The following is a 144,179-nucleotide window of genomic DNA, read 5'->3' on the forward strand; positions in this document are numbered from 1 at the left end:
CCTAAAACGACTCTTACACAGACAGGGTTAGGTTATGCAAATTACCTAATTTGCTGCTGAAAGCTATGCAAATGAGGTAAATTTGCAATCCAGGAAACCCTAACCTGTCCGAATAAGAGTAGTGTTATTTGTAGAAACGTACTCAGTTGTCAACTGAGTACCGTTCTACAAATAGCAAAACGGAGCCGTGACAGCTCCAAATAAAGGATGCATCCAGTTGAGGAAGCATGCCAATGGCCAAATATATAACCACTGGCATTTTTCCCATTGCAAAATAAAAAAAAAATATTTTTTTTTACCTCGATCTCCGATGTTTAAGCATAGCGCAGCGCCGCGCAAATGAGCTGCGCTTTAAAAATCAGAAAACCAAAAAATAAAAGGCACAAATAGGGAATTCATTCAAAATATTAATCTGCCATGCAAGTAAATGGCAGGCTGAAGACAACATGGCTACTGAGTAGAGGTTGCTAATGGGGGAAGCTCGGTCTGAGAGAAGTAACTAAGCATTAGTAGGCAATCCTATGCAAATGAGAATAAGGATAGTGAATCCCAATATTCCCTGCTATGTGAACCATGTCCCTAGAGTGTAAGAGTAGGAAAAGGGGAGTAACAGAGTAGGAGATGGGTGACACCATGAGGGGGTATGTATGAAAAAGACTAATCTTATTGGAGCAGAGTGGCATGTTGTTGCTGTGAGTTACTCAGGACTAAAAGAGATGTGTCTACAGTTGTCTAAACTGAAATCAAGAAACTGAAAATGTACGCCATGGCTATCACTAAAGTTTCTTGCAAAGCTGCTTACACTGTGTGCATGTGTGTGCACACGTGTGCGTGCGTGTAAGCCCGTCTAAGCCTGTGTGCGCGGGTGTGCACCCATGTAAGCCTGTGTAAGGCTGTCTAAGCTAGTATACATGAATGTGCACCCGCCTTAGCCCGAGTAAGCCTGTGTAAGCCTGTGTGCTCGTGTGTGAGCGTGTTTGCGCTTGTTTGCACGGTGCTGCTCCCTGTGGAAACAGAAATGGGAAAAGAAAGGAAAGGAAGTAGTAGGAAGTTAACCAAGGAGAACTAGCAGAACTGCCAGGTGAAATCAATCAGAATCAGCCAATTACACAGGCAGTACACTAGCTCAGCCCAGCCCAGCACCTAAAACTCTGCAAACAACATTCCCCCATGTTTTTCTCAGAAACACTGCAACACTGCAGTCAACAAAGAGAAGTCAAAACTTAAAAAGCTTAAACTGAGACCTAAAAATGTTAGGGGCTGCCATTGCTGTTATAAGGCAACATGTGCAAGATGCCGAGGGTGGTGCCATTGCGAATGCTGCTGAGCAACCCACAGTGAGGAGACGGAGAAGAGTGTACAGACCCATGGTAACCTATCAGGGGCTACATGACCTGGAGATAGTGGAGCGCTATAGAGTGGACAGAGAGCTCCTGCAGCAAATTGTTGAGCTGTGCAGGCCATGCCTTACACACAGATCCAACAGAGGGGAACCCATCCCAGTCGAAACCAAGGTATGTGTTGGCCTAAGAATACTAGCAACAGGTACCTTCCAGAGACCAACTGGTGATATGATGGGGATTTCACAGGCATCAGCATCAGGAGTACTGCACCAGTTCCTGAATGCCATGTCAGCACATGTTGGTGATCATGTATATTTCCCCACTTCCCATGAGATATTGGCCAGCAATATGCATCTCTTCCAGCAAACAGCGGAATACCCTGAGGTAGTGGGTGCAATTGACCGCACGCAAATACACATCAAAGCACCAGCTGGTGAGCGGGGTAGGGCCTACATCAACCACAAGGGCTTCCATTCCATCAACTGCCAGGTCGTGTGTGATGCCCAGGGCATAATACTGAATGTGTGTGCTGGCTGCCCTGGAAGCTACCATGATTCCCATATCTGGCATCTGTCGCAGCTGTACCAGACATTTGCAAATGGGGACATCCCTGATGGTCACCTAGTGGGGGATGCTGGATACGCACTGGAGCCATGGCTGATGACACCCATCAGAAATCCACACAAACTTGAACAAGAACTCCATGATGAGGCACACACACAAACACGAAATGTAATCAAGCATGTTTTTGGGATGCTCAAGTCATGGTTCTGGTGCCTGGACACATCTGGTGGAGCCTTGCAGTACTCACTAACTACATGTACCCAAATTGTCATGGTATGTGCCATGCTACACAATCTGATCCTGCGAAAATAGCTGCAGCAGGAACAGCATGGGGCAGGGCCAAACAGCCCCCCACCATTGCCAAGGCCTGCACAGGCACAGCGTGACTCAGAGGTGGAACAACCTGAGCCTGCCCCAGTAGGCAGAAGGAGGCATGCCCAGTAAGCCTTGCCCTTGGCAAAGAGGCAATGTGTAGCACATACACTGACTCAGTACGAACCCTGGAAATGATACATCTTACTGACTTGCACATAAAATAAAAGGGATGCCCAACTTGACACTACCTGTTTCCAAACATGCATAAGGAGTGTAGTATGTGCATCTGACATAGGCAGCCCTGCAGCACCACCTGAGGCATGATTGCCATGTTTTACGCAATATAAAGCAGTGCTAAGCAGCTTTTACCGATATGTAGTATATGTAAACAAAATTGCTCATGCAATGTTGGCCAAGGTCGGCCAAAGCTGAGCAAAGTCAGTTAAACATGATCATATCTGCTTTACTGTACCTTAAGCAGTCTGGTTTGGCCAGCATGAAAATAAAAAGCAGTGATAGGGTTTGAACCCAGGATACTGTGCACTATAGTCACAGTACTGAACCACTAAGCCATGATAGCATTATAGTGATGCAGACACAGCAGGACAATTGTACACTAATGCAAACACAAAGCAATTCTGTATCATGCCCCTAATGAGGCAATTGGGTAACCTCACCCACATGCTTATGCAGACAGAGAACATCAGGCCAGGCGTTGTGATGTGGGTTGTGTAGGCTATGAAGTCGCAAGCTAATATATGTGGCAATGGACGCTAAGACCTGTAGTATACCAGTATGCCTCAAGCCAGTATGATAGGCAACAATACAGACTGTAATAGTTTCCTGTACATAGCAGTTCAGGCACAGCAAATGTGTATAAGTGTCAGGTGAAACCCACATCCTATGTACACCCACAGCAACAATCCGGTTGTACCCATGGTTAGAAATGTACAAAGAAGAGCTGCCCCCCCTGTATGTAGAAATGTTGATAGGTCTATGCAAAGTGTCTCATGGAAGCCCTGCAGGCACAGCATGATCCCTGTTGATCTATGACACAAAGGTGAGCCCTGCTGTAAAAATACACCTTGATTTACCATACACATATGGTATAAATGTGTATACTGTACGTGCTCACACACTCCAACAAATGTAGTGGATTTCAATCTGCATCAGACTGAAAGGTCATACTGGGCATGCTCACACACTTAGGCTAAATACGGATGTGATGATAAGGGATCTATGGACAAATGTGTATAGTCATCTCTACTTCCAGAAACACATTCACAAAGTGGTCTGAAAATCCTGCTATGTGTACACACAAACTGCCAAGGTCTGTGCATGTAGGTCAAATGAGGTTGCCACTACTCAGCTGTCATCAGACCTGTCAGAGACTACCAAAACACACTTGCCAGGAATCTGACTAGGCACGTTCATCAACTAGAAAGAACAATGAAGAACCTTAACAAGAGGATTACTGGCCTCAGATAGTTGCCCCATGCAACAAGAATGAATGTAACCCAAGCTGTACTCAGTGGCATACTGTCTACGCAGCAGATCTCTGCCCAACAGACAGGTCCATGTCATGGTTACACTCAGATCTGTTCTGAGTTGCAGCTCAATGGCACTAAATGTACAGAGCCAACTGATATTGGCAACATCCTGGCAGATAGGATCAGTGTTAACTTTACTCCCCTCTCACCCATGAAAGAGCACATGTCTATAATGGAAGACTGCAAAGTTGCTGTCATCACGGCTGCACAGGTAAAAAAAACACTCTCCGAAGCCAGTATCACAGCAGCCATGGGACTAGATAACTTCCCAGGCTGTGTAATATCTACTTCCCTGAAGTAAACATTAACATGGAGGTTCTGTGGTTACTGACATTTCCAGAGGACTGCAAACTAGGAGCCATCATTGTATACACTAAAGATGTGGACATCCTACCAAAGGGCCTCACTGAGACAGATGGCTGTTGTCCAAGCCATGGGCTGTAGCTCAATGCCAAAAGGTGCATTATCATCACCTTTGTTTAAATCTCTGTAGCCAAGGACTACAACACAGGTGGTAGTATACCTTACACTTTAAGTGTGACAAGAGACCCTGGGCCACGGGTGGACAGTGGATACAACTGTGATAAGCACATTCCCACAGTAGTCAGGAAACCCTCTTATGTGGCACACCTCATCACAAAATGTGTCTCATGCAGAATAAAAGAGGACATTGTTCCCCTCTACTCACCACTCACTAGAACTATAAAAGAGTACAACGCCACTGTTGCTATGTACCTCAAAAGACAACTACAACAACTGGAAAGCCAGCAGCAATACCTCACAAAGAACATTATTGGCCTGAAATACATGCCATACACAGACCATAGCAAAATGCTCCATCTGTGCTCCCTTGCATATCACCTACTCATAGGTGTTCACTGCGTAACTTCCAAAGCTATGTCAAACATGCAGCTGTTGGATATGATCCACATAAAACACTCACAATCACCCTTACCTTAGGACCCAAGACCACGAGTGAAATACAAAAGGAAGTGGTGTAGCCATTTACCTTATGGATATCCACACCTCTAGGTTACTGCCACAGCATGAGGCCTTGGAGACCATGCAAGTGCAACTAACACTGGACAAAGCTGCCCATCAGATTGTAGCCTGCTACAGATCATGTACCTGGTCTCAGGAACCTCACTCAGTATTCGGTAGAACAATGGCAAATATAAAGGTCATGTCAAATACCATTATATGAGGAGATTACAACTACCCAAACAATGAGTGGGTGAATTACTCGTATGCAATGTCCTTTGCCCAATGTGTCCTAGAGTTAAGAAACTCTAACACCCTGGAACAGCTGGTCAGCACGCTCACTAGAGGTGACAACATACTGGACATGATCATCACCAACATGCGGTACCAGTGTTCCACAACAGAGATAAACCCCTCGCTGATAATATCAGATCATTAAGTAATCACACTTGACATCCACATCCTGCTCCCACACCCAGTTAATGAAACAACTGTGAAAACATTTTCAAGAGCAAACAGCACACTTCCCAAAACCAAAGTGAAAAGTCCCAAAGCCCTCTTGCTGTAGGATAATGGTATACAATCTGCCAAGTCATTTACAAGGACATCCTATGAGCATCTACAGGGATGCATGGATCGAGACATCACAAATAAAAGCAAGATGCACTCCTCCAAAAATACGAAAACAATCTGGTGGTCGTCGCCCATAAATAAGCTAGACAACAGAAGGAGGAAACTAACACCTGATAGAGCCAACTTCACTAAAGGAAAGGCATCACTGATCATTATTAGGATGAAACAATGATCGCTCATTAAATAATCCAAGCACAGTTTCTAAAGACAAATTGCCAAGGAATGTAAGAATAACAACCACAAAGCCTTCTGTAGCTATATCAGACATGTAGGTGTCAACTTCCAAATATGCTGTCAGCTACTGAAAAAAGTAATGACATACACCAAACCAACTTTCACTGCCCACACCCAGGGGGACAAGTGCAGTGTAAACTCCCCCCATCACCCCCAAAAGGGCCTGTGACTATCACAGAAGGATGCAGAGACACAAACGTCATGGACATGCATGTAAAGACAACTCTCACCAAAGCTAAGAACATAGCATCAATGTAACTGTAAGTTGTCCCAGGCTGCGTCTTACACTAGGCCCACAAGGAACTACACCCTCACCTACATTCACTGTCCAGACTCAAGTATATCACAGGCTATGTACCCAAAGAATGGCATACACCAACAGTCACCCAGCTCCACAAAGGGTGTGCCAAAACAGAACCTGGAAACCATTGCCCAACATGTGTACTCAGCCTGGTCTACAGAGCTATTGAGCAAATCATCATGGAACCCATACACTGAGACATTGGAGATCTCCAGACACTGGACTCTGCACAACTTCACCTTGTTAAAGGCATAGCCTGGCTCCCAAACCTAGTTGACTTATTTAAAACAGTTACCATGAACATAGATGGAGGTAAAAGTAGTCTACACAGCCCACCTGGACCCCACTAAGGGCTTACCACACCATTCCCCACTCCATCATCATGGACAAGTGTACCAGCTTGAACATGAACAGCTATGTCACAGGATGGGTGGCCAAGTGGCTCCCAGATCAAACACACATGTTCATAGTTGTGGGTGCCATGTCCATCTCTAAGCCAGTCACACATGGCATCACACAGGTCTTAGTCCTGGGACCCTACCTGTTCAGTTAATACTGCTCAGAGGTACAGGCAAGCATGTCAGGTGTAAGGCTGAACAGATTTGCAGATGTCTGTTAACTGTGGTCCATAATTGACTGTACAGCTGACACAGACATTCTCCAGATGTGTCTTACAGAGACAGATACCTGGTGTCAAAACAATGCCCTCAAGCTGAATGGCAAAGAATGCATAGTCATCCCCTTTGGGTAATACAAAGTGCACACAAATTACCACATAGGTGGTAATCCAGCATGTACAGAGAAAGTAATTATGGCCCTAGGGACACAGGTAGATAGTAAACTCACCTTTGATGATCACATGGCCAAAGTGTTTAGACATTTGTTCAATGTAGGCCAACTAATGTCACCTAATGTAACACACTTCATATAGTCTGATGATGTCACCATCCTACAAGTATACCTGTGGAAAATATGACTCCCACTAATCTGTATAGTGCGTTGTGTTAATGTGTATTTCTCTAGTATCATGAAGTAGTTAGGGAGGAGTTTGAGTCCTGCACTGGGCAACTGTGTTTGTGTGTGTTCCCCTTGGGACGCAACAACCTTTTAGGAGAGTAGTGAAACACCTCAAAAGTGGTAATCTAACCTTTGTCAAGTCTGATGATGTCAGCATCTTACAAATAAACCTGTGGGAAAAAATACTCCAAATAATTTATATAGTGCATCGTGTTAAGGTGTACTCTTCTAGTATCATAAAGTAGTTAAGTAGGGGTTTTAATCCTGCACTGGGTAACTGTGTGTTTGTGTTTTCACCTTGAGAAGGAACAACCTTTTAGGAGAGTAGTGAAACACCTCAAAAGTGGTAATCTAACCTTTGTCAAGTCTGATGATGTCACCATCCTACAAATATATCTGTGGAAAAGACAGCTGACAGTAATGTGCATAGCGTGTCGTGTTAATGTGTACTTCTCTAGTATCATGAAGTAATTAGGTAGGGGATTGAATCCTGCACTTTGGGAGAGAGTGAGCTGTATGTGTGTGACGCTGTTGGTTAATGTGTTGTGGGTTTTGCTTTTACCACTGTATGACATATCAGTATGCATTGCACATGTGAGCTAGCTGTGTGTCAGATACATATCTGTACATATTACCTCAATGATTGCATGTGTGGGAACCCTGCTTTCTCCAAGACCACAGCTGCCATTCTTGCCAGACTGTGCTGCTGCTTCCCAGAACTTAGGTCACATCTGTATGCTTGTGACAAGGCCAGCCACTGCAGTGATCCCTGGCCTAGGTCATCTGTGTCACACAAAGTCATGATGATTCTTATTGGAATGTGTGAGTGAGGGTCTATGGCCGAGGTATATGTCAGACCTGTTCAAACACAGCAAAGTGTGTCCATGATGACTATTCATAGGTGTAGAACAATCTGTGGCTATGCATGCAGACCCCTTATTGCTTATGTGATCCACCAAGGGATTCCAGAATACCTTTGGAAATGTGATTAACAAAGGAGAGATGACATAACACTTGGTTGCATGTACACATTGGTACCTGTTCATCATGCTGGTGGCTACTACCTATGTGGTACTGTGGGGATAATATGTTCCTTATAGGTGGATGACAATGCTTAGGTTTGGCTTATAGCTTTACAGCATGGGTTTGACAACAGGCATCTGTCTGTATGATACCCTTGTGGAGTATGTTTGTCATCTGGAGAATGCATTATAGGCCACAGTATGCATTACCAGACGTGGATGGACATATCCCTACTGTGATTACTTGTACCTAAGGGAGCTATATGGCAAACAGAAGTGGTCTCAGTAATGGGTGCAGGTGAATACCAGTGGTTACTGGCATTGTATAGTACCTGAAGGATCCAAATGTTCCTGTGTGTCCTACATTTGTGTGTTAGTTGTCAAGACATCATCTAACAATTGGTTATGGTCAGGCTGTTGATGTATACCACCAGAATGCAAGACAATGACAGATAGTAACAGTATCACCCACAGCACAGTGTCAAACCATGTCATACACACATGTAATCAGGTGCCGGAATGTGTGTAGTACAATGCATACTGGCCACCAATAGAAACTATGGAGTGTTACTGTGTAATACAGAGCATGTCACCCTGGCCATGTGTCCACTATGCACGTACATGCAGACAGTCCACCTCCACCATGTTCACAACTGTACACCTGCAAATCTGTGTTACACACATCCCACACATACTGTCTACTCTCTAACACATGCTGCCAATACTGCACACATCAGCCAAGAGGCACGTGGCCAGACAACACACAATTGGAACCAACACTGTTGTAAACAACACTACAATGACAATCATAGCTTTAATGCATTATGCCTGCTCAGCTACACCTTCAAGCATATCATTACACTCTACAGCTGACAACATGCTAACATTGCTATACTGCTATATAGACACCCTGTGCATCAGCTCCATGGTAGCCATTTCTAGCGTCGATGTTACAGATGACAGGAGGTGGCACAGGTTTCATCATACGCACAGGGTGTGTTGTTGGTTCACCAGAGGCCTACAGTGAGCCATCCAATTGACATGTATGTGTGTGTGTGTGTGTGTGTGTGTGTGTGTGTGTGTGTGTGTGTGTGTGCGCGTGTGTGTGGGGGGGCAAGAATACTGTAATGGGCCAAAGTTGCTGTAATGTGTGTGGGTATGTGTTAGCCCTAGGTGTCTGGAGTATGTGTGTGTGTGTCTACATGCACACAGTTCCACCATGTGGCTGCCATATACAGGTATTTGTGGGACAGCCACAGACTGTACTTGTGAGGCTTTACAGATCACTGTCTCAGGCCATGGATATGGTACCTGTGCCTGGCAGGGGTGCTACTGACACTATCAGGTACTAAGCCAGACTGGGTACTATCCCCAGAGGTGGATGAATGCACACTGGACACAGGTCCCTGCTGGGACTGTCCAGAGCCACGTGCACATGGTCTTCTAGGACATTCTATGGACAGCCCACCCCCAACATTGCTGGAGCTGGTACTGGCACTATGGGAGCGGCTGTGGCTTGAGGGACGTCTGCGGCGACTGCCAGCTGCTGATATTGATGGCATACGTCCACATCAATGTCTCAGCCATCCCGCACTGTCCTGACACATGGACATGACATTGCAGAGGATATCTAATGTCTCTCCCCAACATCTATCAGTGACCTCGGTGTATTGTCAGATGGCACCTGCTAGGTCACAGATACTGTCAATGACAGCGGTGTTATGGGCCCTCTGTGCCCTTAGTCCCTGTCTGGTGTACCGTTCCATGCGTGCCTGTGCCTCCATGACAGCCTGGAACATGCATGACATTGTCAGACCTGTGGCACATCTGCCAGTGGCATGATGAGCAGCAGTGCTCCTATGAGAACCCCTGGACATCTGCCTATGTCGTACCTTCCAGACATCTGGGTATGGCTGCTGTGTTGGGATGCATGTGCCATGAATACCACACTGTCCTGGCCAATGCCAACAGTATGCTGTCCCTCAGCTATGGGCATTGGTGATGGATGTATTGGCAGTATGACTGTATGCATGGATGGGGTGGACAGCTGTGTACTGTCAATTGGTGGACCAATGACAGACCCTGGCAAACACACCTGTGCCTCAACACACCTATCTTCATTATCACTATGTGGCTCAGTGACATCAGTTTCCCTGCTGTAGTGAACCAGCCCTAACACAGCACCTGTGGGAGGGAGACAGGAAACACACTTTACAACCTGTACATGATGTCAGCACACATGCACACATGCACACATGAACACATGAACACATGCACACATGCACACACGCACACAAATACACTCCTCACTACAGCAGATACCCACACACACCACCAGCAATCCAAAACATACTTAATAGTGGTTGAAGGTGGGTTACAGTATCACAGGGCAAACAGTCATATCACACATGTCAGCATGCAGAAAGTTTGTTGCTCAAGACCATGCAGTGTGAGTGTAGACAGCCCGTGTTAATAACAGTATACATGGCTTTGATGCTTGTGTGCTGTTGTTCAGTGACTGGCCTCACAGCCACTCATTACATGGGTTTGTAAGGTGCCCAATAGGGAGCATTGACTAACATGAATGTGTTATGTGTTGAAGAGTGTCGCACAGCCCAATGATAGGCCTCTACCCCTCAGGTATATTATGTGTGCTGTGTGGATGACATGTGGGATACTGAAGTGTGACCTTACAGCAGGTGTCTGGATATGCTTTGTGTAGCATGTTAAGGTGTACTGCGTATGACAAAGTTGTGTATGTTGTGTACATGTGTATCAGTATGCCTATCCAATGTCCAGTATGGTGTTGCCACAATTGTGTGTGCTGCTCTGTGTATTGCATGTGATTGAGGCAGCTACTGTCATTACTGAGATGTGCATAGTCTCACAGCAAACATGCACAGCATGCATTATGCATAGGTGTGTTACATGTACATGGCCTACACCTCACCTATGACATGCACATTTCATTAGCAATATTAAAATTATGACACACTCACCAGCATTGTCCGGCTGCCATGCTGTCACACCAGAGGGACCTACAAGAATATGAGACAGTTTGTCAGTGGCCACAACTGTGCCATTGCTACTGTGAGTTTGCTAAAGTACAGTAATACAACAGTCGACAATCACAGGCGTACAGATTATATTTCAAATATCAGTGTTGCACAACACTATGCAGCACAACTGCTAAACACACAGTACACATATCACATATGCATAATCTACCAATACAGATAACAGTAGTCTACAGATAGGTCATATTACCTGCATGCTCCATGTCAACATGCTGGGTGGCTCCGGCCTCCATGATGACACATGTCAATTGCTGTTCCTGTGGTTGGCCAGGAGCCACCACACTTAGGAGCAGCTCCTCCACTCTGGTGAGGGGGGATGAATGGCCACCCCACCACCTGTGGCAAGCTGTTGTCGACAGATATCAGACGCACGCAGCCGGATATGTCTAATTAAATCACTGCAGTGATGGCGTACCTGCTCATATGTCCGGTTATGCATGCCTATGTCATTTACCCATCGAACGAGATCTTGCCACAGTGCAGTCTGCTCATGCTGGTCCTGGCTGGTTCTAGAGAACAGCAGGGTGTAGTGCTGCACCAGGCTGTTGTGTATTTCTGCCTCCTCTGCAGCTGTATAAGATGGGTTTCTTTGGTGGGACATACCCCTGGAAGACAATTAAACAAGATGTGGGAGCAAGTCAAGTGGCACACTTAACATCCTAAAGTACAGATATCAATTACCTGCCATATTTTGCATCTGATTGGTTGTCAGAGGATAGACATGTTCAATACCACATATTAGTGCTCAGGCCACAACTGGCTGACAGTCCCTGCCATGCTCTATATATCAAACCATGTTCTGCACAGCAGCAAAGAGAAGCCAGTATGTAAGACTATGCACCAGTACATGGCACACTGTATGTGACACAATGCACCACCTAGCCACAGGAGGTATATACCAAGCTAATGCATGAAAAAAGATGTCATCCATTGCAATGGATGTAAAGTACAGTTACAGTATTACCAGTATACCACAGTAGTCTTTGATGCCAAACCCCGGCCTAACATATGTGCACAGTTGTTGATATAGGTGGCATACTGCTGTACTAGACTATACATGTTGCTAGATACACACGTATACCCTGTAACACAGATATGATTGAGGGCATGGTACAGGCATAATTACACACACATCAGACATACATACAACACACAAATGTATGCCAACCCAGATGAGCTTTACCTGTGTACCATACAGTACTGTGTGTCACTACTTACAAAACCTTATGCCTGAGGTACTTAATCTGTGAGGACTACAGGGAACACACAAAACAGTGTTTCCAAGCAATGTGAACATTCCCCATACTGTACTGTTTAGGCCTACGGCTTCAGGTAATACTACAGTTCATATGGGAGTTGGATTCACCAGCAGTACCACTCACTAAGTATACATGTATTGCTTTAGCCTACAATGGGACACTACAGTCGACAACAAGGGACTAAGTCACACTGTATGCCATACTACTTTTTCTGCCTAGCAATAGCATACACATCTTTTGCTGGGATCACAGCTAGGACACAAACTATCATGACAGAAACAATTTCACACTAAGCTATCACACCTTTACAGACCTTGCAGACATTCACCAACACATTCACCATCACACTCAGTCAACCTCACATAGTAATTATTGCACTAAGTACATGTGTGTGTGTGCATCGTGTCATGGGTAGGTAATACACTATTGGCCCTAGGGCCTACAGCAGCCTAGCCATACCCTACCCTGGCCTTTGACATACATGTAATTTAATTTTACTTGCCCCTGTCAACCAGAGCGACAGAGGTGATTCCCGGGGTGTATTTCCTATCTCCCAACCAATCATCAGGAGTATTTATGACAACTGCTAATGAGGAGCTTTGTTTGCTATTGATAGATGGTTTGTTCCAGAGTATGGCATGTCTCTGAGTTAGGACTCTATCCCTCCAGCATGTGCTGTTTAGTGAGCTGACAAGGTGTAGGGCCCTAGAGCATGTATCAGGGAGGGATTGTAATATGTTTACGTGGAGGATGTCCAACAGCTATGGGTGTGACATAGCTCAGTATGTTAGGCAGAGGTCACCTCTGAGTAGGCGGTATGCAACACAGTGTAGCTGTGGTTTTGTGAGTCGGTCTGCATAGGGCATCTGTTTGTGGCTGATATTGCTCTTTGTGAGGTATGTCTGTGGCCTTTCCAGTTGCTGTAGTTGGCACTGTACTCTCTAATGGGTTTTAAGTGTGATGAGTAGAGAGGAACACTGACCTATATTTCCCTAGATTTCACACCTTTTGTGATGACGTGTACCACATAGACAGAGTACATGACCAGTGTGGCACTGTGATTATCAAAGTGGAGGCTACTGTCCACCTGTGTCCCATGTTCCCTTATCACACCTTCAGTGTTAGGTAGACTACCACCTATGTGGTAGTTAATTTGTACAGTGTTCTGGCAAGATGGGATGGCACTGCAGTGTCAACACTGAACTTCAGTCCATACCTTGGTCGCCAAGCACCTGTCGCAGTAAGTATGCCCCATGTCTCTCTCCCTCTATCTATATATATCTACATATCTATCTATAAATATACATATATATATATATATATATATATATATATACATATATATATATATATATATATATATCTATATATATCTATATATATATATATATATATATATATATATATATATATATATATATATATATATATATATATATATATATATATCTACATATCTATATATATATATATATATATATATATATATATATATATATATATATGTCTATATATATATACACACATACATACACACATACATATAAACATGCATTGCTGTACATATAGATGTACATATAGGCACATATACAGTCCACTATTCATGGTGGAAATATCAATTATGCGACAGTTGTGAGATATACAGTTATGTAATAATATTGCACAGTGTTGTGCAGACTGCATTGAACGTGTCCTCAGCCCATGCAGCTTTAGCAAGCCTCACTGGCTGCAACAATGCAAAATTGACAGAGTAAACCCACAGCGTTTAACCACCACATGTCATATACCAGCACTGCATGCTGTTTTCTTTGCCACACACTACAACCTACATAGAAATATGCACATAACAACCTTCAACAATATATATATATATATATATATATATATATATATATATATATATATATATATATATATACACCCTTCACAAACAGTTGCAGTAGATTATAGGGGGGCGTGGCCAAGGATGAACACAGGATAGCAGCAGATTTCTTCAGCTCCACCAATTTCATTACACTGACAGGAATTAATTACTTAAAAATTAATTTTTGAAGTAATTTTCTTTCTAAATATGTTTGTTTTATATAGTTCTTGAACTATATCTAAAAAAGAAAGGAAATTTTAACAATATTCCTGTCAGAAATCACTTTGGAAATTTTCCTGTCAGTTTATCAGTCTGAAATGAGTTCCAGTAAGACAAATTCTCAAGACTCCAGCATCAAGAAAGAACTTCAGTCTCTGATAACTATAATCCAGCAACTTACTGCTAAGATGGATAAAATGGATACTAAAATAGATACCTTCATAGAAAAAACTACAAAACAAATAGACTTGTTACATATAGACCTGCAACAACAGAAGATCCAGATGTTAGGCATAGAAGAAGCTGTGAATGACATGGAAAATAGAATCCAAGAAGAGGAAAACAACACTGAGTTTCTGCTGAAACAAAATACACATTTACAAACAAAGCTTGATGACATGGAAAATAGATCTAGGCGCAATAACATTAGGATTTTTGGACTGCCAGAAAATATTGAAGGTAACAATATTACTTCTTTTTTAACAACATGGCTTCCTAAAAATTTAGACTTACCAGAAGCATTCTCTTTTGGTATCGAAAGAGCACATAGATCTATAGCTAATACTAACTCTAACAAAAACTATCCTAGATCAGTTATAGTTAGATTTCTATCATCTTTTGATAAAGAGATGGTTCTTAAATCTGCTTGGGCTAAAGCTCCTGTTAAGATTAATGAGACAACTGTGTGTTTTGACAATGATTATTCTTCCATGGTAATAGCTAAAAGAAAAGTTTTTCTGCCACTAATAAGGGAGCTTAAAAAAACACAGTTTAAAACATACCTTCTGTTTCCTGCCAAGCTTAAAATCTTCCTTCCTGATGGTCCTAAAATTTTTGATGACTTAGACTCTGCTTTACTGTTTATCAAAAAAAATAAGATTTTGGATAAAATAAGAAGAAGAGACTAAAAAACAAATGATTTGTTCTATTTTTTTTCTCTCATCATTTTATTTCATTATTAATCTTTTTAAATATAGTTCCTGCATTTCCAGAAAGCCACAAATATTCTGAAAAAGATTTAATCAAAGTTATTCTCTGTGTGCAAAGAAATGTTTTGTTTAATAACCAGTCAAAATATCTGAAGAACTAATAACAAGCTATGATTCAATTTGTTTCTCTTTCTGAAAAAGAGAAGTAAGGTCAGTAATTTGATACATTTTTTTTCTTTCTCTTTTTTTTTCTTCTCCTTTTCTTCTATTCTTTGTTTAAACAATGACATTCTATTGAGATTATGTAGTGGGTAAAGGGTGGGGGAGGGCAGGGAGAGAAGAGTAATGAAAATATGATTAATAGAATAATAACATATTTATTCCTTGTAAAAAGTTTATATGTTCTTCAAATGCTATTCCTAATTATACTTTCTTGATTATACTGCTTATGCTTGTTTGTAAATAATCTGTCATGCTTTAACTAATAATAATTAGAACTAAATAATAGTAAATAATATGTTTTATTTTTAACTCTAGTAATATAAACAGTAATTAATATTCCATTGTATATACTTCTTATAGCATTCTCTTACATTTTTTTATTTCTGCCTTACACTCTTTTATTTTCTACTCTCTTTTTCTTTTCTTTATTAACATATAGAAATGCTTTTGATCATATAGACACAGTAAATAATAAGATTTGCATAAAAATTGAGTTGGGACAAAAATATTGAGTTTTATTACTTATTAATAACTTTGGGCTTAATTTCACTTACATAGCAGCTGTAATAACCTGTAAAATACATTGTGAAGGTTTTGTCATGTTTAGATGCATTTACACTGCTAAATGAATGTTTGTCACTAGTTTTTAATAAGTTTCCCGCCAAAATGTTAAGGGAGACAATCTGGGATGTGGGCTGTCTCATGCACAGTGTCCATGAGCTACTTCAAAAGCTTCAACTCTCAGAATTCTCACAGAGAAGCTGAAAGCAGTCAGTCTAACCTTTGACCTAGATATCACACTGACACATCACAGATTCAGGAAGAACACTCTACCAGGAAATAGAACTGATGCAAATGCGACTATGTGAAGGAAAATGAACTCTTTAACATCTACATGTGAGTTATTTTATATAATTACTTAAATATCTATGTTATAATTCATAAAATAAGTCAGTTATAATGAGTTTAAATGATGCAGTTTCTTGTAGTAAGTAAATGTCTTATTTTAGAAGGCATAGAAAATGAAACATTTATTCAAGTGTTTTTGAAAATCTACTTAACAGCAGCATAATAATCTGTGTTAAAAATTTATGTTCCAAACATATACATTACTATAACTCATTTAATTAATCTGATTGACAAGCATAAATAATTTTATAACTCTATTCTGGAAGAAATTGTCATGTGATATATTTTAAAGCAGTAGTATAGCATGGTTGTAAAATCTGGTTACTAAAATGTGTTTGCTGTGCATTATTTTGTATGAAGCAGACAGATTTATTGTAGGGACAGCAAGTAGGATAGTGCTCAGCAAAGACACAACTCAGTGAGATCATATATATATATATGTGTGTGTGTGTGTGTGTGTGTGTGTGTGTGTGTGTGTGTGTGTGTGTGTGTATATATATATATATATATATATATATATATATATATATATATGTATGTGTGTGTGTGTGTGTGTGTGTGTGTGTGTGTATATATATATATATATATATATATATATGTATATATATGTGTGTGTGTGTGTGTGTGTATATATATATATATATATATATATGTGTGTGTGTGTGTGTGTGTGTGTGTATGTGTGTGTGTGTGTGTGTGTATATATATATATATATATATATATATATATATATATATGTGTGTGTGTGTGTGTGTGTGTGTGTGTGTGTGTGTATATATATATATATATATATATATGTGTGTGTGTGTGTGTGTGTGTGTGTGTGTGTGTGTGTGTGTGTGTGTATATATATATATATATGTGTATATATATATATATATATATATATATATATATATATATATATATGAGTGTGTGTGATGGCTTCTTTTTTTTTTTTTTTACAATAATGCAAGTGTTTCTGAGAATCTGCATAACTATGCAGTATGATTTATAACAATTTCTATAAATACAATATTTTATTCTATTGATAATAATGAGTATAAGTAAAATGCTCATATACAAGCAATTCAAGGTTTTTTTTGGAAGCTGTTGACTGCATTTACATGACAGAAAATAGATGCATCTTAATATATGTAATGTCTGAATCATATTAGCCAAAGTTTTTGATTTAAATGAATGTTAGAACTTATTTTTCTCTCTTCTTGATTTTTAACATCAAGATTATTTGAATGCTATTTGAATACAAGTGTTTTATATTACATGGATGTATATAGTAGTATGAACAGTTTTTTTTTAAAAAAAAAGTTTATTTTAGTTTATATGATGCTGTTTTACCAAATGTGTAGTCTTGTCTTGCTAGATAATTGAATTGAAAACTGTTAACCTCAGTTAGATATAACTAGTATTAAATTGATAAGGTGGTAGCTGAGGTACTGCTGCTTAGGGTAGGGGGTTAACTTGAGAGGTAAATACTACTCTAAGTTGGAGTTTATAACTCCAGGCTGGATGCAAGGTTTAATCCTTACATTATTTTCACTTGTTCATTGTTATATGTATATAGTTTTGACATCCACAATATATTTTGCACACTCATTGTCACTACAAACAAAATTGAATCCTATACAAAATCCCATAAGAGATTCAATAAATACAGCTATATTTAAAGGTACACCTAAAGGAGGAGATGTAACATTACTTATGTTGTTATTTGTTATTTTGATCATAAGATTCTTAAGTTTTAAAAATGCCAAATGACATCTTTAAAAGGAATTTTTAAACATTAATGGATTGAATAATCCGTGTAAAAGGGCAAGCCTAATAAGATACATTAATTTACATAAGGCCAACTTAGTCTTCCTGCAAGAAACCCATCTCTTGAAAAAAGATATTGATAAACTAGCCACAAACAAATATACAGTATTGGTTAGTTCAGAGCACACTCAGAAAAAAAGAGGAGTGGCTATTTTATGGAATAAAAGTATGCCCATTCCTAAAACCATTAAGTCTTATCAGGATGACAAAGGAATGTTTTGTATGGTTACAATACAAATTAATGGGAAGACTTATACTTTAATTAATGTTTATTGGATACCTGGAATTGGTATTAATACAGTGAAACATCATCTTGATAAGATCATATAATTCTCTATAGGAGATATTATTTTAGCTGGTGACTTTAATTGTATACTACATGAAAGTGATACTACCACTATAGGAAAAAGAAGAATTACATCCAATGCAAAACATTTAAATGATTTTGCTAATTATTATCATTTGAATGATATTAATAATCAGATAGATTCAAAATCATTACCATACACCTTTTTTCTAACAGATACAAAACTTATTCAAAAATAGATAGGGTCTTTATTTCTAACCAGATGGTAACAGATTTAATTAATTCCAAAATCATTTCATGTCCTATATCTTATCATAATTCAATTGTTTTTGAATTCATGATAAAAAATACTCATAATGTTCAGATCAAAAGGATACCAGCATACTTAACTCAACTAAAAGACTATAAAGAATATATACTTTCAGAAGTAAAACATTTTTTAGACATAAATAATACTCCTGAAGTCTCCATTGTCTATGTTTGGGATGCCTTAAAATCATATCTATATGGACAAAGTATCAGATGGTATAATAATAAAAGGAAATCTTGGGATAAGGAATTGTTAGATATTCAAAGTAAATTAGACTCTTATAAACATAATAATAAAGAAAATATTATGGACAAGAAAGTTATTGAAGAAATAAACAAACTAAATGAGAAATACAAAGAAATTTTAACTCATAAAGTTAAAATAACTTTAGAGAAATACAAGTTTTGTCTTATTCAATAAGCCCCAAATACTTACATAGACTTAAAAATAAAACAAAAAGGTTGAATAAACAAAACCATATCAAAGAAATCTTTTCTCTAAGGAAAAGAAGAATGTTTCTAGTATACCAGAAATACTAGATGAATTTAGAAATCACTTTCACAAAATTAACCATAATAACATTAACATGGAACCTAAAGATAAAATAAAGGAGTTTATAACCACAAACATGAATAAAAAGCTTAATAAGCAACAGATTAAACTATTGGACAAAAGTATTTCATATACAGAGGTTATTACACAAATAAATAAGCTTAAATCAAACAAAGCACCGGGTAATGATGGTATTATACCAGAGATATATAAAATCCTTTCTAAAAGTACATATTCATTAATACATAAGGTTTTTATTTTGGCCCAAACTGAGTTAATAACCCCACATCTTGGCAATATACATTTATTTCACCAATTTTAAAACCTAATAAAGATCCAACTAGATGTACTTCATATCAGCCCATCTCATTACTTAATGTTGATTATAAAATGTTTATGAGTATTTTTGCTGATAGATTGAAGACAATCATCCCCAGCATTATAGATATAGATCAGACAGGCTTTATTGTAAATAGAAATACTTTTGATAATATAAGAAGAACTTTAACATTAATTGATTTTGCAAATAGGAAAAAGAAAGATTTAACACTTATTAGTCTTGATATAAGTTCAGCATTTGATTCAGTAAGTTGGGACTATCTGTTTACCTTACTGAAGTGCACAAACTTCTCAGATGCATTTGTAAATCTAATTGAGCATTTATACAAAGGAACATTGGCTTATATTAAGGTAGGAACATATGTTTCACAAAAATACCCATTTTTAAAGGTACAAAACAAGGATGTCCACTTTCTCCACTATTATTCACTTTAGTAATGGAGCCTTGGGCTAATTTGATCAGAAACAGTACTGACATAGAGGGTTTTGAAATAGATGAAAATACAACATCCAAAATTCAACTTTTGCAGATGATGTTCTAATTACATCAGCAGGATCTAATTCTTCTATGCAGTCTCTATTTGATAAAATGATGAATTTTAAAAGTATTTCTGGTTTAATATTCAATGAAGAAAAACTAAAATACTACCTATATATACACGAAAAATATTCTCATTAGTGATTTTACTAAATATGTACCCAATTCAGGTCAGATAACTTATTTAGGTATAATACTATCTAAAGATATTAAATCTATTATATATAATAATTATAATACCTGTTTTCTTAATATACAAAATCTTTTTAATACCTGGAATAATATGTTTTTACTATGGAGGAGAGACTTACAATTATTAAAATGATAATATTCCCCAAGATTTTATACTTAATACAATCAATAATACTTCCACCTACAAAAATAATTATCAAAAAACTGAATACACTAATGTTAAATTTCCTATGGGCACCTAATAGACCTAGGATTGCTTTAAAGAAACATACTAATAGCTGGTCTCAAGGGGGTATTTCTTTTCCAGACTTTAATTTATATACTTTCTCTTCTATTGTAAAAGTTATTACTTTATTAATAGATCAGTCATATGTTGCAAAATGGAAAGATTATTGGGAGCTAATTAGTATGCACTTCATGAAAATCTCCTTAACACATAAAAATATGATTGTAAATAACTCCATGTTATGGTTACTAAAGGAATTTTGTACTTCACCTATTACACCTAAACATATGGTTTGTTACCCATTAAATATTATTATTAGCTATCGTAACTTTATATTCATGCACCCTAAGTATAGGGAATGGAATTTTATTATATTCCCTATAATGTATACTCAGGGTATGCTTTTGTCATCTACTTATGAAGGAACTCATTTAGCTATAGATAATGATCTAAAATATTGGTATCAGTTGATATCTGATAATAAAGTTAAAAATCTAGATTCCTTAAAACAAGAATTTGATCTAAGAGAAACTTGCTGGTTAGAGGTTCAGACCTTTAGACAACATCTCATTAATAAAATAGATATAATGTCTATAACAGTTAAAGAATCTATTCCAACACTGATTGATTACTTGATATTAAATTTACAACATAAAGTTTCTGATAAAGGTAAACTTTCATACATACATAAAATTATCAGACAAGAAACTTTTTACAGTGTAGATACATACTGGAATTATTTCACTTCTATTAATGGGGACCCACCAAATCAACAAGATAAACAATATATATTGGAATCTGCCTATAGAACTACGTCTTCCATTGTCTGGAGACTTTATACATGGAAATTTTTACATAGATCTTTTTATACACCTTTGATGATGAATAAAATAAATAATAAAGATAATCTATGTAAGAGATGTAATGTTGAAATTAATGCTGACTGGGCTCATATGTTTTATGACTGTATAAAATTGAAAGAATACTGGAAGTCAATTAATGAATTTTGCAGGCTCTTTTTACAGATAATTTCATTATTTCTAAATCTCTTATATTATTCAACACACCTGTACCTCAAAGTGTTAAAAAGGTTAAGCTTCCCTTGTTATGGTCTATTCTAGCAGTGGCTAGGAAAATAATAACCAGAAATTGGATTTCAGATACACCTCCTTCGTTCAATGAATTTAAAAATGTTATGAATATAGTGTGCCATATGGAAATAAACACAATTAGGTCAAGAACAACTTGAAAAACATCTTATTATATTGTATGGGATAATTTACAAAATTTGTTAAAAAAATTCTAATTTCAATAGCATGGTATTTTAGTTTAATTAATTGATCTGATTGTAGTGGATGTCTTTGTAAATACTTTAGTTGTTTTGTTGAATATTATAATAATATCTATTTTTAATTACTTGTATAAAATTGTTATGATATTTCTCTTATATGTTAAAACAATAAACCTGTTTTGAAAAAAACAAACAGTTGCAGTATGTCCCTTGCCCTATTTACATGTACAGATACATAGAGATACGTACTGCTGCCACATATGGATGATTCACAGTATGTAGAGTACTCTTCATAAACATCTACTACATGCCAGCAAATACATATATGTTACATGCCTTTCCTTTGTATTGCTCTGTTCCATCTGTTTTTAAAGGAAATAATTTTTTTTAATTAATTAATTTATTTATTTTTCTCTTTTGCTGTTGCTTTTTCTTTTTCTGTGTCTCTCTGTTTCTGTCTCTTTGTCTGTCTTTGTGTCTGTGTCTCTGCCTCTGTCTCTGTCTCTCTCTTGCTCTCACTCTCTCTCTTGCTGCAATGAGATTATTGCATGTGTGGACAGCAAGTACAGCCTGCTTTTCTAGGTATCTGCACATGTGCATGTGATGGCCTCTGCATCAATTGGTGCCCACCATTTACTAATTGCATGCAGCCTGTTGTGTGGTAATTGCAGTACTCACTGTCATAGCAGCCCACTGCTATAAAATGCTAGGTTAGGTAGGTGTAGCCCTTTCAGCTTTCCTAAGTGGGGCCCATGCTTGTTTGCTGTGGACATGTTGTGTCAGTCAGAAGGTTGGTATACTTCTTATCTCTGAAGCTAGGGTTGTAGCCAGTGATTTGCATGTTGTACTCAAACCTGAATGTTGCTGCTTCTAGTACACACTTGTCAGTGTAGAATTTTACTCACCCCTCCAAATGCTTACACAAGATACATGGGAGTATGTACTTTTTTTTCTAATTAGACAATTAACTGCCAGACAAAAGTAGTTATTGCAATGTATTCCTCTGGCACATGAACTGTTTGTGAACTACTATACTGTAAATATTAATTACCTAACTTCTGAACAGTTTGTTGTTTATTTGTGTTGACATTAGGACAGGCTGCTCAAGACAACTGGACACATTTCAGTACTGAGTATGCCTACCTACATCCTTGGTAGAGCCTGAATACACAGGTATATTGTTCTTTTGGGTAGGGGTGCAGAAGTACAGAGAGCATTATATATTATTGTGTGATATTTATCTTGCTGAACATACAGGATTACTGTGTACCTGTTAGTCTAACAAGGCAAGTAGTCTGTCTGTGTAGCTCCCACTTGTGGACATATCCAGATGGTAGCCAGAGGTTAGCCTATTATTCTTTGCCTATGCACCACACTGGTCTTTTCTGCACTGGAACAATAGCATTGTCACAGTTGGTTGCTAACAGTACATGGCTACATCCTTTGATATTTCTGTGTTGTACTCCTACATAAGGGTATGCTTGTGGGACTCATTCCAAAGCTATTTGCAGAGTGTGTAACAGCAGAAAAGCTGAAATGCCTGTGTGTTTCTGCCTCTGCCAGACCTCTGATACACTCAGGTATATATTTGAACAGCCTCAGGAAAAGGTACATATAAGTGAGGTACACCTGTAATATATTACAGACATTAAATTAAGACTGTGAGACAATCAGAGCATATGTATTAATACACCTTTTCTGACGTGCATGCAGTGTGTACTCTTACTTATTGACGTTATTCATTAAGTGTAATTCCCCACTTTTCGGCCTACCGTCAGTATTTTTCAGAGGGATTCTGAGGGACAAAGCTAACATTTGTTTACGAATCAGGGACATCCTTGAAAAGCAGTCACAGTTGGGAAGTATGGCCTCTGCCCTATTCAAATATGCCAGTGTTTATCCTACTCTGATACTGTGTGGGGTTTGTAAAATGCTACTGTAACATTATTTCATGCTAGAATGGCTGGTTCTCTTTTCACAGTCATGTCATGCAATTCCACAACAACTGCTGGTAAAGATCCACAGAACAAGATTTGTGTTATGGCATTCCCATTTTCCCTTTACATTCACTCATTGTAATGCATGATATATTTATTACAGCACCAACTTGTTGTATATCTACTGTGGCCTAGTGGTACTTCATGCAGTGTAGTGTGTCCACGGTCTGGGGTTCAAGACTGACAGAGGTGTTTTACTTTGCTGCTCAGCAGAACAAGGGCCCTGCCATGCAAAGTGACTAAGGCACTTTTAAGCAGTTGTAAGTGGGTTTGCGCAATGCTTACCAATACGTAGCTAAACGCACACTCGCTCAAACCCACTAACTACTGCTTAAAAGTGCCTACTCCCAACAACCCCCGTGCTAATTTCTTTGAAAGAAAAGAAAATGGGGAGATAGGAAAGTGGTGAAAAAGGGGGCACAAAGAGGGAAAGACAGTAGGGAAACCAGCTCAGGATGTGCAGGACGGGTGTAGGGAAGGTCCATAGCCGCCTATTTCTTTACCAGCAACAGCTGCGCATATGTTAGTAATTTGGAGTGAAATTTGAAACCTTCCACCCCTGAGAGAGGGGTGAGGACAACAAAGTATGTTGTATTGCCAATTATAATTATCAGTTTACATGTCCAGCGGACATGTGTGTGAAATGGGCAGCTATGTATGGGGTGTAATTTTTTTCTGGGAACAGATTGCCCTTTTTTTTTTCAGGTGAGAGTGGAATGTGAGGTAGAGGAACTAGGTATATTTTGGGAGGTAGGTTGGGGAGGTAAACAGACAAGACAAACAAGATGCATACAGGGGCGGAATATGACACATGGGGTGGGTGAACACAATTGACTGGGACGGATGTTTGGAAATCACAAGCCCATGAGCCCACAGATGGTAACAGTGGAACTGAGATCCCCACCCATGAGCAGTCACCACTGCACCTTCACAGCCCCGAGGGTGGCTGTGCTGGGGGCTGTGTAGGAGGGGCAGGCTCACCCATGAGTCACGCCACTCTCACCTCGAGCTGGCGTAGGGGATCAGCGACTGAACGCTGGATCTCCCTACGCACCACATTCCAGACCCTTTGGAGGGTGACAGGTGGCCCTTCTCTGCCCACGCTTACACAGGGGGGATGAGCCCCATCCCCTGCAGTGATTCCAACCAAGGGTGGCACAGGACCAACGGAGGAGGAGAGCTCAGGCTGGGCACCGGATCTACTGGTGCCAGGTGTAATTGCCAGCTGAGGAGGGACAGTTGGGTCCGCTGGGACCGGCCTTCCCGTACATTCTGTGTTTAGGTGTGTTTAATTACAACATAGACAACAGCATTCCAAATTAGTTGTAACAGCATGCAGTAATATTCCCATTAACCCAACACACCAGGGTTCCAACAGTCGAATAGCAAGCATAACACATGCATATATTGAATGACAGTGGACATTCTAACAGCATGCAAGGATGATTGGAGGCAACAGGCCACCAAGACTATGGTGTTTGAACAGGGCACATGCATCAAAGTAAATGCAGATATTTATAGAACAATAGGACATATGTCCCAACAAATGTTATGAGATTAGACATACCCATTGAGGTGTGGAATTGCATTGTTTATGCACATACAGTAGGGTGTAAAAAGATACCTCCATTAACATCTTATAAGTACTTTTAGTCTACACTACATTCCTATTGACTGCATGTGTATATCCCCTACGTGTATTATTACACTAGGCAACATGCATTAGGTTGTGCAATGGGTTTGGCTAGTTCATTATATACCTGACCTATATCTGACATACTAACTGTCCAAGATGCAGATGTTACTGCTACATAGTTATATATTTTATTTATATTTATATATCTACATATCTGGATGTAACCAAATCACTGATACCAAATCCACCACTCGAGGCAGGTTGATGTTCTTCAAGAAAAGGACTTCCACCAAATAAAAGTTTCAACACAGTTTATTATAACACAAACTCCAAAAGTTAAAACACTACCAGATTTTTAGGTTAAGCGCTTTCATCTGAGTGTAAACAGACTTCTTCAGAACCAATAGTTACACATTAATTGACCCTTTTAAAGCCTTTTTGGCGCCAAAAAATTTTTTTCTTTCATTGTAAAACTTCATTGTTTTGAAAAACAATAAACAATAATTTCTATTAAAAACTAGAATATTGAACATGTGTGGATGTATGTAAATGTTATGTATATAAGTTTTAACATGTTATAAAAAATAATAAAATATTATGATAAAATATATTCCTACAACCTATGGTTTCATGTAATTTATCAAGTGTATTTTAAATATTAATTTACAACATGAAACAATACTTACTGTGGGTCTTTTACCCATGATCTACTAATAAAAAAGGTTTTATACTAATACTATCGTTAAGACCAGGGGCAGTAGTGGCATCACAATAGATTTGCCACTCACTCTCTTTCTGTGCCAAAAAAACCTTCCAATTCCCACCACAGGCTGAAATGTCCACCTGGTCAATAATAGAAAATGTAAATGTGTGATCTTCCCCTTTGTCCAACACGTGCTTACTTAATGCATTTTTGTTGTCCCCCTTTTTTATTTTGTATAGATGTTCATAAATACGTGTTTTTAGTTTCCTTTCAGTCTTGCCTATGTAATAGGCTCGACAAAGTGAACAAGTGGCAAGATAAACTATTCTTTGGGTATTACAGTTACCTTTCCTTCAATAACACTGTTCTCAAAATATTGTCCAACTTAATTGTCTTGTTCTCGTTAATATGTTTACACTGGCTACAGGAACCACATTTCCTGGTTCCACTCTTTGTTTCTATGGGTTTTGTTTTTAAACCACCCTCTAACATTCTTTTTAAATTAAACGAAGTTTTACAGACAGTAATGGGCTTGTTCACTGAAAGTAAACTATTACCCTCCGAGGTATTTATCAACTCCCAATGCCTGTTCAAAATCTCCTTCACTAAATTGGTGTATGGGTTGAACATGAGGAGGGTGGCCTAATGGTTAAGGTGTTTGCCTTACAAACACAAGGTGCTGGGTTTGAGTCTCACAAGGGATAATTGGCTAGGCTTAAAATGGCTTGCAAGGGCAGTTAGCCTAGTACTAATCTATGAACCTAATCTATGAACCTATACATACTGTCCTGTCAACTTCTCCAACTTTCTTTCCCTTTTTGTCTGAAATTTTTTTTCCCCAAAAGGGGTGTATATCTATTTCCCCAACAGCTTTTTACATAAATTACCACCTTGTCTAACATAACCTTTGGATAATTCCTATTCAAAAACATTTGATAAATACCATCGATTTCGCTTTCCATAATGTCCCTGGTAGAGGACATTCTAGCTGCTCGAATGCACTGCCCTTTAAAAACGTTCTTAAAAATGTGCAGTGGATGGCAGCTACTATACTCAATGTAATCATTCGAAAAGGTAGATTTCCTAAATATTTTAGATACAAAACCTCCTCGAGTGTTACTGATATGGGTATCCATACCCATGGGTACCCTTTTGAACAGAGTTTATCTATGGTTCTGGAATCTTTGGGAGGGAGTAATGGTAACAGTACCTTGACTAATGACAAACAAGTTACACAAAGTTCATTGGGTCCATTTGTTCTGACTTTCGCTGGCTTTAAGGTATATAATTATACAGAGTTTTACATTTCACAAGAATTTTTTACCCTTTTCAGTAAGGGTATGAAATGTATTCCTACAGCAAAATTCAATTTAGTGGATGTAGTTAAAGAGGTTAAATTGTTTTGTCATAGAGTCAATTTGGCAATACAATTTAGGGACGAACAGAACAATACAAATAAGCATCCCTATGTATGGAAATTGGTTATCTAGAAAGAGTGCATACATTCCTCAATCTAACCCCCAAGTGGCACTCTATGAAAAGATGGTCTGTAAGGACATATATAGGCTTTATAAGAACATACGCAACAATTCTTGTCATGGTATACAATTCGAAGATAATCTATCAAGGGGTGAAAGAACTTGTCTGGAGGAAGTAGTGGCAAATTCCAATATTAGGATTATGAAACCAGACAAAGGAGGGGGTTTGGTAATTTTTGACACACACAATTACAATACGGCCATTCATGATATTTTGTTCACTTCAGGGAACTATGAAGAGGTGTCCCTTAATCAAATCAACATAGGCTATCGGAGGATAGATTTGGCCATTGAAGAATATTTATTGGACGATCGGATTACTAATGAAGTTTATAACTTCTTAAGAACAGAATTTCCAAAAATGGCCACTATATTTGGAATTCCCAAGACACATAAATCCTTGGAAAATCCCCCTTTTAGACCTATTATTTCTGGTTCATATTCAAAAACCTATAATATAGGGGTCACTATTGACCATTGGACAAAACATGTTTACAGTAAAGTTCCCCATCTTATAAAAGATTCTTGGGAATTTTTGAGTAAACTTACACCTGAAGTATGGGTTGAAGATCTTACTTTTTTGACAATTGATGTTCAAGATTTGTTTTCATGCATCCCAGGACCCACAGGAATTGAATTTTTTGGCAATAGTCTAAAAAAGTATTCAGGACTATCATGGGACAGGATTAGTTTGATATTGGACATGATGGGGTTAATACTGGAACACAACTACATACAATTCCAAGGAGAGTTGTTCAGGCAAACCAAAGGGGTAGCCATGGGGGCCTCTTGTGCCCCCATTTCTGCCAATTTGGTTATGCTTGAATGGGAAAATCTGTATGTCTTTCCTAGTGAATTTTTTAAAAATATCACATTGTATTCTCGATTTTTGGATGACCTGTTCATTATTTGGAAAGGGCCTATCGAGGACATACATAGGTTTATAAATTACTTAAACAACACAACGGATTTTCTTAAATTTACTTTTAAATTTGACAAAACCGGAATTTCTTATTTGGATACTTATATCAGTAACACTCGAGGAGGTTTTGTATCTAAAATATTTAGGAAATCCACCTTTTCGAATGATTATATTGAGTACAGTAGCTGCCATCCACCGCACATTTTTAAGAATGTTTTTAAAGGGCAGTGCATTCGAGCAGCTAGAATGTCCTCTACCAGGGACATTATGGAAAGCGAAATCGATGGTATTTATCAAATGTTTTTGAACAGGGGTTATCCAAAGGTTATGTTAGACAAGGTGGTAAGTTATGTAAAAAGCTGTTGGGGAAATAGATATACACCCCTTTTGGGAAAAAAATTTTCAGACAAAAAGGGAAAGAAAGTTGGAGAAGTTGACAGGACAGTATGTATCATCATGTTCAACCCATACACCAACTTAGTGAAGGAGATTTTGAACAGGCATTGGGGGTTGATAAACACCTCGGAGGGTAATAGTTTACTTTCAGTGAACAAGCCCATTACTGTCTGTAAAACTTCGTTTAATTTAAAAAGAATGTTAGAGGGTGGTTTAAAAACAAAACCCATAGAAACAAAGAGTGGAACCAGGAAATGTGGTTCCTGTAGCCAGTGTAAACATATTAATGAGAACAAGACAATTAAGTTGGACAATATTTTGAGAACAGTGTGTTATTGTAGGAAAGGTAACTGTAATACCCAAAGAATAGTTTATCTTGCCACTTGTTCACTTTGTCGAGCCTATTACATAGGCAAGACTGAAAGGAAACTAAAAACACGTATTTATGAACATCTATACAAAATAAAAAAGGGGGACAACAAAAATGCATTAAGTAAGCACGTGTTGGACAAAGGGGAAGATCACACATTTACATTTTCTATTATTGACCAGGTGAACATTTCAGCCTGTGGTGGGAATTGGAAGTTTTTTTTGGCACAGAAAGAGAGTGAGTGGCAAATCTATTGTGATGCCACTACTGCCCCTGGTCTTAACGATAGTATTAGTATAAAACCTTTTTTATTAGTAGATTGTGGGTAAAAGACCCACAGTAAGTATTGTTTCATGTTGTAAATTAATATTTAAAATACACTTGACAAATTACATGAAACCATAGGTTGCAGGAATATATTTTATCATAATATTGTATTATTTTTTATAACATGTTAAAACTTATATACATAACTTTTACATACATCCACACATGTTCAATATTCTAGTTTTTAATAGGAATTATTGTTTATTGTTTTTCAAAACAATTAAGTTTTACAATGAAAGAAAAAAATTGTTTGGCACCAAAAAGGCTTTAAAAGGGTCAATTAATGTGTAATTATTGGTTCTGAAGAAGTCTGTTTACACTCAGATGAAAGCGCTTAACCTAAAAATCTGGTAGTGTTTTAACTTTTGGAGTTTGTGTTATAATAAACTGTGTTGAAACTTATATTCGGTGGAAGTCCTTTTCTTGAAGAACGTCAACCTGCTCGAGTGGTGGATTTGGTATCAGTGATTTGGTTACTTTCGTGGTACATTGTCTTTGGTTTTCTACATATCTGGATGTGTTCACGTGACATTTTCAGTTATTTTTCTACAGAAACCTACATTTCATGTAGCACACTGACATTTCTGGGGAACACATTAACAAGCTACTCATGTGCCAGATTTACCTATGCATGCCAGCCATTAACCAACTGTTGAGGACTGTATATATGCTTCACAGCTACTGGCACTTCATTCATCCACTTTATATGGGGCTGCCCAACTGTGGGTTGACAGCACTTAATACAACAGTACTATTTATATAATGCAAGGGTACAACAACATTTCAAAGTAAGTGACATAGACACACTACAAGTATTATACCTTTATTAATTACATTACACACTTTTCTACATGCTCTCTCATTTATTTGATATTACAGTGCATACAGAAGACTTATTCAAGACGTATTATACCTTTATTAATAGGTTACAACACTCTTTTTTAGGCTCGCTCACTTATTTTATATAACAGTACATGCAGAGATATTATTCCGGACTTATTTTACCTTTATTAATAGGTTACTACACTCTTTTTCTGGCTCTCTGACTTATTTTATATAACAGTACATGCAGAGAAATTATTCAGGGCATTCTATGGCTTTATTATTGGGCTACAACACTTTGTTTCAGGCTCTCTCAACTATTTTATATAACAATACATGCAGAATAATTACTAACCTGCCTGGTGGTGACACCTTAGCAGCCTATCTGCATAGGCTTGCTGCTTTGCAGCACGGACACCTGCAGCTGTGAAGTAAATGAAGGGATATTGAGACATACCTATCCATTATATAGACTAAATTAGCATGTCTTACATACTTCAATCCATGGCTACCTACTCAGTAGTGGGGCATCTTGCATGTCATGCCCCTCCTGTATCCATTGGTTCAGTAGGTCCTGCTTCCATCTCTTCAGGTCTGCATGGTGGTGACGGACCTGCTCACCAGTCTGAGGGATGCCTGTGGCACTGGTGAGATCATGAGCTAACCAGTTCCAAGCCTCTGCTTTGTACTCCGTCCCTTGGAACTGGCCCTGCAGGAGTCTTGACTCATGACGGTGGACAAGGTGCCAAACCATGTATTTTGACTCCTCGATGCCTCAGCATTGCTGTCGAAAGCAAGTACCCTCTCCAGCACCAGCCATTCTGACTGCAGATGGGAGCTACAATCAGTTATAGTGAGAATTCCCACCTATGGAGCTTAAATATGCCGCATTTCCTGCACTTTTTTGTGACTGGCCATTTTTGAAAATTCTCAGCTGACTGTAGACCTGCTTAGCAATGGTTAATCTTCCATTTATAAGTATATGTATGTTAACAGTGCATGCTTAGCCTAAGCTGTCATGACTTAATGGTTCAGTACTTTGATTATGGTGTACAGTGTCCCGGGTTTGAACCTTGTCATAGCTTTTTATTTTATTACTGTCCAGACAGGCTAAGGGTTGTGTCTGTGTTTAGGCCACTTTGCACTATGTTGCTCCACATTGCCCAATGGTGTGCTGGTTACCGCGGTGAGCAGCTCCTCGCAAAGGTATTGCGCTAGGTAAAGCACTGCTTAGCTATACGCAATAATATAGCGCTAGGTAAAACCTTGTTTATCTATGGGCAATTTTATTGCATTAGGTAAAACCCTGCTTATCTATGGCTAATTATATTGCACTAGGTAAAACACTGCTTAGCTATGGGCAATTATATTGCACTAGGTAAAACGCTGCTTAGCTATGGGCAATTATATGTCAATATCCTCAATGCTGCTCTCCTTCTTATCTTTATATGTATACATTTTGTTCACTAATACATAGGCCATTTCAATGCTTTTTAATAAAATTTCATTCATATATGTCAGGAATTATTTTATATACTAATTTAAAACATAAAATAGACAGGCGAGTGGTGGGACTAGAACGGGGAATGCCTCCTCTTTGTGCAAACGCTCTACCACTATGCTATTGCTATTTGGTTTGATTTGCATAAACATTTCTTATTACGCTCTTCGATGTCAAAATTGCTAACTGCAGCTAAGCAATAGACACACCCACGCAAACACATGCAAATACGGGCAGCTACATCGGGAATTAGTAAAAAAAAAATTAGTTTACATTTTACATTTACAAAGGGGATTAGTATATGGGGATGTGTACTGTTCACTATGTGTACATTTCAGCAGACTCGCTCATTGCATTTGTCTTTTTCACTTTATATGGTTGCAGGGTCATGGTTATTTTGACTGCTCGGCAGTCCGACACGCCCCCTGCAGTCTTACACGCTCCGTGTAAGCCTTCCAGTTGAGTCAGCGCCCTAATGCATATGCATGATGTGCTGACGTCGTAGTCTTAAACGTCAGTCTCCGAGTAAGACTTGGTTAGTCTTACTCGGAGGATTACTGAATCCCGGCCCATGTTAAAAAATGTGTCCAGGGTACCTACTAGACTGAAATACATAAATAGCAAACAGTCTTTGTAAATACATACTGTACAGGATACCTTGTAATAAGTTCAAAAGTAATTTGTCAAGTTGTAATATTATCAGTGGTTTCAAGTTGCAGTTTTATCATTGGTTTTTGGACCATCATTTTATCTGTACTAGTATTGGTTACCCTAGCTAGAGAAAAAAATATATTAAAATATTGTATTCATACAGCTAATAGACTAATATGTAAACAGCATTTTTCAGAGTATATTTCACTGCCAATTAAAGTTTATGGGCAGTTCAGAAATATAACCACAATGTTATGGTTAAAATAACATTGAAACTATATTTTCAGCAGTGTATAAATGCTTGCAGTAGCACATAGTTCTTGTCTTTTATAGATATGAGTCTATTTCTAATCTTTTGATATAAAAATATTAATAAAAGTAAAGAGTTAATTCAACAGTTGCAAAGAGTAAATGGAACAGTTCTAAGTCATAAATTAAATTTTGTAATTGCAAAAGAATAAATTAATCATGTTAAAAATAAAATTAAAGCAGACACAGCCCATAACTGATGAAATATTTTCACAGAATGGTCTGCAAAAGAAAAAGTTGTTAAATACATTCAGTTTTGGTAGTAATACTTGATATAATAGTATTAACTATGTAAAATTGCATTTTGACTTGATTCAAAAGAAGACTAAATGTTTTGTTTCTTATATAATGTGATCAAAAATACATATCAGTATAAAGTGTTTTGAGTATGTTTAAAAAAAGAGGGAATTGTTAGAGATTATGAATATAAGGCTGAAATTAATTCTGTTGTAAATATGCTGAAAGATAAAGCATAGAATAAAAAGTTTGCTTGCATATATGTATAGAGTTTAGCAATGTAAAATGGGCATTCATACTATATGTATAACAGACAGGCTTCTCTTCACATCATCAGAAAAAGCCTAACAAAGCAATATTGGAAAGCAAGTATTACATGATTTTCTCATGTTTGCAGAGGAAATATCTATTAACAGACATCCTTTTTTATAAACTCAGCAATACGTGATGTTTTATCAATAGGAACAGAACAGATGTTTCCTTTCATACTTCTGTTATTCTGATCACATGCATTTGTGCATTTTCACATCAGTAGAGCTGCTGACAGGACAATAGAATAGTCTAAAAACAGACATTATATGGCTTCCCACAGAAGGCCAAAAAAAGATACCAAAAGGAAATAACAAAATCTATGTGCGTGACTAGCACTCTATATAACAACTGTAGTAATTCAGTTATGGGAGAGAGGGGGAGAGAGAGAGAGACATATTATGTAGAAGTCATCATTCATATCTGTAATGAAGGAAAACTTTGTAAATATATGCTACAATCTGACAGAAAGAGTATGTGTTGTTTGTTATAAAAATAAGTTGTCTGCAACTGTGCTTATAGCTGCAAAATATATTTCTTTATCAGTGTGCAATTTGAAAGGCTTGGTGCTTTAAACAGACTACAGATGGAGTCATGCAAAGCCCTGTGTCTCTGATTCAGCAGTAAACAGCACAGCAAGACTGTGTGTCTTAAGAAGACTTTGGATCCAGGACAGCACAGAAGCGCACAAATAAAAATAAAATTTTTGATGCCTTATTAAAAAAAAAGTAAAAACATCAAATATTAATATCATTAGACAGAAATGTATTACAGGACCCTGTGTGCAGTTTCTACAATGGTGTATTGGTGGTGTTGTTAATGTGGCAGGGCTTGGAAGCATGTAATATCCAGGTTGTGAGCATCAATCCCTATGCAAATGAGATGGCGTTACTGAATAGCATAATGGTGTAACCATGTCTGCATATCCCCTCTGTGTAGGCAGAAAATGGTGTTTGTGTCCACACAGGGGGTAGCTGACATTAGGAGAGGGTGTGTCCAATAACTTCTAAGCTGATTGGAACTTAGCTGGGACTGTTTGTGCGATGCGCCACCATGCTGAGGGTGGAAGCCTGAGGGGGTGTGTGCACTGATGTCTAAGTAATGTTTACCTATGGGATGCACATCTGTACAGTGTGTCACTTTGCTCAGAGTATCTGAAAGACCAGTCATGCATTAATTAGTATTGATCCTTGCTTAACTTAAACTAGGGCCATTAAATGATGTCAATGATATATTAGGCAGGGACAATGCATCATAGGTAGCATATCATGCAGGCAGCACCTATAGTAGATCACTATAAAGTATGCATTCACCCTACAATCTGATTTTCCCCCATAACCTGCGCCATTGGAGTATAGACTTGGGAATTTTAACTGAAAGAATGCTAGGGGCTGCTGCAGGTCTGCTAAATTTATATGTGCTAGATGCTGAAGTCAATGCTGTTGTTGCTGACAATAGGCCTAGGCAGAGAAGGAGAAGAGTGTTCAGGCCCAGGGTATCCTTCCAGGGGCTACATGAACTGGAGATTGTAGAGTGCTACAGGGTGGACAGGGACATACTACAAGAACTCACTGAGTTCTGCCACCCTCAACTCAGACCCAGAGCCAATAGAGGGGAACCCATCCCAGCGGAAACAAAGGTATGTGTAGCCCTTAGGATACTAGCTACAGGTACTTTCTAAAAGAACAACTGGGGGCATGATATAGGTCTCACAGGGATCAGCACCCAGGTTAATCCACCAGTTTCTGGATGCCATGCTACCACATGGTAGTGAGCACATATATTTTTTCCTCTAACCCCCCCCTAAGGAGAGGGCCAGCAATATGCAGCACTTCTACTGTGTAGCACACTACCCTGAGGTACTGGGTGTCACAGATTGCACTCATGTACACATCAAAGCACCACCCGGTGAGGAGGGTAGAATCTAATTCAACTGCAAGGGGTACCACTCCATCAAGTGCCAGGTCGTGTGCAATGCCCAGAGCATTATCATGAATGTGTGTGCTGACAGCACTGGTAGCTATCATGACTCTCATATCTGGCATGCACCACGGCTGTACCAGATAATTTCTAGGTGGACATCCCACATGGCCATTTACTGGGGATGCTGGGGATGCACTGGAACTGTGGATGATGACACCCATCAGAAATGCACACACACCCATGGAAGAATGCCAGAAGACCACAAATATCTGAGGAACAATACAAAACATATGAGGCAAATCTCTGGACATTCTAAGAAAATCAGGACAGTTGAGAGGTATACAGACTGTCAATCTGTTGGTGGTGTAACATTACTAACCGCAGTCACATATTTAGTACAGCAGACAGCTGGGGAATGCTGTAGAAATTTTGAGTCAAGTGCAGTACTGCAGAAACAGGGGCCGATATGTCTGTAACATACAAATTCTCAGACTGGAATACAGGTAGGTGTGGCCTGGAGTCACAATATAAGTACTGACAGTCCCACTAAGCATGCCAGTGTATTTAGTAAAAATGAAAAAAATTCTGTTGGCCCTTCATTGAAAAGACCTATTATGTATAAATCTCTATGCATACAGACATATACCTATACATATCCATCTGTCAGTATCTCTCTCTCACATGCATAGTATATATTTTGCTATGTAGTATCAAATATATATATATATATATATATATATATATATATATATATATATATATATATATATATATATATATATATATATATATATATATATATATATATATATATATAGAGTTATATATATTAAAATGACAAATAGACTCCCCTCATATATCTACAGAACACATATACATATCATGCACATACACAGCTACATTTATATATACATCCCTGTTATATACAGAAATATGTGTGCGGATGTCTGCATTGTCCCACATACCCTAATAATGGTGAGTAAACTGCACTATCACACAGCCATAATTTTACTCAAAGGATCCAAACTAATGGCGCAACAGTACATAATCCACTTACCTACAGACCCTATGCCTGCTGGATGACACCACATAGACAGACACAGGTGAGCAGGTGGTGTAATGTATAATGGTGTCAACACATGTATGGACAGGACACATTGTCCATGCCCACAGTGTCACCTATGTAACTGCAAGCAGCCACAATATACTGGTAACTGTACACACATAGCTAGGATAACATCAGTTAACTCACTGATAGGATATTAGATGCAGATAACACTATGACCCAATATCACTCTGCAGGCCACAGATGCTGTTCAACAAAAGCTAGTTTGTGTAATGCACATGTACTGTGCCTGCAATCACGTATATAATAGACTTAATCTGTGGCACATGCAATAAGTACTGTGATCTATAGTGAATAAGCCTACATAGGTATGGGGTTCTAATCTCACTGCAACTCACTTGGTGTGTGTCTGTATACCCGTGCAAAACAATTGCCATGCCCTCATGGGCTATCCACCTGCAATGGTTATGCCCTTTTTGGCCCTGCAACCTGCTGCTGGCTTCCACACTGCCCTATTCTACAAGGCCTGATGATGTTAGCTACCTTAAAACTACCAGCTGACAGTGTAGAAGCAAGACCTAAGCCATGGCATGTGCAATAAATACTGTGATCTATACTTTTTTAGGCCTGTAACTTGCTGCTGGCTTCCACACTGCCCTATTCTACAAAGTCCGATGATGTCAGCCACCTTAAGAATACCAGCTGACAGTGTAGCAGTAAGACTTAAGCTGTGGCGTATGTGATAAGTAGTGTGATCTATAGTGTATAAGCTTAGGTAGGTAGGGGTTCCAATCTCACTCTGCCCAACATGGTGCATGTGTATATCCATATGGCATACATGTGATAATCTTTGTAAAGTTGACATACTTAGGGTTTTGCACCATTTTATTTGTAGTGGATGATGTGGTTCCTCAAATAACTGACCACAACAAGGCTTGCTGATATCAACAAGCATTATATGTTCTAAACTGATAGTATTAGCAGACATGAATTGTGTTGTGTGCATTGGGTACTGTGCTCTATAGTGTGTAGCAGTACATATGTAAGTGTTCTAATCTACATACAGCCAACTTGCAGTACATGTGTGCCTTGGCATGTCCTGTATGCAGTGAGTGGAAGTGGTGCTAGCCTGAATATGGCCATGTTTGTGTGTGAGGCTGTTGCAGCAGTATAAATCAAGTTATGAAGCCATAGGACATGTAAACTTAACTAGCATAATGGCCCTACAGCCTTCACAATCAGTGACATCTGTATACCCCTCAGTACTGGACCAGCACATATTGCCCCAGTCCAAGATGGACTCAGGCAGATGCCATGTGCTGAGATGATGGCCACCCAGCCAGTCAAACAGGTAGCATGTGCTGAGGTGCACTGAGGTGTTCTGTGTACCATTAGGCAAGGTCTGTTTCAAGGGTGTGTTTATGTCTGTTAGACAAATGTCTCCCACAAGCATGTAGTACTAACATCACATATTAGGTTAACATCCTTACAGTGAGTCAACCATCTACTATGCTCCCTACAGATAAAACAACACATAAAACCCAGTACACCTATCTTTACAAATATATACAAATACAAGTTTCAATGCCTAAGGTATTTACCATTGACCTTTTGGTATGTTTAAGGCATGTCAGATTACTTGCCTCATGTACAATAGGAGGCTTATTCACTCTAAACTATAACTGCAAAATTGTTTCTGCTCATTCAGCTACATTCCTGTGATTACCCACTCTAGGAAACTTAGGTAACTGTCTCAAACTGGAACATACAAACATTCTACTCTGATTACACACAACATTATCTGTACATAGGGAATTATCCTGGCCCTTACCCTTAGTTCCATGTATGTTCCATAACAAAACAGTATCAAGCTTACCAGAAACAGGACCGTGGCCTTAGACAACTCCTGATGAACCTGTAAAACGTTGAGAGTGAGGTACTGTCAGTATAACTATATGTTGCAGCACAACAAGGTAATACATGCATACATCTCACTTTTACAGTAGCTACTGTGTTACTTGATGTATTGCTGACATTCTGAGTATGAGTGCACAACTGAGCTAAACCCTCCTCCCACAACACATAGATCTGACACCCATGTAAAGGTATGTACAGCCTGACAGAAAGACTGCTACAGTATTATAATGATGATCACAGTAAGCTTACCTGCATGCTCCTCTGCTGTGGACACTGTGGCAGCCACCTCCACAATGCATGGTGTGATGGATGCCTGAGAGCTGTCATGTGTCCCTAGGTTCACCAGGAATTCCTCAGTGGCTGTCAGTGGTTGTTCCATTGCCAGCCCTCCACCGATGATGGCACGATCCCTGGCTACATCACCTATCCTTTGAAGTGCAGTATTCACCATGTCTATAGCATGGTGTTGAACCTGCTCATATGTCCTGTCCTGGTGGTCAGTCTCATTCACATACCAGACATGGTCTGCCCACAGTGCAGCCCACTGTTCCCTGCTATGCCTCCCCCTGGATAGGAGGATGTGATGCTGCTGCTGTAGTCCTTGAAGTATTAGTTCATTCTCCCCATATGAGAAGGGGGCATGCCTTCTGTGACACATTAGTCCTGAAACACACCAAAAGGCAAACACATTACAGGATCTAATACATGGATGTTCATTATGTACAGATACAGCAAGAACAAAATGACCAGCACTATTCACTGCTTGCTCACACATGTCATACCTGACAGTGTTACAGCATACTATGTGTGCGGCTACAACCAAGATAGTATCATTACTGAGGAAGTTCCCTGTGTACCATGAGAGATTCTGCTGTATGATCATATACCCAACACTCTGGTCTACTGTGGTGTGTCCCCTAAGGCCAGCCCCTAATAAGACCAGTGCCAGACAAATAGCAGTGTGCTATTATGACTACTATATTGGGACAGTCCAAAAACACCAGCGTGTCACAATGACAAAAGACAATACAACCATGATATATTGTATGTCCCCTGTATGTGTAACACAGAAGGTTATCATGACATGTCATTACCATAGGTCTAAGACAGGCTTACCGCTGTACTCCCTATTCCCCATACCTCTATTTTCCCATCTGCATCCTGCTATACACAACAAACAGTTACATACTTTGTGGAGTGCAATACTCCTCTGTTAAAATGTGCTGCTGATACAATTTTGCACAGGAGTGCTCTGTGTGAGCAAAGTCTCATAAAGAATGCTTGCCATAGCCAACTGCTTGCATTATAAATACTACTCATTAGCAGCTAATTACTTCTATGAGATTGACATTACTGGGTTGAGGAGACTACATTGTCACAGAGGGTGGGTCTGTAGCAAACACTTTTACAAAGAGCTGGGTGTACCACAACCTGCAGCTGCTGCTGCTGCAGGTAATAGACATAGGCAGTGAGTGTGAACACTTTGGAGGACAACAAGCTATAGGTGTATCTGTGTCAGCTGTGTCAGCCATCTTGTAGAGGCAGAGCCAGGGTGAGAGTACCATTTGCACTGCAGTTACAGCATGTGTTTAGGGTACATATGTCAGGCAACTGTGCCAATAAAAGAGTACTAGGTAACATATAGTAATGCTATATGGATATGTGATGTGTGTCCCTACCAGCAGGCTTGTGACTTCCAGCAGAGAAAAGTAGTCATTTACTCTGCAATTCTCTGTGTGGATAATGAGTGCATGAGTCATTCATTAATTGCTGTCTTCACAATAATGTAATTGAAATGCAATACTGGATTTGAACCCAGAACTGTATGTGGCAACATATACTGTATTTAAGACATTTAACAGACTGAGCTACTGCTACAGTGGGTGCATTGGCAAGATATATATGCACACATACAGGTTATAACATTTATTACATCCATCAATATGTGCATGGCTATATATGGATGTATTTCTGCAGCAATCCCAGATAAATATGTATTTTGCCACAATTGTTTTAGCAGGTGACTTTCTACATTTTGCTGGTAAAAGGGCACATTTACCTGCTATGAGAAAATGAAACAAAACACAGGCTCCGATCTAAATTGAACCACTCACTGCAGTTTATTGTAAAGCTCTTTTTGTCAACACTAATGGAAAACTTCTTCAGACAACAAGGTACAACAAAGCACTCCTTTTAAAACTAAAAGGGCGGCAGCATTAACAATCAACTCATTACCCTAATTACTCAAAGAATCAATCAATTAGAAAACATAAAAATCCTGTTACAGACTTGACACTCAACAAAAATTCTGAATAGAAAATGTTAAACCAAAATTATACTTTTCTTAATAAAGCAGCAATCTTATTAAAGCAGCAATCTTATTAAAAATACTCATATATACTTCTGTATATAACAACAATGAATAAATAAATAAATAAGTAAATAAGTAAACACTTTAAAATGGACATTGTGTTCCCGTGCAAAACAAGGCAAAAATTACCAAACAACTGTAACTGCCTAAAAGACTGTGGGCCGGATTCACGAAACCTCCGTGTAAGACTTAATATGTCTTACTCGGAGGCTGCAGTTGAACGGTATCATGTCAGCGTGCCATGAATATTCATGAGGGGCGGTGACTCATCCGTAACTCTTACACGGACTGAGTAGGCAAGCAGGGGGTGTGTCTGACTGCCGAGCAGTCTAAAAGTCCACGCCCCTGCAAGGTTTTAAAAAGCATAATGTCAACAGACAAGACCGAGTCCGCTCAAATGTACTTGCACCCAACACCACACTCCCTGACACTGTAAAATGGAAAAAATAAAATTTTTTTTTAAATCCACGATATAGCTGCCCGTATTTGCGCTTGTTTGTGCGGGTGTACTCATTGCTTAACCACAGTTAGCAATTGTGACATTGAAGAGCATATAAGAACTACTTATGCAAATTAATCCAAATAGCAGTAGCGTAATGGTAGAGCGTATGCACAAAGAGAAAGCATTCACGGTTCAAGTCCCACCACTCCCCTTCTTATTTATGTTTTAAAATCAGTATTTGAAATAATACCAGACAATTATGATTAAAATGTTATTAAAAGCAGTGACATGGCCAATGTATCAGCGAACAAAATATATATTTTTAAAAGACCCAGATATATAATAGCCTGCCATTAAGCAACATTTTACACAGCTAAACACAGGTGCCCATAATTTAAAAGCGCTATACCCATCTAAACAGAGGTGCCCATAGTTTAATAGCACTTTATCCAGCTAAACAGAGGTGCCCATAGTTTAATAGCGCTTCACCCAGTTAAACAGAGTTGCCCATAGTTTTATAGCACTTCAGCCAGCTAAACAGAGTTGCCCATAGTATAACACCGCTTTACCCAGCGCAATAGAGTCGCCCAACATTTAAAAATGCTTTACCCAGCGCAATGTGTTTGCGTGGATGTGCGCGACTCACCAACCAGGGAACCGTAGGGCACAGGGGAGCAACGTAGAGCTAAGTTGCTTAAATGCAGCCACACCCCCTAGCCTGTCCAGACAGTATTAAAATAAAAGAATGACAAGGTTTGAACCTAGGACCCTTTGCATTATAATCAAAGTACAGAAAAACTAAGCCATGACAACATAGGGGAAACAGCCACTATTAACATACATAAACTTAGGAATGGTAGTTTAACCATTACTAAGCAGGTCTGCAGTCAGCCGAGAATTTTACAAAATGGCCTATCACAAAAAAGTGCGGGAAATGTGGCATATTTAAGCCCCACAGGCATGAATACACGCCATAACTGATTGTAGCTCACATCTGCGATCAGAATGTCTGGTGTTGGAGAGGGAGTGTGCTTCTGAGTGCAGAGATGGGGCACCGAGGAGTCCAAATACATGGTTTGGCTCCTAGTCCACCATCACGAGGCAAGACTCCTGCAGGGCCAGTTCCAAGGGATGGAGTACAAGGCAGAGGCTTGGAACCGGTTAGCTCGTGACCTCACCAGTGCCACAAGCATTCCCCATACTGGTGAGCAGGTCCGTCACCACCATGTGGACCTGAAGAGACAAAAGGAGGACTGCCTGAACCAGTGGATACAGGAGGCCCGTGGGATGCGGGATGCCCCAAAACTGAGTATGTAGCCATGGAATGCAGTATGTAAGGATTTAAAATGGAGTATGTATAATGGATAGGAATGTCTCGATATCCCTTCATTTACTTTACAGCTGCAGGTGACTGTGTTATGAATCAACAAGTCTATGAAGATAGGCTGCTAAGGCTGCGCCGCCAGGCAGGTTAGTGATTATTCTGCATGTATTGTTATATAAAATATGGGAGAGAGCATGAAAGAAAGTGTTGTAGTCAAATAATACAGACAAGAAATGGACTGAATAAGTCCTCTGCATGTACTGTCAGATAAACACGTTAGAGAGGCAGAAAAAGAGTGTAGTAACCCATTAAGAAAGGTAACAAATGTCTGGAATAATATCTCTGCAGGCACTGTCATATAAAATAATATGTGAGTGAGCCTGAAAAAAGAGTGTGCTGACCTATTAATAAAGGTATAATATGTCGTGAACATGTCTGCCATATATACCGTTAAAACAAATAAAGGAGTAAGCCTGTGGAAAAGTGTGTAATGTCATTAATAAAGGTCTAAAACCCAGAGTGTGTCTGTTTCACTTAGTATGAAATGTTGTTGTACCCTTGCATTATACACATAGTAATGTGTTAGAAAGTGCTGGCAACCCAGAGTTCTGCAGTCCCATCTAAAGTGGGTGATGGAAGTGCTAGTAGCTGTGAAGTAAATATACAGTCCTCAACAGTCAGTTACTGGCTGGCATGCATAAGTAAATCTGGCACACGAGTAGCATGTGAATATGTTCCCCAAAAATGTAAGTGTGCTTCAATAAATGCAGGGTTCTGTACAATTAGAAGTGAAAATGTCATGTGAAAACATTCAAATATGTAGATAAAGAAATTTAAATGCAACCATGAAATATGTAGCAGTAACATCTGCATCCTGGACAGTTAGTATGTGAGATATAGGTCAAGTATAGATTGAACTAGCCAAACCCATTACACAACCTAATGCATGGTGGCAAGTGTAATAATACATGTAGGGAATATATACCTGCAGTCACTAGGAATGTAGTGTAGAGTAAAAGTGTTTATAAGATGTTAATGGAGGTTTTTTTCTACACCCTACTGTTTGTGCATAAACCATGCAATTCCACACCTCAGTGGGTATGTGTAATCTTAAATATTTGTCGGGATATATGTCCTATTGTTCCATAAATATTTGCACTCATGTTGATGCATGTGCCCTGTTCAAACACCATGTTCATGGTGGCCTCTTGCTAGCAATCATCCCTGCATGCGGTTGGAATAACCACTGTTGTTCAATATATGCATGTAGGGCAGCCACAGTGGTGCAGTGGTTAGCATTGCCACCTCACATCAAGAGGTTCTCTGGTTCGATTCTCGGCTGGGGTGCCTTCTGTGCGGAGTCTGCATGTCCTCCCTGTGGTCATGTGGGTTTCCTCCGGGTGCTCCGGTTTCCTCCCACATCCCAAAGACATGCAGTAGGTGGATTGGACACTCTAAATTGGCCCTAGGTGTGAGTGTGTGCATGTGTGTACCTTCTGTGGAAGGTTGGGTGCTGGGCTGGCAACTCGACACTGTAAAACTCCACTGCCAATCATGAACAGACAGATGACTTGCTGTGGTGACCCCTAACCGGGAAAAAGCCGAAAGAAGAAGTTCAATATATGCATGTGTTATGTTTGCTGTTCAACTGTTGGAACTGTGGTGTGTTGGGTTAATGGGAACATTACTGCATGCTGTTACAACCAATCTGGAATGCTGTTGTTTATGTTGTAATGAAACACACCGAATCACAGAATGTATGGGAAGGCCGGTCCCAGCGGACCCACCAGTCCCTCCTCAGTTGGCGAGTGCACCTGGCACCAGTGGCCCTGGTGCCCAGCCCGGACTCCCCTCCTCCATTGGCCCTGTGCCATCTTCGGGTGGAAGAGCTGCAGGGGATGAGACTCGGCCCCCCCGTATAAGCATGGGCAGAGAAGGGCCACCTGTCACACTTCGAAGGGTCCAGTCTGTGGTGCATAGGGAGATCCAGTGTTCAATCGCTGATCCCCTATGCCAGCTTGAGGCAAGAGTGGCACTTCTCATGGGTGAGCCTGCCCATCCTACTCAGCCCCCAGCACAGCCACCCCCGAGGCTGTGAAGGTGCAGTGGTGACTGCCCATGGGTGGGGATCTCAGATCCACTGTTACCATCTGTGGGCTCATGGGCTTGCGATTTCGAAACAACCTTTCCTGTCAATTGTGTTCACCCACCCCATGTGTCAAATTTTGCCCCTGTATGCATCTTGTCTGTTTACCTCTCCAACCTTCCTCCCCAAATATACCTATTTCCCTACCTCACTTACCATTCTCACCTGAAAAAAAAAGGGCAATCTGTACCTGAAAAAAAATTACGACCCATACATAGCTTCCCATTTTGCACAGATGTTCATAGGACATGTACACCGATAATTCTAATTGACAGTGCAACAAACTATGTTGTCTTCACCCCTCTCTCAGGGGTGGAAGGTCTCAAAACTCACTCCAGATTTTCAACATATGCACAGCTGTTGCTGTTAAAGAAATGGGCAGCTATGGGTCTTCCCTACACACTTCCTGCACATCCCGAGCTTGTTTTCCTACTGTCTGTCCCTCTCTGTGTCCACTTTTTTCACCACTTTCCTATCTCCCCATTTTCTTTTCTTTAAAAAAAATTAGTGCGGGGGTTAGCGGGAGTAAGCACTTTTAAGCAGTAGTTAGTGGTAGTGCGCGAGTGTGAAATTGTGTGCACTTAGCTAAGCATTGCTAAGCATTGCGCAAACCCACGCCAACCCACTTACAACTGCTTAAAAGTGCCTTAGTCACACTGTATGACAAGGCCCTTGTATTGCTCAGCAGCAAAATAAAAATACCCTTGTCAGTCTCGAACCTGGGACCTTAAACTCACCAGTCTGCATGAAGTACCACTAAACCACAGCAGATATATAATAACTAAGTGCTGAAAGCAATTTATCATGCATTACCATGAGTCAATGTAAAGGGAAAATAGGAATGGCATAACACAAATCTTGTTCTGTGGGCCTTAACCAGCAGGTGTTGTTGAATTGCATGACATGACTGTGAAAAGAGAATCAGCCATGCTAGTAGGGAATAAGGTTACAGTAGCAGCTTACAAACCCCACACAGTATCAGAGCAGGATACACACTGGCATATTAGCATAGGTCACAGGCTAGACCTCCCAACAGTGACTGCCCTACAGTGATGACCCTGATTAGTAAACAAAAGTTAGCTGTGCCCCTCTGACTCCCTGTGAAATGTACTAACAGTAGGCAGAAAGGTGTTGAATCTCACTTAATAACAAATGTCAATAAGTGAGAGTAGACACCGCTTGCACGTCAGAAAAGGTGTTGTAATAGAAATGGTCTGAATCACCCAAAGTCTGAACTGAAAAATGTCAGAACTATATCACAGGTGTATCCCAGTTATGTGTACCTTTCCCCTGAGGCTGTTCAAATATATACGTGAGAGTATTTGAGGCCTGGAAGAGTCAGAAACACACAGGCATATCAGCTTGTCTGCTGTTACACACTCTGCAAATAGCTGTAGAATGAATCCCACAAGCATGACATTATGTAGAAGTACAACACAGAAATAGCAAAAGATGTAGCCATGTACTGCTAGCAACCACCTGTGACAATGCCATTGTTCAGGTGCTGAAACGATTGCTGTGGTGCACAGTCAAAGAATACTAGGCTGACCTCTCTCTACCATCTGGATATGTCTACAGGTGGGAGCTACTCAGACAGACTACAAGCCTTCATAGACTTGCAGGTACACAGCAACTCTGCATGTATAGCAAGATAAACATCACACAATAATAAATAATGCACACTGCAGTTCTGTCCCCTACCCAAAGGTACTATATACCCATGTAGTCAGGCACAACCAAGGGTGTAGGTAGGCATACACAGTACAGAAATATGTCCAGTCATCCTGAGCAGACTGTGCTAATGCCAACACAAACCACAAACTGTTCAGATGTGAGTAATGTACTAATGACAGTATAGCTGTTCACAAACAGTGCATGTGCGTGATATTCACAATTGGTAGTACAACATACTTAGATGTCCTCACCACTCTCTCAGGGGTGGAAGGTTTCAAATATCCCTCATAATGTATTGCATATGCACAGCTGTTGCTGGTAAAGAAATGGGAAGCTATGGACCTTCTCCACACCCATCGTGTACATCCCAAGCTAATTCCCCTCCTGTCTTCCCGTCTTTGAGCACCCTTTACCACCACAGTCCTCTCTCCCCATTTACTTTTCTGTCAAAGACATGACCGCGGGGGTTAGCGGGAGTGAGCACTTGTAAACAGTAGTCAGCAGGTTTGCACCAGTGTGCGCATGTGTGTGCCTAGCTTAGCATTGTTAAGATGTGATAAGCTCAGCCAAGCTTAGCTTACTATTGCTAACATAAAATAAGCTAAGCTAAGCTTAGCTTAGTATTGCTAAAATACAATAAGCTAAGCTAAGCGTTGCTTAGCATCGCTAAGTGTCGTTTAGCATTGCTAAGCATCGTGCAAACCCACTCCAACTCGCTTACAACTGCTTAAAAGTGCCTTTGTCACTCTGTATGACAAGGCCCATGTATTGATCTGCAGCAAAATAAAATACCCTTGTCAGTCTCAAACCCCACACCTTGGTCTCAGCAGTCTGCATGATGTACCACTAAGCCACAGCAAATATACAATAACTTGGTGCTGAAAGAAATATAACATGCATTAAAAGGAGTGCATGTAAAGGGAAAATAGGAAAGCCATAGGAATACATTGCAATAAAGAAATATGACATGTGTTACAAGGACTGAATGTAAATGGAAAACAGGAAAGCCATAGGAATACATTGCAATAAAGAAATATAACATGCATTACAAGGACTGAATGTAAAGGGAAAATAGGAAAGCCATAGGAATACATTGCAATAACTACTGTTGTATGCCAGTTAATTCCCTAATTCCAAAAGAAAGTACATACTCCCATGTATCCAGTGTTAGCATTAGGAGATGTGAGTAAACCTACACACTGAGAAGAGTGTACTTGAAGAAGCAACAGTCAGGTTTCAGTACAACATGCATTTCACTGGCTACAACCCAGCTTCAGATATGAGACATATACCAACCTTCTGAGTGACACAACAGTGTCCACAGCAAACAAGCATGGTCCCCACCTTGCAAAACTGAAAGGCCTATGACTACCTAACCTATCATTTTATAGCAGTGTCCTGAAATCACAGTGAGGACTGCAATTACCACACAGCAGGCTGCATGCTATTACTAAATGGTGGGCACCAATTGGTGCAGAGGCCATCACATGCACATGTGCAGATACCTACAAAAGCAGCCTGTATTTGCTGTCCACACACAGTAATAGCATTGCAGCAACTGGAGAGAGAGAGAGAGAGAGAGTGAGAGAGAAAGACAGACAGACAGAAAGAAAGACAGACAAACAGTTGGAGAGACCAACCCAAAAAAAAACAAAAAAACAGAGGAGGTTGGAGACACCAACCAACCAAAACAAAAAATAAAACAAACAGAGGCAGTGGAAGACACCAACCTAAACAAATAAAAAAAACATCAACAGGTACAACAGATTGAGGTGAGAAATACCAAGGTAAGGTATGTAACACAGATGTATTTGCTGGCATCCGAATGATGTGTCTGAAGGGTACTCTACATTCTGTGAACACTCCTTATGTGGTCTGTATCTATATGTATATGCAGATGTGCATAGGGCAAGGGACATACTGCAACTGTTATTGAAGGCTGGACATATATATGTATTTGAAGGTTGCTATGTGCACATATCTATGTAGGTTGTAGTATGTGGCATTGAAAACAGCAAGCAGTGCAGGTATATGTCATGTGGTGGTTAAATGTGGTGGGACTGAGTTACAGCCAGTGAGGTCTGCTACGGCTATATGGCCTGAGGACAGCGAAATGCATTCTGCACAACACTGTGCAATATTATTACATAATTGTATGTCTCACAACTGTTCCATAATTGATATTCCCACCATGAAAGGTGGGCAGTATATCTGCATATATGTGCATGTATATGTACAGCAGTGGCTGTTTACAAGTATGTGTATATATATATATATATATATATATATATATATATATATATATATATATACATATATAGATATATATAGATATATAGATATGTAGATATATAGATGTATACATATATAGATATATATAGATATATACATATATACATATATAGATATATATATATATATATATAGAGAGAGAGAGAGATGTATAGATATATACAGATATATATGGATATCTATGGATATATATAGATATGTATGTATATATATATATATATATATATATATATATATATATATATATATATATATACATATATGCATATAGATATATATAGATATGTACAGAGTGATATATAAATATATATGTATATAAATATTTATATCTATAGATATATATATATATATATATATATATATATATATATATATATATATATATATATATATAGTGAGAGAGGGAGACACAGGGTCAGACGTATTGCAACAGGTGCCTGGTGACCAAGGCATGGACTGAACAACAGTGTTGATACTGCAGTGCCATACCCCATTCCAAAACACTTTATCCACTAACTACCAGATAGGTGGTTGCCTGACTAACACTAAAGGTGTCAGAAGGGAACATGGGACACAGGTGGACAGTAGCCTCCCCTTTGATATTCACAGTGCCACACTAGTCTTGTAATCTGTCTATGTGGTACGTGTAATCACAAACGATGCGTCATGTATGGAAATATAGGTCAGTGTTCCCCTCTACTCATCACAATGCCCCATGTGGTATGTACTTCACATGAAAACTACAGCAAGTGGAAAGGCCACAGACATACCTCACAAAGGGTAATACTGCCCTGAAACACATACCCTATGCAGACTGACTCACATAACCACAGCTACAGTGCATTGTATACCAGCCACCCAGAGGTTACCTCTGCCAAACATACAGAGGTATGCCGCACCCATAGCAGTCAGACAACCACCATGTCAACATCTCACAATCCCACAGGGCTACACAGCCTAGGTCCTTAGTCCCCGCAACCTCACTAAACAGCACATGCTGGAGGGATAGGCTCCTATTGGCAAATATGCTATACTCTGAAGTAAACCACACTGCATAAACAAACAAAGCTCCTCAGTAGCAGATGTCAGACATACCCCTGATGATTGTCTGGGGGATAGGTAACATGCCCTGGGAATCACCTCTGTGTATCCAGTTGACAGGAGGAAGTGAAATCTAATTACATGTGTGTCACAGGCCAGGGTATCATATGGCTAGGCTGCTGTAGGCCCCAGGGACAATAGCGTATTACCTACTTATGACAAAATGCACACAGACATATACACAGTGCAATACCTGCTATGTGAGGTGGAATGTGTGTGACAGTGAATGTGTGCAAGGTCTGTGACGATGTGATAGCTAGGTGTGAGGTTATTTCTGTCATGGTCGTCTGTGTCCTAAGTGTGAGGCCAGAGAAAGATGTGTCAGTTATTGGGATGCAGACATAGTAGGATGGTATATGTTGTGACGTAGTTTCTTGTGTATGACTGTGGTGTCCCATCATAGGCTGAAGCAATACATGTATGCTCAGTAAGTGGTACTGCTGGTGAATTCAGCCGACATTTGAACTGTTGCACCACCTGAAGCTGTAGGCCTAAACAGCACAGTATGGTGTATGTTCACATTCTCTGGTAACACTGTCTTGTGTGTTTCCTGCAGTCTGTACAGATTACATTCCTCAGGCATAGGTATCTGTAAGTAGGGGCACACAGTACTGTAAGGGACATAGCAAATGCTCATCTGTGTTAGCATACATTTGTGTGTTGTATGCATGTCTAATGTGTGTGTAATGATGCCTGTACCACGTCCGAAATCACATGTGTGATACAGGGTTTGCGTGTGTAGCTAGCAACATGTTTACTCTGTTACAGCAGTATGCCAGCTATATTAACAACTGTGAACATATGTTACAGACAGAGATACAAACAGTTGGAGAGACCAACCCAAAACAAAACAGAGGAGGTTGGAGACACCAACCAACCAAAACAAAATAAAAACAAACAGAGGCAGTGGAAGACACCAACCTAAACAAATAAAAAAACATCAACAGGTACAACAGATTGAGTGAGAAATACAAGGTAAGGTATGTAACACAGATGCATTTGCTGGCATCCAATGATGTGTCTGAAGGGGTACTCTACATTCTGTGAACAATGTGGTCTGATCCATATGTATAGCAGATGTGCATAGGCAAGGACATACTGCAATGTTAGGTGGACATATATATGCATTTGAAGGACACAGTGCACATCTATGCAGGGTTTGTGCTGTATAATGTGTACAAGCAGCATGCATATGTCATGTGGTTAAACTGGTGGGACTGAGTTACAGCCAGTGAGGCTGCAGCAGCTATAGGCAGGACAGCTAAAGCATCTGCACAATGTGTAACATTATACATGTAATGTCTGTCCTGTTATAATTGATATCCCACATGAAAGGTGTAGCAGCATATATATGTACATGCATATGCACAGCACATGACAAGCATGTGCATACATATATATATCATACATACATATATATACACATATACACAACATGCATATGCATACACTGTGTACATGTGTACACAGTGAGACATACATATATACATATGCATATATATACATATACATATGGGGGTGTATGCATACACAATATATATGGTTATACATATACATGCATGTATATATATATATATATACATATATATATATTTACATATATCACACATGCATATGCAGAGGTACACATACATGTAGGACAACACTGCAGACAGCAGGAGAGCAGAACAGGAAAAGACATGGATGAACACTCAGACAATGAGGCCACAGGCATGGACTGACACTAGGGCCACACATACAACATGGTGCACACATGGCATGGACTGGCAGGAACCCAGCATACAGGCTGGAAATGACAGCCACACATGGAGCATAACTGACCAGACAGGCCACAGCAGGGCACACACAGCCCAAACACACCCCTCAACAGCACATGGAGGACACAGCAGGCCACAGTAACAGCATCTGCAGTGTCAAGACAGGCACAACAGCACAGGGACACATGCAGGCATGACACAGCACACCTCACACATGTGTGGAATGCTGTAGCTGGTGTGGGCACAGGCACAGGGCACAGACACAGCTGCAGCATGTGCCACAGATAGGAAGCACACTGCCACACAGGCATAACCACACCATACCAGCAGCAGGACACGCACAAACAGTGTGTACACCACATGTGTGTGGAGCACAACACTATACACATGTACACACAGCATGCATGTGCACACAACATGTCACATATAGGAGCATGGAGACACACTGCACGTGATACAGTGTAGGTTGTATTCATACACAACACACATATGAACACAGGCACACATGGTACACATGCTGTGAGGTGACAGACACCATGCACACAACAGCCAGGCAGACACACACACAGGACATAAATACATCCACAACACACACACACCACCTGGGTCACCTGCATGGGCTGTGTAGCCACAACACAGACATCATGGGCACTGCACATGCACACAGAGCATGGCAGCACAGAGGCACAGCACACACACACCCAGCACATGTGGTGGTAGCCACATGCATGTACAGGACAGCACATGTGCACACACCACACATGCACCACATGACACACAGCCAGGGCACACACCACACACAGCACATGGACACATATCATGGGTATGACACACAGGAAACCTGTACAGCATGTGTAATACAGACATGGAACATGTATGAAGTACTGCACACAAACACACAGGCATAACCATGTATGGCACACTGACATGCAGAGCTGTTACAGAAATGTACACATGTGTGACAGGTGCATGTGCAGAAGGTCATGTATGTCACACATGGCTGACACAACCAGCATTGCATGCTGACACGTGTGTAGTGAGGAGTGTGCATGTGTTCCTGTGTTCCTGTGTGCATGTGTTCCTGTGTTTCTGTGTGTCTGTGTGCCTGTGTGCCTGTGTGCTTGTGTGCCTGTGCTCCTGTGTGCATGTGTGCATGTGCGCATGTGCAGACTGTAAAGTGTGTTTCCTGTCTTCCTCTCACAGGTGCTGAGGTAGGGCTTGGCGAAAGCAGCAGACAACCTGAAGCGACTGCCCCGGATAGTGGTGATGATGACACATGTATTTTGGCACAGGGAAATTTGACAGGGTCTGTCGTTGGTCCACCAATCGACAGTACACAGCGTTCAACCCCATCTATGCGCACACTCATACTGCCATTACATCCTTCACCACCAATGGCCATAGGGGAGGGATAGCATACAGTTGGCATTGACCAAGAGAGTGTGGTACCCATGGCACATGCATCCCCTCACAGCAACCATAGCCGTAGACCCAGAATGGTATCACATAGGCGGAGGTCCAGGGGTTCTCGGGGGAGCACCACTGGATGTATTGCCTCTGACAGGCGTGCCCTTACAAGTCTTACGATGACCACTATGTTCCGGGCTGTAATGCAGGCTTAGGCACGTATGGAACGGTACACCAGGCAGGGACTTAGGGCGCAGAGGGCACATAACACCGCTATCAATGACGGCATCCGTGACCTTGCCGGTGCCATCTGGACATACACCGAGGTCATTGATAGACATTGGGGGGAGACAATAGATGCCCTCCACAACATGCCTTCCTCAAGCAAGGACCATGCGGGATGGTCGCAATGTCGATGCGGACACATGCCAGCAACAGCAACAGCTGGCAGTGGTCATGGGCGGTCCACAGCTCATAGCCGCTCCCGTAGTGGCAGTAGCAACCCCAGCAATACTGGGGCTGGCCTGTCCATTGTCCAGCCCAGTAGACCATGTGCATGTGGCTCTGGCCAGTTACAGCAGGGACATGGGTCCAGTCGTCATACCTCTGCCTCTGATGACAGTACCCAGTCAGGGTTGTTACCCGATACCATCCGTAGCACCCCTGCCAGGCACAGGTACTGTGTCCGTGGCCAGAGACAGTGATCTGTACAGCCAAGCAGGTTCAGTCTGTGGCTGTCCCACAAACCACCATATATGGCAGCCACATGGTGGAGCTGTGTGCATGCAGACACACACACATTAAGCAAACAACTAGGGCTCACACAGACACACACATTACATCGACATTGGCCCATGCTGTACTGTTGTCCCACACACACACACACACACACACACACACACACACACACACACACACATGTCGATTGGATGGGTCAATGTCAGGCTCTGGCAAAAAACAAAATGCCCTGTGCATATGATGATACCTGTGCCGCCTCCTGTCATCTGCATTATCGACGGACAGGCTAACATGGTGTTGATGCACAGGGTGACACTATAGCAGTGCAGCAATAATAGCGAGTTGTCAACAAGGAAGTCTAACTACATCCTTGTAGGTATATCTGAGCAGACATTATGCATCAAAGCTCTGATTGTCAATGTAGCATTGTTTATACCACTGTTAAGTCTGAGTATGTATTATCCACCAATGTGCCACTTGGCTGATGTGTGATGTGTTGCCAGCATGTGTTAGTGAGTGGACAGTTCGTGTGTGATGTGTGCAGTACAGATTAGCAAGTGTACATTTGTGAACATGGTGGGTGCGCACTGTCTGGATGTACATGCATAGTGGACACATGGGACATGTGGCATACCCTGTCGTACACATTATTAACATCCCATTGCATCTTTCAATGGCCAGTATGCATTCTACTACAGTTATGTACTAACATGGGTAGATGTGTGTATGACATGGGTTGACACTATGCTGCGGGTGATACCATTAATATCAGTCAATGATTTGCATTCTGGTAGTATACACAACCTCAACAGCATGACTATAAGCAATCATTGGATGATGTCCTGACAAATGACACACAGTAGTAGGGAACCCAGTATCAATTGGATCCTTCCGGTGCTACACTATAACACTAACCAGTGGTGATGACCGCCACTCATTACTGTGACCAACCTGTGTGTCATATTGTCCCCGTAGGTACATGCAGACACACTAGGGATGTGTCCATCCAAATCTGGGAATGCATGGAATGGCCTATAATGCATTCCCTGGATGGGACGCTTATCCTACACAAGGGTATCATACAGACAGATACCTGTTGTGTGATACATGCTGTATAGCAGTAAGCCGACTATGGCATAGTCATCCTCATGTACTATACATACTATCTTGTCAGTACCACACCGGTGGTAGCCCTCAACATGTATGTCCTGTACCATTATGTACATACAGATCCATGTTATGTCATGTGTCTCTTGGTATATACATATCCATAGGTATTGTGGAGTCCGAAGGTGTATCACAGATAAGAGGCCAGAATGCATATCCACAGCGCAGTCATACACCTATAAAGACTGTCCATTCTTGACAGACTTTGTTGTGTATGACCATGTCTGACATATACCCCAGGCATATACCCTCACTCGCACTGCTCTTAAGTAACTGTCATGGGTGTGTGTGCCACAGATGACCTTGGCCACAGAACATGACAGTGGACAGCCGTGTCACATACATACATATGTGACCTACGGTCTGAGTAGCAGCGGCACAACCTGTCAATAGAAACAAATGCATTCATGTAGTATGCAGGCTTCACACCTATGTAGTGATTGAGGGGACATGCACACATATATATTTGCCACGCAGATACCTGATGTCTGCAATGCACTTACTGTTGTCATCATACTATGTCATACCATAGTAAAAGCAAAACCCACACTGTGTTGACCAACAATAACACACACACAGTCAGCATTTGCAGGATTCAAACCCCTACCTAACTATGTTATGATACTAGGAAAAGACACATTAACACTGCGCGCTATTTGCTTTATTGGCTGGTTTTTCTTCTCCTGCTGTATTTGTAGGATGGTGACATCATCAGACTTTCCAAAGAGGCATGTACCTCTTTCAGTGTGTTTTCACGGTCTCCAAAAAGGGCACTCCTTTCAAAGACAATTGCACACATACACACACTCACTGTTTGCAGGATTCAAACCCCTTCCAAACTATGTCATGATATTAGAGAGAGATGCATTAACACAGCACATTATATGCTTTACTGGTTGGTTTCCCTTCTCCTGCAGTATTTGTAGGATGGTGGCATCATCAGACTTTCCAAAGAGTAATGTACCTCTTTTAGTGTGTTTTCACAGTCTCCAAAAAGGACATTCCTTTCAAAGACAATTGCACACATACACACACTCTCTGTTTGCACAATTCAAACTCCTACCTAACTATGTTATGATACTAGAGAGTGACACATTAACACTGCATGCTATTTGCTTTACTGGCTAGTTTCTCTTCTCCTGCTGTATATGTAGGATGGTGACATAATCAGACTTTCCAAAGAGTAATGTACCTCTTTTAGTGTGTTTTCGCAGTCACCAAAATGGCCACTCCTTTCAAAGACAATTGCACACTTACACACAACCCCCCCCCCCACACACACACTGTTTGCAGGATTCAAATCCCTATCTAGTTATGTTACAATACTAGAGAGTGACGCATTAACATGGCGCACTATTTGCTGTACTAGCTGGTTTCCCTTCTCCTGCTGTATTTGTAGGATGGTGACATCATCAAACTTTCCAAAGAGGAATGTACTTCTTTTAGTGTGTTTTCACAGTCTCCAAAAAGAGCTATCTTTTCAAGAAAACTTGCACTCATACATACACACACTCACTGTTTGTAGGATTCAACCCCTACCTAACTATGTTATGATACTAGACAGAGACGCAGTAACACGGCACGCTATTTGCTTAACTGGCTGGTTTCCCTTCTCCTGCAGTATTTGTAGGATGGTGACATCATCAGACTTTCAAAAGAGGAATGTACCTCTTTTAGTGTGTTTTCACAGTCTCCAAAAAGGGGACTCCTTTCAAGGACAATTGCACACATACACAGAGTCACTGTTTGGAAGACTCAAACCCCTACCTAACTATGTTATGATACTACAGAGAGATGCATTTACACAGTGCGCTATTTGCTTTACTGACTGGGGTCCCTTCTCCTGCAGTATTTGTAGGATGGTGACATCATCAGATTTTCCAAAGAGGAATGTACCTCCTTTACTGAGTTTTCCCAGTCTCCGGAAAGGGAACACCTCTCAAAGGAAACTGCACACATACACACACCTGTACACTTTGCAGGATTCAAACCCCTGCCTAACTATGTTATGATAATGGAAAGAGACGCATTAACATGGTGCGCTATTTGCTTTACTGGCTGGTTTTTCTTCTCCTGCTGTATTTATAGGATGGTGACATCATCAGACTGGACATGGTGATGTGTGTACACTTTGTTTTATGCCATTCCAGGAATGGTCCATGTGGGTCAGCAGGTGTCAACATCTTGAACATGACCTCAGTATCCTTACCTTGTGTGATCTATCTGTGGACACATTGACATTCCGTCATATGTCAACACATATTCATGAACAGCTTCTTGGTTTTGTGGATACTACATGTGTTTGGGATGTTGATAAAGGGCTATTCAAAGTCTATGTGACACATGTGTAGATGTGTTCATTGATGTATGTCCTGGATGGCTGCCTTGCAAACAGTCTAGCATGTTTGGGAACCATGATCCGCACATGAACATACCACAGTTGATAGGGTTGTGTTTGTGTCAGCTTCCAATAGCTCTGTTTATGACTGCAACCATGATGGACTCCATGACCTTGCAGATCAGACCTCATAGGCATACTGGACTTGACTTCCCAATGTGTGTTGTGCACCAACACTTGTGGGGAGTGCCATATGTAGCTGTGACACATTCAACGGTTCCACATCCTGTGCAGGGGGTGCGGCTCAGCTGACTGTTCAGGTGCATGATCTGTTTGTTCTGTAGTTTGTGCATGACACATATTGGGAATCAATGTATTCCACCTGCTGCCATGCTTTTAACAGTGGGGGTAGCTGCTCATCCATTCTACATGTGATATCTCCTGGTATGATGATGTGGACTATTGTCAGTGGGGGTGGGTATGTACATATGGGCCTGTCTGTCATGATGTCGGCATTGACACTCAGGTACAGTTGGCCCTGACTCAGGACATGTATGTGTGTACATTGATATTTATGACATAGCTGAAGGAGGTGTCATGATTCAGTCTGGACTCCTTCTCAGCTCCTCTTTACAAACCACTAACAGACATGAGCATTAATCCCTATTATACACTTTTACACGCTTAACACCCTACTGATCCTTTGTGATCAGGCTACAGAGTAAGTCATGATAATATTCTGACATTCCAGGGGTTGGTTTTGTGTGTTCTCTTCAGTCCAGCTGGTGGATATTGTGATATTGACACAATGTCACATCTGCCTTGTGTACACAGACAACCCTCTCCTCCTCCAGACAAACTCAGATATATGTGTGAGATGCACCTATATAGACATACAGGGAGCTGAACTCTCTCGACCCATGACTGGCACAGTCTATCAGGTGGTGAAGGTAACCACACACACCACATATCAGTCTCACATATCCTCTAGCAACAGCACTCAAACCACATTAGCACACATTGACATACACGGATGCTGTAAATGTACTCTACCTAAGCAGCAGAGACCTCCAAAGCCGACAAACACACACCCGCTACCCCTCTACAATACCCACATATCACTAAGTTCACAATGTCAGTGTGCCACTCAGTCACTGCCCTTTGGGCTAAACAACACACCTAATACACTTGTAATAGGCGACACTTATGTTCAGACACACTGACGTACCACTCGCCAGCCTTGACTAGGGAATAGTCACTTTGGGCTGTCTGTTGGGTGCCAGGATCTGCCGCATAACACAGGCAGTCAGGTCACTCCAAGGCAAGTACAAGACTGGCACCATCATTGTCCATGCTGGTGTGTGTAACCTCAGATGTTACTCCCTGGACCACATGACATGATACATGGAGGTACACTCTTATCATGTAGCCCAGGCCAGTATGACCCTGACCTTGTCTAGCATCTTACACCCACCAAATATGATGTCACAGTATACGGACACACATATCACATTTAACAGTTGGCTAACAAATTTGTTTCATTCATCGGGGATACAGTGTCTGTCAGCGTATGGTGACATGCTCAACATGCCACGTAGCTTCACTATGGACAGCTTGCATCTGTCACCCTTGGACTTTGGTATGCTGGCTAAGGCTCTTGCTACCACCAGAGTGCCTTTTTTAAGCAGGGCTCAGAAGACAAACCCACCTCTATAGACATTACGGGTTAAATGAAACTAAAGGTAATGCTGCTCAACAACAGTTGTATTAACCTCATATTGTGGCCACTCAGGACTCTCATCAGTATGGAGGAGAGCAATATCTGTGCACTGACAGACACCTGGTTCAGGCTCACTTATGCACACCAGCACTACCAGGTTATGTTTCATACCATGCTGTCTGACAACAAGACTTGGAACAGACAACACAACTAGGGGATGTATCCATATACATCACAGATACAATCACCTCCAGGTTAGTAGCACTGCACAAAGCATCACAGACCATACATATACAACTATCATTGTGCAATACTGCCTTTCAGTTTGTTGCCTGCTATATAACACACTCCCAAACTCAGTAACCACACTTGGCTTTTGAAGGAACTATGGAGAATATGAAGGTCTCTACAGACACCATTATATTGTGTGACTTCATATACACACATATTGACTGGGGATACTACTCAAGCCCAGACAACCTCACCCATCATTCACTACAATTTGTAGGCTCATATGCTTTGGCACAACCAGTCAGCACAGCCACAAGGAGGAATACATATTGGACCTGCTCATCACCAACATGGGGACTCTATGTTCCACACCAGCGATATACCCCTCATTGGTAAGGTCAGAACATACATGTATCTCACAGGACATACATATACCCTCCACACACCCATCCTGGGTAATCTTGGTGAACTTCTCATGAGCCAACATCTCACTTCACCGAAGCAAGGTGGTATCCTTCAGACATCCTGAGATAGTGGCATATACGGCTCACACTGCTGCATCCTTTACATACACATTCTATGGACACCTAGTGGACTGCATGGATTGTGCTATCCCAAATAACAATAAGACCCACTATTAAAATGGCAGGGGACCTGTCTGGTAGACCCCAGCCATTAATAAGCTGAACAACGTCAGGAGAACACTACTACATGATAGAGCACAATCCCAGACTGGGAAGGCATCTGTGATCTGTACTAGCAGACAGCTACAGTCACTCATGGACTTTTCTAAGGTCCGCTTCTACCAGACAATTGCACCTGACATGTAGGACTATCACACGGTCTTCTTCAGTTATGTCAGGAACCTGGGTGTACACTCATTGATATGCTGTGAGTTACTGCATACTGACTAAACCTACCCTGAACCCACTGGCATTGCCTACATCCTGGCAAACAGGGTCAGTGCAGATGTCTCCCACCCATCCCGCCTAAGGAGAAACTATCCATACCAACAGAGTATAACCTCCCTGACATCACACAGTAACAGGTGAGTGCTTCCCTCCCCACAGCGTACATCACAGTATCAATGTGACCATATGGTGTCCCAGCCTGCATCATACACAAGCATCATGACAAACGCAACCCCCTCACATTACATCACTGTTCAATATCGGAGTTACCACAGGATATGTACCCAAGGAATGGCGTACTGGGACAGTGGTCCCGCTCCACAGAGTTGGTGCCACAACAGACCACAGACAATATTGCCCTTTAAGCCTATGTAGCCTGTTCTGCAAAGCTATGGAGCATATTGTCATAGGACTCCTACACATAGACATCGGGAACCTACAGACACTGTGTCCTACTCATTTCAGCATTGTTGTGGGCAGATCTTGCCTATTGAACCTGTAGGTATTCTTTAAATGGCTAACATGTCCATCAACATAGGGACTGCTATCCACACAGCCTACCTGAACCTTGCAAAACCATTCAACACAATAACCCACTGGGCCATTATGCATAGGCTCACCAGCGTCAATTTGGACACATATCTCACACAATGGATTGATACCTAGATCACGGATAGCCCCCACATGATCAGGATTGCAGGTGCCATGTCTGACTATACACCAGTTACACATGGCATCCCACACAGCTTGGTCCTGGGATCTCTTATTCAATATATATTTGTCTTACGTACAGGCTATCACAGGGGGAATATGGCTGAACATGTTTGCACTTGACTGCAAACTGGGTGCCATGATCAACTCTCCAGCTGCCACATGCATACTCAATCAGAGTCTCACAGAGATGGATGACTGGTGCCTGAGCCATGGCCTACAGCTAAATGCCATTAGTTGCATAGTCATCCCCTTTGGGAGTAACAACATTCCCACACATTACCACATAGGTAGTACTCCATTACATACGGTAGGAGTTGTTAGGGGTTTGGGGGCATCACTTTTTCGTACTGTCGCCTTTAACATTCACGTTGCCAAAGTGGTTGGACACACCTTCTATGTGTGCCAACTTATCCCATATGGTTTCGCATCTAGATCGAGTGAGGTCATTGTGCCCATATACTCATCACATCCATGCTTGGTTACAATGCCACATTTGGGGTGTACCTTACCTGACACCTGCAGCAACTGCACTGGCCATGGACTGTCCTCACCAAGCAGATATAGGGACTCACACAGATGCCCTGCATAGTTCAGATGCAGTAACTCAAGCTCTACTCAGTCGCTTACCACCTACTCAGATATGATGTGTGCCTGTTGTTTACAGCTATACCCAAACAGAATTACTGGACATGCTCCACCTCAGGATATCCAACTCCCTTGGAGCTACACACTTCAGGGACGTATACCTCAGCACAGATGTTAATACGACATTGTGGAGGGACAGATTCTTATCCCAGAGGCTCCACTCACTAGAGAATGTAATCCCAGTTTCACATAGGCAGAGCCACCCAATGACCACCTACTGGAGACATCTTGACGACTGTATGGGTGATTGTATATTTACCCCTGGGATATCTACTGTTTCCCTGCTAGACAGAGGCACACTAGCATAAATGTACATGGGTTATCTTGTGTGACCTACTATTTGCACACACAGTTTAGTAATCTGACAGGGTTGCGAATGCCAAACACACTCTGGCTAGGCTTGTACATGCCCTAGGGCAGATAGCCTAGTATCGACCTCTGAACCTATGCTAATGTTCAAGATGCACAATGTTTATTGCTGATACTGTTTGCAGGTCTTTATCATCTTTGCTTTACCAGTTTCCATGAAGAACTTCAGTATCTGCAGACCATATTTGATTATGACAGGGTTCCACTATATTATAGATATGTCTGTTGTCATATAACTGTGTGCACAGGGCGGATTGCTGTATAGTGACAGGTTCCTGGGTTAACACATGCAACTGCCAGATATGTGTGGCCCACTGCTGTACTCAGACTTGGCCTAAGTGCGTGAGCATGCCCAGTTCTGACATTACATGTTTTGTTGCCTGACATTTGTCTCATTTATTCAAGTGTGTGAGCATGCCCAGTGTGACCCTTCAGTATGTTGCTATCTGAGGTCCACTACATTTGCTGATGTGTGCGAACATGACCAATATTAACATTTATACTGTGTGTGTTGGAAGTCCGGTTCTGTTCTCACTGCAGGACTCACCTTTGTGTCATAACTCAACAAGGATTATGCTGTGCCTGCAGGGTTTCCATGAAATACTTTGCATAGACGTATCAACATTCCATTATACAGGTGGACCACTGCAATACGGTCATGGTTTAGTAGTTCAGTACTTTGGCTATAGTGCACAGTATCCTGGGTTTGAGGCTCATCACTGATTTATATTTTCATACAGAGCAAACCACACTGCTTAAGGGCCTGTTAAGCAAATATGAGCATGTTGGCTTTTGTTCAGCTATGCCCTACTTAGACCAGGCTTGTCCGACATTGCTCAATATTCATCAACATTGTTGGACGTTGCCCAATATTACTGAACATTGACCACAGTTGTGCTAGTTAGTGTGTGCGATTTTGTTTGCATATACTACATGGTGGTAATTGTTGTTTAGCACTACTTTATATTGCTTAACACATGGCATTCATGACTTAGGTGGTGCTGCAGGGCTGCCTATGTCAGATGCACATACTACACTCCCTGCACATGTTTGGAAGCAGGTAGTGTCAACTTAGGCATCCCTTTTACTTTATGTGCGAGTCAGAGAGGGGTATCATTTCCAGAGTTCCTACTAAGCCAGTGTATGTGCTATGCGTTGCCTCTTTGATAAAGCCAAAGCGTACTGGGCACGCCTCCTTCTGCCTACTGGGGCAGGCTCAGGTTATTCTTCCTCCGAGTCACGCTCTGCCTGTGATGGCCTTGGCAATGGTGGGGGGCTGTTTGGCCCAGGCCTTTGCTGGTCCTGCTGCAGCTGTTTTTGCAGGATCATATTAAGTAGCATAGCACATACCATGACAATTTGAATACATGTAGTTGGTGAGTACTGCAAGGCTTCACCAGATGTGTCCAGGCACCGGAACCATGACTTGAGCAGCCCAAACACATGCTCTATTACATTACATGTTTGTGTGCGTGCCTTATTATGGCATTCCTGTTCAGGTGTGTGTGTGTTTCTGATGGGTGTCATCAGCCACGTCTCCAGTGCATAGCCAGTATCCCCCACTAAATGACCATGTGGGATGTCCCCATTGGCAAATGTCTGGTACGGCTGCATCAAATGCCAGATATGGGAATCATGATAGCTTCCAGGGCAGCCTGCGCACACATTCAGTATTATGCCCTGGGCATCACACATGACCTGGCAGTTGATGGTGGGGAAGCCCTTGCGGTTGACGTAGACCCTACCCCACTCGCCGGCTGGTGCTTTGATGCATATGTGCGTGCAGTCTATTGCATCCACTACCTCAGGGTATTCTGCTATTTGCAGGAAGAGATGCATATTGCTGGCCAATACCTCATGGGAATTGGGGAAATATACACGATCACCGAGATGTGCTGACATGACATCCAGGAACTGGTGCAGTACCCTGGATGCTGATGCCTGTGATATCTCCATCATATCACCAGTTGGTCTCTGGAAGGTACCTGTTGCTAATATTCTTAGGCCAACACATACCTTGGTTTCCACTGGGATGGGTTCCCCTCTGTTGGTTCTGTGTGTGACGCGTGGCCTGCACAGTCAACAATTTGCTGCAGGAGGTCTCTGCCCACTCTATAGTGCTCCACTATCTCCAGCTCATGTAGCCCCTGGTAGGTTACCCTGGGCCTGTACACTCTTCTCTGTCTCCTCACTGTGGGTTGTCCAGCAGCATTTCCATTGTCACCACCCTCAACATGTTGCATATGTCGCCTTATAACAGCAATGGCAGCCCCTAACATTTCTTTGTCTCAGTAAAGCTTTTTCAGTTTGCATTTCTATTAGCTTACTGCAGTGTCTCTTATGAGAAACATAATGGACTGCTGTTTGCAGAGTTGTAAGTGCTAGGCTGGGCTTGACAAAAAAAATGTATATGTGTGTGTATGTGTATGTTAAATGTACAAGAAACTGTTAGTAAGCATAATGCATTACGATACACATTTCAACTAACGTAGATGACTAATAAGATAAACAGTATTGTTAAGAACAATTAAAACAGTGTTGTTAAAAATTATTTTCTTATAAAAAACAAGTCACCTAAGTAAACTTCTTAAATTAAGGATGCATGCTAAAGGAGTGACTTCATTTAAGCCAAGTAGAGTATATGAATTTAACCTAAGTTGCCAAACCAATTCATGTATCTCCAATATCAATTGGTAAGGTCCACCCTTTCCATCTAAAGCTACCTGGTCTATAACTTTGAACAAAAATGAATTAGAGGGGTTCTCACTACAGTGTCTAGCCAGAGAGTTAGTGGTGCTTTTTTTCTTAATGTGGTAAACATGTTTGTAAAGCCTATCCTTTAGCTTCCTGTCCATTTTTCCTACGTAAAATGCTGAACACATCTGACAGGAAACTAAATACACCACAGATTTGAAATTACAGTTGTACCTACCTCTGGCTTCATATTCATACTAGTTTACTGTGAAACTAAACCTTGTAGCAATGTACCTACAAAAGTTACATGCTTCACATTTATAAGTTCCTTCGGTCCTAAGAGGCTTCGGACTATTGTTTTCTATAATGCTTTTCAGGTTTCTACCCTTCTTAAAAATTATGACCGGGTAGTCACCTAATTTCTCTATTGTGTCCCTCTCAAAGGTCATTAAAAAGCAATTCCTTCTGAAAATGTCCTTAATTATGTTTGCTTCAAAACAAACGAGTGTAATGAAACTCCTCTTAAAACTCACTATTTCCTTAACCGTGGAACATTTCTCTGGTGGAATAACGCTAGTCTTACTTAGGGCCAAACCATCCAAACTTTCTCCCATGTTCAAATCTGTTACCTCAGTAATACGTTGCCTCTTAGTGAGAATTAGACTGAAAGAACCTGCCAACCATTTGAAGCGAACTTCACTTACTAGCTCATCAATCATCTTCCCTGGGTAACCTCGACTCATGAACATATGTTTCAACAAGGTACATTCATCTTCAAAATAAGTATCCTCAGTTGTCATCCTGGCAGCTCTTACCAGCTGTCCTTTGAGAACAGACCTTTTCTGATGGAACGGGTGACAACTGGTATAGTGCAACAATGTGATCGAGTACGTAGGCTTTCTGTATATTTTAGCCAAGTACCCTTCATCTACAGGATCCCTCTTTAATTCTACATCTAAATAGTTAATGATGTTTTCTCCATAGGTGAAGTTGAATTTCAAAAAAGGTGTACTATTGTTCAAAGTTTCCACAAATGGTCGTGCGTCATCTGCACTCCCCTCAAACATGATAAAAATATCATCCAGAAACCTGTTGTAAAGTTTTACCTTCTCGTAAATGTTCTTTTGAAAATAAACTCACTTTCCAATTGAGCAAGGAACAGGTTGGCATAACTTGCCCCACATGGCGAACCCATAGCTACACCTACCACTTGTTTGTATATGCTGTCATTAAAACTAACAAAGGTGCCGTTTAAGATAATATCTAGTAACTTCTGGATTAACCTTATCTCATTACTCTCAGCCTCATAAAATAACAGTTTCTTGGTGATGTATTCAATCCCTACCTCATAAGAGATAGAATAGTAAAGATCAACAACATCTACTGTTAAGAAATAAATGTTCTTATGATAAACAAAATTCTCTAAACTTTTCAAAAAGGCCCAGGAGTCTTTGTAAATTTGTTCTTCTCTGGCTACATACTTTTTTAACAAGTGGTCTACATATTTAGAACATGCATAAGTAATGGACGATCTTGCATTCACTAAAGCTCTCATCGGGGGATCATTGACATTTTTATGGGGCTTAGGTAATCCAAACAGGTTTGGTATTCTTGGTTTCAAAATCACTAAATAATTGTACACCTCAACACTGATCAAACCTTCAATCAGTAAGTCTCTAAAAAAGGAAAAAACTCTGTCGTGTGCAGTGTTTATTTCATTGAAACTAGATTTTACATAAATCTCACTGTCCAACACTCCCAACATTCTAGTCTCATAGTCATCATTCTTCATAATCATCAGTCCACTGCCTTTATCTGGTTTCAAAATTCGGACTGGTAAAGATTTAATGGAGCTGAGGGCTTCAGCCTCGTTTTTGGTAATGTTCACCGTGTCATGTTTCTTAACACCCTTATGTAAGTTTCTTAAATCGAACTTGCACATATGTTCAAAGATAAGGAAGGACAAATAGGTGGGTTGTAAGTACTAGCCACCCTTAAAGGACCAACATTGACAACTTTGTCACCAAATATTAGAGCCATGTTCAGCTTCTGAATGTAAAGTTTTAAGTCTATCAGAACCCCTGCCAAATTAAAATGGTCAGCAGGTACAAAAGTCAACCCCTTACTGAAAAGCTCACACTTTTCAAGGTCGAAGGTAAAACTAGAAAAATTGTACTCTTTAAAGTCACCACTTTGGTTCAACAACACAACTGGATCACTGGTTACCTGTTGAATTTATGGTTCTCTTTTCTGCCCCTCATGTTGTACTTCCATCGGTGGTTTTGGCCTCAGTTGGAAAAAGAATTATTCAGTTCATTACCATTAAGTTGGCCGTTACTGGCTCTATTGTTGACTGGGTGGCTTTCCGTGATATTGTCACTCCAATTACCTTCAAAGAAATCAAGATCATTAACCCCTGGACCTACCCCTATGGGCAGCTTAACAACAGAATTGGTGTCCATGCTGTTATGGTTAGCATTCTGAGTAATTGGGCGACCAAAAATATTTTTACCCCGAGAAGGTGGTGGTTTTGGGTAAGCCACCCCATTCTTATAGTCTCTTATGTCTTTCCTTAACTTTTTTTAATTTCACTTGAGCATTTTTACTCAACTGTTGTTCAATTGAGGAAAACACCCTCTTATAGTCATAGTGATACCTTACAAAATCAAGGTCTGTTTTTTTGGCCTGGTTCAACTCTGTAATATCTTTAGATAAGCAGTCTATGGTAACAGAATAATGCTTGCACATAGTATCCATTAGCTCAGTACCGTGTTTGTTAAAAAGGTCTATCAACTCATTGTTAAAGTCAGTCCCCGCTTCCAAACCAGAATGGTACTGCCAAGACTGTAAACCCTTCGGAACTACACTTTGTTTTTTTACATTCGTCAAAATACTTGATTTCCAGTTGTAATTTCTTTAGCTTAAACATTTTCCGATCAATTTCTTATAATTTAACTGCCAATGACTCACCTCTTTCAGCCGGGCATTCAGCAAGCACATCGGTACTGTTACCTCCAAAGTTGAAACATATGTTCATGAGTCGAGGTTACCCAGGGAAGATGATTAATGAGCTAGTAAGTGAAGTCCGCTTCAAAAGGTTGGCAGGTTCTTTCAGCCCAATTCTCACTAAGAGGGAACATATTACTGAGGTAACAGATTTGAATGTGGGAGAAAGGTCGGATGGTTTGGCCCTAACTAAGACTAGCGTTATTCCACCAGAGAAATGTTCCACGGTTAAAGAAATACTGAGTATTAAGAGGAGTTTCATTACATCCTTTTGTTTGGAGGCAAATGTAATTAAGAACATTTTCAAAAGGAATTGTTTTTTATTGACCTTTGAGAGGGACACAATAGAAAAATTAGGTGACTACCCGGTCATTATTTTTATAGGTTCATAGGTTCATAGGTAGGTACTAGACTATCAGCCCTAGGGCCCATACAAGCCTAGCCAAAAAAATGTACCCTGGCTTTCGCCACCCAAGAAATTTATTTTCCTGTGCCCCTGTTGAGCAGAGCCACAGAAGTGATCCCCAGGGTGAATTTCCCATTTCCCATCCAATCATCAAGATTTTTTTTGAAGAGTACTAATGAGGAGCTCTGTTTGACATAGACGGGTAGTCTGTTCCAGAGTATGGGAAGTCTCTGGGGCAGGAATCCATCCCTCCAGCATGTTCTGTTTATTGTGGTGACAAGGTTTAGGTCCCTAGAGCATGTAGCTCGGAGGGATTGGGATTTCTTTAAGTGGAGCATGTATAACAGCTCTGGGTTTGACATAGCTTTGTATGTTAGGCAGAGATCGCCCCTGAGTAGACGATATGCGATGGAGTAAAGCTGTAGTTTTTTTAGATGGTCTGCATAGGGCATCTGTTTGAGGCTAGTAATCCTCTTTGTGAGGTATTTCTGTGGTCTTTCCAGTTGTTGTAGATGTCTTGTGAGGTACATACCAAAAGGGGCGTTGTACTCTATAATGGGTCTAATGAGTGATGAGTAGAGGGGAACAATGACCTCTTTTTTCTGGATGAGAATCCTTTTGTGATGAGATGAGCCATGTAGAAGGATTTCCTGACCACTGTGGTGATGTGATTATCAAAGGAGAGACTACTGTCCACCTGTGTCCCAAGGTGTCTTATCACATTTTTGGCATTAAGTAGACTACCAGCTATATGGTAGTTCATGGGTACAGAGTTTTTACCAAAGGGGATGACAATACACTTTTTGGCATTGAGCTTCAGGCCATGGCTTTGACACCAGGTATCTGTCTCAGTGAGGCCCTTTTGTAGTTTGTCCACATCGTTAGGAGTTTTGATTATGGCTCCTAGTTTGCAGTCATCTGCAAACTTTGTTAGCCAAAGACCTTCTGTGTTGGCCTGCACTTCAGAGAAGTAGATACCAAACAGGAGAGGACCCAGGACTGAACCCTGTGGTACTCCACTTGTCACTGGTGTGTGTGGGTTCTGTCCGTGAGCCAGTTGGCAACCCGTCTTGTGACATAGGGATTTATACCTAGTTTAGTGAACTTATCTATAATTCCAGAGTGGGGGATGGTGTTGAAAGCCTTGGCGAGATCTAGATAAGCTGTGTGAACCATTTTACTCTCATCTATGGCTTTGGTGACTGCTTCAAAGAAGTCAATCAGGTTTAGGAGACATGATCTGCCTTTTGCAAATCCAAACTGGGTAGGGTCCAGAGTTTGGAAATTACCAATGTCTTTGTTTATGAGCTCCACGATGATACATTCCATGGCCTTGCAGACCAGGCTCGTCAGGCTAATGGGGCGGTAGTTCCCAGGGTCCATCGTGGCTCCCCCTTTGTGGAGTGGGATAACCGTCGCGGTGCACCATTCAGTGGGTACAAAGCCTGAGGTGAGGCAATGATTGAACATGGTACTTACGTAGGGTGCCAGTTCATTCTGTAGTTCATGTAGAACGCAGCCTGGGATATTGTCAGGTCCCATGGATGCTGTGTTTTTGGCTTTGGAGAGTGTGTTTTTTACCTGTGCAGCCATGATTATAGGAACTTTGCATTCTTCCGGTATAGAGATGGGCCCTCTAGGGGGTGAGAGGGGGGTAAAGTTAGCACTGAACCTATCTGCTAGGATGTTGGCAATATCAGTTGGTTCTGTATATTTAGTGCCATTGTGCTGTAACTCAGAGCAGATCTGAGTGTTCCCATTTAGATTCTTGACATAGCTATAGAATGCTTTGTGGTTGTCTTTAGAGTCAGTGGCAATTTTGTTTCGTAACTAGCTTTGGATGATTTTATGAGGGATCTCAGCTTCTTACTGAGGTTGACCAGGGAGTTCCTCCAGTCATGGGATTTTACTCTTTTTTTGCAACAGTTTCTTTCTTCTGTTGTAGAGTTTGTTTATAGCAGAGGACCACCAGATTGGCTTTCTTTTTTTGGAGGATAACATCTTGGTTCTGTTAGGGATAGCATGATCCATGCACTCGTGTAAGTGCTTATAAAGTGCATTTGTGTAGGATTCGGCAGTCATACCACTATTGTCTGTCTGCATGGGTGTCATGAAGTTTGCCACTTCTGTCTTAAGAAGTGTGAAATTGGCTTTGGAGAAGTTTTTTATGATGGTTTCCCTAATTGGGGCTGGGGGTGGGATGTGGATGTCTAGGCTGATTAGCTTGTGGTCAGATCTGACCCACAAGGAATTGACCTCTGGTGTGGGACACCGGTTTCCCATGTTGGTAATGACCAAGTCTAGGATACTGCCGCCCCTGGTGGGGGTGTGAATAAGTTGATCCAAGGCATTGGAATTTATAAATTCTAGAAAACGTTGAGCAAAAGAGTTGGTACATGAGTAGTTTTCCCAGTTTATGGTGGGGTAGTTGAAATCGCCCATTATTAGGGTGTTGGGTTGCACCCTAATACTTTCCAGTATATCAAGAAATGAGGAGTGTGAATCCTGGGGCATGGTGGGGGGGTCTGTAGCAAGCTACAATTTGGATTGTGGTCTTGCCCAGAGTTAGTTGCACTTGGATAATCTCAGATGCATTATGCTGTGCAACTAGCCTGGAGGTGTGGATATCCTTAATGAATATGGACATGCCTCCGCCTTTAGTGCTTCTTTCTGGGTTAGGCGGCTGAAAGGTGTGGTATGAATTGAAGCCTGGTAATGCAGGGGTGCTCTCTGGAGCTTTGAACCAGGTCTCTGTCACTGCACAGATGTCAATGTTCTCCATTTTAAGGAGTGCCTCGAGTGAGTGCATTTTGAGGTTTAGACTTCTAGCATTGAGTAGCATTACCCTCAGATTTTGCTTGTTTGTACCTGTTACGGTGGTGAATTTGTCATTTGAACCTTGCCAAAAAAGGCACTATAGGGGTGGCAAGAGCCTTAGCCAGTATCCGAAATCCTAAGGGCGACAGGTGCAGGCCATCTCTGGCAAAGCATCGTGGACTGTCGATCATGTCATCCCAGGCAGACAAATACTGGATCCCCTTAGAATGACACCAGAAGCTTAGCCAATTGTTGAAGTCAATCATTTTGTCCTTGTACTGTGGTATTCTGGGTGATGGCAGGATGCTACTCAGGGTTAGGGTCATACCTGCCTGGAATACAAGATTGGAGAGCTCCTCCAAGTCTCTTTTCATGTAGTCCAGGGAGGTACGTCTCAGGTCATTCACACCAACATGGACTATGACAGTGTCATATTTGTACTTATTGTGGAGTGACCTGAGTGCATTCATTATGTGGAGGATCCTGGCACCTGACAGGCAGCTGACAGTAACTTTCTCCTTGTTTAGTCTAGTGAGTGGAACATCAGTGTGCCTGACTATAGAGTCACCTATGACTAGAGTGTTGAGTACGTTGTTATGCCTTATGGGCTGTGGTTGAGTGGCACACTGAGTTTGTGGGCTATGTGTCATTTGGGTTGTGTTGGGGGTGGAGTTTGCTTGAGTTTATGCCTTGGATGTCCCTGATGCTTGGGCAGGTTTTTATTGAGAGCCTCTGTGAATGTAGGTGTGTGTTTTGTGTTTCTATGTGTATGTTTTGGTGGTGTAGGTTTTGAGGGACTATGTGATGAGTGTGGTGTGGTGCAAGTGTTTACCTTCTCCTCTTGACTGTCTAGTCCAGTCTTGGGTGAAGAGAACTTTGCTCCCAGTTTGGCTATATAAGTGCATCTCTTACAGGTTGTAGTGTTGGGTGATAGGAGGAGAGGGTTGTCTGTGTACATGAGGCAATTTTAAGAAGTGTAGAAACATGAAAAACATTATAGAAAACAATAGTCCAAAACCTCTTAGGACCGAAGGAGCTTATAAATGTAAAGCATGTAACTATTGTAGGTACATAGCTACAGGGTTTAGTTTCACAGTAAACCAGCATGAATATAAAGCCAGAGGTAGGTACAACTGTAATTCCAAATCTGTGGTGTGCTTAGCTTCCTGTCTGATGTGTTCAGCATTTTACGTAGGAAAAATGGACAGGAAGCTAAAGGATAGGATTTACGAACATGTTTACCACATTAAGAAAAAAAGCACCATTAACTCTCTGGCTAGACACTGTAGTGAGCACCCCTCTAATTCATTTTTGTTCAAAGTTATAGACCAGGTAGATTTAGATGGAAAGGGTGGACCTTACCAACTGATATTGGAGAAACATGAATTGGTTTGGCAACTTAGGTTAAATTCATATACTCTACCTGGCTTAAATGAAGTCACTTCTTTAGCATGGATCCTTAGGTTAAGAGGTGACTTGTTTTTTATAAGAAAATCATTTTTAACAACACTGTTTTAATTGTTCTTAACAATACTGTTTATCTTATTAGTCATCTACGTTAGTTGAAATGTGTGTCGTAATGCATTATGCTTACTAACAGTTTCTTGTACATTTAACATACACATACACACACATATACATTTTTTTTCATTAAGGTGTTTTAGGTGGACACTTTCTCTTCACCTTTTCTTTGAAACACTTAGGGCCGGATTCACAATGACTTGCACAGAGTCTAAGAGTAGAGTAAGACTCCATGCAGCCATCATGTCCGACGAGCGATCCAGAAACAGCCTGTAGGGGCGTGTAAGAGAGCTCCTAAAACGGCTCTTACATGGACAGGGCTGGGACATGCAAATCACCACAATTGCAGGTGAAAGGCATGCAAATGAGGTAGATTTGCGATTCAGGAAACCCGAACCTATCCGAGTAAGAGCACTGTTATTTGCAGAAATGTACTCAGTTGACAACTGAGTACCATTCTGCAAATAGCAAAACGGAGGTGTGACAGCTCCAAATAAAGGTTGCATCCAGTGCAGGAAGCATGCCAATGGCAATATACGGCCATTGTAAATGTTCCCTGATGCAAAATTAAAATAAAAATAATAATTTTTTTTTCGGTGATTTCCAATGTATAAGCGTAGTGCAGCGCCGCTCAAACGGGCTGCGCTCTAAAACCCAGAATACTACAAATTAAAACCCACAAATGTGGATTTTATTGAAAGTGGTAATATACAATTCAAGGGAATGGCAGGCTGAAGACAACATGGTCACCAAGTAGAGGTTGCTAAGGGGGGAAGCTCAGTCTAAGACATGTAACCAAGCATTAGTAGGCAATCCTATGTAAATGAGTGTTAGGTTAGTGAATCGCTAGTTTACATAGCAAATGAGCACAGTCAGTGGAGTGTAAGAGTAGGATATGGGGAGTAACAAGTAGAAGATAGGTGACATCACGAGGGGGATATGTATGAAAGAAGTGAAGCTCATTGGAGCAGAGTGGCATGTGTCCACTGTCATGGAAAGAGGTGTGTCAACAGGTAGGCTAGGGAAAGGCAAGAAATGGAAGGTGCATGCCATGGATAACACCAAAGTTTCTTGCTGAGCGTGCATGCATCCGTGTGCATGCCTGTAAACCCGAGTAAGACAGAGTGTGCACGTGTAAGCGTGCGTGCGGGCGTTTAAGCCGGAGTAAGCATGTATAAGGCTGTTTAAAGAGTTGTAAGCACGTTTGTGCTGGTGTGCGCGCGTTTTAACTCGAATAAGCAGGTTTTAGTCCATGTAAGCATGTGTGGGCATGTGTTAGCTGCTGTGTGCATGTTTATGCTTGTGTGTGCGGCGCTCCCCCCCGAGGAAACAGAAAGGAAAAAGGAAGCACAACAAATAGTAGGAAGCTACCAGGGAGTACTAGCAGAGCTAGCAGGTGAAAACAATCAGAATCAGGCAATTATACAGACAGTACACTAGCCCAGCCCAGTCTAGCACTTAAAACTCTGCCAACAACAGTCCATTATGTTTCTCACAACAGACACTGCAGTAAGCTAATAGAAGTGAAAACTGAAAAAGCTTTACTGAGACAAAGAAATGTTAGGGGCTGCCCATTGCTGTTATAAGGCAACATATGCAACATGCTGTGGGTGGTGACAATGGAAATGCTGCTGGACAACCCACAGTGAGGAGACGGAGAAGAGTATACTGGCCCAGGGTAACCTACCAGGGGCTACATAAACTGGAGATAGTGGAGTGCTATAGAGTGGACAGAGACCTCCTGCAGCAAATTGTTGTGCTGTGCAGGCCACGCCTCACACACAGAACCAACAGAGGGGAACCAATCCCAGTGGAAACCAAGGTATGTGTTGGCCTAAGAATACTAGCAACAGGTACCTTCCAGAGACCAACTGGTGATATGATGGGGATATCACAGGCATCAGCATCCAGGGTACTACACCAGTTTCTGGATGCCATGTCAGCACATGTCGGTGATCATGTATATTTCCCCAATTCCCGTGAGGTATTGGCTAGCAATATGCGTCTCTTCCAGAAAATAGCAGAATACCCTGAGGTAGTGGGTGCAATAAACTGCATGCACATACACATCAAAGCACCAGCTGGCGAGCGGGGTAGGGTCTACTTCAACTGCAAGGGTTTCCCCTCCATCAACTGCCAGGTTGTGTGTGATGCCCAGGGCATAATACTGAATGTGTGTGCAGGCTGCCCCGGAAGCTAACATGATTCCAATATCTGTCATCTGATGCAGCTGTACCAGACATTTGCCAATGGGGACGTCCCACATGGTCACCTAGTGGGGGATGCTGGATATGCACTGGAGCCGTGGCTGATAACACCCATCAGAAACGCACACACACCTGAACAGGAATGCCATAATGAGGCACATGGACAAGCAAGTAATGTAATAGAGCGTGTGTTTGGGCTGCTTAAGTCACGGTTCCAGTGCCTGGACACATCTGGTGGAGCCTTGCAGTACTCACCAACTACATGCACCCAAATTGTCATGGTATGTGCTATGCTACATAATATGATCCTGTGAAAACAGCTGCAGCAAGACCAGCATAGGCCTGGGCCAAACAACCCCCCACCATTGCCAAGGCCATCACAGGCAGAGCGTGACTCGGAGGAGGAACAACCTGAGCCTGCCCCAGAAGGCAGAAGGAGATGTGCCCAGTATGCTTTGGCCTTGGCAAAGAGGCAATGCATAGCACATACACTGACTCAATAGGAACTCTGGAAATTATACCTCTCTCCGACTCACACATAAAGTAAAAGGGATGCCTAAGTTGACACTACCTGCTTCCAAACATGTGCAGGTAGTGTAGTATGTGCATCTGACATAGGCAGCCCTGCAGCACCACCTAAGGCATGAAGCAAATGTGTTAAGCAATATAAATCAGTGTTAAACAGCAATTACCACCATGTAGTATATGCAAACAAAATCGCACACACCAACTAGCACAACTGTGGTCAATGTTCAGTAATATTGGGCAATGTCCAGCAATGTTGATGAATACTGAGCAATGTCAGACAAGCCTGGTCTAAGTAGGGCATAGCTGAACAAAAGCCAACATGCTCATATTTGCTTAACAGTCCCTTAAGCAGTCTGGTCTGCTCAGTATGAAAATATAAAGCAGTGATGGGCTTCAAACCTAGGATACTGTGCACTATAGCCAAAGTACTGAACCACTAAACCATGACAGTATTGCAGTGGTCTACCTGTATGACAGAATGTTGATAAGTCTATGCAAAGTAGTGCATGGAAACCCTGCAGGCACAGCATAATCCTTGTTGAGTTATGACACAAAGGTGAGTCCTGCAGTGACAACAGAACTGGACTTTCAACACACACAGTATAAATGGTAATATTGGTCATGTTCGCACACATCAGCAAATGTAGTGGACCTTAGATAGTAACATACTGAAGGGTCTCACTGGGCATGCTCACACACTTGAATAAATGAGACAAATGTCAGGCAACAAAACATGGAATGTCAGAACTGGGCATGCTCACACACTTAGGCCATGTCTGAGTACAGCAGTGGGCCACGCATATCTGGCAGTTGCATGTGTTAATCCAGGAACTTGTCACTATACAGCAATCCGCCCTGTGCACACAGTTATATGACAACAGACACATCTATAATATAGTGGAACCCTGTCATAATCAAATATGTTCTGCAGATACTGAAGTTCTTCATGGAAACTGGTAAAGCAAAGATGATAAAGACCTGCAAACAGTATCAGCAATAAACATTGTGCATCTTGAACATTAGCATAGGTTCAGAGGTCGATACTAGGCTATCTGCCCTAGGGCATGTACAAGCCTAGCCAGAGTGTGTTTGGCATTTGCAACCCTGTCAGATTACTACACTGTGTGTGTGAATAGTAGGTCACACAAGATAGCCCATGTACATTTATGCTAGTGTGCCTCTGTCTAGCAGGGACACAGAAGATATCCCAGGGGTAAATATACAATCACCCATACAGTCGTCAAGATGTCTCCAGTAGGTGGTCATTGGGTGGCTCTGCCTATGTGAAACTGGGATTACATTCTGTAGTGAGTGGAGCCTCTAGGATAAGAATCTGTCCCTCCACAATGTCCTATTAACATCTGTGCTGAGGTATACATCCCTGCAATGTGTAGCTCCAAGGGAGTTGGATATCCTGAGGTGGAGCATGTCCAGTAATTCTGGTTTGGGTATAGCTGTAAACAACAGGCACACATCATATCTGAGTAGGTAGTAAGTGACTGAGTAGAGCTGGAGTTACTGCATCTGAACTATGCAGGGCATCTGTGTGAGTCCCTACATCTGCTTGGTGAGGAAAGTCCATGGCCAGTACAGTTGCTGCAGGTGTCAGGTAAGTTACAACCCAAATATGGCATTGTAACCAAGCATGGATGTGATGAGTATAGGGGCACAATGACCTCACTCGATCTAGATGTGAAACCATATGGGATAAGGTGGCACACATAGAAGGTGTGTCAAACCACTTTGGCAACGTGAATGTTAAAGGCAACAGTACGAACAAGTGATGTCCCCAAACCCCTAACAACTCCTACCGTATGTAATGGAGTGCTGCCTATGTGGTAATGTGTGGGCATGTTGTTACTCCCAAAGGGGATGGCTATGCAACTAATTAACGGCATTTAGCTGCAGGCCATGGCTCAGGCACCAGTCATCCATCTCTGTGAGACCCTGATTGAGTATGCATGTCGCAGATGGAGAGTTGATCATGGCACCCAGTTTGTAGTCAAGTGCAAACATGTTCAGCCATATTCCCCCTGTGATAGCCTGTACGTAAGACAAATATATACTGACAAGAGAGATCCCAGGACCAAGCTGTGTGGGATGCCATGTGTAACTGGTGTATAGTCAGACATGGCACCTGCAATTCTGACCATGTGGGTGCTATCCCTGATCTAGGTATCAATCCATTGTGTGAGATATGTCCCCAAATAGATGCTGGTGAGCCTATGCATAATGGCCCAGTGGGTCATTGTGTTGAATGGTTTTGCAAGGTTTAGGTAGGCTGTGTGGACAGCCGTCCCTATGTCGATGGACCTGTTAGCCATTTAAAGAATACCTACAGGTTCAAGAGGCAAGATCTGCCCACAAGAATGCTGAAATGAGTAGGACACAGTGTCTGTAGGTTCCCGATGTCTATGTGTAGGAGTCTTATGACAATATGCTCCATAGCTTTGCAGAACAGGCTACATAGGCTTATAGGGCAATATTGTCTGTGGTCCGTTGTGGCACCAACTCTGTGGAGTGGGACCACTGTCGCAGTACGCCGTTCCTTGGGTACATATCCTGTGGTAACTCCGATATTGAACAGTGATGTAATGTGAGGGTTGCGTTTGTCATGATGCTTGTGTTTGATGCAGGCTGGGACACCATCTGGTCACATTGATACGGTGATGTACGCTGAGGGGAGTGCAGCACTCACCTGTTACTGTGTGATGTCAAGGAGGTTATACTCTATTGGGATGGATAGTTGACCTTAGGGGGGATGGGTGGGAGACATCTGCACTGACCCTGTTTGCCATGATTTAGGCAATGCCAGTGGGTTCAGGGTAGGTTTAGTCATTATGCAGTAACTCACAGCATATCAGTGAGTGTCCACACAGGTTCCTGACATAACGGAAGAAGGCCGTGTGATAGTCCTACGTGTCAGGTGCAGTTGTCTGGTAGAAGTGGCCCTTAGAAAAGTCCATGAGTGATTATAGCTGTCTGCTAGTACAGATCACAGATGCCTTCCCAGTCTGGGATTGTGCTCTGTCATGTAGTAGTGTTCTCCTGATGTTGTACAGCTTATTAATGGCTGGGATCTACCAGACAGGTCCCCTGTCATTGTAGTAGTGGGTCTTGTTGTTATTTGGGATAGCTCACTCCATGCAGTCCACTAGGTGTCCATAGAATGTGTATGTAGTGGATGCAGCATTGTGAGCCGTATATGCCACTGTCTCAGGATCTCTGAAGGATACCACCTTGCTTTGGTGAAGTGAGATGTTGGCTCATGAGAAGTTCACCAAGATTACCCAGGATGGGTGTGTGGAGGGTATATATATGTTCTGTGAGATACATGTATGTTCTGACCTTACCAATGAGGGGTATATCGCTGGTGTGGAACATAGAGTCCCCATGTTGGTGATGAGCAGGTCCAATATGTATTCCCCCTTGTGGCTGTGCTGACTGGTTGTGCCAAAGCATATGAGTCCACAAATTGTAGTGACTGTTGGGTGAGGTTGTCAGGGCTTGAATAGTATTCCCAGTCAATATTATAATGGTGTCTGTGGAGACCTTCATATTCTCCATAGTTCCCACAAAAGCCGAGTGGGTTTCCTGAGTTTGGGAGTGTGTTCTGTAGTAGGCAACAAACTTAAAGGCAGTATTGCACAATGGTAGCTGTATATGTATGGTCTGTGATGCTTTGTGCAGTGCTACTAACCTGGAGGTGTGTGTATCTGTGATGTATATGGATACTCCCCCTAGTTGTGTTGTCTGTTCCAAGTCTTGTTGTCAGACAGCAAGGTATGAAACATAACCTGGTAGTGCTGGTGTGCATAAGCGAGCCTGAACCAGGTGTCTGTCAGTGCACAGATATTGCTCTCCTCCATACTGAGGAGACTCCTGAGTGGCCACAATATGAGGTTAACACAACTGTTGTTGAGCAGCATTACCCTTAGTTTCATTTAACCTGTAATGTCTATGGAGGTGGGCTTGACTTCTGAGCCCTGCTTAAAAAAGGCACTCTGGTGGTAGCAAGAGCCTTAGCCAGCATATCAAAGTCCAAGGGTGACAGGTGCAAGCTGTCCATAGTGAAGCTACGTGGCATGTTGATCATGTCACCATACGCTGACAGACACTGTATCCCCTATGACTGAAACAAATTTGTTAGCCAACTGTTAAATGTGATATGTGTGTCCGTATACTGTGACATCATAATTGGTGGGTGTAAGATGCTAGACAAGGTCAGGGTCATACTGGCCTGGGCTACATGATCAGAGTGTACCTCCATGTATCATGCCATGTGGTCCAGGGAGTAATGTCTGAGGTTACACACACCAGCATGGACAATGATGGTGCCAGTCTTGTACTTGCTTTGGAGTGACCTGACAGCCTGTGTTATGCGGCAGATCCTGGCACCCAACAGACAGCCCAAAGTGACTATTCCCTTGTCAGGGCTGGTGAGTGGTATGTCAGTGCGTCTGAACATGTGTCACCTATTACAAGTGTATTACGTGTGTTATTTAGCCTGAAGGGCAGTGACTGTATGGCACACTGACATTGTAAACTTTGTGATATGTGGGTATTGTAGTGGGGTAGCAGGTATGTGTGTGTCTGCTTTGGAGGTCTCTGCTGCTTAGGTAGAGTACATCTCCATCATCTGAGTATGTCAGTGTGTGCTAATGTGGTTTGAGTGCTGTTGCTAGAGTATATGTGAGACTGATATGTGGTGTGTGTGGTTACCTTCACCACCTGATAGACTGTGCCAGTCATGAGTCGAGAGAGTTCAGCTCCCTGTATGTCTATATAGGTGCATCTCACACATATATCTGAGTTTGTCGGGAGGAGGAGAGGGTTGTCTGTGTACATGAGGCAGATGTGACATTGTGTCACTATCACAATATCCACCAGCTGGACTGACAAGTACACACAAAACCGACACCTGGACATGCCAGGATATTATCATGACATACTCTGTAGCCTGATCACAAAAGATAAGTAGGGTGTTAAGCATGTAAAAGAGTATAACAGGGATTAGTGCTCATGTTCGTTAGTGTTTTGTAAAGAGGAGCAGAGAAGGAGTCCAGACTGAATCATGACACCTCCTTCAGCTATGTCATAAATATCAATATACACACATATATGTCCTGAGTCAGGGCCAACTGTACCTGAGTGTCAATGCCGACATCATGACAGACAGGCCCATATGTGTATACCCACCCCCCACTGATAATAGTCCACATCATCATACCAGGAGATATCACACGTAGAATGGATGAGCAGTTACCCCCACTGCCAAAAGCATGGCAGCAGGTGGAATACATTGATTGCACAAACTACAGAACAAACAGATCATGCACCTGAACAGTCAGCTGAGCCACACCCCCTACACAGGATGTGGAACCGTTGAATGTGTCACAGCTACATATGGCACTCCCCGCAAGTGTTGGTGCACAACACACCATGGGAAGTCAAATCCAGTACGCCTGTGAGGTCTGATCTGCAAGGTCATGGAGCCTATCATGGTTGCAGTCATAAACAGAGCTATTGGAAGCTGACACACACACAACCCTACCAACTGTGGCATGTTCATGTGCGGATCATGGTTCCCAAACATGCTAGACTATTTGCAGGGCAGCCACCCAGGACATACATCAATGAACACATCTACACATGTGTCACATAGACTTTGAATAGCCCTTTATCAACATCCCAGACACATGTAGTATCCACAAAACCAAGAAGCTGTGCATAAATATGTGTTGACATATGACAGAATTTCAATGTGTCCACAGATAGATCACACAAGGTAAGGATACTGAGGTCATGTTCAAGCTGTTGACACCTGCTGACTCACATGGACCATTCCTGGAATGGCATAAAACAAAGTGTACACACATCACCATGTCCAGTCTGATGATGTCACCATCCTATAAATACAGCAGGAGAAGGGAAACCAGCCAGTAAAGCAAATAACGCGCTGTTTTAATGCATCTCTTTCCAGTATCATAACATAGTTAGGTAGGGGTTTAAAACCTGCAAACAGTGAGTGTTTGTATGTGTGCAATTGTCTTTGAAAGGAGTGCCCTTTTTGGAGACTGTAAAAACACACTAAAAGAGGTACATTCCTCTTTGGAAAGTCTGATGATGTCCCCATCCTACAAATATAGCAGGAGAAGGAAAAACAGCAAACAAAGCAAGTAGCACACCGTGTTAATGTGTCACTGTCTGTTATCATAACATAGTTAGGTAGGGGTTTGAATCCTGCAAACAGTGAGTGTGTGTATGTGTGTAATTGTCTTTGAAATAAGTGTCCTTTTTGGAGACTGTGAAAACACACTAAAAGAGGTACATTACTCTTTGGAAAGTCTGATGATGTCAACATCCTACAAATACTGCTGGAGGAAAAAAGCTAACCAGTAAAGCAAATAGCGCGCTGTATTAGTGCGTCTCTTTCTAGTATCATAAAATAGTTAGGTAGGGGTTTGAATCTTGCAAACAGTGAGTATGTGTATGTGTACAATTGTCTTTGAAAGAAGTGCCCTTTTTGGAGACTGTGAAAACACACTGAAAGAGGTACATTCCTCTTTGAAAAGTCTGATGATGTCACCATCCTACAAATACAGCAGGAGAAGTAAAACCCGCCAGTAAAGCAACTAGCACGCTGTGTTACGGCGTCTCTTTCCAGTATCATAACATAATTAGGTAGGGGTTTGAATCCTGCAAACTGTGTGTATGTGTGCAGTTTTCTTTGAGAGGTGTTCCCTTTTTGGAGACTGGGAAAACACAGTAAAGGAGGTACATTACTCTTTAAAAAGTCTGATGATGTCACCATCCTACAAATACTGCAGGAGAAGTGAAACCAGCCAGTAAAGGAAATAGCGCACAGTGTTAATGTGTCTCTCTATAGTGTCATAACATAGTTAGGTAGGGGTTTGAATCCTGCAAATGCTGACTGTGTGTGTGTGTCACTGTTGGTCAATGCGGTGTGGGTTTTGCTTTTACTATGGTATGACATAGTATGATGACAACAGTAAGTGCATTGCAGACATCAGGTATCTGTGTGGCAAATATATATGTGTACATGTCCCCTCAATCAGTACATAGGTGTGAAGCCTGCATACTACATGAATACATTTATTTCCATTGAAAGGTTGTGCCGCTGATTTTCAGATCATAGGTCACATATGCATGTATGTGACACAGCCGTCCACTGTCTTGTTCTGTGGCCAAGGTCATCTGTGGCACACACACCCATGACAGTTACTCAAGAGTAGTGTGAGTAAAGGTATATGCCTGGGGTATATGTCAGACATGGTCATACACAACAAAGTCTGCCAAGAATGGACAGTCTTTATAGGTGTATGACTGCCTTGTGGATATGCATTCAGGCCTCTAATGTCTTATGTGATACACCTTGGGACTCCACAATACCTATGGATATGTGGATACCAAGGGACACATGACATAACATGGGTCTGTATGTACACAATGGTACCTGACATACATGTTGAGGGCTACCACCTGTGTGGTACTGACGGGATAGTATGTTTAGTACATGAGGATGACTATGCCATAGTCGGCATAATACTATACAGCATGTATCACACAACAGGTATCTGTCTGTATGATACCCTGGTGTAGGATATGCGTCCCATCCAGGGAATGCATTGTAGGCCAATCCATGCATTCTCAGATTTGGATGGACACATCCCTAGTGTGTCTGCATGTACCTAAGGGGGCTATATGACACACAGGTGTGGTCACAGTAATGGGTGGTGGTCATCACCTCTGGTTAGTGTTATAGTGTAGCACCGGATGGATCCAATTGATACTGGGTTCCCTACTACTGTGTGTCATTTGTCAGGGCTTCATCCAATGATTGCTTATAGTCATGCTCTTGAGGTTGTGTATACTACCTGAATGCAAATCATTGACTGATATTAATGGTATCACCCACAGCATAGTGTCAACCCATGTCATACACATGTCTACCCATGTTATTACATAACTGTAGTAGAACGCATACTGGCCATTGAAATATGCAATGAGATGTTAACAATGTGTATGACAGGGTATGCCACATGTCCCATGTGTCCACTATGCACATACATTCAGACAGTGCGCACCCACCATGTTCACAGATGTACACTTGCTAATCTGTACTGCACACATCAAACACGTACTGTCCACTCACTAACACATGCTGGCAACACATCACACATCAGCCAAGTGGCACATGGGTGGATAATACATACTCAGACCTAACAGTGGTGTAAACAATGCTACATTGACAATCAGAGCTTTGATGCATAATGTCTGCTCAGATATACCTACAAGGATGTAGTTACACTTCCTTGCTGCCAACTTGCTATTATTGCTACACTGCTATAGTGTCACCCTGTACATCAGCACCATGTTAGCCTATCCCTACGTCGATAATGCAGATGACAGGAGGCGGCACAGGTATCATCATATGCACAGGGCATTTTGTTGTTTGCCAGAGCCTGACATTGACCCATCCAATCGACATGTGTGTGTGTGTGTGTGTGTGTGTGTGTGTGTGTGTGTGTGTGTGTGTGTGTGTGTGTGTGTGTGTGTGTGTGTGTGTGTGTGTGGGTCAACAGTACAGCATGGGCCAATGTTGATGTAATGTGTGTGTGTATGTGTGAGCCCTAGTTGTTTGGTTAATGTGTGTGTGTGTGTGCCTGCATGCACACAACTCCACCATGTGGCTGCCATATACACTGGTTTGTGGGACAGCCACAGACAGTACCTGCTTGGTTGTACAGATCACTGTCTCTGGCCACAGACACAGTACCTGTGCCTGGCAGGGGTGCTATGGAGAGTATCGGGTACCAACCCTGACTGGGTACTGTCATCAAAGGCAGAGGTATGATGACTGGACCCATGTCCCTGCTGGGACTGGCCAGAGCCACGTGCATATGGTCTACTTGGATGGGCAATGGACAGACCAGCCCCAGCATTGCTGGGGCTGGTACTGCCACTACGGGAGCGGCTGTGAACTGTGGGCCATCCAGGACCACTGCCAGCTGTTGCTGGCATGCGTCCGTGTCGATGTCGCAACCATCCCGCACGGTCCTGGCTCGAGGAAGACATGTTGTGGAGGACATCTATTGTCTCCCCCCAACGTCTATCAATGACCTCGGTGTATGTCTGGATGGCACCGTCAAGGTCACGGATGCTGTCATTGATAGAGGTGTAATGTGCCCTCTGCACCCTAAGACTCTGCCTGGTGTACAGTTCTATACGTGCCTGAGCCTGCATTACAGCCCAGAACATAGTGGTCATCATAAGACCTGTGAGGGCACACCTGCCAGGGGCAATATGTCCAGTGGTGCTTCCCCGAGAACCCCTGGACCTCTGCCTATGTGGTACCATTCCGGGTATACAGCTATGGCTGCTGTGAGGGGATGCAAGTGCCATGGGTACCACACTCTCCTGGTCAATGCCAACTGTATGCTGTCCCTCCCCTATGGCCATTGGTGGTGAGGGATGTAATGGCAGTATAAGTGTGCACATAGATGGGGTTGAATGCTGTGTACTGTCGATTGGCGGACCAACGACAGATCCTGTCAAATCTCCCTGTGCCAAAATACATGCGTCATCATCACCACTATCCATGGCAGTGGCTTCAGGTCACCTGCTGCTTACGCCAACCCCTTCCTCAGCACCTGTGAGAAGAAAACAGGAAACACACGTTATGGTCTGCACACATGCACACATGCACACAAGCACACATGAACACATGCACACATGCACACAGGAACACAGGAACACATGTACACATGCACACAGGAACACATGCACACAGGAACACAGGAACACATGCACACTTCTCACTACAGCAGATACACACACACAACAGAAATCCAAATCATACTCAATACTGGTTGAAGGTGGGTGACATTATCAGAAGGCAAACAGTCACGTCACACATGTCAGCATGCAGAATAAGTGTTGATCAAGTCCATGCAGTGTGAGTGTAGACAGCCATAGTTAATGGCAGTGTACATGGCTGTGGTGCATGTGTGTACATGTTCAGTGATTGCCTACATCCTGGAACACAATGTGTACAAGGACATGACATTTCTGTGCGAGTATTATAAGCTCTGCAATGTCCTGTGCACCATCACACACAGATATACATACCACGGCTGCATGTGTTATCTGTGTGTCAAATGGATTTCCATGTCTGATTGCAGTGTCTGTGTATGTAGCAGATAATTGTGGACACAGGTGTAGCACATGCATGCTATGTACACACACGGGACGAGTGGTGCATGTATACGTGATGGGATACCAATCCTGGACATGGCCATTGTAACAGTATGGGGTGCAGTACTATTAGCCATCATCATCATGCATCATGTGGTCACTCAAGGCCACTAAAGTGTGCTAGATTACCGCCTAGCATACTGTACCTGAACCGCAGTGCCGTGCTTAAGTTCACAATTACACAGCCATGTTGCACAAGGGTGTGTGAACTGCCCAATAGGGAGCATTGCCTAACATGACTGTGTTATGTGTTGAGGAGTGTTGCACAGCCCAATGCTAGGCCCCTACTCCTCAGGTATATTATGTGTGGTGTGTGGATGACATGTGGGATACTGAAGTGTGACCTGGCAGCGGATGTCCGGTTACACTATGTGTAGCATGTTGAGGTGTACTGGGTATGACAAACATGTTATATTGTGTACATGTGTGTCAACTATGCCTATCCAATGTGCAGTACAGTGTTGCCACATTTGTATCTGATGCTCTGTGTATTGCATGTGATTGAGGCAGCTACTGACATTACTGAGATGTTTCACTTCTCACAGCAAACATGCACAGCATGCATTATGCATAGGTGTGTTATGTGTACATGGCCTACACCTCACCTATGACATGCACAGTTCAATACCAAGTTTAAAGTGTTATCACACTCACCAGCATGTAACATCTGCCCTGCTGTCACACCAGAGGGACATGCAAGAATATGACACAGCTTGTCAGTGGCCACAACTGTGGCATTGCTACTGTGAGTGTGCTAAACTACAGTAGAACAACAGGCATAGGTGTACAGATACTATTCAAATTATCAGTATTGCACACAATAGGCAGCACAACTGCTAAACACAGTACACGTCTCACACATGCATAATCTAACAATACAGGTAACAGTAGTCTACAGCTAGGGCATGTTATCTGCACGCTCCATGTCACCATGCTGGGTGGCTTCGGCCTCCATGACGACACATGTGTGATGTTGTTGCTGCTGTAGGCCAGGAGCCACCACACTTAGCAGCAGTTCCTCCACTCTGGTGAAGGGGGATGTATGGCCACCTGTGGCAAGCTGTTGTCTGTGGATATCAGACGCACACTGCCAGACATGTCTAACTAAATCACTGCAGTGATGGCATACCTGCTCATATGTCCAGTTATGCGTGCCTATGTCATTTACCCGACGAACAAGTTCTTGCCACAGTGCAGTATGCTCCTGCTGGTGCTGGCTGGCCCAGGAAAACAGCAGGGAATAGTGCTGTACCAGGCTGTGGTGGATTTCCTATTCCTCTGTAGCTGTGTAGCAGGGATTCCTGTGATGAGCCATAAGCCTGGAAGACAAGTAAATGATATGTGTGAGCAAGTCATGTGGCACACTTAACATTATACAGTACAGATATCAGTTAACTGCCATATATAGCATCTGTTCATCTGTCAAAGGATACACACATTCAATACCACATATCAGTGCTCAGCCCACAACTGGCTGATAGTGCCTGCCACACTCCTTATGACATACCAGTATACACCAGTACTCGGCTCACTGTTTGGGATCCAATGCACAGCCTTGCCAGGGGGGCACATATCAGCTAATGCATGCAGAAATATGTCATCCATTGCAATGAATGTGAAGTACAGTTACAGTATAACCAGTAACCCACCCTAGTCGTTGATGCCATACCCCTACCTAACATATGTGCACAGTTGTTAATATAGCTGGCATACTGCTGTAACAGAGTATACATGTTGCTAGGTACACAAGCAAACACTGCATCACACATGTGATTGTGGACATGGTACAGGCATCATTACACACACATCAGGCATTCATACAACACACAAATGTATGCTGACACAGATGAGCATTTCCTGTGTACCTTACAGTACTGTGTGCCCCTACTTACAGATACCTATGCCTGAGGAATGTAATCTGTGCAGACTACCGGAAACACACAATACAGTGTTACCAGGGAATGTGAACATACACCATACTGTGCTGTTTAGGCCTACAGCTTTAGGTGGTACAACAGTTCAAATGTCGGCTGGATTCACCAGCAGTACCACTTACTGAGCATACATGTATTGCTTCAGCCTATGATGGGACACCACAGTCGTACACAAGGAACTGCATTACAACATATACCATGCTACTATGTCTGTATCCCAATAACTGGCACATCTTTCTCTGGCCTCACACTTAGGACACAAATGACCATGACAGAAACAACCTCACACTTAGCTATCACACCGTTACAGACCTTGCACACATTCACTGTCACACTCATTCCACCTCACATAGCAGGTGTTGCACTGTGTACATGTCTGTGTGCATTGTGTCATGAGTAGGTAATATGCTATTGTCCCTGGGGCCTACAACAGCCTAGCCATATGCTAGCCTGACCTTTGACACACACGTAATTAGATTTCACTTCCTCCTGTCAACTGGATACACAGAGGTGATTCCCAGGGCGTGTTACCTATCCCCCAGACAATCATCAGGGGTATGTCTGACATCTGCTACTGAGGAGCCTTCTTTGTTCATGCTGGGTGGTTTACTGCAGAGTATGGCATATTTGCCAATAGGAGCCTATCCCTCCAGCATGTGCTGTTTAGTGAGGTTGTGGGGATGAGGGACCTAGGCCGTGTAGCCTGGTGGGATTGTGGTGAGGTGTTGACATGGTGGTTGTCTGACTCCTATGGGTGTGGCATTCCTCTGTATGTTCGGCAGAAGTAACCTCTGGGTGGCCGGTATGCAATGCACTGTAGCTGTGTTTATGTGAGTCAGTGTGCATAGAGTATGTGTTTCAGAGCAGTATTACTCTTTGTGAGGTATGTCTGTGGCCTTTCCACTTGCTGTAGTTGTCATGTGAGGTACATACCACATGGGGCATTGTGATGAGTACAGGGGAACACTGACCTATATTTCTGTACATGACACATCGTTTGTGATGACACGTACCACATAGACAGATTACAGGACTAGTGTGGCACTGTGAATATCAAAGGGGAGGCTACTGTCCACCTGTGTCCCATGTTCCCTTCTGACACCTTGAGTGTTAGTCAGGCAACCACCTATCTGGTAGTTAGTGGGTAAAGTGTTTTGGAATGGGGTATGGCACTGCAGTATCAACAATGGTGTTCAGTCCATGCCTTGGTCACCAGGCACCTGTTGCAATACGTCTGACCCTGTATCTCCATCTCTCACTTTATATATATATATATATATATATATATATATATATATATATATATATATGGGTTCACTTCAGTTCACTGAACTTTCAATTCACTGACTTTCATTTCACTGAAATTTCATTTCACTGAAACTTCATTTCACTGAAAGTTCATTTCACTGACAACTATTATTAGCAATAAAATGGAATATTCCCCTTTCCCCACTGTAGTGCGACCCTGGAGTTAGAATATATAGTTGGGGGGGTGTGGGGGGTGCAGCCCCCCCCACTTCATTTCATATGATATTCTTATGTTTTGATATAATATTGCTTAGTAAAAGAAAAGTAAGTGGGGGGCTGTGCCCCACACCCCCCTAACTATATATTCTAACTCCAGGGTCGCACTACAGTGGGGAAGGGGGCATATTCCATTTACTTTGTAATAATACTTGTCAGTGAAATGAGCTTTCAGTGAAATGAAGTTTCAGTGAAATGAAATTTCAGTGAAATGGTGTCAGTGAAATGAAAGTCAGTGAATTGAAAGTTCAGTGAACTGAAGTGAACCCACATATATATATATATATATATATATATATATATATATATATATATATATATATATATTTATATACATATATATTTATATATCACTCTCTCTCTCTCTCTCTATATATATATATATATATATATATATATATATATATATACATATATATATATATATATATATATATATATATATATATATATATATATATCCATAGATATCCATATATATCTGTATATATCTATCTCTCTCTCTCTCTCTCTATATATATATATATATATATATGTATATATGTATATATGTATATTTATATCTATATATGCATATAACTATATATCTACATATCTATATATCTATATATATCTATATATGTATACATGTATATATATATATATATATATATATATATATATATATATATATCTACATATATATATATATATATATATGAATGTATATATACATATATATGTATATATACACACATATATATATATATATATATATATATATCTATATATATGTGTGTGTGTATATGCACATACATATATATATATATATATATATATATATATATATATATATATATATATATATATATATATATATATATATATATATATACATATATATATATATATATATATATATATATATATATATATACACATACTTGTAAACAGCCACTGCTGTACATATACATGCACATATATACACATATACCGCCCACCTTTCATGGTGGGAATATCAGTTATGGAACAGTTGTGAGACATTCAATTATGTAATAATATTGCACAGTGTTGTGCAGAATGCATTTCGCTGTCCTCAGGCCGTATAGTCGTAGCAGACCTCACTGGCTGTAACTCAGTCCCACAGCATTTAACCACCACATGACATATGCTTGCACTGCTTGCTGTTTTCAATGCCACACACTACAACCTACATAGATATGTGCACATAGCAACCTTCAAATACATATATATGTCCAGCCTTCACTAACAGTTGCAGTATGTCCCTTGCCCTATGCACATCTGCATATACATATAGATATGGACTGCTACCACATAAGGAGTGTTCACAGAATGTAGAGCACCCTTCAGACACATCATTCGGATGCCAGCAAATACATCTCTGTTACATACCTTACCTTTGTATTTCTCACTTCAGTCTGTTGTACCTGTTGATGTTTTTTTTTTTATTTGTTTAGGTTGGTGTCTTCCACTGCCTCTGTTTGTTTGTTTTTTTGTTTTGGTTTGTGTCTCCAACCGCCTCTGTTTTTTTTTGGGTTGGTGTTTCCAACTGCCTCTGTTTGTTGTTATTTATTGGGTTGGTCTCCAACTGCCTCTGTTTGTCTGTTTGTCTGTCTGTCTATCTCACTCGCTCTCTCTCTCTCCAGTTTCTGCAATGATATTATTGCATGTGTGGACAGCAAATACAGGCTGCTTTTAGTAATTGCATGCAGCCTGCTGTGTGGTAATTGCAGTTCTCACTGTGATTTCAGGACACTGCTATAAAATTATAGGTTAGGTAGGCATAGGCCTTTCAGTTTTGCAAGGTGGGGACCATTCTTGTTTGCTGTGAACACTGTTGTGTCAGTCAGAAGGTTGGTGTATGTCTCATATCTGAAGCTGGGTTGTAGCCAGCGAAATGCATGTTGTACTGAAACCTGACTGTTGCTTCTTCCAGTACACTCTTCTCAGTGTGTAAGTTTACTCACACCTCCTAATGCTAACACTGAATACACGGGAGTATGTACTTTCTTTTGGAATTAGGGAATTAACTGGCATACAACAGTAGTTATTGCAATGTATTCCTATGGCTTTCCTATTTTCCCTTTACATTCACTCCTTGTAATGCATGTTATATTTCTTTATTGCAATGTATTCCTATGGCTTTCCTATTTTCCCTTTACATTCACTCCTTGTAATGCATGTCATATTTCTTTATTGCAATGTATTCCTATGGCTTTCATATTTTCCCTTTACATTCACTCCTTGTAATGCATGTTATATTTCTTTATTGCAATGTATTCCTATGGCTTTCCTATTTTCCCTTTACATGCACTCCTTGTCATGCATGTTATATTTCTTTCAGCACCAAATTATTGTATATCTGCTGTGGCTTAGTGGTACATCATGCAGACTGGTGAGTCCAAGGTGTGGGGTTTGAAACTGACAAGGGTATTTTATTTTGCTGCTGAGCAATACAAGGGTCTTGTCATACAGAGTGACAAAGGCACTTTTATGCAGTTGTAAGTGAGTTGGCATGGGTTTGCGTGATGCTTAGCGATGCTAAGCAACGCTTAGCTTAGCTTATTGTATTTTAGCAATACTAAGCTAAGCTTAGCTTAGCTTATTTTATGTTAGCAATAGTAAGCTAAGCTTGGCGTAGCTTATCATATCTTAGCAATGCTAAGCTAGGCACACATATGCGCACACTGGTGCAAACCCACTTACTACTGTTTACAAGTGCTCACTCCCGCTAACCCCCGCACACATGTCTTTGACAGAAAAGCAAATGGGGAGATAGAAATGTGGTGATAAAGGGTGCTCAAAGAGGGGAAGACAGTAGGGAGACTAGCTTGGGATGTACACGATGGGTGTGGAGAAGGTCCATAGCTGTCCATTTCATTACCAGCAACAGCTGTGCATATGCAATACATTATGTGGGATATTTGAAACCTTCTACCCCTGAGAGAGTGGTGAGGACATCTAAGTATGTTGTACTACCAATTATGAATATCAGGCACATGCACTGTCTGTGAACTGCTATACTGTCATTAGTATGTTACTCACATCTGAACAGTTTGTGGTTTGTGTTGGCATTAGCACAGTCTGCTTAGGATGACTGGACATATTTCTGTACTGTGTATGCCTACCTACACCCTTGGTTGTGCCTGACTACACGGGTATATAGTACCTTTGGCTAGGGGTGCAGAACTGCAGTGTACATTATTTATTATCGTGTGATGTTTATCTTACTGAACATGCAGAGTTGCTGTGTACCTGTAAGTCTATGAAGGCTTGTAGTCTGTCTGAGTAGCTCCCACCTGTGGACATATCCAGATGGTAGACAGAGGTCAGCCTAGTATTCTGTGACTGTGCACCACAGCAGTCTTTTCAGCACCTGAATTATGGCGTTGTCAGAGGTGGTTGCTAGCAGTACATGGCTACATCCTTTGCTACTTTTGTGTTGTACTTCTACATAAGGGCATGCTTGTGGGATTCATTCTACATCTATTTGCAGAGTGTGTAACAGCAGACAAGCTGATATGCCTCTGTGTTTCTGACTCTTCCAGGCCTCAGATACTCTCACGTATATATTTGAACAGCCCCAGGAAAAGGTACATATAACTGGGATACACCTGTCATATAGTTCAGACATTTTGCAGTACAGACTTTGGGTGATTCAGAGCATTTCTATTACTACACCTTTTCTGATGTGCAAGCAGTGTCTACTCTCACTTATTGACATTTGTTATTAAGTGAGATTCAACACCTTTCTGCCTACTGTTAGTACATTTCACAGGAAGTCAGAGGGGCACGGCTAACATTTGTTTACAAGTCAGGGTCATCACTGTAGAGCAGTCATTGTTGGGAGGTCTGGCCTGTGACCTATGCAAATATGCCAGTGTTTATCCTGCCCTGATACTGTGTGGGGTTTGTAAGCTGCTACTGTAACCTTATTCACTACTAGCATGGCTGATTCTCTTTTCACAGTCATGTCATGCAATTCAACAACACCTGCCGGTTAAGGCCCACAGAACAAGATTTGTGTTATGCCATTCCTATTTTCCCTTTACATTCACTCATGGTAATGCATGATAAATTGCTTTCAGCACTAAGCTATTGTATATCTGCTGTGGTGTAGTGGTACTTCATGCAGACTGGTGAGTCCAAGGTCCCAGGTTCGAGACTGACAAGGTTTTTATTTTGCTGCTGAGCAGTACAAGGGCGTTGTCATACAGAGTGTCTAAGGCACTTTTAAGCAGTTGTAAGCAGGTTTGTGTGGGTTTGCGTGATGCTTAGCGATGCTTAGCTAAGTGCACACAAGCTCACACTCGTGCACCCCCGCTAACTACTGCTTAAAAGTGCTTTGTCCGCTAACCCCGCACTAATTTCTTTTAAAGAAAAGAAAATGGGGAGATAGGAAAGTGGTGAAAAAGGGGGCGCAGAGAGGGAAAGACAGTAGGAAAACAAGCTCGGGATGTGCAGGAAGGGTGTAGGGAAGGCCCATAGCTGCCCATTTCTTTAACAGCAACAGCTGTGCATATGTTGAACATTTGGAGTGAGTTTTGAGACCTTCCACCTCCGAGAGAGGGGTGAGGACAACATAGTTTGTTGCACTGCCAATTAGAATTATCGGTGTACATGTCCTATGGACATGTGTGCAAAATGGGAAGCTATGTATGGGGCATAATTTTTTTTTCGGGTACAGATTTTTTTTTTTTTCAGGTGAGAGTGGTAAGTGAGGTAGGGGAAGTAGGTATATTTGGGGAGGTAGGTTGTGGAGGTAAACAGAAAAGACAAACAAGTCACATACAGGGGCGGAATTTGACACAAGGGGTGGGTGAACACAACTGATGGGGAAGGTTGTTTGGAAATCGCAAGCCCATGAGCCCACAGATGGTAACAGTGGAACTGAGATCCCCACCCATGGGCAGTCACCACTGCACCTTCACAGCCCCGGGGGTGGCTGTGCTGGGGGCTGAGTAGGATGGGCAGGCTCACCCTTGAGATGCTCCACTCTCGCCTCAAGCTGGCGTAGGGGATCAGCGACTGAACGCTGGATCTCCCTACGCTCAACAACCCGGACCCTTCTAAGGGTGATGGGTGGCCCTTCTCTGCCCATGCTTGCACGGGGGGACAAGCCCCATCCTCTGCAGAGCTTCCACCCGAAGGTGGCACAGGACCAATGGAGGAGGGGAGTCAGGGTTGGGCACCAGAGCCACTGGTGCCAGGTACACTCGCCAACTGAAGAGGGAGAGGCGGGTCCGCTGGGACCGGCCTTCCTATACCTTCTGTGATTTAGGTGTGTTTCATTACAACATAAAGAACAGCATTCCAGATTAGTTGTAACAGCATGCAGTAATATTCCCATTAACCCAACACACCACAGTTCCAACAGTTGAACAGCAAACATAACACATGCATATATTGAACAACAGTGGTTATTCCAACCACATGCAGGGATGATTGGTAACAACAGGCCACCATGAACGTGGTGTTTGAACAGGGCACATGCATCAACATGAGTGCAAATATTTATAGAACAGTAGGACATATATCCCGACAAATATTTAAGATTACACATACCCATTGAGGTGTGGAATTGCATGGTTTATGCACAAAGAGTAGGGTGTAGAAAAAAAACCTCCGTTAACGTCTTATAAACACTTTTACTCTACACTACATTCCTAGTGACTGCAGGTGTATATTCCCTACATGTATTATTACACTTGCCACCATGCATTAGGTTGTGTAGTGGGTTTGGCTAGTTCAATCTATACTTGACCAATATCTCACATACTAACTGTCCAGGATGCAGATGTTACTGCTACATATTTCATGGTTGCATTTATATTTCATTATCTACATATCTGGATGTTTTCACATGACATTTTCACTTCAAATTGTACAGAACCCTGCATTTACTGAAGCATACTTACATTTCTGGGGAACATATTAGCATGCTACTCGTGTGCCAGATTTACTTATGCATGCCAGCCAATAACTGACTGTTGAGGACTGTATATTTACTTCACAGCTACTAGCACTTCCATCACCCACTTTAGATGGGACTGCAGAACTCTGGGTCGCCAGCACTTTCTAACACATTACTATTTGTATAATGCAAGGGTACAACAAACATTTCATACTAAGTGAAACAGACACACTCTGGGTTTTAGACCTTTATTAATGACATTACACACTTTTCCACAGGCTCACTCCTTTATTTGTTTTAACGGTATATATGGCAGACATGTTCACGACATATTATACCTTTATTAATAGGTTAGCACACTCTTTTTTCAGGCTCACTCACATATTCTTTTATATGACAGTGCCTGCAGAGATATTATTCCAGACATTTGTTACCTTTCTTAATGGGTTACTACACTCTTTTTCTGCCTCTCTAATGTTTTATCTGACAGTACATGCAGAGGACTTATTCATTCCATTTTATGGCTGTATTATTGGACTACAACACTTTCTTTCATGCTCTCTCCCATATTTTATATAACAATACATGCAGAATAATCACTAACCTGCCTGGCGGTGCAGCCTTAGCAGCCTATCAGCATAGGCTTCCTGATTCATAACACGGTCACCTGCAGCTGTAAAGTAAATTAAGGGATATTGAGACATTCCTATCCGTTATACATACTTCATTTTAAATTCTTACATACTGCATTCCATGGCTACATACTCAGTACTTGTGCTTCCTGCATCCCACTGGCCTCCTGTATCCACTGGTTCAGGCAGTCCTCCTTTCGTCTCTTCAGGTCTGCATGGTGGTGATGGACCTGCTCATCAGTCCGCAGAATGCCTGTGGCACTGGTGAGGTCGCGAGCTAATCGGTTCCAAGCCTCTGCCTTGTACTCCGTCCCTTGGAACTGGCCCTGCAGGAGTCTTGCCTCGTGATGGTGGACTAGGAGCCAAACCATGTATTTGGACTCCTCCATGCCCCATCTCTGCGCTCGGAAGTGTGCTCCCTCTCCAACATCAGACATTCTGACCGCATATGTGAGCTACAATCAGTTATGGCATGTATTCCCACCTGTGGGGCTTAAATATGCCGCTTTTTCCACACTTTTTTGTGATTGGCCATTTTGTAAAATTCTAGGCTGACTGCAGACCTGCTTAGTAATGGTTAAACTACCATTCCTAAGTTTATGAATGTTAATATTGGCTGTTTCCCCTATGTTGTCATGGCTTAGTGGTTCTGTACTTTGATTATGATGCAAAAGGTCCTGGGTTCAAACATTGTCATTCTTTTATTTTAATACTGTCTAGACAGGCTAGGGGGTGTGGCTGCATTTAAGCAACTTAGCTCTACATTGCTCCCCTGTGCCCTACAGTGCCCTGGTTGGTGCGGCGCGCACGTCTGCACAAACACATTGCGCTGGGTAAAGCGCTTTTAAACATTGGGCAACTCTATTGCGCTGTGTAAAGCACTATTACACTATGGGCAACTCTGTTTAGCTGGGTGAAGCGCTATTAAACTATGGGCAACTCTGTTTAGCTGGATAAAGCGCTGTTAAACTATGGACACCTCTGTTTAGATGGGTAAAGCACTATTAAACTGTGGGCACCTGTGTTTAGCTGTGTAAAATGTTGCTTAACGGCAGGCTATTATATATCTGGGTCTTTTCAAAATATATATTTTGTTCACTGATACATTGGCCATGTCACTGCTTTTAATAAAATTTTAATCATATCTGTCTGGTATTATTTCAAATACTGATTTAAAACATAAATAAGAAGGGAAGTGGTGGGACTCGAACCGTGAATGCCTTTTCTTTGTGCATATGCTCTACTATTACACTATTGCTATTTGGATTAGTTGGCATAAGTAGTTCTTATATGCTCTTCAATGTCACAATTGCTAACTGTGGTTAAGCAATGGGCACACCCGCGCAAACAAGCACAAATAAGGGCAGCTAAATTGTGGATTTAAAAAAAAAATTAATATTTTATGTTCTATAACTCTGATGGGGTTTACAGTGTCAGGGAGTGTGGTGTTGGGTGCAAGTACATTTGAGCGGACTCACTCTTGTCTGTTGACATTATGCTTTTTAAAACCTTGCAGGGGCATGGACTTTTAGACTGCTCTGCATTCGAACACGCCCCCATCTTGCCTACTCAGTCCGTGTAAGAGTTACGGATGAGTCAGCGTGCCCTCATGAATATTCATGACACGCTAACACCATACCATTCAATTGCAGCCTCCGAGTAAGACATATTAAGTCTTACACGGAGGTTTCGTGAATCCGGCCCTTAGTCTTTTATGCAGTTACAGTTGTTTGGTAGTTTTTGCCTTGTTTTGCACAGGAACACAATTTTAAAGTGTTTACATATTTACTTATTTATTTATTTATTCATTATTGTTATATACAGAAGTACATATGGGTATTTTTAATAAGATTGCTGCTTTAGTAAGAAAAGTATAATTTTGGTTTAACATTTTCTATTCAGGATTTTTGTTGAGTGTCAAGTCTGTAACAGGATTTTTATGTTTTCTAATTGATCGATTCTTTGAGTAATTAGGGTAATGAGTTGATTGTTAATGTTGCCGTCCTTTTAGTTTTAAAAGGAGTGCTTTGTTGTACCTTGTTGTCTGAAGAAGTTTTCCATTAGTGTTGACGAAAAGCGCTTTACAATAAACTGCAGTGAGTGGTTCAAGTTAGATCAGAGCCTGTGTTTTGTTTCATTTTCTCAAGTTTCTTTGTCATTTTTCTGGGTTTGCATTTACCTGCTATCACAGACCTCAGTTACATCAATTATCATGTCTTTGGCTGTCTAGTGGTGTACTATTGCACCAGAGTCCAAGATACACTGCCATTTATTCCATTACTTTTTATTCCAGTTTGCATGATGCAGCGCAGAGCACAGCTCTGCTGAAAACTCCTAATGACTGTAATTGACAATTACTATGTTTTGTTCAAATTAGCTGTTTTAATTAAAGATTGTGTAGTGTGGTGGGTTAATGCAGTGTGCTGCAGGTGTGATGGGCTTGGGTTTGAAATATGGCAGAGGTGTTTGCTTTATACATGTATCTTACAATGCTAGAAACACATATAGTCATTATAGCTTTATTTAGCTGAGGTTAGTGAAGCTGCATGATACAGTGCATCATAATGCGCTGCACTAAAAATATAAAGAAAAGAAAAAAAGGGAGACAGGAAAGTGGTTAAATGGGGCAAGCAGGGAGTGATGTGCAAGAAGGGTGTAGGAAAGAAGCATAGCTATTCATTTCTTATACAGCAACAATTGTGAACTTTGACAGATTTGTACATGAATTTGGATTCTCAAACCACAGAGAGAGGGGTGAGGACAACATAACTGCATTGTCAAGCCAGTTGGACCACATTACATGTGTCCAGTGGACAAGTATGCAAAATGGAGAGTTATGTATGGGGTGCTATTTTTTGGGAGGCAGATGAAAACCTAGGACTGTGTGTGGCAAATGTACTACATACAAAACATTTAACAGATTGCACTAGAGTCACTGCTGACTATTTGACTGACTAATACATGTGTGGAGATCACCTGGAGCTACACTATGAATTGAGCAATACAAATTACAGGACATTCCTCTAGCATTCTAGTACTATTACAATGTTATACTAGACTGCAGTGACAGTAGAACACACATGCATGGAATACAACCATACTGCATATATGAAAAAGCTGTAGTTTAAAATCAACAATGCTAGTGAACACATTTTATTGTTATTGGTTTGAAATATCTGTGAAGTCCATACACAATATCTTCCCATGGACTGGGTTATCTCAGCCATATATCTTTATTACCTCACGTCTGAGGAAGATAGAGCATTATGTGACCGATATTGGCCTGGAGACAGCCATAGACAGTACTATACATTAAGCAATACAGTTTGCAGGCCATTAGGTTTGCTGGCTACAGCTATTACAGTGTTACACTTGACTGCAGCAACCTTACCATAGACAATGCATACAGCTCTACTGCAATGGTTTTGGCAACACAATCCAGCTGAAGAACATTTTGCTTACTGTTATTGGTGTTGCTAATGCTTTATTAAAATACAGTTCTTATTGTTCATTTATTGCACTACAGCTCTGCAGCTCTAATTGCCCATTTATTGCACTACAGTTTTCTTGTGTATACTTAATTGCAGTAAATTGCAGTAAATGCTTTACTCTTTCTTGCTTATTGCACTACGGTTGGCATACTAAATCTGTATTTACCACACTCGTAGCACAACCTGGCCAGGTGCCAGGCATGGGACTCCACATTGCGAGCCCTCTCAGCTGCAGCTGTTGGGACAGAAGCACACCGTTATGTATACCAGTTTTGCAGACATTCAGTTTGCATTTTGATTAGACAGAAGAAGACATACTTACATACTTGTGGAGCATTCCCAGCTCAAGCTTCCTGGACCCAAGTGTCCAGGGTTCCCTTGTTTCTCCTTTTTCTGGTCATCAAAATGGTGATGACAGTGTTCACCTGTGGGGGATACCAGTAATACTGTTAAGTTCACCGGCCAAATGATCCCAGGCCTCCACCTTATACTCTGAGCCGTGGAATCCACCCTGCATCAGCCGGGGTTCATGGTTTTTAACAAGGAGCCTGACCATGACCCTGGACTCCTGAATGCCCTTCCTCTGTGACCAAAAGCTCAAAACTTCACCAGCACTGCCAGTCATACCAGCAGTTGATTGAACTCCAATGACTGTTGCAGAATTCCTGCCTATCGGGCTTAATATAGACTGTTTTCCTGCCATTACATGCCATTCAGAAACATTCAAAAAAGGGCCAAAAATCCTTAGTAGTGAGCAAACCAGCTAAATGAAGCCAAGCATCACAAAAAACTCACAGAACCATGGTTTTAGTGAGGCTTAGCAACACGCAAAAATTGGTAAGCATTATCATATTTGCGCACTGCTTAGTATGAATGAGCAGTGCTTAGCAAAGTGCATCAGTGCCAAAATTCACAATAATTTAATGAAATTAAAGAAAAATAGCACATTAATTTACAGATGTATTCTGCCTATCATGGACTCGAACCCAAGACCTACTGCACATAAGACTGTAGCTCTACCCATGTTGCTAGTTGGCACTTGCAAAACTACTATCCCTTCGCATATGCTACTAGGCTACCTATTAACTTTGCTGAGCACTGCGCCACGCAAACACTCTTAAACACATCTCTAATGAAATAATTAATTACATCCAGTTTCTATTTTTAGATGTCTGGCAGGTGCGTGCCATGTATGTATGAGCTCCACTCGGCTCAGCTTACCTCTGCTCCATGCTGTGCAAAGTAAGTTAAAAAAAAAATAAAAAAAAAATAAATAAATAAGTATAAATTTAATAATGATAATCAATTACATTTGGTTTCTATTTTTAGATGTCTGCCAGGTGTCAGCTGTATATATGTGACCACAGCTTGGCATTGCTATGCTCCATGCTGCTCTGTGTAAACATGCAGTAAAAAAATAAATAAATAAATAAATAATAAAAACATAACACATCATAAAAATGACTTATTGTACAGCTGACACACCACAACATTACAACAGAGGTGGGAAGCATTGCAGGAAACCTCCCTTTCATCTGCAGCCACAGGTAGCTGCTACACTGCTACCTACACTGGTTCAATATCCATGTTCCTTGGTTCTTCCTCGGCAGCACACCATCATTAATATGCAAAGCTCACTGCTGAGGGGTAACCATGGCTGTGTACACTGATACATTCCATGTAAGCTGTACACTGTGCCTACATGGATTTTATTAAGTCCTGGGGCCTGTCTTAAAATTGTTTAATCTAGGTTTGGCTACAGGGTAGTTTACTGAATGCTGCTGCACTGCTTTGGTGATGCATCCCACAAGGATGACCCTACCACAGAACCTGGAAATTATAGACCAATCATTGTTATGTGTCTCATCTGTAAGATCATGCACTGCTTCATAACTTATCTCATTAGTGATAATTCCCCAAGATCTCATTAGGCTTATCTCTGTTCTACAAAAAAAATGTTTTTTTCAAAAGTAGATCATGCTTGTTAAGTTTTCTTAAAACTCCTTTAAAAGGGACATTCAAGTGATTGATAGTGGTCATGCTGTTCATACAGCTCATCTCAATCTGACCAAGGCATTCAATGTGGTAAGATGGAATAGCCAATTAGCTGAAAACTATAGCCCTCAAAGCTTGTGTTGCAGGTTTCCCTTCAAATAGTGCTAAGGTAACAGTGGAGTCCTACTGGTGTCTGAGCATGGTTTTCTCCTGTTTAGTACCTATTTCTCTAATCTCCAAATTGAAAGCCTGGATCTCTGATTTACCAGATATACTGATGACTACAAACATGGTGTAAGTGTCAAAACCTCCACAAATATGTCTACCCCTCAGAAGGAACTTACCTTAGTTAACACTTGATGTATGGATAATGAGCTTAAATTGAATTTTAAAAAATATAGTACTATTTCCTCAAAAAATATTACCTAAAGATGTGGCAATTATAACACTGCATTAATAACTGAAACATTAGTCATGGACTTGGGAACCTAGGTTGACAACTGACTCTTCTTTAATTATCACATGGGAACTGTAGTCAGGAAATTCTTCTGTTTATCATATCTAATTGCCAAAGGCATTTCATCTAGACCCAGACAGAATATTGTCCGATTATATACAGTGTTGTTCAGACCCGTTATACTGTACAGCACTCCATTTGGGATGTAAATCTTTAGACATATCAACAAACTCAACAAAAAAAAAAAAAAAAAAAAAAAAAAAAAAAAAAACAGATACTCCAAACTGGAAAGATCTCTGGACTAAAGAGAGTTTGTTACCAAGAGAGGTAGGAAATCCTGTCCCTGTACTCTGTGCCTTACAGTCTCAAGATTTGTTGCTTGATTTGTACCTCACTTGCCACACCATTAGTGATTTTGTAGTCCTTGTACTTTTATATCTCAGCAAGTCTCTCTGTGCAGCTAACAGTAGAAGTAGAGACTTGGACCTTCATCAGCAAATAAACAAAATGCATTGGAGAGATGAAGTCATTGTCCAGTACCTTCCTCCTCCTCTCTGGAGCAAACTTTATCTGCACGTTAAGCAATCCATTTCAACATCTTCCTTCAAATTTAACCTGGAAAATTGATAGGCAACTTCAATTATATTGGGACTAACTGGTCTCTCCATCCTTGTGAGAAGAGACAAAGCGTGGGGGTGGGTATTTAGCAAGGTGCATATTTATTTTATGTTTCCTTTGTTTATAATGTTCTTTCCACTAAACTAGTGGAGTCTTTTCATCAGAGGCTCAAGATGAGATTTGTATTATTAGGAGAAATTTGACTATGGCATTAAGGATCTTCCCCTAGTCTTTTCAACGGATGTTATGAGATCTTTTAGATTCACCAACACAAGCAGAAAGGACTTTAATTCAGAGGTGCATAGCCCCCAAATTGTACACTCTAATATCTGCAATTTAACCAGCTACAGTGAGAACAGAACCCATAGACTTCTATTCTTCCAGCATCAAAAGTGAGTGTGCTACCTGTTATGCCACTGACACTGACTGCAACCATTAAGCTAAATAACCTTGTAGTTGTATGAATATTACTAAAAATCTGTAGCTAGAATCAAATCACTTAAACAGCTCTCAGTGAGGGCCCAAATGGTTGAGTAATTGAATTGTGAAACAAGTGGAAGTCCAGTACAGGTACTGCATCACTTCTGTGTTCCTGTTTTCTCTTAGGGGATCAGCATGACACTTCTCTGTTTATTTATCTAATCTATTTATTTATTTATTCATTCATTCATTTATTTATTTATGTTGCTGTTTGTGGGATAGTTAATTTTAGTGACAGTTGAGGAACTGTGTGCTTGCTTGTGATGTTATTTGCTCACATATACTGTATAGAATAGTGGAGGTAAGACATAACCGACTAGGTGGAGATATTGCAAATAGCATGTGACACAGCTAAAATATTGCAAAGTCTTGCAAGACCAAGCAATCATAGGTTCAGTTTGACTGCCCTTTATTTTTCTGAAAGCAAAAACATTAAAACTGGTTGTTCAAAAATGTGTTTTTAGGCCAGTTTTGTCTGAAGCCAGCAAACAACTATACTAGAAGGTTACAGTTATAAAATAATCCCAGCAGAAGGTTAGGACTCTGATCTTATTTTGATTCCTTGCCTGGTACCATTTGCTGGTAAGTGCAGGTGTGCCTTTGTGTACTGTATTCTGGTAAGTGTGGATCTTTGTTTTAGAGTCAAATGTGTCAGAGTGAGTAAATGTTCTTTTCCATTTATAGCATTTTCAGATATGCTTCTTTTTGGGATAAAGAAAATATACTTAAATGCTTTTATTTTACTTTATGTATTATTTATTTTTTTAAGAAATCCATCATGCTTGAAAAAGTTAGCTAAACAAAGAGTAGAACAGAAATTCTGTATTGCTTTGTTTCACAGACTTATGCAAAAAGTTCATAATGTTCAGGGAACTATATATATTTTCTACATATTGAATCATTCAGATATGCTGGAAATTTACTCTTATATGAGCAAAGAGCTAGCTAAACATGCAAGGCAAATTTATGAGTTCCCACAGATTAGCTACACTAGTTCAAAACAAAATGGATGTCAACTTTACATTTCTGTTTAACTTTCTTTATTTCTTTGGAAACAATTCTTATACACCTCCAGCCTGTATTTCTGATCCTAGCTTTGTAAAAGTTACACTGTGCTGACAATGATGCTAGCAAAAGATCAACAAATTTAAAAAGAAATTGCATTCTACAGCATATTGCCGCATATTCAGCAGAGAAGAAATATATCTGAAGGAAGTGTCTTTGATTCTGTTTTATGAAAAACAACACCTCAGGTGTGTGTAGTACATGCAAAATAGATGCATAATGTTAAGTTGTTTGAATTATCTGAAAATAAGTAATTATACAATGGCTTTGCAAATTCAACAATGTATAATGAGTAACTCACTACTGTTACAGGTTTGATATTGTAGTTGAGACCTCACTTTGTTTAGCACAACCACAGAAAAGTCAATGTCATTCTTTAGAAGTAAAAAAAAATAATAACAATAATACAGTAATACACACACACACACACACACACATATATATATATATATATATATATATATATATATATATATATATACATATTATTATTTTTAGCATTTCTTTATTTGCTTGTGACCTGACTATGGCTATCCCACAGTGCCAACCTGCAATATAGATATGTGGGGAAAAGATCTATATAGTGAAAGACAGAGTAAAGATATATACAGTTTTAAGTTTATCATGGTTTACATATTGACAAATCGGTTTGTACTTTTCTTGTTCCACCGAGGAAAGCCACGTCTGGATTATTGAATTGTTCGATATGTATTAAAACACTTAAGTTTTACCTTAGTGTTGCTGTAGTTTTGTTGCTGATATATACTGAGTTTTGTGCTGGAACTGCATGAAAACAAAAGCAACAGAAAAATGCGATAAGGCTTAGGCAAATGAAGACATATTGCTTGCCGTGTAAATCACTACATTAGCAAAGGAATATTATTTAATTCAGACTAGCTTTACTTAGAATTATGAAGAGATTCTCATGAATTTCAGTCTTAAAACAGATGGCTTTTGATTCTCTAGTTGGAAATGGCAAAACATTCTTTTCATTTTTTTTCATTAACCTGAATTTTTTTTCTTTAACCATATTGTCTCTCTCACCTTTTTTCCATTTCTTCTGTTTCTGCAATGTGTATTGCATCTTCCTAGCTGGTTTTCATTTTCATTAGTACAATCTACAATTAAATCTGTTAGCTCTGCACACCTTTCACATTAGGTATATGATTTCTTTCACATGCCCTGTTTTCCTTCAGCCTGAACAAACATGTCTCCTTACACTAATTTTCTTTAACAACAAGACTCTCCTTAGGAATACCTTTGTCTGGCCAACATAATTAGTCAGGCATCTGATATTGCTTACAAACACTTGATTATCCATGTATTTTAACACTCCTCTCCTAGCAAAGGACTGCACATTACAGTCCCATTTGCCTGTCTGCAAACAAACCTAAGTTGTATTTAATCTTCTGTCATTTTGATTAAAAGTGGTACTATCTGCTCAGTTCTGCAACTGTGTCAATTATACACAGTCAAATTTTCCAGGGTGTCTATTTTACAATATTTCAATTCCATACACATTTTAGTTAGTATGGTTCCTGATTCCATGTGCATGTCATGTCATTGATGGTCTCAGAAAGATACACTAGTGCTCAGACTATCAGATGAATTATTTGTTGCCTAAACCTTAGCAATCCAAGGATACCCCTAGATTTCCAGCAAACAGGAGCATACAAAAAATAAATAACTAAAATGCTGATCCAGATTCATAGAACGTTTTTTTACTGAGTGTGATTATACTGAGTGTGTACCAGTGCATAACTTCCTTCTTGTGCTCTGTAAGACATCTGATTGGCCACCCACATTTCCACACAGTCCATGTTCAATTTACTTCTGTTAGATTTTTCATCCATGTGAGTCAAAGTAAACAGTTAATGACAGAAAGCAGTTCCTGTAGTTTCAGAGTTTTCTTATTCATCACCAACAAGCACAGTTATATTAAATCAATATTTAGTCTGCTATAGCTTATGATTTTGAAATCATATCTAACTCCAGTAGTTTATATGTAGAAAACTATCATATAAAAATTAGAATTAGTCATAATATTTTGCAATTGCTTTTGGTATCTGATGCTTAGTTATGCCATCATCATTTGCCATACAGAGTTAATATCTGCAGTGCCTACTAGCAAAGATATAGGGGCACTTATTTATACATTCATGTGTATGACATTTTAAACACTCAATAAAATTTTTTTCAACAGCAGTTTGTTTCAGCTTCCATATTTTCATCTGTAGTGATGCACTTTTAACATGTCTTTATTCAATATTTTATTATTAAAAAAAACAAAATGACATCACTTCTTCCATATGAACCAAGTATATCCCATCAAAACCCTGTTAGTCTTTTTCCAAATGCTCATTATTATCCCTAAAATATTAGGGGAAGCTCCTGTTTGCCTTATTATCTCTTATCAGTACATGTACCTGTATGCATCTTGCCCCTAATTTTAGGCTGTAGGCCTAGTGGGATTAGTCAAGTTAACAATGGAAAAATAAGTAAGTAAATCAATACTCACATATTTTGCATGTATTCAAAGTGTAACTCCAAGAACAAAACGCATAAATAGTCTAAGGCAAACACTTTATTAAAAATAAAATAATAAAAACAAGTCAAGTAGAAAGATAAGTTTTTCTCACACTGACATCATTAGCTCTAACAGCATCTATATTTACAGTAAGTAATCAGTTACTTAACCAATCAATGACCTTAGTTTCAAAACCCTTTTAATTAATGATATTAATTATCCATACATTTTTCCCACCAATAAAATCCTAAAAGTAAGACTGCATATGCGGTTCAAATTTTTATATGCTAAATCTTTCAGAAAGACTATATGTATGCACACCATCATGCAGCAAATACCTCCAAGAAAAACCCACAAAAGGTAAAGAAAAAACTGCACACCTTTTTACATAGGTACAAACCCTCCAACTAATATGTGGGAGTACCTTTGTGCATTCTAAATATATATTCTAAGGCTAGCATTGTCAAGGGACAAGGCAACGTCTAGCATCACAATAGTGATATTAATACAGAAGCAGAACTGTAGCTTTTCTTTTTTTATTATGTTTAAAATATTGTCTGTGTCAGTATTCATGCACTGTTTCTTGTTTCAATCAGGCACAAACCCTTACCCCAGATGTATGAAACCCATACTTGCCAGCCCAGCAACTAGGAAAAATAAATTTAGACAGACCAGAAAATAAAGTGAATCTCAAATCGTACTGCGTAGACAGTTGAAGTATTTTCTAAGGTATTTCTGCTATGTGTCCTCTGCCATGGATGCTGCAGCTCCAACACCTCAACTATTTGTATATATTAATGCTGAAGTTGCTGTTACCTGGATTAATGGGATTGCTCCTAGGTAATGTTTACAACAATAAAATGACTTGTATACTTTATCTCTGAGATTGACTTTTCTTGGATTAAGGGGATTAGTACAAGATTCTGCTTCCAAAACAACCACTAGTTGTATACTAACTCTGAGATTGCTGTAACTAGAACTAAAGGGAATACTCAAAAGCTATGCAATTTAATACAGGTGCCTTCTTTGACAGTTTTAGTTTTGATGTTCCACCATACCTCTCAACTGTACAGATTGTCACAGAATGTCTAGATTTTTGCCTCATAATGATGGTCTGTTCCTCATAAATTTTGTAGTTTTCTGGCAAATCATTGAAGATTGAAGTCACTAAATGATACTTAGTAATGACAGACATTTGAGTTTCAGACTTTATAGCCTTCAGAAAATACAGAATAATGCAAAACCTATTCTAGCAACTTTCTAAGTTTATAGGAGCAATATTTAAATCCTGTCCCTATTTTTGGGCCTTTGTCCCTCCATTCTTCCTGGCTTTGTCCAGATTTGTTGCACTGAGAGATTGAGAAGTATGTGTTCCACAGATCATAAATGCAGTCCTCCAGATTTCAACAGGAACCGGTTTACAGTCAGACACATTACTCGTCCCCATGTCTATCACAATAGTCACATCCTGTTGTTACCCTGTTGCATTTAACTCATACAGACACATGCTTTGCACATCTTTATTTTCATAACCATAATCATGCGCACCCAGGATTTTTCATCATACCATGACTAAAAAGCATTTACGTTCTATTTCTTTGCTGTTTCAGAATACTTTTAGCTTATTTTTGGGGGCCTTCATTTTGTAATCTCTTATCCTTAGAAACATTCAATTCAAATGTTATGTTTCACATCATAGATTGTGTAATGAGACTTAATTTGGAATTTTAATTTACTTGATTTTAATTTTTTGAAAGAATAATATCCTGAGAAAGTTGCCATCAATATTTCACCCAGGCAAAAACATTCTAGATATCCAAATGAGAAAAAAAAAAACAGTGACTCTGCTACATTTCTTCACATTAAAATAACTAAAGCATTTCTGACTCTGTATCTTTAAACATTTATAACTGTGATACAGACAAGGTTACATACCCAGATTAAAACCATTATGTTTACCACTAAACAGATCAAATTTGCCTTGCAGACTAAAAGATTGTAGGAAAGGAAAGGAAGAATGAAAGAAGGAAGGAAGGAAGATACTGAAGTAGAAAACGACACTGGTGTCTGGTAATACATAAACGTCTGCCATGTATTTTATATCTTCTGTGATTTTTTCTATTTACTATAGTTATGTATGTTTCTGTTTAATGTTATAAATTTATCATTGCATTTTTAGAACTGAATTTTAAACTCATGTAAAAGGACATGGCACATATTGGGCCACAGCAGTTTAGTACAGTTATATCAAATTAAACAAATAAAAACCCTCTGAATATTCACTTTTAAGAGTATACATAATTGTATCACTTATCCCATAAAGTCTGTTTTGAGACACTGCTCTTTTTTTTGTATTCTATTAATTTTACAAATAATCAGTAGTAAAGCGGGCATAAACATTAAATAGTTTAAAGTAGCATAAATTTTGTTTATAATTTGGTCAAAAGTATTCTGCAGCACCCTCACCCTAAGTATAAGAATTTGTATCACTTGAATTTGGATGAGAATGGTGCTAATTCATTGAACATAGTTGAAAATTGTCAATGCCATGTGCATATTGAGCTATCCCTCTGTCAGTGACGCAAACTTGGGTAGGTGTCACAGATCATCCCTAATTAAATGAAGAGAAATAATCCACACATTGTCTGAGAATACTTTTCTGTAGAAAATGATGCAAAATAGCATATCCCTTTGAAGAAATTTTGAGAAAGTGAGCACAGACAAATGTATTAATAAATGCTTCTAACCATCTACTCATCAAAAGGTAACTATGACCTGGAGTGTCCAAATCATTTTTTTGCATATTACTACCAATTGACTAGCCTTCACAAAAATGCAAAGTGATAATCAAAATGGCAGATACTTGTAATGAATTTATGTCTAGTGAAATGTCAAGGAAAGCACAGCTGTCACAAAGGTAGATATGAGTAGCCTTTATCACTGGAGTGGCAATTAAAGAAAAATGGTTTTGCATAATGTGCATCTTAGCAGTTAATCCTGCTTTCACTAACTTTAATATTTTCAAGGTGATCATGACAAATAGAACTGAAGACATATTCATTATTGGAAACAGATGAAAAGTAATATTATGTGTCTTGAAGCAAGTTATGGTTTTACTCAACTTAATCTCCATTGATGAACACGTGACACAAATTTTTAGGAACAGCAATGTTTTAACTTTTAATTCTACAGCTGCTCATGACAAGCTTTACCCTTTTGTATCCCATACCTTTTATTCATGAATCCATGGAAATTTCACGTAAAATCTAGGTAGAAATTCTGACAACATCAAATAATGTTTCACTGACTGTATGTGCTACAGTAAAGTGCAAGTTGTAAAGCTATTAATTATAATTCCCTTTGAACAATGATGCCACTAAGAATAGGTTCATCCCTTAAAATTAATTTTATAATTGAACACTATGAAATGACTGGGAGTGGGAAATTTAATCATGAGTGTGAAAACTAATATGATAAATGTGTTTTGTGATTAAATACACTATCCCACTTCCCATCATTTCATCTATTGCATAATGGTTTTAGTTTAGTCTGTAACATTTTGCATTATGGGTTGTTTTAAAATAGCCTTTTTATCTTGTGGCTCTTTTAAAAATTTGAAGAGTTTGTGGTTTCACCACTGGGCTCTGAAACAGTGTAGAGATTTTTCATTCTATTTAAAAATGATGGAATTTGCATAATTCAGTGGGTAACTCCAAGTAAAGTTAGGATACATATTGAATACATTCTAATAAATAAATGGCACAGTATATATATATATATATATATATATATATATATATATATATATATGTGTGTGTGTGTGTGTGTGGTTTCCTATTGAAATATCGGCGTAGCATTGTACGCCTATGAACTATTTGAACTACAGATGTTCAAATAGTTCATATGTGTGCAAGCTACGTAATCGAATGGTATATTTGCGAATGTACTGTGCATTCACAAATATAACGTTTGATTATGTACAGGGATCGCAGTACAGTGTGGTTAGGGAAATACATCCCTTTCCTCACTGTAGTGCGATCTTGGAGTTGGAAAATTTAGTTAGGGGGTGTAGGGGGTGCATGGGGGCTTGCCCCTCCATAAATGGGATGTTAGGTGTAGCAGGCTTGCCCCCTGCATAAATGGGATGTTAGGTGTAGGGGTTAGGGAGTTACGGCAAGGGTGGCATTGTTGTTAATGTCGTAAAATGTCTCAACATTTTTGGCATTAACAGCTGACTTTTGACATTAGGGCCATTAGGTTATGTGTACTTTTGGCAAAACAATTCACTGTTAAGTAACATTTTTATTCTAAACTTCTACATTTTAATAGTAAACCTATCTATATATATATATATATATATATATATATATATATATATATATATACACACACACACACACACACACACACACACACACATACACGTGTTAAACACTTTGTAATAAACATTGGAAGAAAATACTAGTTCCAGTCATTATATTTTATTATGCGATTTAAGACTGTCAAAATATTGCATTGTTAGTATTCTGTAATGTACAACTACTTCATTGGAAATAGACCACTGTCTCTAAAGTAATAGTAATAGCAACTTTTGCTAAAGGATGTAAAATTATCTTTGAACAGAAAAGTTGTAAAATGTTTCCATTACTGATCACTCAGAGTATGTTTGTACTGAAATCTGGTGGATAAGAGATGAGACTCATTTGGTATTACACTTCCATAAAGACTTCATTTGATATATGGAGCCACGAAATTCAAAAATATCAATGTTTGTCATTCAAAACTGCATAGTTCTACCTGCATGTCATGGAGTAGGGCATTTACAGTTTTTTTATTGCATTTAATTTACTGGTATGCATTTATGTTAATGAAAGGAATATTTAATGATGGAGTTAGATCAGATGGTTAATCTAACTGTGTTGCAGTCACAGAATGCTGTGAGCGACTGTTTTTGTTAACCTATTGTACAATTCACAGTATATTAACTCTAAGTTATGTTTATATGTACAATTTTATAAATAACTTATATTTTCTCAGTATGCATCTAAGTAACACCCATGCTACCAGCACTATTTTGCTTAGCTGGTACCAGCTGTTTAGCTGGCTGTGAACTTTCATTGGATGCCTGGAGCTTCTTTTCTCTCTGCCTGATTTTTAGAATATTTATAGAAATATGAAATAATTTTATATCTGTGATATAGTTTGTTTAACATGTGATATCTCTACAGGAATGCAAATTAGAAGTCAAGTATTAACAATTATGTTTATTGTTTAAGAATTTCTATTACATTTCTATTGTATCTGCCTTAAATATTGAAATACAAAAATGCTACTAAATGTCATAGTGCTTTATGTTAGCAGCTTTAATATCTCTAGTTTTTATATATATATATATATATATATATATATATATATATATATACTGCATACACTAGTGGTATGTTATTCTGTTCTTTTCTTCCCACGCTAAGCTTTTTCATGTTGTCCCTCAATAAAACACAGCCTACTCCTCCACGGAAACACAGTACTAATGTACAGAATGTTTCATAATTCATAATTATCTCTGATCTGTCCTGTAATAGTAACAACAAACTCATTAAGCAGCAGCTCATTGAGTTTAATCTATCAACAGGACTAACTTGTTAATTAGGCACTAAATCAAAAAGATCACATCCAGACCTCTCAACTTCTTAGAGCTAGAAATCTGGACAAAGCCATAAATAATTGAGGGGGGGGGGGTCAAAGGTTCAAAAATAAGGACTTTTTAAAAATACTTCTCTTACAACCTTAGACAGTTGATAGAGTAACAGATTTTGCATTAGCTTACATTTTCTGAAGGTTATAAAGGCTGAAACTCAAATGACTGTCATTACTTTATGACTTCAGTCCTCAATGATCTTCCAGTGTTTTGCCAGAAAACCAAACTTTTGTGAGGTACAGACCAAAATATGAGGCAAAAATCTCAATCTTCTGCAAAAAGCTGGACATCTGAGAGGTATGATCACATTTTTTCTGATTGTAAATTACTGAAAGTAATAGGAAATGTGAAAACTGAAATGCATGTTTTGAATGAAGCTGTTTCTGTGGAGTGTGGCAAGTTTGCAGTGAAAATGGCTGAACTTGTTTTATGTCTTATGATATGACCATGCTAGTACAATATACAATATTTTTATAAGGAAGGGAGGTACAAGCACTGCTAGACTATTATGCAAGCATAATTATCCTTGCTTAAGCCCTCCCAGGATCAAAGGGAAAAACAAACACAACACTGCATTCTCATCAGTGTCAAGTATGTACTATCTGAGCCACTACTTAAAATGTGCAACCTCAGCTTATCTACAGAGTTTATTCCTGATGCCTGGAGAACAGCAACTATGACTCTCCTGCACAAGGGTGGGCCCTATAAAGACTCAGGTAATTATAGACCCATCAGCTTCACTAGCCTTATATGCAAAGTCATGGAAAGTATCAAGGGTTGGGAGGGTGGCCTAATGGTTAAGGTGTTTGCTTTACAAACACAAGGTGCGGGGTTTGAGTCTCACAAGGGTTAATTAGCTAGGCTTAAAATGGCTCGCAAGGGCAGTTAGCTTAGTACTAACCTATGAACCTAAAAATCAGAACTTATTTACACAGGCACGGACAGCTTAACTGATCGAGGTCCTAGTCAGTTTGGTTTTGTGAAGGGCAGGTCCTGTCTACCAAACCTAATAAGCTTCCTTGAAAAGATTACAGATGCTGTGGATAATAGTCATTCTGTACATACTACTTATCTCAACTTGGCCAAAGCTTTTGACATTATCCCGCATGCTGGTATTATTAGATTGCAAATTGGATATACAATATATCCTAAGTTGTAAAAGTTGGTGGTTTCCGCTGAGTATAAAATTGTCATTATTGAGTTGCCACAGAGATCAGTTCTAGATCCTCCTCTGCTTGAAATTTATTTTGCAAAAGTCCAAGCCAGTATCCCAGAAGTGTGGTTGACCAAGATTGCTGATGACTGCAAACTGGGAACTGTTATCATTTCATCCATTGAAAGAAAACGGCAAGAGTTAGGGCTGGAATTAGCACATACTTTTATAACCGACCTATATACTTAAACGGGTAACTCTCTCTCTCTCATTCAATCATCATGTTTCCACCATAGTCAGGAAATCCTTCTATCTGGCCTAATTAATTTCCATTGGAATATCTTCAAGATCCAAAGACATTGCCTACTACTGTAGTTTTCCCTTATCAGACCCAGCATTGAATAAAATGTAGTTAGGCAGCATAGGATTGTGATCTGTAGGATGACGTTGGTGATCAAGAAGAGGAGGAGGAGTGTGAGGGCAATGCCAAGGATCAAATGGTGGAAGTTGAAAAAGGGTGATTGTGAGATGGAGTTCAGGGAAGAGTTAAGACAGGCACTGGGAGGCAGTGAAGAGTTACTGAATAGCTGGGTAATTACAGCAGTGCTGGTAAGGGAGACAACTAGAAAATCAAAGTCAAAGTCAAAGTATTGTCATACAGATCAACATAGAGGAAAAAGTGAGCATCACTGCACATAAATTCGATACTCATGCTCGAATCATAAGAAATACAGTCTACAGAAAGAAGATAGATTAATTTAATAATTATTTAAAAATACCAAAAACCTAAATCAAAATAAAATACTAAAAATAAATAGAGAAGAAATACATTTTGAAAGCTTTTTACAGCAAAAACAAAAACAAATGCAACAACAGGAATAGACTTAGTGGAAATGTAGGGATATATAACAAACAGTGCTATAAATAAATAAAGATGTACACATTAAAAAAACATACCCACTACCAATATATGCCATAAACTTACAGTTTACAGTTTTCATAGTGCAGTTAAAGATGTGTAAAGTGAAGTATGTAGAGAGTATTGTAAATAACAATTTACAGTTATATTGCACATAAATAATGTTTTACCCATTTAGCAGGTTAGGCTGTGGGTTTGTTGTTCAGCAGTCTGATAGCATGTGGGAAGAAGGTGCTAGGAATCTGGACTTCCTGCATCTAATGCATCTGTAGCACTTTCTTGTTGGCAGGAGTTTAAACAGTCTATAAGCCAGATGGTGTATATCCCTGAATAGTTTTCAAACTCTACTATAGCATATGTTTGAATATATGTCCCATATGGATTGAAGGTTGGAGTCAATGATTTTTGTGGCCTGTTTAATGATCTTTTCCAGTGCCTTCCGATCAGCTTGAGAGCAATTTCCATACCAGACAATGATGTTGTTTGTCAGTACGCTCTTAATCGTGGCTCTGTAGAAGGTAAGTAGGACCTGTGGGAGGAGGTTAGCTCTCTGAAGTCTCCTATGGAAGTGGAAACATTGTTCAGCTTTCTTTATAAGGTAGGAAATGTTTGTGGTCCAACTTAGGTCTTCTGAGATATGTACCGCTAGGAATTTGGTGCTATTTACTCTCTCCACTGCAGTACTATTGATGATGATAGGGGTGTGTGGCTTGTTTTCCTTCCTAAAATCAATGATGATTTTCTTAGTTTTCCCAGCATTTAGCACTAATTTGTTGTCAGTGCACCAATGAACAAGTTCATTCACCTCCCCCTTCTAGGCCCCCTTGTCTTCCTTTTTGATAAGGCTGATTACTGTGGTGTCATTTGCAAATTTGTTTTCTTGGTTTTCCCAGCATTTAGCACTAATTTGTTGTCATTGCACCAATGAACAAGTTCATTCACCTCCCCCTTGTAGGCCCCCTTGTCTTCCTTTTTGATAAGGCTGATTACTGTGGTGTCATTTGCAAACTCATATCAACCTATTTGGCTTTACTCAAACTATAACATCCCCTACCCGAACCAATAAACATAACAACAAAGAAAGTACCCTCGACTGGATACTTACTAATACTCCGCAACAAAATTATAAAACAGGCACCCTCCCAGAGGACATAAGTGACCATTTGCTTACCTATCTCATCAGATCTAAAATAGAACTCCCAAACTCTTCCATCTGCAAAACAATTCGTACTAGCAAAAAGTTTAACCCTGATCAGTTTCAAACTGAACTAAGAGCCTGTAACTGGACACCCCTTAAACACCTGCCATTAGATAATGCAGTTGAATACTTTAATTCAAAATTCCTTTCCATTTTAGATTGCCATGCCCCATTACGCAAAGTTAGAATCAGAACTAAACCTGCACCATGGCTCACCAAAACTACCAAACAAAAAATCTTGCAAAGAAATAAACTATGGGCCAAATGGCGCACAACAAAAAGCCCCTCAGATCACTTACAATTCAGACAGCTAAGAAACGAAACAAAAAAAGCCATATTAGCCGATAAAAGAAACTACTACCATCAGCTTCAACAAACTCACCAAAACAATCCTCAAAAATTCTGGCTAGGCATCAATAACCTCCTACACCCAGGACGCTCAAGCACTCCTACGCCCAATGGCTCTGATCACAACAATTCCATCCAAATAGCTGACTCCTTTAACACATTTTTCACTGAAACAATACAATCCCTAGCTAAACAGCTCTCCACTAGCAACCCACGCTCTAACATAACCTCTACCAACAATCCTACTCTATTTCACTTTCAGCCAGTGCCCACATCCCTCATCTGTAACCTCATCCATAAACTGAAACCCACCACACTCTCTGCAGATCTACTACCTGCAGAATACCTCCAAAAAGCTGCTAAAGTCATAGCCTACCCCATTTCCATCCTCATTAATAGAACCATCTCTGAAGGAACTATCTCCTTAATCTGAAAAGTCTCTCACATCATCCCCCTTCACAAAGGCGGTAACTCCAAGGAATTCGCCAGTTACAGACCCATAGCCATACTATCTCCTCTGGCTAAAATAATGGAGAAATGTATTCATCTACAACTGTTACCCTGCCTACTTGAAAACAATCTATTAGCACCTTGTCAACATGGCTTTAGACCACATCATAGCACCACCTCCGCTCTCCTATCCTTTACTAACCATATTAATAGTAATCTTAATAATAATACCCCATCCTCAGCCCTTTTTATCGACCTGTCTAAAGCATTTGACATGGTTAACCACCACCTTCTCCTAGACACACACAAAAACTTATCACTGGATGCCCTTACCATACAGTGGTTCCAATCATACCTAAATAACAGACAGCAGGCTGTTCTTTGGGAAAACAATTTATCTTCCCACCTCCCAGTAACATTAGGGGTCCCTCAAGGATCCATACTGGGTCCTTTACTCTTCTACATCTTTACAAATGACCTCCATTCTGTAATTCCACAAGCTGACTGTATCCAATACGCAGATGACTCCACACTCATATGCTCTGCTACTACCCAATCAGAACTTCAGTTACTAACCCAAAAGACCTTTAGCACAGTTGAAAACTGGTTCCTACAAAGATGTCTTATCTTAAACCCTAACAAAACAAAAATGCTACTATTCAACCCCACTCGCAGAACCTCTCCACTTAACTTTACTATTACCTCAAATAAGGGAACTATAATATCCCTAGAAACAACCACCAAACTACTCGGAGTACTAATAGATAATCACTTGTCATTTGAACCTCACATTAATAACACCATAAAAACAGTTAATAAGAAACTAGGTTCCCTCTATAGAATCAAACCCTTTCTAACTCCTCTAGCCAGGCCCACCATTGCTCGCACACACCTTATCTCTACCCTCCTCTATGCCTCCCCTATCTATACCAAAATATGCAAGAGTAGCCTGAATAAACTGGCATCCTCCTACAACAATATAGCCAGATTCGCAGCAGGATCCTCCTATAGAACTCATCATTGTATCAACTTGAATAAACTCGGATGGCTAGAACTGCCAAATCTAATACTTTTCAATCAACTAACAGTAGCCCATAAGATCCTGTATCTACCTCAGAATACACCCATACTCACATCCCTAGTCATTCCCTATAACAATCTCAAAACCTTGCGCTCATCTAACAAACTACTTGTACAAATATCCAAATCCAACAATTCAGCTGGTGACACCCTGTTCTCTAATACAGTAGACAAGGCCTGGAACAACCTTCCAAATCAGCTAACCTCACTATCCTCTGTTAACCTATTTAAAAGCAAGCTCAAACACTACCTCAAATCACACTGGCTATGCCTCTGTGATAACCCAGACTAAACACCATACCCCCTTCAAGACTCCCATGATTCCCAGACTCTTTTGAATGTTACCTTGTGTTAACTCTCTAATAGCAGTGCGCTTGACCTTTCTGAGGATTCTTTCCTCATGTAAATATGTATATACTGTGGTATTTCCTAGCAGGTTTATCACACCTCAACTCTGGTAAGACTAAACACGATTATTGTATTCCGCTATTTGCTTTTGTACACTCTATCCATTCAAACTAGTGTTTATCTTCTGACTTCTTGTGTGACCAAAGTAAATACAGCATCTTAGTTATAATTTCCATTATTATTTCAAACTATTATGATACCGAGCTCTTTTTTACATCAAGCTTTTGTTCCTACTGGATACAGAATATAAAATTCCTACTCATGTAAGATATCATAAAAGTTTTGTAATGTACCAATGTCTACTTGAAATACATGTCTTGTCCTATTTTGCTAATGTTATTGTATTGTGGAGCTTTTCTCCCCGGGCCTCCACTGAAAATGGACATATATCCAGCTGGACTAGCCCGGTTAACAAATGTAAAATAAAAAAAAATAAAATAAAAAATTTGATGATTCTGGTTGACTGATATGTAGCTATGCAGTTATGTGTTAGAAATGTGAAAAAAAAGGTGCAAAAGTGAAAAGTGTGAAAAGTGAAAGGTGCTTGGTGTGACATCTGGACAGTGGAAGGAGTACAAGGAGACTTGATGGTGGAACGAGGAAGTACAGGAGAGTATGCAGAGAAAGGTGTGTCAATGGGATATCATTTAAATTCTCTTGTATGGGTATGGTGTATCTATAGAAAATGCTACATATTGATACACAAATCCAGCAGAGAAAGAATATAAGACTAATGTAGTAAAATGCAAATTGACAGCAGGCAACAGCTGTATCTGAAGGAACGTTAAACCCACCCTGCTTCAGTGCAGTGCTAATTGAGTAAAAGAAGAGTAATATGCTCCTTTCAGCAAGAGTTGTGTGGGCGTTGAGACCACAACAGTTTTACTATATGAATAATAATAGTGTAGCATAGAACTAATGGCACTACCATGGCTGGAATTCAGAAAAATCAAATGCAGCTGCATAAAGTACCTATCATGGAAAAGTCAAGACTACGTGTCAAAGGAAAAATAACTTCAAAATGATCAACACACGGCAGGTTCAGGTTAAGGCACTTTAATCTTGCAGCAAGGAGACAAAAATGTGCTAATACAGAGTTTGTCTAACTAGAATCAGGAAGTGAAGCTATTCTTATACATTTCTTACAAAGTATTGCCTACTAAGCTGACGTAATGAATCACAAGTTCTTTCAATATTATTTCACAGCAGCTGTTTGTCCATGATTTTCTGCTGGCATATCAAGTTTACAAAAAAAACTTCCTAAGAAAAACAACGTGGTCTTGATGACCACCGGTCAGATACAACTTCTCACTATGCAATGTTACCATTCAAGGTACTATGGCTAATTCGAGCACAAAGCAAGTACAGATTACAGTTAATTTCTTCAAGCAGTCTTTGTTTCATGTATCTCTTCTTTTCCGCAGCTGTGCATGTTCCCATAACACGAACAGGGCTGATTGTTCATATTCAATCACATTATAGAAAACAGTATTGTTCTATTCATTCACTATTCATTCATTTTCCTGACCTTGCATATAATCACCTGCTTCTCAGTACATTTCCAAAAGGCATAAACATGAATTTTGCTGTGCTAGGAAATACTAGGTCAGAGAGCATCTTGCAATTTCAGAAAGCATACTGCAGTTTGAAAAAGCATCTTATAATTTCATACAGAATTAAGCTGTACATAAAATAGAATGAAATGTGTTAACCCTTTTAGCTTCTAATAAGCACTAAACATATACATTAATACATATTTTTCTAACAATATGTGATCACAAAAAAGCAGTTCAGAGACTAATTTAAATTTAGATAAAACGAGGAAGACCTCATTACAGGCTAATTTACATATCTCTGAATTGCTTCTTTTTTGCCCTCCAATATTAAAAAGCATTTTCTGGCAGTAATTTGCCTGTGAATCACATTGGCACAAGTACCCAATTTCACACACACACACACACACACACACACACACACACACACACACACACACACACACACACACACACACACACACACACATACACTCAGACATTTCCACACTCATACACAACCCCAGTCAACATCACAGACACACCCTTCCACACTCAGTTGGGCTTCTGGACACATAACAGATTCACCACTCACTTACACATATGCTCACACACACACACACACACACACACACACACACACACACACACACACACACACACACACACACACACACACACACACATACACTCACCCACACACACACTCACACACACACACACACACACACACACACACACACACACACACACACACACATACACTCAGACATTTCCACACTCATACACAACCCCAGTCAACATCACAGACACACCCTTCCACACTCAGTTGGGCTTCTGGACACATAACAGATTCACCACTCACTTACACATATGCTGACACACACACACACACACACACACACACACACACACACATACTCACACACACACACACACACACACACACACACACACACACACACACATACACTCACCCACACACACACTCACACACACACACACACACACACACACACACACACACACACACACACACACACGCACACACACAAACACTGCCACATATATACTCCTACTCACACCCCATAACTGCTACAAAGTTGTTGAACTTCTTACCTGCAACATGGTGTCTGTCATTTACTATAGGTGACTACAGTCTTATAGCTGTGCTAATTATTATGGCTGACATTGTTAATTTATGGAACAGAACAATTCTCTTAATAACCTAACAGTGTAAATGGGTATCTTCATACATGTTTTGGAGAAGCCACTTGGCTGTTTAGCATTAACCACTCTCTTAGATTGCCTCATTATCCTACAGCATAGCTGGCAGGACTGCACTGCATAGTGATATTTGTCTTCATGGAAAATCACTGCTGTAGGGTGTTCCCCAAATCAGAAAGTGTTACCATGAGGGCAGGCTTCTCATGTTACAGCTTATCACTCATGGTAACCCGTTTTGTCTGTTCATTTTTTATCACTTGGGATCTGCTGCAATGACTTGTAGGCATTTTACTCTTAACTTAGCTCTACATCTAAGTAATTATGAACCATGTTTTTCCTTTCCATCTGACTTACTGTATTTTATGTTTATTGCCTTTTTTGTCTGTAAAACAGAGGTACTTAGTTACATATCTATGCCGATTTCATAGCCAGTCTAGATCAAATGATTTACTGCCCATCTCTTTTTTGTGCTTAAACTTCATTTTTATTTATAGTAATTATTTTGCCTCAAATCAATACCTGAACTAGGAGCCGAAACACTATTATATTTGCTTATCCACCCTTAACAGCCATCAAACTAACCTTATAGCTAAGCTAGGGTAGACTAGACTAGACTATTGCTTGCATATTACTAACTTAGTTCTCAGACCTATATTAAATCACATCTATTATTTTTTAACTAATATTTTAATCTAGGAGCTGAAACATTATTATATTCAATTACTCTTTTATCATACACCTTGTACACTCGGCCAGAAAAGGAAGGTCGACCAGCTAGTCTACACTCACTTGCTAGCTTCATAATGTAAGGCATACCTAATGCTCATAAATCATCTTTTACTTAAGTCATCACTGTCTGCTTGTTAGATATGCAAGACCGCACTCACAAAAAAACAGTGTGTGGGCATAACTCATCTACACTCCACTCCACTCCACTCCACACATATACACAACACAACGCTAAACTATCTTATGCTGAAGCACATAAAACATCCTTGTCCAATTGCAACAGACTAGTAGTTGCAAGGCTCATCATAAACTAAGCACTGCAACATCGATTAGTGTCAAAACAACTGAGAGTCACAAAGAAATATCACATCCAATTGGACCTAAGTAATCTTCAAACAGAAATAGAAATGTACTTGTGGTTGGGGACACCATAATTAGGCACACAACTCCCACACTCTTGAGGAAGGACAAAAGTAGGGTGATAGTTATCTTTCAGGGGCCAAGATTGCTGATGTTACAAGGGCCCATAGGAAGCTTAAACCAGACAAATATGAGTATGACATGGTTGTGTCCCATGTTGCAGTAAAGAACCTGATGTGTAAAACCCTGAGGGATATGGAGAGATAGAAAACAGTGCTCTCCACATACAGGAAAACTCTTAATATTGAATGGATTCTTCGCATCTGTACAAATATAATGTGGTATAAAGAAAAGATGACGGGCCTTAACAATTGGTTAAACACCTGGTGTCACTCTAGGTGTATCTGGTATGTGTCAGCAGGTGATGTGATGCTTGACAACTATTCTTGCTTCACCAAGAACAGTTTGTACTTCTCATTCAAGGCTCCTGCATACTGGCTAAAGCTTTTGCTGCCCCCATTGTTCCTTTTTTCCATGGTCCAGCGCACTGATATTCTAACCCAACTTCCAAAATAAATCAACCATCGGACCATATCAGGGTGCCCCTACTTAATGCTAAAAGTCTAAACAACAAACCTCCAGGCATTTTGGGTCTTCTTTATTTAGATAACACCTATAGCGAATATAAAAAGTTTACAAACCCCTGTTAAAATGCCAGGTTTGTCTGATATAAAAAAATGAGATGACAATAAATCATTTCAAAACATTTACCACATTTAATGTGACCTATAACCTGCACAATTCAATTGAAAAACAAACAAATCTGTTAGGGGAAAAATATAAAAAATAAAAAACTTACAATAAGCTGATTGCATAAATGTCTAAGCCCTTATACTAATACTTTGTTAAAGCACCTTTTGATTTAATTACAGCATTCAGTCTTCTTGGGTAGGAGTCTATCACCATGGCACATCTTGACTTGGCAATATTTGCCCACTCTTCCTTGCAAAAGTGCTCCAAATCTCTCAGATTGTGAAGGCATCTCTTGTGCACAGCCCTCTTCAGGTCACTCCACAGATTTTCTATTGGATTTAGGTCTTGGCTCTGGCTGGGCCATTCCAAAACTTTAATTTTCTTCTGGTAAAACCATTCCTTTGTTGATTTGGATGTATGCTCGGGGTCATTGTCATGCTGAAAGGTGAAATTCCTCTTCATCTTCAGCTTTCTAGCAGATGCCTGAAGGTTTGGGGCCAAAAGTAACTGTTATTTGGAACTGTTCATAATTCCCTCCACCTTGACTAAAGCCCCAGTTCCAGCTGAAAAAAAGCAACCCCAAAATATGATACTGCCACTACTATGCTTCACCGTGGGGATGGTGTTTTTTTGGTGATGCAAAGTGTTGTTTTTGTGCCAAACATACTTTTTGGAATTGTGGTCAAAAAGTTCAACCTTGGTATCATCAGACCATAACACATTTTCCCACATGCTTTTGGGAGACTTGATGTATTGTTTTGTAAAGTTTAGCCATGCCTGGATTTTTTTTTTTTGTGTAAGAAAAGGCTTCTGTTTTGAAACCCTACCCCATAGCCCTGACATATAGAGAATACAGGAGATTGTTTTCACATATAGTACACAACCAGAAGTTGCCAGAAATTCCTGCAGCTCCTTCAGTGTTGCTCTAGGTCTCTTGGCAGCCTCACTGACCAGTTGTTGTCTTGTCTTTTCATCAATTTTGGAGGAACATCCATTTCTTTGCAACGCCACTGTTGTCCCATATTTTCTCCAGTTTTTGATGACTGTCTTCACTGTGTTCCATGGTATATCCAATGCTGTGGAAATTTTTTTTTACCCTTCTCCTGACTGATACCATTCAAAAATGAGATCCCTTTGACGCTTTGTATGTGAACCATGGCCTTTGCTGTAGCAGGCAACCGAGTAAATGTCAGGAATATCCTACTAGAACAGCTGAACTTTATTTGGGGTTAATCAGAGTATCTTTAATTGATGGCAGGTGTGTACCCAAGAAGACTGAATGCTGTAATTAAATCAAAAGGTGCTTCAACAAAGTATTAGTTTAAGGGTGTGCACACTTATGCAACCAGCTTATTGTACTTTTTTATTTTTTATATTTTTCCTTCTAACAAATTTGTTTGTTTGTCAATTGAATTGTACAGGTTATAGGTCACATTAAATGTGGTAAACATTTTTAAATTATCTATTGTGGTCTCATTTTTTATATCACAAAAACCTGGCATTTTAACAGGGGCGTGTGCACTTTTTATATCCACTGTATGTATCTACTGTTACATAAACCTGGTGTAAGTGCCCTGAGAAAACTTCCTCAATGCATGGGTTTTGTGCTTACCGCTCACTTAAACCAGATAGAAACTGTGGTGGCATATCCGTATTTACTAGACAACAGATTATATCAAAACATATACTCAGAGATCCTCAAGCAGAGCTTACTGAGATTCAAATTATGCTAAATAAGATCAGCTAGCAAATCATAGTGTGCTACAGAAGCACTTCTATGTCTCCAGAAAATCACAAAATATTCCTAAATACTCCTGATGAATTTCCCATAAGTAAGAACAATGTTACTTAGGTTATTTTAACCACACAACGATTATCTGGGACCCTAAACCATCAACATAGGATCTGCTCAAAGAGCTTCTTTGGCCAGATTGTTACTGAACCCACTAGAGAACAGAATAGACTTGATCTGGTCATACAAACTTAGCATCTGTATGTACCATTCTCAAGACATCCCACTCACAATTCAAGTAGCACTACAAACTAGTAACCTTCTCCATCATAACTTCCAAATCATTACAAATACCATAGAATGAATGGACATTAAACATAAAAATCTCCTGTGATCCTAGGCTCATCCAGACTCTGCTACACTTTGCTGTGAAGGAAAGGTTAGTTTGCTTTTATTTTTTGTATTACTGTATTGCCTTTCTATATTTTGAATACTGTAGTTTGTTTTCTTTACCTTGTGTTTTGCTTGCATTCTGTTTTAACAGCATATTAAAACTTCAAAAGGGACCACAGCTCTCTCTGTTCTGAGTCAGGCAGAAATAAGAACTGATTAATTAAGGACTCATTCATAAGACAGAAGAGGTCACTTAAGGTTAATCACTTGTTAACAGAGGGGGTGGAGCTAGGAACTAAAATTTCTATTTAAGGAGTAAACTAAAACATTTCAGAGCTTTACCAGAAAGGCTCATCCAGACTCTGCTACACTGTCTTTCTAGTTGCCCGCCTCTTATGTTAATCTGACCATATATCTCATTTCTCTCTACTTTCACTGGCTTATGTGAGTAATCACAAAATCATCATTTTTGAAATCCCACCCCTTCAATTATTTAAATTTATTGGCCATCCTACAGTATTTAATAGTACCAAAATACAAAAGTGACCACCCCTTTCAATCCATCTTGCTGTTTTAAAAATAGTAACTCTCCACTAAACCTTAACTTTTTAAACAGGTAAAACTCAAGTTACCTACTTTCACATCTAACTTCTCTAGTGCACACTGCAGAGTGCATTCTTTTCAAACTTACCTTTAAGCATCCCTGTGACTAGCACTTTCTCTAATACCTGCTGGAAAGCACTAGGAAGCCTTAAACTCATACAGACACTGAACTCTCCTTGTTAACAAGGAGAAATTAATAGTAGGCACTAAACAGCCTATAATTGCAAAGTACCTTGCTAAGGAAACAGCTCCTATACTTTACAAAGAAAAAAAAAGCCCCAAACCAGGCATGTCCAAGTGTCAGCTTCCGGTGATTTCTCCTGTCCACCTGGTGAATCTGGGCATACTGGGGCAATGCAGCAATTGCCTCATGTACACAGACAACCCTCTCCTCCTACCACCCAACACTACAACCTGTGAGAGATGCACTTACATAGCCAAAATGGAAGCAAAGCTCTCTCTTCCCAAGATTGTGCTAAACAGTCAAGAGGAGAAGGTTAACACCCACACTACACCTCAAGCAACACATAGCCCTTCTAAACCCGCACCACCAACACCCACATATAGCAACACTAAATCCACATATGCAGAGGCCCTTAACTGTAACCTGCCCAAGCAACAAAGATCTCTGAAGCTGAAATGCAAACAAACACCAGTCACAAACAATGTGTCACATAGTTCACAACACCAGTGTGCCACCCAGCAACAGCCCCTAAGGCAAGACAATGTACCTAACACTTTAGTCATAGGTGACGCTATAGTCCGGCACACTGATGTCCCTCTCACCAGGTTGAATAAGGAGAAAATTACAGTCAGCTGCCTGTCGGGTGCCAGGATCCACCACATAACGCATGCACTCAAGTCACTCCACAACAAGTACAAATATGACTCTGTCATTGTCCATGTTGGAGTGAATGACTTGAGATGTACCTCCCTGGACTACATGAAAAGAGACATGGAAGAGCTCTCGGATCATGTGGCCCAGGCAGGTATGACCCTAGCCCTGAGTAGCACCCTGCCTTCACCCAGAATTATACCACAATATAAGGATAAAATGATTGACTTCAACAATTGGCTAAGCTTATGGTGTCATTCAAAGGGGATCCAGTATCTGTCTGCCTGGGATGACATGATTGACAGACCACGATGCTTTGCCAGAGATGGTCTGCACCTGTCGCCCCTGGGATTCAGGTTACTGGCTAAGGCTCTTGCCACCCCTATAGTGCCTTTTTTAGGCAAATTCAAAGGACAAAACCACCACCATAACAGGTACAAGCATGCAAAATCTGAAGGTAATGCTACTCAATGCTAGAAGTCTAAACCTCAAAATGCACTCTCTCAAGGCACTCCTAAAAATGGAGAACATCGATATCTGTGCAGTAACTGAGACCTGGTTCAAGGCTCCAGAGAGCACCCCTGCAATACCAGGCTGCAACTCTTACCACACTTTTCGGCCACCAAATCAGGACCGAAACACTAAAGATGGAGGAGTGTCAATATTCACCAAGGATATTCACACCACCAGGCTAGTTGGCCAACACAATGTGTCTGACATTCTCCAAGTGCAACTAACACTAGGTAAGACTGCAATCCAAATTGTAGCTTGCTACAGATCCCCCACCATACCCCAAGATTCTCAATACACCTTTCTAAACATACTGAAAAATATTAAGATAGAACCAAACACCCTAATACTGGGTGATTTTAACTACCCTGCCATTAACTGGGAAAACTACTCATGTCCCAACACCTTTGTGCAACGGTTCTTGGAATTCATAAATTCCAACGCCCTGGATCAACTAATCCATAGTCCCACCAGGGGCTCTAATATCCTAGACCTGGTCATTACCAACATGGGAAATCAATGCTCCATACCTATGGTCACCCCCTCATTAGTCAGGTCTGACCATAAGCTAATCACCCTTAACATCCACATCCCACCCCATCCCCCAGTAAAGAAACCACCATAAAAAACTTCTCCAAAGCCAACTTCATGCTACTCAAGTCAGAAGTGACAAACTTCATGACACCCATGCAGACGGGAACTGAAAGTTCAACTGCTGAATCCTACACTAAGGCACTGTACGAGCACATCCACTCATGCATGAATCGTGCCATCCCAAATAGAACCAAAATGCTCTCATCCAAAAAAGGAAGCCAATCTGGTGGTCCCCTGCCATAAACAAACTTTACAACAAAAGGAAGAAACATTTGCAGAAAAGAAGAAAATCCCAGGATGCAAAAAACTCCCTTACTAGCCTCAGTAAGAAACTGAGATGCCTTATAAAATCCTCCAAAGCTAGTTACGAAAATAAAATTGCCAAAGATTCCAAAGACAACCACAAAGCATTCTATAACTATGTCAAGAATCTAAATGGCAATGCTCAGATCTGCTCTGAGCTAAAACAGAATGGCATTAAATATACTGATCCGAAGGATATTGCCAATATCCTGGCAGATCGATTCAGTGCCAACTTCACCCCCTCTCACCCCCTAAATGGCCCATCTCAATACCGGAAGATTGCCAAATTCCAGTAATAATGGCCACACAGGTACAAAATGCACTCACTCTCTAAAGCCAAGAATACAGCATCCATGGGACCAGATGACATCCCGGGCTGTGTACTACATGAACTACAATATGAACTGGCACCTCACCTAAGTGTCATGTTTAATCATAGCCTCACCTCAGGTTTCATGCCTACTGAATGGCGCAGAGCTACAGTTATCCCAATCCACAAGGGGGGATCCACCTTGGATCCCAGAAACTACCATCCCATCAGTCTGACAAGCCTTATCTGCAAGGCCATGGGGCGTATTATCATGGAACTTATAAACAAAGACATTGGCAACCTTCAAACACTGGACCCCACCCAGTTTGGGTTTGTGAAGGGCCGATCCTGTCTCCTGAACCTGATTGACTTCTTTGAATCAATCTCCAGAGCCATGGACAAGGGTAAGGTGGTCCACACAGCCTATCTAGACCTTGCCAAGGCCTTTGACACCATTCCCCACTCTGGAATCATAGATAAACTTACTAAGTTGGGCATTAATCCCTATGTCACCCAATGGGTTGCTAAATGGCTTACTGATAGAACCCACACTGTAAAAGTAGCCGACTCCAAATCTAGCTCCAGACAAGTGACAAGTGGAGTACCTCAGGGTTCAGTCCTGGGGTCGCTCTTGTTTGGCATCTACTTCTCTGAAGTACAGGTCAACACTAAGGGACTCTGGCTAACAAAGTTTTCAGATGACTGCAAACTGGGAGCCATTATTGAATCCCCAAATGATGTGGATACTCTACAAAAGGGCCTTACAGAAACAGATGCTTGGTGCCAGAGCCATGGGCTCAAGCTCAATGCCAAGAAATGTATTGTTATCCCCTTTGGGAAAAAACATGTATCCATGAATTACCATATAGGTGGCAGTACACTAAACACAGAAAGTGTGATAAGAGACTTAGGGACACAGGTGGACAGTGGTCTCACATTCGATAACCACATCGCCACAACAGTCAGGAAATCCTTCTATGTGGCACACCTCATCACGAAGGGCTTTTCATCCAGAAAAAAAGAGGTCATTATCCCACTGTACTCATCCCTCATTAGACCCATTATAGAATACAATGCCCCATTTGGTATGTACCTCTCAAGACATCTGCAACAACTGGAAAGGCCTCAGAAATACCTCACTAAAAGAATCACAGGCCTAAAGCAGATGCCTTATGCTGACTGCCTTAAAATACTCCAGCTATACTCTGTCGCATATCGTCTACTCAGAGGCGATCTCTGCTTAACATACAAGGCCATGTCAAACCCAGAGCTGTTGGACATGCTACACTTAAAGAAATCCCAATCCCTCAGAGCTACACGCTCCAGGGATCTAAACCTTGTCATCACAATAAACAAAACATGCTGGAGGGATAGGTTCCTGACCCAGAGACTCCCTAGACTCTGGAATAGATTGCCCATACATGTCAAGCAGAGTGCCTCTTTGGACCTCTTCAAGAGGAACCTTGACGATTGGATGGGAGAAAGGAAATTCACCCCAGGGATGATGTCAGTCGCCCTGCTAGACAGGGGTCCAGGAAAGTAAATAATGTGGGAAGAAATAGCCAGGGAATTGTTATGGCTAGGTTTGTATAGGCCCTAGGGTTGATAGCATAGTACCAACCTATGAACCTATGAACCTATGAACCTATGTTGAAGTCTCTAAATTTGAGTATAACAGGATTACTCATAATGGTGATGAAAAGAGCTATACAAACAAGATTTACTCACACCTGGACAAATTAATTAGATCAGCAGGCCCGACAACATTCAAGCAAATGGGGAGTAAGGTTAAAAGCAAAACAAAGTGGCGATCTTCAAATGTTAATAAACTATGTAATAACAGGAAGAAACTCTTAGACTATATACCACAACAACCTACACATTAAGGAGATCATCAAACAGCTAGACAAAAAGCTAGAAAAGGACATAAGAAAGACAAATGTATTCCACAAACTCAGGGTAGTTACCAAAGCTCAACGCAACTACAAATCCTTCTTCGGTTATTTCAGAAAAATATGAAATCATACCTAACATTGCTACAAGCATATTCATAATATTACAACCTTCTGTATTCCAGTAGTGGATAGTGCCAACCTACTGGTACATAAATTTAGTGCCAGCTTCACTCTAGAGATTCCAAGCCTGCTTATATGGACTAAGTCACCAATAATCATGAGGAAATAGTCCCAAAGCTACTCTGCAAAATGAAGAGTACCCACAGGGCCTGACAACATGCTGGGTTGCCCAAATAATAGCACTAAGTAGGCATTGGTGGGGCCACTCCTGAACTTCTTCAACTTGAGCCTAGCAATTGGCTTTGTCCCACAGAAGTAATGCATAGCTGTTGTGATGCCATTTCATAAGGGTGGCTCCTTCACTGACCCCAGGAATTACAGACCTATCAGCCTGATGAGTCCCATATGCAAAGTCATATAATTAAGAATGATATCAAATATCTTAGCAGACTCAGCCCCTGCCAGTTTGGCTTTAAGGGTAGATCCTGTCTGTTGAATCTTGTGAACTTCTTTGAGTAGGTTATTCAGGCTGTAGACCATGGACAAGCTGTCTACACAGCATACCTTGACCTCACCAAAGCATTTCATACCGTACCACATGCAAATATAATAAACAAATTGAAGGAGCTCTAAATTGAGCCATATGTGGTTAGGTGGATAGATAACTGGATTATGGACAGGACTCACATAGTGTCCTCTGAGAACATGAAAGTGACTACTGGAGTCCATCAAGGATCTGTGCTAAAACCTCTCGTGTTCTCTATATACTTCCCAGATTTTCACTTACCAAACAAAGATCTCTGGTGAACAAAGTTTTCAGATGATTATAAGTCAAAAGTCATCACTGAGTCTCCCTCTGACGTACAGCTATTGCACCACCAGCTAACCCTCATCAATAGCTTGTTTGCTAAAAATTGGCTCCAACTCAATGCCAAGAAGGGCAACATTGTAGAATTTGGTAAGCACCTCCTAAGTGCAACATATAGCATAGCTAACCCATCAATTCAAAACAAAAAGATTGTGAGAGACCTAGAACCTTGGATAGACAGCTCTCTCAAGTTTGTCCATCACTTTGCTGCAGTGGTTAGGAAATCCTTTTATCCTGCACAGCTCATAATAAAATATATTTCCTCCAGGTTAAAAGAAGTTCTCACCTCCTTTAATATAATACTGATTAGACTCATCTTTGAATACAACACCTCCTTTAGGACATAGCTTATTAAGCATATTAAGGCTTAAAAGATCTGAACTATTAAGAAAGACTCAAGGCTTTATCCCTGTGCTCAGTTTCATGTAGACTACATAAGGGTGATCTGCTCATTGCTTACAGGGCTGTAAGGTATCTGATAGTCCACGACTTCTTATACCTCAATAAATCCAACAGTCCAGTTAAAACTAGGGCCAGAGATCTAAATAATCCCCAACAAATAACGCAAATAGGAGGGATACATTTGACACTATGTGCCTAATCCTCTGGAATAGGCTCCCTCTGAAAGATTAGCAGTGTGATACACTGTCTGACTTTAAAAAGGAGGTGGCCAACTGGATGGATATTCATAAACTAACCCCTGGTATGACTGGCCTGGCCATCCTTGAAAAGAGAGGCTAGGCCTAAGGGTGGGTATTGCCATGGTGGAAGTAGCTGCATTGATCAGGTGCCTTGTAACCAGTGATCCTATGATCCTATTCTTGAGCTATGATTCCCTTTAGCATAGCAAAGAGTTTCCTGTGATAATAGTAACTCCTAAGGACTGTGCATATATGGCCATGGCAATCACTCTGAGTTTATCAAATACAGAGGGGGACTGGCCCTCTGTTTTTGGGCTGATGGACGCAAAGGTCTACATACTAAGAAAACACTATCTATTGATTCTGTGGTTACCAAATAATAATGGTGCCATATGTTTTTGCTTTATATTTGAATTATTGGTTTTTTTATGTTTAGGTAAAGGACTTATTTAGGTATAACTGCACTGCTTTGCTATAAAGTGTTTTGGCAACCATTTGAAATGTCCACTGGAATGAATCCTGAAACACCGAGAATGAATGACCATAAAACGGGCTTACATATATTAAGTCTGAGATGCCCATATACTGGAATATTCCCTGAGTTGTGGTGATTTTAGAGTTGGTATATATAAGCTCATGGAGTGCGGGGTGCTTGCTCTGTACATCAGGGGATGCAGGGAGACAAGACCCCTGCAAAAAGACGTTTAGAAGAATAGATCAATGTTTGAAATTTGCACTTCTCCCTAGTTTTCAATCTTTTTTTTCACCTTGTCATACAGTTCAAGGGTCAACATTTCAGTAGGGAGCCCAGCTTTTTTTGATTGTTTTTAAATCATCTGAAACTAATCCGTGGAACATATAACTTTCAGGGATTCAGGTAAACTTTCTAGGGAATTTGCAACATAAATGACACTAGACGCTGGAATAAATAGTTATCCCACATCAGGAAATGATATTTGCAAATGAATGTGCAACAATCCCTTGTCATGCTAGTGAGGGAGATACCAGCAACTGCATACAGTAAATCAGTTCTTTTGGCATTCTTCTAAATTATTTACATAAAGCAAAGAAGAGTGGTAATGATACCGCCATCTTACCCTAGGGCATTGTCAATTGCCTGGTGCAAATCTCTAGCTCGCATCTCCATTACAGGCTTCACCTCCCCATAAATAGGTGATGATGTGATTACATCCTAGTATGTCAAACACTGTAAATTCCTCAGGATTTATGACATTACAAAGGTTCTAAAGACTCTAACTTCTGACAAATATAAATACAATATGGTAGTTGTACATACAGGAGTGAAAAACATGAGGTGTAAAATCTTGAAGGACATGCAAGGAGTTATGGTTACTTATACTTCATGTTACAAATGCAGCTAAGACACAAGTCTTGAATGTAATCCTTCATTTACTTCAAGTGATGCCTACGTGCAAATAAAAGACACTTGGTTTTGATAACTGATCACATATGTGTGGTCACTCCATGGGGATCCAGTAGGTGTCAGCATAGGGTGAGATGCTCAATAGTCCAACTTGCTTCACTAAGGATGTCATACACCTCTCATTTCAAAACGTTTGCATACTGGCTTAACCCTTTGCTGTCCAAGTGCCTCTTTTACACAAAGTTCAGTTGATGGAAATTCCAACATAATTAATATGTCAGCCCCAGAATCAGGTCACATTAATTAGACTGTCCTCAGTGTAAGGTGTCTAAATAATAAATTGCTGGGTCACAAGGCTCTGCTACATTTGGAATGTATCCATCTCTGTATAGTTACTGAGACTTGCTTTAAATACCAAAAGACCACTCCCTGTATACCTGAGTTTTGCACTTTTCATGTCTTCTTATTTGTCAAGGAGCATGTTACCTCCTGGCCGAACCCTAGCGATCCACAGACTGAACTGAATTTAGCCTGGGGTGTTTCCTTTACCCATCCTTCCACCTACTCTTATTAGGATGAAAAAGGCATTGTTGCACTACTTATTGTCATAGACCCCTATCAGTCTTTCCTCTCCATTTTGCCACTTGTCTCGCTCTCCAGGTACCCTACAATGTTATCTATTGCACCTCTGACATTCCCCTATCCAGACTACATCACTTGCTTTACAATTTATAACCCCAACTGTCTGGCAGAGTCCTGATGCCAACTTTTAATCTCTCAATACTTTCCTTAGCATGTTGTCATGCTGTTTTATACTGTCACTTTATCCTTCTGTCTATTCATTACAGATACTTTGCTTATTTTTCATACGTCAGGGACCCTCCAACCCTACTCAGATCCACTACTCGGAAATAAGAATATGCAATCTACTAAATGACAATAGGAATAAATTCATTTATATCACTAGGAAACACATTTTTTTAAATCCATATCCCTACAGAGGTTACCAATCCCCATCCCAAAATTAAGGCTCTTCTTTCAAAACTCCACAATTTCCAACTAAAACGTATATATACAGTCGATATTCAGTCAAAACTGGGAACACGTCAATCCATCCCTCAGTTAGAGAACCCCAACACCTATCATATCAGAAACAGAGACCTTAACATTGATTGTCTTAATGCATGTGGTCTTTATAATAAAGGAACCAGTCTTGAAGCAAAGCTAGTAACAGAAAATCTCCATATTCTTGTTATATCAGTAATCTTGTTGAAGAATGATTGCTGCTCCACCACACACTTTTATACAGGACAACTACTATATATAAAATGATAACAGACCAGGCCCTAGATGTGGTGGTGGTGCTTCAGTTCTAATCAATTACAATTGTGAATTGCACTAATTCACATGCTATAGATGACAGGAGTCCCAAGTGGGTACTCTCAGACATCATAACAGGTGGGCATACTCACACCGATTGTAGCAGTTTATATCCCCCACCCTCTTCTTTCTGTATTTTGCACGGATCTCTATAACATACATTCCCTAAAGTTGTACATAACAAGACAGTTATTCTTGGTCATTTCAATATCAATGTTATTCAAAAAGAATCTCTGCCTCTGAATAAAATGTTTCAACAATTTAGCCTGGATCAAATAATATAGGCTCCTAATCAAATCAATGCAAGAACTGGATCTTGCTCCGTACTTGACGTAATAATAGCTAATATATAAAATAGGTACCTTTACACTGAAATACTGCCCAGTGCTTTGAGTGACCACTCACCCAGTAAATACATTCAGTCATTCAGAACATATAAAAAATTCTTAAATAATTGAAGGAATATCTTTTCCTAATAATACACTTCCAAATCTCAACACCTTGTTCATTTCTGTGGATTGGACTTTCTTTTATGCCATGTCTTAACCCTCCTCATCCACCTCTGCTTTAGAATTTTTTAATACAAAACTGATCACAATTGAGGGTACACTTTACCCCTTTAATAAAAAAAAGGCTTAGATCACAGTGTTGCCCCATAATTTTCTGTGGATATTAAAAAAAAAATTAAAGCTAGAGATTCAGCCTGGAAGAAATGGAAAAGGACCCCCAATAATACAGAGCTACACCAAATTCTTCTGAGCTTAAGGAAAAAAACAAGATTCACAATAAATACTGCAAAATCCCTGTACCTTATAGGAAAACATGAAGCAAACTAGTGTAAAGCAGTTTTGGAAAGAAAGAAAATGCTTAACAGGGACATTAAATAACTCAGCTACCAAAAATTAACCAATAACTTTAAATCATTTTACTTTGCAAATGATCATGCCCTCTTTTTGCAGTCCACCATAACTGACATAAATAAAGGTTTTTTAACAATTTGCTCCTCACCAACAAAGAGCAAGAACCTCCACCCCTTATCTATATCATCTAACCTCTTACACAACATCCTTTCACTTCTCCAAAGTTTCAGTAAAATAGACTATATCCTTACCTCTCAAGTTCAACAATTCTGGATCTAACTCTAGCAATCTTCATCCCACCTTCTTAAGGCTTGTAGCTGAAAAAAAATTGCTATCCCCCTTACTCATATCTTTAACCTCTCTCTCTCACCTCAGGCACTATCCCACTATCATTCAAGCACTCAGTTATGATCCCCATTTAAAGTCACTTCTCCTAAAGGGCTGAAGGATTCTAGAATTCTACACCTATTTCTACCCTGTGCTGTATTAGCAAAATAGTTGAAAATGTTTTATACAAGCAACTAATTAAGCACATTAACAGCTATAGTGTATTATGTGATGCACAGCATGGCTTTGATAATACCTTTAGTACCTTTACTGCTGTGATAGTGGCCATTAATACATTTTTTTAACCTGAATGATGAACTTGTTACTGCAGGTACCATTGTTAACATGGCGAGGGCTTTTGAAATGGTCATCCATTTCTTTCTTCTCAACAAACCCAAAAGAATCAACTTTGGAGATAACACTATTTGTTGGTTTTGCAGCTATCTAAAACACAGAAACTTCCAAGACTATAGCAATGTCTCATCCTTCATTGCTGGTAAACTTAATACAGGTATATCACAAGTGGCTGTACTAGGTCCTCTTTTCTTCTCTCTCTCTCTGTTAATGATCCCACCCTAGAATTATCAAATTTTAAATTAATAATGCATGCAGATTATATGCTGATCCTGCAATCTAGTACTAACCAGCGTGACCTGCAAACCAAGTTGCAGGACTATTTCACCCAGTTATGCACATGGCTCACTGCTAACAAACTACTAATTAACCCCAAGAAAACCTTTACCAAGAAATTACTCACTATTCCTCCTATTCTCTTAACAAATCTTAATGGGAACAGAATGCCTAATGTCACTGAAAAGAGTTAACAAAATATGCAGATGACTCCATGCTCATTTGCACATCTGATAACATGGCACACCTCTAAAAAATTACTCAGGAAGCTTTAACAGCAACTGAAACATGGTTTTGTAACTCATAACTCATGGTCAACCCTAAAAAAAAAAAATCAAACTTCTACTTTTTTCCTCAAATCCCTGTCCCATGATAAAACAAAATTTAAAGTGGGTGGCACAGTGTTGCAATGATTAGTGTTGTCACCTCACAGCAAGAGGATCTCTGGTTTGATTCTCAGCTGTGGTGCCTTCTGTGTAGAGTCTTCATGTCCTCTCTGCATTTGTGTGGGTTTCCTCCTGGTGCCCAGATTTCCTCCCATATTCCAAACACATGCATATGAAGCATTTCTTCCCAGTCATCCTCTGAAAATGGGCTCCATCTCAGTCAGAATTTTCCAGTAAGCAAATATTAAATAAATAAAAATAAAAAAAATAAAAGTCCTCTCTCTTAATAATGTAACCATTGAAGTCACTTCTCACAGCAAATTATTAGAGATGATATTGGATGCTAATCTTAAATTCAACCTGCATATACAAAATTGCATAAGAAAAACTCATAAAAAATTAGGGGTGCTTTACAGAGCCAGAAACCTTCTCATAATGATGCAACTAAACCCTGCTTTTTTTCTCACTTTTTACTGCAATTCTTGTTTGTATTAGAGCAACTTACCTTTAATTTCTCTATAAACTGGCAACAATTTCTCTATTATATCATCATCATATAATTTGTATTTATTCTTAACCAATGTTTTCATATTATGTCTAAGTTGGTACAATTACTTAAACTGCATTTGTTTTTTTTTTTTTTTTTTTTGCATTATCTTTAAAGACAGTAAAAGCATTATTCTTAAAACATTTTGCAATACTTTGGAGCTTTTCTCCCTGGGCCTGTTCTGAAAAAGGGCAACCCAGTCAAATGAAGCTATATTACAAAATCAATCACCTCCTTTTATCTGCTGCTCACAGAGCCATTGCTAAAAATATTTTAATACCCAGGTTTGAATAAAGTCTTCCATTTCTCATTATGCATTCAGCCCACAATACTCACAGAATACAGACCGCTGAGAATAAGATCTGCAGATTTGTTATCTTGGCAGACTTAAAGATACACCATTGTAATTTGCTAACAAATTACAAATGGGTTTCAATGTCAAATAGGGACACTTTTCTTCCATGGAGTCACATTTACAAGGTGTTAAAACATGGTCACAGTCAAACTTTAAAAGTGAAACTACCTTTACAAGACAACCCTTATGTACCCAGAAGTGCAGAGGACAAAGTTCTCTCTCTACTACTCCCTTAATTTAAAAATGTAGGTGGGACAGCCTTGTCTAGATTGGGACTTGCTACCTGGGACCACCTGCATACAGACATCAAAAATCCAGAAATCATTAAAAGCTTCAAAGATGCACTTGAAGAGCATCTCTTTTCTGAATCTACCTGAAACTGCTACCATGACAATGGTTAGGTAACTTACCTTTTCATATCATGAGTACTATTATACATTTAATACATTTTTTCAGCCTCTTAATGTAGCTTACTTTGCAATACAGGAGTATATGTATTATATGTATGGTTGTACTGTATTTCATGCATATTTTAGTTTGCATTTCGTATAGATTTTTTCCCCAATGCACTCTGGATCTTTAAATCATTTAATCATACTTTAACTGCATTCAGTCTTACTATTATGTTTTAATTTTGGAATGCACTCATTTTGTTTATAATATTGTTGATTGAAAGACTGTGATGTATTTTCTGCTCTTTGAGCTTGGGTCAAAGCTCAAAAAGGGTCAATAGACCAGTCCCCCTACTCAGTGAACAAATAGCAAGTGTATAAATAAACTCACTGATTTACAAATCACTCTAAACAGGATTAATTATCACCTACTGACCTGTTAAGGAACAGACCCTTAGCTAGCCATTCTGATTCCCTAAGCTATTCCAAAGAAAAGAAATACAAAGTCTTCTTATAATTAACAAAAAAAAACCTCCGAAAAGGTCCATTTGTACTTTAGTTAAGGATAAAAAAGAGTTTTTTCTCTATTTTAAATTGTGACGGTACATTTGGCTTGCTGCAGATTACATCACACATATTCTGAAATCAAATGCAGTATCTGCGTTCATTTCTGAATGCTGATGCTACACTATTGTCCAATCAGCATGTGCCAATCATACCCCCAACACCCTGCACCTGAGCAGGCTGAACCTTTACCCCACCCTAGCCACTTCTCCCAGAACACCTTCATTGTCCCGTGATGACTATGTGAGATTCTTTAGTGTTCTACATGATCTCTCCATGAGCAAAAACTCCAACATTTTGGGTGACTTTAACTACCCTTCAATAAACCAGGGCACCTATACCTCCGACATAAGATTTGTCCAAAAATTCCTGGACTTAATAAAAAAAAAAACCTTTAGTAGTTGGAAAATAAACATACTAAAGGATACATCATTCTCAATCTGATTCTTACAAATATGGCTGCTTCTAGCACTACTCCTCTGGTGTTTCCTTCCCCAGTGTCAGACTTAAACTTGTGATCTTCTTCTTTAAGCTCCCAAAAGGACCTACAGCAAATCCTTCTGAATTTAAAGACAATAAATATGCCTAACTCATGCTGCCTATAACAAAATATCAAAATTAATTTATGACTAAAGCACAACTGATCTTGACAGAGCAGCAACTTTCTCAACACCCATTTAGAAAAATATATAGAGCTAGTAGGCCCTACCAAAACCTGGTTTCAGGAAATTCAAAAATAAACCACCCTGGTGGTCAACTACCATAATTACACGCTATAGCAGAAGAAAGAAACTCCTTAAATTGTACAGAAGATCCATATTCCCTTTTCTCAAGGAACATATCAAAACTATTACCAATAAACTGAAAATCAATATCAGCACCACTAATGAAGTGTATGATCTTAGATTGGCATGTAAAGGCAAAGATAATTATAAATCCTTCTTTAGCTATGGTAGGAATATTAATGCATTACTTTGAATGTCTTTAAAATATGACCTCCTATACTAAACCAATAGATGTTACCAACATGGCTCCCTATTGAAGACCAAAAACCAAGGAAAAGCGCAAATCTTGAAGCTCGTTTTTCTCCTTTAAAAAATTCTTGGATGACAAGCCCCCCCCAGACGTATATATATATATATATATATATATATATATATATATATATATATATATATATTATCATCATCATCTTCTTCTTTCAGCTGTTCCCATTAGGGGTCTCCACAGCAGATCATCCGTTTCCATTTCTTCCTGTCCTCTGCATCTTGCTCTTTCACACTAATCACCTGCATGTCCTCTCTCACCACATCCATAAACCTTATCTTAGGCCTTCTTCTTTTCCTGTTACCTGGTAGCTTCATCCTTAGCATCTTTTTCCCAATATACTCAGAATCCCTCTTCAGCACATGTCCAAACCAATGTAATCTTGCCTCTCTGGCTTTGTCTCCAAACCTTCCAACCTGGGCTGACCCTCTAATATACTTATTCCTAATCCTGTCAGCCCTCGTCACACCCAGTGCAAATCTTAACATCTTTAACTCTGCCATATCCAGCTCTAACTCCTGCCTTTTTGTCAATGCCACTGTCTCCAACCCATATAACATAGCTGGTCTCACTACCCTCTTGCAGACCTTCCCTTTCACTCTTACTGGTACTTGTCTGTCACAAATCACTCCTGACACTCTTCTCCACCCACTCCATCCTGCTTGTACTATCTTCTTCACATCTCTTCCACACTCACCATTACTCTGAACTAGTAATCCCAAGTATTTAAACTCATCCACCTTTGCCACCTCTACTCCTTGCATCCTCACCATTCCTCTATCCTCCCTCTCATGCGCACATATATATTCTGTCTTAGTCCTGTTGACCTTCATTCCTCTTCTCTCTAGAGCATATCTCCATATCTCCGGGGTCTCCTCCACCTGTTCCCTACTCTCACTACAAATCACAATGTCATCTGCAAACATCATAGTCCACGGGGACTCCTGTCTGATATCGTCTGTCCACCAAAACTGCCATACCTCAGAGAAAATGGAATATTCCAAGAAATGGACATTTTGGACTTAGCATGTGTAAGTTTGTTCTTTTGGTCATTCAGTTGCTCCAGTGGGTCCCAACATTTCAAATGTTTACTGCCAATGTCCTTGCAAAATACCATTACAACCTCACCACAGATACTTTTGCACAAAGCCATGAAATACTCAAATCCTTTATTTCTTCAGTTATCTGTAAAGAATATGTATTGAAAGTGTTAATCAAGACCAAAAAAATACTTCCCTTATTGGCCCTGACAATATACCTGGCTACTTAAATAATAGTGTTAATCTTACCCTTGTAGGCCCACTCTTTAAAGTGTTGAACCAAAGTTTAGCAGCTGGTTTGTCTGTCATGAGTAGCAAACTGCAATCCTGATGTCCCTTCATAAAGATGACCTTAGAACTGACTCAGATAATTAGAGACTTGTCAGTCTACCACCCTTATCTGCAATGCCATGGAAAATGTTATAACCAAACTAACACAAAATCAAGAATCTTGTTTGACTTGACCCCCAGCAGTTTGTCTTTGTGAAGGATAGATCCTGTCTACTGAATCTGATAAATTTCTTTGAAAGGGTTAAGGGGGTTGTAGACAATAGCCATGCAGTGTGCATGGTATATCTTGACTTGATCAAGGTCTTTGACACCATTTCCTTAATTGGCATCATACAAGAGCTAAATGCATTGAAAACTGGCCCATATGTGCAATGATGGGTAGAAAATTGGCTAAATAATAGAATCTACACAAGGTGAGTTGCAGGTGTCTCATCAGAAGGTATGAAAGCATCAAGCAGTATTCCTCAAGATTTAGTACAGGGACCTCTCCTTTTCAGCCTTCACATCTTCAGATCTTTAGCCAGAGACTCAAGACTTCTGGCTAATAAAGGTTACAGATGACTGAAAATTGGGGGTTGCTGTTAAGTACCCTCTGACATTCAAACCCTCCAGACTGAACTCTCCCTAGTTAACTCTTGATATAACAAAATGGGATCAAACTAAATGATACAAAGTATAGTATTTGTCATTTTGGTAGACTGTCACTACCCTCATCATATTGTAAAGACATTGCACACTAAATTCAAACTCATATTTATTTAACTGCTTGAACCCAAGTACTGCACATATCAAACAATGAAGAAATGTAATAACCAACAACATAGATAATCAATAAAAGACAACATCAAACAGATATATTTTTAGAGCACTTTTAAAACCTGCAGTTTTATGCATTTCCTGAAGCCAGCCCAGAAGATGAGTCCATAACGCAAGTCCTTGGTAACTAAACGAGTGAAAACTAGAAGAATCCAGATTATAAAGTGGAATGCAAGGAAGATTCTGTAAGCTAGAACAGAGTGAACAAGAAGAGGTGTAGATATGTAAAAGATTGTTCAAATATGGTGGCCCATGTTTATGTAGAGAAAGATACACAATGAGAAGAAGAATGATAGACATAATATGATATCTGGCTGCAAGGCAATCCAAAATATGCAAAACTGGTGTACTGTGATGATGTCTTGAAACACCAGACAATAGATGTGCAGCAGAATTTTGGACAAGTTGCAAACATGTAAACTTAGAATCAGGAAGATCTGCAAGCAAATAATTACAGTAGGCTAAATATGAAGAAATCAAAGCATGGACCACAGCAGAAAGTTCATTGGTAGGAATAAGGTTCTTGATCAAAGAGATATTCTGAAGATGGAAACAAGATACTTATCAACTGCTGAGATATGGTCTTTAAGTGTCAGTAGGTCATCAATAGCTACAAGAAGATTGTGCATCTTAGACACAAATTATAGTTTTTTGACATAAGGGAGGAGGTTGGCATAATGGTTAAGGTGTTTACCTTACAGACACAAGGTGCAGGGTTTGATTCTCACTTGGGGTAATTGGCTAGGCTTAAAATGGCCCACAAGGACAGCTAGCCTAGTACTAAACTATGAACCTATAAACTGAATGTCAGACATCAACAATGGAAGGGAAGAGTTCCTCAAGGTAGCATGATTACCCATTGCTACCATTTTAGCAATATTGAGATTAAGCCTGTTACTGACAATCAGATCATGGATAAGATCCAAGTCAAATGAAAAGAAATTAAGGTATGACAGTGAATGCTGAGGGAATGAGAGGTAAAGCTGTATGTCATCAGCATAGCAATGATATTGCATATATCTTGGGTGAAGACTATCTCCTAGCAGCATAAGATGGATAGTAAATAATAGTAGACCAAGAACAGCTCTCTGTTGAATCCCACAGTCCAGAGGATAAGCAGAGGAACAATTCACACCAGACACAACACTCTGAGTGTGATCTGTCAAGTAAGACTCAAACTAATTTAGGACAACACCAAAAAAAAAAAACACAGTAATGCACTAGCCTTTCTAAAAGAATAGAATGGTGCTCTGAGTTGAAGTCTAAAGGACCAAATCAGAGTAGTTATCTTGGTTTCTTGCAACCAGAAGATGATTAAATACTCTAGTAGGAGGCATCTCAGTGCCTTTTTGTGCCCTAAAACCAGTCTGGAATGGATCTAAGATGGCATCATCAAGTGAAAATGACTCTTGTTGAAGACAAATCCAAACACACAGCAACATGAAATCTCCCAAAAATATACCAGGAGGCAGTCACTGGAAACAAACTCCAACTTTTAATGGTGGTTCTGGTACCTAGGCAAACAGCCTTCAATGAATAACATAAGCCACTAGCCATTCCCATTTTATGTGAAATCTATTACAAGAACCTGCTTAAACACGCATACCCTTAAAAAGGGGTAAAATATTTTTCCATGTAAAATAAGTTGCAAAACATCATATATAAATATTATAACTTATACATTTAAAGTCACATCTAGATTCATTCCTTTAGATTTTAAAGTGTTATAATTTAGAATGAACCTACTTTTCATTTTAAACAAATTAGCTAAAAAATGAGATGATTGTTTAATTGGAGCAGTTTGACATAACATGGGAATGTTTGGAGGCTTATGTTATCCTTGATAGCTGTTTGCCAAGGTACCAGAAGCACCATTAAAAGTTGGAGTTTGTTTTTGGTGACTGCCTCCTGAGTGTATTTCTTGTTGAAGACAGATTACTTTCTCAAGAACTGTTTTCAAGAAGGGAAGGTTAGAGATTGGACAATAGTGGTTGAGGTCATCAGAATCCAATCCTGTCTTTTTAAGGACTGGGTCACCAATGCTTCTTTCAAGAATGTAGAAAACACACCAAGCCTAAGAGAGGTAGAGATAATTTCAAAAATGTATTGACCAAAAACCCTGAAGGATGCCACCACACACTGAGAGGGACATGGGTCCAAGAACAGGTAGTACTATGCATAGTGAGATCAAGTTGTTTGGGTCTTTAATGTCAGGAATTGTGAACTCTTCTCAAGTATATGATAAAGGATTCTCCCTGTGACCAGGATAAGAAGCAGATAAGAAAGAAGACTTAGCCAAAGAGGCTCACATAGAAAAGATTTTAGTGGAAAAATAGTTAGCAGCCAGTTCACAATCTTCAACAAAAAAGAGTGCATGGTATCCAAACGAACAGGGTTAGAAAGGTAATCCACCTATTTAAAAAGAGCAGCTGTCTGGTTTGTAGTCTGTAAGACATGAAAAATAAGTTGATTTAGCATTTCTAACTTCCAAATGATAATGAACAAAGTGGTTGTCAATAATGAGTTTATACTCCAAGGCACCTGTTTGATGACACCTGCTCTGTAATCTGCAAGTGGCCTTCTTTAAAGTGGTACGAGATGGATTTAACCAGGGATTTCATGTAGCAAGGCTTATAGGATGGAGCTGAGCTGGAGCAAGTGAGTCAAGGAAAGATGGTAACAAAGAATTATAGGTAGTAAGTTCATCCAGCCTATCACATAAACAAATTGGAAATACATAAAAAAAACAAAAAGAAAGAATCAGTAAAAATAGCAGAGGTCCTTTGACATGAAACTCCAAGAATATGAGGAACAGGTGATATAATGTTAAAACTGATAATAGAATGATCACACCATGTCACTGGGCATGTCAAAAAATTTGATATAGAGACTTCAAGATGAAAACAAGTTTGAGGACATGGCCTTGAAGGTGTATTGAAGAATCAGTCTGCTGCTTGAGGTCAAATCCATTCTGGATGGATAAAATCTCTTGAACAAAAACAATAGATGTGTCATTAGTTCTAATGTTGAATTCACCAACAATTAGCCAACATGAATGTGTTAACACATGAAGTAAAAAAAAAATCAAGCAATTCTTGTAAAATAGTTGATAGTTGCCTGGAGGACAATATATAACATGGCATCTGAATGAGAAACATTATCCTAAAGCAAATTCGAATTAATTGCATAACCCTGTCATAGTATGACTACATTTCAAACTATTACAATGGGTAATGCTGTTATCACTTCCTATGTGAATGTGTCTAATACAGTGAAATCTTGAACCCAGCTGGAACAATTGCACAAAGGATAAGACCACAGTTTTCATTAAGCCATGCTTCTGTAACAAAAGCTAATTCTTATTTGCGTATTATGTCCGATAAATCAGTCTTGTTTGCAATAGAATGTGCATTAAAATAAACAGCA

This window comes from Protopterus annectens, chromosome 6.part0 (assembly GCF_019279795.1).
Source record: "Protopterus annectens isolate FY-2018-M chromosome 6.part0, PAN1.0, whole genome shotgun sequence".
NCBI classification, from domain to species: domain Eukaryota; kingdom Metazoa; phylum Chordata; order Ceratodontiformes; family Protopteridae; genus Protopterus; species Protopterus annectens.